The 144,179-nt window shown below is 39.1% G+C and overlaps 1 protein-coding gene across 2 annotated transcripts; it reads right to left on the reverse strand.

Moving 5' to 3' along the window:
• Positions 1 to 15,134: 15,134 nt before the first annotated feature.
• On the reverse strand, positions 15,135 to 99,676 carry LOC149177443 (uncharacterized). Of its 2 annotated transcripts, XM_089420142.1 has the most exons (6): positions 99,379 to 99,676; positions 99,124 to 99,285; positions 39,141 to 39,195; positions 38,967 to 39,047; positions 15,659 to 15,777; positions 15,135 to 15,576 (listed from the first exon to the last, which is right to left on the reverse strand). In XM_089420142.1, exons 1-6 carry the CDS (start codon positions 99,405 to 99,407, stop codon positions 15,366 to 15,368), a joined length of 657 nt encoding a protein of 218 aa, XP_089276268.1. In that variant the 5' UTR covers positions 99,408 to 99,676; the 3' UTR covers positions 15,135 to 15,365. The 2 variants fall into 2 exon arrangements, with proteins under 2 accessions (XP_089276268.1, XP_089276269.1); XM_089420143.1 differs by lacking the exon at positions 99,379 to 99,676 and having other exon boundaries at positions 39,141 to 39,205; positions 99,124 to 99,260.
• Positions 99,677 to 144,179: the final 44,503 nt, after the last annotated feature.

The raw sequence follows: 144,179 nt of genomic DNA on the forward strand, positions 1-144,179 counted from the left end.
AGTGTAAGGCACTATTAGTAGCCAAAATTTTATATTATTTCAGCCCTTTATAAAAAATCGCATCCGGGGAGGGTCTTGCAATATCACAATCGGCAAAGGGTGGATTGCGATGCGAATAGCAATCGACAGACGAGTTCTGCAATATCCATGGTAACTCAATAAATAAATTTTAGTTTTATTAGTCAAGGTTTTCCACCACTGATCTTTGCATATATCTGTTGTTTATCTAAAAGAGGTTGTTGTGCTTTACATTTGAAGATCAAAGAAGGAAGGACATGTCTATTCTAACTGTTTTGGAGAAATTCCCATATTCTCTAAAACCCATCCCTTTCATCCTTTGTTTTTACCATTCATTACTCATAAACCCAACTCTAGCTGTAATCCACTTTCTAACTCTAGGCACATACTCATTCCTACTCTAACCACATTCACCCGCATTCTAACTCTAGCCGAAACCCATATTCCATTTTCCTTTGTAAAACTCTAGCCGCAAACCATTATATATATATATATATATATATATATAACCCATCGCCCTTTTAAAGGCTGGGACCCGCAGGCCACGTTTCATATATCGCATCGGCCCTTCCCTTCCTTTATAACATCTCCGCCCATATACTTCCTCCGCTTGTGCTTGCGATATTGTATATCGCAATATCGCAAGCCCGAGGTCGATCGCATGTCATTACCACTCTGTCGATTATCCCTCTGTCACCGGTTACGATATCACATTCCCGCCAATATCGCATATCGCAAACCCACCGTCGATGCCATATTGTAAGTCCTTCCCTTCTCCGATAAGTCTCGCTCTTCGATTGTGATATCGCAGAATTCTTTCCATCCCACCAATATTGTAGAACTCATCTGCCGATTACAATATCGCATCACAATCCACCCTATGTCTATTGCGATATTGCAAGACCCTCACCGGATGCGATTTTTTATGTGTTACATCCTATAAACTGGCACGTCCGAATTATTGGAAATTCACTATTAAATCAGTGTTAAGGCTCCTCCTCCTGTGTTGTGAATGTGAAAACCACAAGCACGAAACAACAACTCAGATCAACACTTCATTCTGCTTCCACTCTACGAGATAGCGAGAGTATTTCTCGACTTTTCTTCAGCGGCATGGTTATTAAACAAAGCAGAGAAAAGAGCCAACGATACATAGGGGCAACATGGTTATTTAATAGAACACAGAGAAAACAGGAAGCAAGACATGGAGCGCAAGAAAACGGGGCACGAGACACAGTGGGACAGTAATGGCACTCACAACACGCCTTCCAATAGGATAAATACCCAGAAACAGCATAGCAAGATTCAAGGGGCCAGATGTATGGATTTCCACAGATACAATGCCACACTACAATAGTTTTCTTAATTATTGTAACAGTTCATATAGACTTCCATTTTGTATTCGAACTTTGTTATAACAGAAATCCCTTAGAAAGCTCAGTGTTTTATTAAACAGATAGGAACAAATCTGATAGTTATCTAGCCCAAGTGGCAGATATGTAATGAGATACCTTTCTCTATAAATATGTGAACTCTTGACTCTGCACAGGGGGGATCGATGTGGGGAGAACCATTGTTCTACATGTTTTTAGTTAATAGAAATACAGTTGCAGCAACTCTGTTTTGACTTGAGATTCATTTAGTTTTAGTCTCATCCTATCATGCTCATTTCTTAGTTATTAGTTTTCACAGCTTATTGATTACTTGAAATTCAATGTTGTATTTCTCCAACTTCTTTCAATTTGTTGTGATTACTGTGAATGTCCATTAGTGTTATAGTTTATTGATTACTTGGAAATCTGTCAAATAGCTCCAACTTCCTTCAATTTACTATGATTACTGTGATGCCTTTATCCACCTTAGGAAACCAAAGATTACCTTAGCTTCCATAAACAGTGTGTTGTTTGTTGTTGTTTTTCTTTGACTAACTCCATGCCCAATGGTGGCTACCCTCACACTCTTTCACCCAAAATATCAAAATAGAAAACCAAAGTTAGCCATCTGCATTCTAAAAAATATTGAGAGAGCCCTCTCAGATTGGAAGGGCTAACTTCCAATCAAAAGCTGGTTTGAAATAGTTACTCTGAGGTTGACAGGTTGACACAGCCCAACCCCACCAGCTCAGGTGATAACATTTTGGTGCGTCTGCCGGGAGCTGGAAAGCTCCTTTTCCGGGATTCTCTTTGAGTCTCTTCTTTCTGATTCCTGAGGGTAACAGGAAATCAGAGGTCTCTGAAGATTGTGATATTACCCTGGCGACTCCACTCTTAAAGGATTCTGAAGATCGAAGTTTCATGGTGACTCCACTACTTGCAAATCAGTAGCTCGAAAATTTTGAAGATGAATTCTACCACAAGTCTTTTTCAGTCATCAGTGAAGGTGAAGTCTCTTCCATTTATCAACTCAGGTGATGGATTCAATTTTATTTTTGAGTTTCCCATATATGATCCACTACTGATTTTGTTCAAGCATAGTCAAGCAGTGCAAGCATTTAATCTGTTGTTTGACTGGTTATACTGGAGATTTTATATTACTTGAATTAAGCAAGTGGATTTTCAAATATTAGAGTAGGACATAAATAAGCTTGATGGGCAAGTATTTCCTTCAACTTTATGTTATAGTTTGCAGTTGTTAGTTTCAGTTGGTTTGTAGTTTTCTTTTCAATTTGGTGCAGTGGGTTTGAATGTAGTCTTCAGAATGGGACCAGTCCAATGGTTAGGAAATTGTTCTACTGGTTCTTTGTTGCACCACAGGGGCGCAGCATCCCCATTGGAACCAATGTTATCCATAATAACTCACTAAAATAAATTTTATTTTTATTAGTCAAGGTTTTCCATCATTGATATTTTCATCTATCTGATGTTTTACTGAAAGAGGTTACTGTGCTTTACATTTGAAGATCAAAGAAGGAACGACAAGTCTATTCTATTGTTTTGGAGAAATTCCCATATTCTCTAAAACCCATCCCATTTCATCCTTTGTTTTTACCATTCATTACTCACTAACCCAACTCTAGCCGTAACCCATGTTTCAACTCTAGCCTTAATCCCTTTGTATTTCCAAACTCTAGCCGCATTTCTACCTTTTCCTTTGTAATATTTCAAAACCTTTATAAATATGTTGCAGCCTTTTTAAGGTTAGGACCCACAGTCTATATCACAATCGGCCTTTCCCAACTCTAGCCGCATTCCATTGACACTAAACTCTAGCCACACATGCAAACAATTATATATATATATATATATATATATATATATATAACCCCCACCACCGAGACAGAAAACGGGCCCAGGGGCCACGTGTCATATATCGCAATCGCAAACCCTGCAATAATCCCCGTAATAACTAAAGGTTATCCACCCTTCCCTTGTCGATTGTCGATTGCGATAAGACTCTCCTCCGCCCTCGATGCAATATCGTAAGTTCTTCCCTACACCGATAGTCGATGCGATATCACATAAAATCCTTTACCTTGTCAATTGCGATAACCCTCCACTCGCCAATTGCGATATCGCAATCGGTGATCGCACAAACATAATCCCGCTCCACCAAAGTCCTTCCGACCCACCGATTGCGATGTGCGAGACCCTCCCCGAATGCAATTTTTTTTATGTTTCACTCTATAGACCATCACGTCCGGCTTATTGGAAAATCACTAAAAATCAGTGTTAAAGCTCTTCCTCTTGTGTTTTGATGCGATGTTAAAACCGCCCAGATCAACGGCCCAGATCAGAATCCATTCCACTTCCACTCCACGAGACAACAAGAGTATTTCTTGGCTTTTCTCAGCAACATGGTTATTTAATAAAACACAGAAAAAACATGCAGCGAGACACTGTGGGACAGTAAAGGCATTCTCTGCACTTTCAACAGGAAACAACACATCAAGATTCAAGGGGCCAGATGTATGGATTTCCACAGATACAGCGCCACGCCACAACAACAGTTTTCTTAATAATTGTAACTATTAGATAGGTTTAGTTATACAGACTTCCATTTGTATACGAACTCTATTATAACAGAAATCCCTTAGAAAGCTCAGTGTTTTATTAAACAGATAGGAACATATCTGATAGTTATCTAGCCCAAGTGGCAGATATGTAATGAGAGATCCTTCTCTATAAATATGCAGACTTTCGACTCTCCAAAGGGGTAGATCGATGATGTGAGAACCATCCTTTGTACATGTTTTCAATTAATAGAAATACAGTTGCAACAACTTTGTTTTGACCTGAGATTCATTTTGGTTTCAGTCCCATCTTGTCATGCTTTGTTGTTATTAGTTTTCACAGCTTATTGAATACTTGGAATTCAATGTTGTATTGCTCCAACTTCCTTTAATTTGTTGTGATTACTGTGAATGCCTTATTATTAGTTTTGCATAGTATCTTGATTACTTGGAATTTTGTTAAACAACTCCAACTTCCTTCAATTTGTTGTCATTATTATGATGCCTTTATCCACCTTAGGGAACCAAAGATTGCCTCAGCTTCCATAAACAGTGTGTTGTTTGTTGTTGTTTTCCTTTAACTAACTCCATGCCCAATGGTGGTTACTCTCACACTCTTTCACCCAAAATATAAAAATAGAAAACCAGAGTTAGCCATCTGCATTCCAAAAAATACTGAGATTGGAAGGGATAACTTCCAATCAAAATCTGGTTTGAAATAGTTACTCAGAGGTTGAAGGGTTGCCACAGCCCAACCCCCTCCAACTCGGTTGATAACAGATACATTCATCTTTGAAGCCAAAAGAACTTGACTGCCAAAATGACTTATTTAGGTCATAAAGGACTTTGACTAGAGAGGTGAGTGGCCCAAACCAATTATAAGGACAATTATTGGATACACTCACCTGAGAAGCCAGAAGGAATTAGTTGGGTCATGAAGGACTTTGACCAAGAGGTGAATGACCCAAGGAAATTATATGATCAAACAGATCTTCTCCTCAGAAGCCTTACTTGGATACCAGAAGGATTTGGCTAGGTTGACTAGAAGAGATAGATGTAATTCACCTTTGATACCAGAAGGACTTAGCTAGGTCATAAAGGAATTTAATCAGAAAGGTGAATGGTCCAAAGGTAAATTCTCTCCTAAGAAGCCAAAAGGACTTTTCTAAATCATAAAGGACTTTGACCATATGAGATTGATGCATTTGTCTATGGAGCCATAAAGGACTTTGGCCAAAATCCCTGGATACTCACGTACATATGAGGAGTTACATTTCCCACTCTAGGATAACATCAACATGGAAACCTCATGAACTTTTCTTATGAAGGAGAAATTTCAGCTAAAATATAAACATGTTGCAGCCAAGGAGAATACATGCCTCGCTAAGAGGGAGGGTTGATTTTTGTGTAGCATCGAGAGGTATTCCTGCATGCCAAAAGGCCTCCCAAGTTGGCCAAGGAAAATTATGAAAATGAAAAATTAAAATTTGTATTTTTGGGCTTCATGTAGGCCCCAAATGGTCAAGTCGACCCCACCATGAAAGGGTGTGACCCTTGGTCAAAGTCACCCATTTAACAAGTATAAATACACAAGTTGACTTCCACTTTTTCACCAATTTGGATTAGCACATTCTCTCTTCTATTCACACGTGCGAAGTCAAGAAGAAGATTTGAAGTTTGACCAAGTCATAAAAGCTACCATTTGACTAAGATTTGACCTACTCTATTTGACCGAGAATTTGTCCAAGTTTGACCGCAGAAGAACTTCGAGTTTGACCGCAAAAGAAGGTCGAGTTTCACCACAAAGAGACATTGTTTGACGACAGGATGATCACAGGAAGTCAACCGTAGGTTTGAGTTGACTAGAAGGGTCAACCACAGGTCTGAATTTGACCACAAGGGGTGGGTTGACTAGGACAAAAAGTTAACCAAAATTGACTATTTTTAAGGCTTGACCAACATTGACTAAGTTTGAATTTTGACTAGGTTTGACTGGTGAATAGACTTGGATTTTGGCACAAATTTTTAGAATATTCTTGGAATTATAAATATTGTTGAATAACAAATTTCTCCTAGAAGAAAAGTTGTTGGGTTTTCTCCCAAGTTTGGGTTTTCCAGGGAAAATTTTGTTGCCTCTATTGTTCTTGGTTGTCTCTTTATGAACTTACTATTTTTGTTGCATTATTGTTGAGATTTTCTGTGTATAATTGCTCAATTATATAAGTGATATAAGTTAATTTGGTGGAAGATCGGTAGGAAGTAATTATCGGATCAGAAAATCAGTTTCTACTCTGCATTCTGTTAGTGTCAGTCTTTCCAGCCTTCCTCCAGTGATCAAATATGCTCTTACAAAGTGGTCTCAGAGTGTCAATGTCAAATTTTGTCATTTCAATGAGTCTTCAAGCAAAATTTGGTCACTAGGCATTAGGTCTAGGGTTTGCTTTCACTCTTTTCAAAATTGCCCAAATGCCAATCTATGTCACTATTCAGCTGAGTCTATCATCATTCATAGGGTTGTCATCATCATGTCAAGTTCCAATGGGTCATTCTACACCTTGTTCATGCTTCAGTTGCACCTAGGCAAGGTCATTTCCCTCTCCTAGGGTTTTGAAGGCAATTTCTCTTGGACGGTCAAATCATCGGCAAAACTTGTATCCTGATGTTCATACACCTTCCCCTATCCTTAAAGTACCTTATCAAATTCTTCCCATCACTGAGATCCCCCAAATTCCTCATTTTTGCACAAACCCTAGTTTCTTGCCACAACTTGGCAATTTTCTAGGCTAGGCCTGTGTTTTGCCCTTTTGGACCCCTTCCCCTCGCTCGATCTCTGAGATTTCACTTTCCCCTACTTCCTAACATCCCTCCCTACTTCCAAAAATTTCCCCAAGAATTTAGAAGCCCCTTATCCCCTTCATTTCGCTTCATTTCGACAAAATCCCTTGTTCCACACATCGGGATAAGTTTCACTCAAAAGATGTTTCAGAGCAATCAAAGATGAATTTTGGAAAACTGAGAGAGGTTTTTGTTCACAACAGGCCAAGAAAGAAAAACCTCCTTCACTTTTTACACAGGTGTCATGGTTTTAGAGAAATGTCAAAAATACAATCGCCTCAGGAGAATCGAATGCACCTCTGAAGTGACCTTGGGAAAATCAAGTTTTCTCCTAGCTTGGTTGGCCAAATGAATTTCTTGATGAGTCAAATGATAACTAGACACAAAGAGATTTCCAATGAGCTATCATGAGCTCAATTTGGAGTTGAGGAAGGCATTCAAAAGTTGACTGCAACAGCACTCTGCCTTGAGGCAGCCTCATTTGACACATTTTTACCAGTCTTGGGAGATTTGATTTTTGACAGGGAAAATGAACTCCAAATTGGAAAATTCCAGTTGTGTTGGAAAGTAGACTCAAAGACGTTTCCAACGAGCTATCCTGCGCCCGATTTCGACACCGGGAAGGCCTCCAAAACCCTCCTGCAAAATGCACTATGTCGCTGAGTGCGCGCTACGTACCCAGGGCGCGCTACGCATCAGCGCGATTTTCTCAGTGTAATTTTGTTCAGGCGCTACGCACCAGAGGGGCGCTACGCGTTGGGCAAGGTGCGCTACGCGTTGGGTTTTTCGCCGAGTGACTTGCCAGCAAGCTCTCAAATTCTCTCTTAACTCAAGAAAAATACAACATTTGAAAAAGTCAAACAGCAATCAATTGTGTGCATAGTCAGCATATACATTTCAGCCATCCTGTCTTCAAAACTATGTCAGAAACCGAATCAGATTATGAGCAGAGTTATGACAGTGAATCAACACCCCTCATTTGGCACATTTTGACCAGTCTTGGGAGATTTGATTTTTGACAGGGAAAATGAACTCCAAATTGGAAAATTCCAGTTGTGTTGGAAAGTAGACTCAAAGACCTTTCCAACGAGCTATCCTGCGCCCGATTTCGACACCGGGAAGGCCTCCAAAAGCCTCCTGCAAAATGCACTATGTAGCTGAGTGTGCGCTACGCATCAAGGTGGGCGCGCTACGTACCCAGGGTGCGCTACGCATCAGCGCGATTTTCTCAGTGTAATTTTGTTCAGGCGCTACGCACCAGAGGGGCGCTACGCGTTTGGCAAGGTGCGCTACGCGTTGGGTTTTTCGCCCAGTTACTTGCCAGCAAGCTCTCAAATTCTCTCTTAACTCAAGAGAAATACAACATTTGAAAAAGTCAAACAGCAATCAATTGTGTGCACAGTCAGCATATACATTTCAGCCATCCTGTCTTCAAAACTATGTCAGAAACCGAATCAGATTATGAGCAGAGTTATGACAGTGATTCAACACCAGAGATAGAAGTGCCAAGGAGGCATCACAAGGGCGGTAAAGGTGGTCGACATGTCAGGGAGGAGCCCACTTCTTTGGCTCATTTGCAAGCTTGTCCACTTGCAATGAACTGTTTTCAGTACCAATCATGTTTTGGATATTGTGAGCGGATCTCACAAATTCAACATCACAGAGAACTAGCTCGCTTGTTTGTCCTACATTTGCAGAATGGTCATGTGAGCCTTGCAGGAGTGGACTTCACCCTATCACCCGAGATTGTTGCTCAAGCCACCGGGATACCAAATGTATGGGAGGAATGGAATAAACGCCAGCAGTTAGACAGATTTCACTATGAGCCATATATCAAACCTGGGTATATGAGACACTTAACTGTTGTTTTTCCTTTCAGATTCCTAAGGGATGAGTATGCACCGTTGATGAGACTCATTATTCACTATTTCACTTGTGAGGGCAGATTTTCACGTCTCTATTCGTACCATATTCATTTGTTGATGCATTTCACAAGGGTATGAATGATGAACATTCATTTTTTCATGTGTCGCAATGTAGAAAGGATGGTGCCCTTGGTACAAAGGAAGAGCCCAGCAGAGCAGCACAAGAGTATTTATCATTATGCACTGATTAAAATCATAGTGATGCATCAGTTGGCACAGCAGGGTATTGCTTGGGAGGATTTCATTTCTCGCGACTTTTTCACGGTACCAAGGCCACCTGCTGAGATTGTCCATGATGAGGGAGGGCTTTCACATTAGTTTGACATTCCAGAGCCCGAGCATGTCAGCACTCCAGCATGTATTACATATCAGAGAGGCCACAGGGCCTTATTTGCATCTGCATGGCGAGTATTATCTCCACATCAGGTGGAAGGGGTCTCGCCTTCTTCATCAGCACAGCGAGTGTTATCTCCACTTCGTGTAGAAGGGGCCTCGCTTTCGACAGCAACACAGGCACAGGTACAGGACAGAGGCAAGCAACCCATGTTTGATGAGGGACCTTCAGGAGATCCGGACACGGATATTATTGACCTTGATATCAGCTCTCCTAGCTCAGAGCTAAAGGAGGTCATTCAACAACAAAAGGCTGAGAATCACTTGTTGCAACAGAAATTGGAAATGGCCAATTGGACAATCAACTACTTGGAGCAGCGCAACAAACAGCTAGAAGATGAACACACTCTTTATGAGTTGCGGCGAATCCGAGAAGACCGAAACTTGGCCCGCAAGAGACCCGGTGATTTGACACCTATTGAGCGAGAGTCTATGCTCATCCGGGTGAACACTCATTTAGAGAAATTGTTAGCCAAGGCAAACAGAGACAAAGATATGCTCTGCCATATGAAGAATCATTACTGGGCCCGCATGCATGTTTGCAAAGCAAAACTGAAGATCCTTAAAGGGCGATTGAGCAAGGCACTAAAACGGAGAAAAAGGCCCGATCCACTCCAAATTTTGGCCGAAGCCTCTTTGAAGGAGCATGGTACTTGATGAGACACCCCCAGCTCAAATTTCAAAAAATTTGGAGAAGTTTTTGTCAATTTTGAAATTTTTGTATTAAAAACAGGTTTTTGCCCTCAACGCGTAGCGCGCCGCGCGCTACCCTGAAGATGGGGAGGTCCAATTCAAGAAAGGTTTGCATTTTTGGATTTGTCATGATGAAATACATCTGCTCAGCCACTTCCAAGGCATTTCATCAAGTTTTGGGTCCCCAAAAGGTCAAAAAACATGCAAAAAATGACCTCACTGCCCCTTTTTGGACACACAGGAAGCAGTCTTGGGAGAATGCATTTTTGGAGGGGCAAATGGGCACCAAATTGAAAAATTCCACTTGGGTTGGAAAGCAGACATCCAGACCTTTCCAACAAGCCCACCTGAGCCCAATTTGGATGCCGGGAAGTGCCCCAAAAGTGGGTGGAAAGGCGCACTATGCGTAGAGTTTTGGCGCGCTACGCATCAGGATATTTTCCAAAATTTTCATCTTCAGCTCAGGAAAACGCAGCCAGTTTGACCAGTTTTGACTTGTGGTGGGATTTTTCACCCTCCTTGATGTAATTAATGAAATTTTATGTTGACATGACACTTATTTACCTATTCTAGAAGATTCATTCATAAAATAGCAAAAAATTAATGAATGAATTGGTTTCCTAGCTTATAGAGGCAAGTTGTTTTGATTGCCTAGATTGTAGTGCTTTGTTTAGAATTGGTTGAAACAGCTCCTAGGATGATGAGCTCGACCCCTAGAGGCAAGGGAATGTGTTAGCTTGCCTATATTATGTATTTTCTTAGTCATTTTCATGGTTGGACTCTGGAGGGATAAGCTTAGACTGTATTACACTTTGTATCTCTGCAATTTTGGCAAAGGAAAGACCAGGGTTTTGCAGCACTATTTGGTATTCCTGTGGTTATTTGTGTTGATGGTGTGTTACTTTCATGTACTTGTAAGTTTTTTATGTGTATCATTTTCCTACTATTCTCTTTTGCAAATTAAGCAAATGAAGTGTTAAGGTAGAATTCATGGTTTTCTATGCTCTGCCTTTAAGTTTGCTTAATATCTATGTTTTCATCTGTTTAAGGAGAACTCCTGAAAGTTTCTTGCTCTCCTTAGCTCCTCACCAGTCATACCTTTCCATTCAATTCCTTTAAAGGCATCAAAACAATCACCTACCTTGCCCCAAAAAGACCTCTGCAAAAACTGTGTCTCATCCCCGCACCCAAAATTGCCTTGCCATGTTGTCCAACAAAACCCTGAAAATTTGAAATCAAACTTTCCCTATCAAATTACTAGCCTAAAATCAGTATTCTTTATTGGTCATCTCAGCCCCTTTGAAGACCTTTTGCCGAGATAGACCCGGAGAGAGCCCTCTCCTGTCCTCGTAGGGCTAGCTACGAGGCTGAGCTTGGTTTGATGTTGCCTTGAGTTTTTGCCTTCCTCAGCCTGAGGCAAAATTCGAGAGCTAACACATTCCTTGTAGAAATTCATTTGAGGATCGCATAACTTCAAGAGTAGTTATCCTTTGAAAAAGTACCCATATTGCTACTAGATCAATGTCACTAAATGCATAATGGATGTGGAATTTCTAAAATGTGGTCATAGCAGAATTTCTGAAAAAAGTTGACATAGTTATGGTGCTTTAAAATCTGTTGTAGGAAAATTTTCACCACATTTTGACCACACATTTAAGGAACACCCAACCTTTTGGGCTTGAGCATTCGGGTTATTTGAGCAAATCATTATTGGTATATGCCCATGGTGAAGAGCACCCTAGCTCTTATGGCCACATGGCCCATGTTTTATAAACCTATTGGAGGCAGTCCATTCTTGAGAGCCTCTACTCTTGCTTTTTGGGATGTTTCACCTTCAAGGAGATCTAGGAGGTTTTCATTACCTACTTCGGAGAGTTGGTTGTGGATCCATCCACTTTGAGGCCTTTGGAGGCTAGACGTTGCAACTTTGACTCAACTTCCTCCTACTTTTAGTGAAGATGTCCCACTCTCTTGGGATATGTTTTCTGGAGACTTGTATATGTGGCATTGACCACTTCATTATTTTATGATTTGTTTAAAAAATAGTTAGAGGAAATAATTCTTTAATCCTCCATTGACTAGGTCTAGGGTTTTCATGTGAAAAATTAATATTGTATTGTAAAGTTGAGTTAGACTCTATATAAAGAGTATCCCTCCCCTATTTTCACTCTTGGTTGGATTTTTGGAGTTTCCCATCCCTGGAGCTTAATTAACATATCTTTCTTGAAGTATATGTGACATATAAGGGATTTTTATTTGTGGGTGCATAGCTACTTGTTGTTACCTCTTGAAGATATTTTCCCTTGGTTTCAATTTGGTTCATAAAATATTGATTGTGAATTTTCTAGTCTTCTAAAAGCTAGCAAAATTGATCCATTATAGGGCAGAGTCTACCAATTACTATTACTAAGCTAAAGTTGAGTTTGCTAGTGAAGGTGCTCATTTTAGGAACCCTTCTTTATAGAGTCTTCAGCTTTAATTTAATCTTGATTAGATAGGCTACACTCTTCATTCTAATACATAGAAAAAATAAGCAAATTTGAAGATGTGTTTCTTCATGACCCCATAAGCCCCCTTAGATTCCCCTTGACTCCATTAACCTTGTTGGATTTGGCACTAATCTTTACTTCCTTCCATCACCTTTTTTATATCCTAAACATTGCAAAAGCATTATTTTACTAATGCTATTCTCACATCACCTTGTGCCTCATTGCTTACTTATTAATCCTACTAGGGATACCCCCCTTAAGTTAGAGGAGAGTTGACCTAAAGTGAAGAGAATATGTTACTTAGGTGACAATGGTGATAATCCTAGTAGTTCCCTCTTTAGTTCTGCCTTGTCGATTATGGATTTTATCATCAAGTACAATTTAGGGATAACAAATTCAATTTACCTTTATTCTTTTTTATCAAAGGAATTTATTTCAAGGAAACCCAAGGGATGCTTCCCCATATTCATGGATACAATCCCTAGTAAATTGGTCGATGTATGCTCATGCACCTAACCTAGTGGAATTCAAGCTAGGCATATGCTAGCACAAAACTAGCCAAATTCCCAACAACATTAGTAATGACCATTGAGTTAACTCCTTAGGCTATTTTCCTCCTCCTTTCACTTGTAGCTTCACAAAGATGGGAGGATCAATATATGGACATTGAGTAAACATTCTTGCATGGGAATCTACAAAGATAAAATTTATATGAACCAACCTCCTAGGTTTGTTCAAGGTGACTCTAACCCTTTTTTCCAACAAAAAATCTCTTTTGAGACTCAACAAAACACCGTAGGCTTGGTATCAAACGATGGATGACAGCAAGCTTAATTCATGATTTTATTTTATGTGTGCCACTTTGACCCCAATGTTTACAAAAAAAAGAAGAGTGGGTCGTGAACTTTTGATTATTGTTTTGTATGTTAATGATATCATTCTCATTGCAATGATCCTCCTTTGATCATCCAAATGAAGTCTCTTAGGAACAATTTGAGATTATAGACTTAGGATGCCTACATTGTTTCCCTAGACTTCAAGTTCTTCAACCAAATGAAAATATTTTATTTTCTTGGCTCAAGTATGCCCTTGATACCCTTTGCAAATTTAATGAAGTTGTAAATCAACCCCAACACTTTTTCTGTGTGGAATTAAGTTGCCTGCCCAATACTCCACTGCCAAGGTGGACCCTACTTTTCACTAACAAGTAGTTAGCAATGGATTGTACTCAACTCATACCTATCCAAACCTTTCTTTTTTTATTAATCTAGTCTCTAATTTTATGTAGGATCCATGGGAGCCATTGTAAAGTAGACAAAATGATACTTTGGTACATCCAAGATAAAATTCAATTTGGCATTCAATACAGTTCATGGAGTTCTACTTTGGTTAGTTTCTGAGTAGTTGATCATGCAAGCTATGAAGCACTTTGTATCAACATATCCTTTCTGGTAGACACATCTGACCATTTTATGTTGTGACAATGAGAGTGCCATCTAACTCGCTCCACACTGAATTCAACATCAACACATGAAGCACATACTCCTCTTTTGACAATGTATTCATATTCGATAAGCTACTAACTTGACTTATTGTTAAACGAAAGATCAAGTTGTCAACATCTTCACAAAGCCCCTAACATAAACCAAGTTTCTCTATCATCAAACTATGTTAATTATGAATGAAGTTGTCATTAAGGAGAGATAGGTGTAACACCTTCCACCTTATCCTTCTATGATTTTGTGGATCCTTCATCCTATCCCAATTGGTTCTTGAAGGATGTTGCTAGGACATTAGATATAAGGGTATTACTTAAGACCAAATAGTTTCAATGTACTAGTCATGGGTGTTTTTAGTGTATTTCTTCAGTATGCTTTTATACTTTAGTTATCTAATGGTCAACATCCTATCTTATGCATAAATGATTCGATGGTCCTATTATTGATATTCACAAAACTTGCTTTGTGTCTTTTTCGCATGATCGATCCATGATTTCCATTTAAAGATCATGAAGGATCATTTGACTAAGAAATGTGAATATGATAGAAAAAGATGTATCAAATATAAATAATTTCAGTTGTGATACAACTTTTATGTCGCTTCTTAGATTTTTCCATCTCAAAGGGTTTTATTATGTAGATTATGTTGTCTTGATCTTTGACCCATGTGTGAGTTATTACTCTTTGGCATTTGACCATGTGATTTCCCCAAATGTTGATTTATAACTTTTGGCTCATTTGCCAAGTTATCTTTGGCCTTGTATAAAAGATGCTACAATTGTGCTTGGTCTTACTTAAGCTCTAATGTCTCTATTAACTCCTTGCTAGAACTTTCAACCCTAACTAAATGGCTAACCCTACAAAACCTTGGTCATAAAACACTGCAATTGGTCCTAAATGAAAGGTTAAGGCTTTAAACCCTCCTTCTATATGTTATTTTACAACAACTTCCATGGTACAATCAATATTTGTAATGTTTCATAAGCCTCAATGTCTACAGTGTTGGGACAATATCCTAGTTAAAAGCAATCTTGGTATTATTATGGTCTCTTTAATATGCATTTCCCAAGAACTTACCAGTGCCACATCTATTAGCATACATGACCTTGACCTTTGTGAGCTCAACTATAAGTGTTGGCTTCTTGAGATTGTAATCCCAAGAAAAAATAATTAGAGATGTATTTAATCATTTGTGATAAGAAAAATTGATCTACAAAAGATATTACGAATCATGTTTGCAAAATATATAAGGTACACAAGTGTCTACATGTGAGACTATAATCAACAAATAAAGGGACATAGAGTCACCTACAACTTACTGAGATAGTAGACATGAGACAAAATATTTAGAGATGGATTCATTCCTTTGCAATACAAAAAGATGATGTATACCATGTGGCATCACGATCCATGTCATGTATATGCATGCCCAAATATATAAGATATATAAGCCTCTACATGTGAGACTGTAATAAATAAAGAATAAACGAATAGTTGATAAAAAATATACATTAAAAAAATCAAGAAAAGGCAATGTATCATAATCTTCTACTTGTGTCAACAACTAATTTTTCCTAAGTAAACTATCAGTTAGCCAACAAGGATCATGCAATCCTCGAACTTTCTTTGATAACATAAACTCCCAAAGGCTTGAATTGTTATCATGTTCAAAGACTTTGACAAACACACGAGCTCTTAAAGTATTTTGATTGGGATCCAAGAATTCCTCACAACTCAAAATCTCATAGCCCTTGAGATTTAATATCCTCTGATACCTTCACACACAAATGAACATGTTAGGAAATCTTCATGCAAAACTATTGGTTAAGATTTAATAATGTTGCTGAATAATATTACCTTGTTTTGAATTTTAAAGCAAAGTGCCCAAAATGATATAAATCTGCAGCATAACCAAAATAACTTGGCAATGAATCCCCAACAAGTGTTCCCTCAGTGTTAGCAAAATTATATAGAACCTGCATAAACAATTTCATCAAAGTCCACTGCAAACATTGAATAAAGTATCCATGACACTATATCAAGCACTTCACTACAAATTTTTAAACACTATTAGCAATTAAAATATGATGGAGAAAAAAACAACATGAATCATTTAATTTAAAAATCTATGTTGCATATGTTAGAAAATGTAACTAAGTTTGGTCTTCATAATTGCTATTGGTACTTATATTATTGTATATTTCATGTAAAGATCAAAAGAAGAAAAAGAAATATTATTTTGCAAGCATGGGTTTCATGTTCAAATTATTTAGTCATTTAGGTCAAGCATCTTCTTCATGCTTCTAAGTTTTATTGAGTCGAAAGAATAATTGTCATAAGTCAAAATATTGTATTGGAGTCAAGTCCCATTTGGACTTTGAAAAGAAAGTGGAAAAATAAATTTCTTCGAGTAAAAAACGTAATTTTTGTACCTACAAGACCAAGTCGGCCCTGGAAGGGGTAATTTGACCTCCTGGATGTGTATAAATAGAGACAATTTGACTTCATTTGAAGCACCACACGAGCAAGTTTGATCTCCAAGAAAAGAAGAGCAAAATTCAAGAGAAGTAGTAAGAAAGCAAGAGAGGGAAAGAATAAGAAAAACGAAGTTTATGCCCTAAAATCTGCCTTAGATCTCTCACACGTGCAAAATTTTGAAGTTGTTGTAGGGGCCGAAGTTACAAATTCACTACAGGTCCGAAATTCTAAAGTCAGGAGCCAAAATTCTGATTTGGAAGGTTTTCGCTTGAGTTGAATTTGACTTGCTAGAAGAGCTTGGGAGGAGGGTTGACTTGGATCTTATTGAAGGCCTTGGTCTTGTTGTTTGGGTCTTGGATTTTTCATTTGATCTGATTCTATAAGAAGAGAATAATTTTTTGGGTTTTCCCCTTGGAAGGGTTTTGCCTTGCATTGGAGCCTATATCTTGTGTTCATTGTCTATTTGTGATCTTCATGGTTTATGGTTTTGGTAATTGTTTGATGAACATAACATAATAAAATAATAAGAAGCCAACATAACTTCACAAGCAATTATCAAGTAAAGAGAAATCACCCTAATTGTTTCCCCTATCAATTTCTCAACATGGTATCAGAGCTAAGGTGAAGGAGAAAACAACTTGAAGATCACTCTTGTTGGCACAAGGAGAAGACTTTCATCAAAGATACCTTGAAGAAAATCATTTGGAGGAAAGACATAAAGAAGGATACAAGAAAGAGGACCCAAAAGGATCATCTTTTAGGAAGGTTACTACTCCTCCACTGAAGGCTATTATTTACACATCATCATCTTGAAGAAGAACATTGATCTCTCTCTTGGAAGATTATCACTTTGAGGGTTCTTTGGAAGACAAGGAAGCATCAATAATCCTGGGAACATCATCCACACACTTTGAAGCAGCTTCAAGTATATATTGTTCATGGCATTGGAAGAACCGACTCTAATCTCGCTGAAAATGAGCCTTTTTGTCCCTTCTGCACAGAACTGCGTCAACTTCACGCAGTCTCCACGTCACCTCCGTTGGTACTGTGTTGCCCCTCCTTTTGATCCTCTGTTGGCTAGAAACTTCAGCTCTTAGCCTCCCGATCTCACACCCCAGCTCCTAGCTTCTAAAACTTTATTTCCTCAACAAGAATTCGATCTCCCTCTCAGGCTCTACGTTGCCACATCATAGTTATGCATGGCCCAGCGTCAGCCTCTCTGGACGTCGTTTTGCCCTCTCTGCCTTGTACTCTTCGACCCAGGAAAAACGTCCCTCTGGACACTATCCCTGCCCCCCACTGCAAAAGATCACTTCGAATTCCTCTTCCGGCAACTATTGTGCTTCAAAAACTCGATCTTCTGATCTCCACTTCATGTGTTTTCCAAATGTCCATCAAGCCTCCTCTTATAATCTTCTCGTTGAGAACCAACGGCCCAGATTAGATTCTAATCAATGGCTCAGATCATTTTGGCTTGATCCTTGTCTTCTTATAGAAGTTTCACCCACAATTTGATTAATACCCTTTAATTATTTTAATTTCCTAAGTTTAGACTTAAGCACCCATTAAAAATAATTAATTATTTTAATAAAACTGTCTCTAGGTGGATATTCCTAGAACGATTTATGGGTATTGTGGAATACATGTGTCCAAGCCTCCCTATAAATTTTGAGGCTTAGAGCACATCCGATGATACTATAAATCAACAAGGAAAACCTGGAAAAAACTCTTCTCTTCTTATAAAATCTGCTTCAAATTAGACAACAAAGACCCAAACCCTAGACCAAGTCCTCCTCTAAGTACCAAGTCAGCACTTCCAATAGAATCAGATCACCATAGCTCAATCCAACATCAACCGGCGTCCAGTAGCAACTTTGACCACAGCTTCGCCCCTGCAACTTCGGCCTTTTAGCTGTTGTAGAAACCCTAATTCAGCGTCTTCAAGAGATCCTTCTTTGAGCAAGACAGATCCGTCCAAGGTCAACGAAGTCAAAACAGAATATTTCCTCTCCCGCAACTACAACTGGTCCTACTGCAACTCAGACCTGCAATTTCAGCCTTCCTAGATGTTGTCGAAACCCTAGTTTTTCGCACATGTGAGAGACATAGAGCCCAAAAACAAAAAATTTTCCTTCTTTTCTCTTTTTAGACCTTCGCTCTCCTTTTCCTCCGGCTTCCCAACTAGAGATCGAACTTCTTTTCTTGAGATCGAACTTGTGAGTGAGTGAGTCACAAACGAGGTTGAATCTACTCCTTTATATAGCCTTTTCAAGAGGTCAAATTCCTTCCTTTAGGCCAACTTGTACTTTGGAGGTTTCTAGGACCTTCTAGACTCAAAATAAATTCTTTTACAAGATATATTTTGCCCAGAAGGGTCTTATAAACATTATGTTGACTCTCTTAAATCATGACAATAAAACTTATGACCTAACAAACCCTAGAAGCATGAAGAACATGCTTTTACCTAAAAGACCATCAATAAAGAGCATGAAACCCATGCTTTAAAATAATAACTTTTTCTTTTCTTCTTTTGTTTGTTACATAAGATACATATTCAAATGAGTACAACAACAATTGTGAACACTGAAACTAGTTACATTTCCAACATTCCCTCTTAACTAGGGAGGTATTCATAATTGTACAACTAGTGCAACATCATCCTTAAACTGAAGAGTTTTCATAAGAAAAGTTGGATTGATAAGCCAACTGTAAGCATCAACATTATGACCAACATTGTCTTTGAGGCCTAACTAGACAAGCTCATCTTCATTCAAGAGCATTATGCTAGGAGACTTTATGTGTGATACCACACTACCTCTAAAAGGCACATACCCCATCCAGATGTTCACAAGGTATGTCCTTTTAGGACTATTCTTATCTTGGATTTCCAAACTTGAATCCTCAAAGAATATCAGTCCTCTTTGACCACTCTTATCTTGGACACATGTCCTATCCTCAAAGAGTGTTGGTCCCTTTCCTTTCTTGGATGCTTTATCCTCAAGGAAACCACAAATGCTTATCCAATCCTCCACCATTCTCTCTCCAAGGCCTTCACTTAGACTTACAGTTGTTAGTCCTGGTCAAGTGCATGACACATGAAGAAGAGAATGCACATGTGATGTCCAACATCACTCCCTCTCAACCAAAGAGGATATCTCTATTCTCCTTTTAATTAGAGAATAGATTCTTGCTTCTATTCAAGGAGACTCATTTACACCCTCTCAAAACCAAAGGTGTTTCCATACTTCCTTTCAATTTGGGAAGTCAACACCACAAGCCTTATAGCTTTGTCTCTACAAAAGTATCAACTACTTGTTCTTTATAGCCGCATGGCTCCCTCTTTCCTTCACATCTCATTGTATCAAGCCTACTTCCTTCCTTGGTATCATGGAGCAATCTTCTTCCTTTGTGACAAGGTTCAAGTCATTAATCTTGCACATTACTTTTGTCTTGTCATCACCAATTAAGGCATTATATTGGGCCTTTTCAAACTTCACGTTGATCATAGCTTCCTCATAAAAGTGATCTCCTTGTTATTGTACAGACTTGACCTTCAGGTTATCTTCTTGCACTTGCTACCTCTTAATCCCAAGATGAAAGACATCTTGACTTCATAATTTCCATATATCATATGTTGAGCTTGTCTCAACATCCTTCATATATACCTGCAATATCCTTCCAAGTAGCAAAACAATATGTTAACTAGATAACCAATAATAGAAATATTAGACTTACCTCATCATGATGACCTTCTCATCAAATCATCAACATCCTCATGGTCCATCTCCACACGAATCTTCCTTCATGCATCAAAGTGCCCAAGGATCAAACTTGATTACCAAGTTAGAACTTTCTTTTGGAGAATATATTGGATGTTTAATCATTATTCTATATGATCTAGAGAAAGTCTTAAATTCTTTTATTCATCCTTGAGTAAGAAAAATTCTTCTCTTTAAACATCACATAATCATACTAAGCATATTCCAAGATTTTGTACATATGAATCTTATCCAAGAGTTACTTTCAATATGCATTCCTATGTTCTTATTCCATCATCTAGCTATATGACCTACAATGAGCCTGCAACCTGACCAATTGCATTCCTCCATCCCTTAAGAGTATTGTTTCCATACTATATGGAATGTATACTAACCTTTGTCATAATGCTTCTTCCAAGAACCTTCCAAGATGATGGTTCTAACAGGATCATGATGATCCACTTTAGCAAAATGACTACCTCTAACATAATGTTAGATAATGCTTGGATGAATATTATGCAAAAATGGTCCCAATCTTCGATTTTCGAAAGACTAGATGATTCATATAAAGCAACTCAAAGCTACAATCATATGCCTCTATTTATGATGTCATATAAAATAAAAATTCTTCTAAAGTAATCAACAATGCATGTTATCCTAAAAGAAAGACCAACTTCACAAAGAACCTGACAGAGAGGATGCCTTCCTTAATAGTAAAGATCTTTGACATCTTCTTTCTTCGGCTTCTTCTCAGGTTCTCCCATTTCTTCGACTATGTGTGCTTCACTTCTTTCCTTTCTTTTGTTGTTCTTCTTGTTTGGACAGTCCCTCTTAAAGTGTCCATATTCATTGCATCCAAAGCATTGAACCTTGGACATATCAGGCTTCTTCTTGGACTTTCCAAACTTTCCCTTCTTCAGCTTCTTGATTCTAGCAATGAAGGCTTGAGATTGTTCATCTGATTCAATATCATCCTTTGCCTTGATCCTAGTTTCTTCCAAAATGCATTGAGCCCACAACTCATCAAAAGGAGTTGATTCTTTCTTAGAGTAAATGCTCGTTGCAAAACTGCTCCATTCTGGTGGCAAAGCATTTAGTACACATATGGTCATTTTAGAGTCAGAAATTGTCTCCCCAAGCCCCTACAACTGATCTCTTATTTGAGAAATCTTCATTAGAAAGGAGGCCATGTCCTCATCCTTTGATTTCTTCATTTTGTATAGTTTATTTCTCAAAGACATCTTTTGCCCCGATGTACTTATAGAGTACAAATTCACTAGCTTGTCATACATAGCCTTAGAAGTCTTCAAATTAACAACAAATGGAACAAGTTGATCCTTAATGGACTCAACAATGATCCTTTGTGTCCTTACTTCCCCCTTCTTGTATTTTGCTAGTTATTGAGTCTTGTCTTTGCTAGGTTCAATAATTTCACCAAGAACATATTCCATTACTTCATGCTTTGTAAGTGCCAGATCAATCCTTTTCTTCCATGCCAGGAAATTTGTTGAGCCAACGAGCTTATTGCTTTCCTTGCAGAAAGAACCCATATGACCTATAGATTCAAACATAGAGATACTTGTTAACCAAGATTCTTCCCTTCTCTGATGATGTCTCCAACTATCTCGAGGCTTTCAAGATCTTCAAGGAGACTTCAAAAGTGATGATACCAAAATCCTTTGATGCTTCCTTCAAGGATGTCTTCCAATGAGCCTTCAAATAGATCCTTTCCCAAAAGAGAACAACAACCTTATTGGAGTCTTCTTCCTTCGGCTTTCATTTGATGAGAGCTTGATGTAGTCCTTTTCAACGAATGCTTGATATAGTAACCCTTCTACTAGATCAATAGGTCTTCTTTTTCCTTCCCCTTGACAAGCAAACCCTTCTTTGTGTCCACAAGATGATCCTTCCAGTTGCCTTCTCTAGTTCACCTTAGCTCTGATTCCATGTTGGAAAATGCAATGTAGCAGCGATTAGTTCCAATTTTCCTTAACCTTAATACTTGCTTGTGAACTTTATTATTCTTCTTATGTTTCTTTATTAGATATTTTTCATCAAACAAATATCAAGAGCAAAGCAGTAAAAACAATGGACACAGATATTAGGCTCCAAGCCAAGGCAAACCCCTCCAAGGGGAAAACACGGAAAAACTCTTCTCTTCTTATAGAATCTACTTCAAATGAGACAACAAAGACCCAAACCCTAGACCAAGTCCTCCTCCAAGTACCAAGTCAACCCTTCCAATAGAATCAGGTCACCACAACTTTGACCCTGCAACTTCGACCTGGTAGTGGTTGCAGAAACCCTAATGCAACTTCTCCGAGAGATCCTTCTTTGAGCAAGACAAATCCTTCCAAGGTCAACGAAGTCAAAACATAATATATTCTCTCCCCGCAACTGCAACTTGGACCTACAATTTTGGCCTTCCTGGAAGTTGCAGAAACCCTATTTCTTCACATGTGTGAAAGAGATAGAGCCCAAAAACAAGATTTCTTCCTTCTTTTCTCCTTCTAGACCTTTGCTCTTCTTTTCCTCTTGCTTCCTAGCTAGAGATCGAACTTCTTTTCTTGAGATCGAACTTGTGTGTGAGTGAGTAAAAAATGAGGTCGAATCTACACCTTTATATAGCCTTTCTAAGGGGCTGAATTCCCTCATTTAGGCCGACTTGAAGTTGTCAGGGCCAACTTGTATTTTAGAGGTTTCCAAGACCTTCTAGACTCATATAAAATAAAAATAAAAATAAAAATAAAAATAAATAAATAAATAAAAATAAATAAATAAATTACAAGATATATTTTGCCCGGAGGGGTCTTATAAACATGATGTTGACTCTCTTGACTCATGACAATAAATCCTATGACATAACAAACCCTAGAAGCACGAAGAACATGCTTTTACCTAGAAGGCCATCAATAAAGACCATGAAACCCATGCTTTAAAATAATAACTTTATCTTTTCTTCTTTTGTTTGTTACATAAGATACATACTGAAATGAGTACAACAATAATTATGAAGACCGAAACTAGTTACATTTCCAACAGTACCAGGGCACCTTGACACTCATTGACATCAAAGGTGAGTGGTCTCACATTTGTTAATTGCTTGCCTCATTGGTTGCTAATCCAATGATTTCCTTCTATGTTTGACTTCAGCATCTTTTTTCACATAGATAGCAATTGCGCCATGGTTGGATCATGACGAAGATCATTGGTTTGAGAATTGACAGCAGTTGTGATTTTCAGCATAGTGTGAATAAAAGGGGAATGGTAATCAAAGAAACAAGGACAGGTTGATTGTTTCAAAAAGAGGAGGTTGTCTAGTGTCTTAGAGAGGCTTTAGGAGTCCAGATATCTTCTTCGTTATAGAGCTTGAAACACAACATTGTCTTTTGCTATTCATCTCTTTATTTATTATTCCAGCTACAACTACTTTCAGAGCCTCGTCAATTCTCAATACTGGATTGACTTCTTTGAATTCTCAAATTGACTCCAGTCTATTACAATAATAAGAAACACAATAGTCCAAGTTTCGATCAGGTACCGAAACAAAATAGATGTTACCGGAATACTTGTAGGTAACCTTTTTTCTAATGCAACTAGTTCAACAGTTTTGCATCCAAATCTTTAGCACTAAACCGACTATAAAGAGGTATTGATAGTTGAATTACTTGTGAAGTAAACAAAATCATATCTCTTATTAACTTTTATCTGTTAAAGACATGAAAATATTTTTATTTATATATAAGCAAGTCCTCTCATACTTATTTTTCCTTGCTCTATTTTCTCTTTCACGTATTCCATTTCATTCCTAATCCTATCTAAACCTCACCCTATATTCCATTATAAGCTTACTTGCCATATCCTTTAAGTCAAATTGATAAATGCTAAGTATTTCGCTATGCCCTATCGAATTTATGTAATACTTGTGTTGTTTTTCCAATCACTGTAATGATGGCCGACCTTTACGTTGTTTACTATGCACTAAGTTCTTTGGGTCTACACTCGGGCTGACACGATTCGCCACTTGTACTGTCCTTACATCCAACCCCCTGTGAAAATTCCAAAAACTGGAATCTTATTGCAGCGACTGGAATTAATTCTCCTAATTATTAATTAATTTAACAATTAATTTGCTACGACAAATACCAAATTAATCACATTGCAACCTTCACAAATAAAACTGTGGAAAATAAACAGTGCTAGAACTGAGAAAATATTAACACACACAACAAAAAATGACACCATTATTTTTGGACAATTGTCCCCGAAAAACCCAACTTGGAGAAATCGGTGCATGCAGCAATGAAATTCTTAGTACAATCTATGGATGTCCAACTGGCAATCCAATCAGCAAGAAAATCTGGGCAAAATTATTTTAAGGGAATTATCCTTCTTCCACAAGCAATCCTAGCACAACTTCCTTTAGAAAACTCGGCCTCCTAGACAATCTGCGACAGCCTCTATGCTGCTCTGCGCAGACCCTATGACATCAAACCTCCAACCTGCCTTTGATGAAGTCATTATGCCTGTCTCTGCTAAGGAAATCATCTCTCCGACACTCTGGACCCTCTGCCCGGTCTTTGGAATTGAGAACGAACTTCTCTCCAACAAATCAAACTGCTTCTCTGGATTTCCAGAAACGATTTATGGGTTTTGGAGATCTCATGTATTCTAGCCTCTCCACCAAATTTTGTGGCTAGAACACATCCGATGCTACAGAAACTAACACTCCCTCTTAGCGAGGATTATGTTCTCTCTAATGTTGCACATCCTGCCACAACACCTTGTCTCTGTATCACCTCTTGTCACGTTATTGATGTCTGGCCATACTGCCCACCAACCATTGCGCAACTCTGATGTTGCATTTGTGTTGTTGCTGGCACTGCTATACTGCTGCCAACACCGCATTTGCACTGCAACTCCCTCTCATATGTTGTTGTTGCAACTGCAACTACTGCAATTGAGAAGCATCCAAAATATTGAACCAACAATGTTTAGTATGAGGCATTTGTCTCTCAAGTCTCTGACTGCTACTAGCATCTGCACTGTCACTGAAGACTTTGCGTCGCTGCCAACTCTGCACTTAGCCACCTGCTCTACTGTCAACATTGCTTTGCGCTCCTCAACATCTGACTGCTACTAGTCTGCAACCGTCACTCTGGTACTAACTGCATCAACTGCCACTAATCCATACTACTACTGAATATCGTGGGCCCCCGTAGCCAGGTACTGATCCATGAGGTGAACTCCTCAAGGACCCTGCCCAATCTTTGTAGCTCTCTGGGGCTACAGCACCAAATCACCCCACCTCCCTCTTGGAGGTATAGCTGCGAACGTCATGAAATCTGATCTACTCATACTATTGTTGCTATTGCGCTACTAATGCTTTTGCACTAGTGTAGCAACTATTGCAATAATGAGTCTAGTCTCCCTAGATCCTGAAGTACTAGCTTCCATAGGGATGCTCCCTCTGAAACTAGACTCCCTCTGAGTCTTGATCTCCCTTTGGGAAATATCTCATCCCTCCTGACAACTCGCATTGTCCTCCTGCACTGGAAACTGGACTACGAAGTTCTACGCTAGGAATCTTCTGGATAGAATTGCACCTGCATACTACAACTAGGCAATTCGCACTTCCTATGTCACTACATCTAGCTCTACAACTGTCTCTCGGGTATTGACTACAACTAGATTTGAAAATGTCTAATGACAGATTGCATATGTTCACAATGAACCTGATACTATGACATTGTGGGCTCCTGTAGCAAAGGTGATTGTCCCGTTGCAACAAACTGGAATTGACCTTACTGATCTCCTTGTTGCAACTGCGTTGGACCCTGCCCAATATGACACACTGGAGTCTTATACTCCTCCTCCTAGATCTAGTGCCCCACTATCTCCTTTCAAGCCTAGTCCCTAGCTGGGACCCTTCGCTTTGCAACTCGCACCAGACAACTCACTTCCTCCGATATCTGCCTCTGATAACTGAAAGTCAATCTGCTACCTAGATCTGCATTCTGGCTAACTCGCAGGGCCTCCTCTGGCAATCTTGTATGGCCATCCCTGCAAAGCTGCAAAATCTAAAAACTCAAAACTGGAGAAATAAACCTTGAAAATCTCCCTCTTTCCATGTGCTCAGTTGTTGCTCTGCTATTCACACTCCCTCCTGGAATGTGTGGCTCTATTAGCTACTACTGCCAATCTGCAACTGGAAATTTGAAATGCTGAGACTCGAAGTTCCCTGAGGAAAATTTTCCCTCTGTTATGTGTGCTTTTCTCTTCCACTCTATGTGGATTTTGCTTCTGCAACCTGCAGAAAAATCCTCTGCATCCAACTAAGAATCTACTCAGCGAAAATCTGAGTTGCAGTTGCTCCCTCTAACTGTTAGAATTACAATCTTGGGCAATTCGACTTTTCTGCACTCTCGCAACTGAAAATCGAAATTTTTTTTGCCCCAGCAATTCAACATGCCTGTCTGGATATTACGTTGGCTTTGGGAATTTCAGCTTGTTGCTCCCTTTGAGCAGCGAAATTCTTTCCTTTTGTTTCTGAGCATCCGATTGATCACTTATGCTCTGATACCATGTGAAAATTCCAAAAACTGGAATCTTATTGTAGCAACTGGAATTAATTATCCTAATTATTAATTAATTAACAATTTATTTGCTATGGCAAATACCAAATTAATCACACTGCAACCTTCACAAATAAAATTGTGGAAAATAAATAACGTTGGAACTGAGAAAATACTAGCACATAATAAAAATGACACAGTTATTTTTCGACAATTGTCCCCGAAAAAACCCAACTTGGGAAAACCAGTGCAGCAATGAGGGTTTTTATTATCATGCAGCGGTGAAATTCTGAGTACAATCTATGGATGCCCAACTGGCAATACAATCAGCAATAAAATATGGGTAAAATTATTTTAAGGGAATTACCCTTCTTCCACAAGCAATCCCGATACAACTTCCAACTCGGCCTCCTAGACCCTTTACGTCAACCTCTGCACTGCTTTACACAAACCCTATGACGTCAAGCCTCCAACCTGCCTCTGATGAACTCATTCTACCTATCATTGTTGAGGAAATCACCTCTCTGACACTTTGGACCCTCTGCCCAACCTCTGGAACTTAGAACAGATTTTTCTCCAACAAATCGGACTGCTTCTCTGAAGCAACTGTGCAGCCCTTTGCATTGCCTCATTGGGAATAACTCGGCCCTCTTGTTGCTGCCTCTCCGGATCTGGAAAACTTCCTCTAAATCACTGTCCCTGCCCCTCACTATCTTTGTTGCCTCACTGAAGCTCGAACTCTCCAGCAACTGACTGCTGCTACTCTGGAAAATCAAATTCTCCAAGTGACTCTGGTGCATTCTCCATCACCACATCAATCCCTTCTTATATCTTCATGTTGGGACTCCAACGGCCAAGATTAAATCTTAATCGATGGCTCAGATCATTTCTAGATCAATCTATGTGAGTTTCTAGAGAATTCTCACCTTGACTTAATTAATTATGATTAATTAGCCATATTCCCTAAGTTTAGACTTAGGAAATATTTAAAAATTGGCTAATAATCTAATTAAGCCATCTCTAGGTGGAATTTCCAAAAACAATTTATGGGTTTTGGAGATCTCATGTATTCTAGCCTCTCCACCAAATTTCGTGGCTAGAACACATCCGATGCTACAGAAATCAATGTTTTAAAAAACGGTCGGCTCGGAACCAACTCGGCCGAGTTGGTCCGAGCCAACCTTGAAAATTGCAACCCGGCCATTGAACCGGTTTGGCCGGCCAGGTTAATACCGAGCCAGCCAAGTTGTTACACAACTCGGTCGGCTCGGTCGAGTCCGTATCAACCCGGCCGAGTAACGTACAACGGCCTGGTGACATAAAAAACGGATTTTTTTTATTTTTTAATATTCGCTGAGTGTGGGGGACTCCAAATGGGTTTAGTAATTGGTTTGTTGGTCTTTGGGGTCCATTCCCCTCTCCCAAACCCTATTTAACCCACTCAACCCCTCTCATTCTCTCACAGCCATCTCATGCATTTGAGTGAGAATTTCAGTGAGAGTTTGTGAGGAGTTGTTGAGTTTGCTTTTGGAGCAACAGTGAGGAGTCTTGGGCAAGCATTGTAGCTAGAGTGGGGAGCTTCTTGGGCAACCATTTGGAGCAGCATTGAGGAGTTGGTTTCTTGGAGCAAGCTTGAGGAGGCAGTTTGTGCCTGGAGGTATTTTTTTTCACTTGTACAAATCTGTTTTTGCTTATTAAATTTTATGTGCAAATCTAGAAATCCTAAAGAGTGTTTTTTGTGAAAGAAATGAACATTGAATCAATGTGTTTTTTTTTTTTTGCAAATTGTTTGCTTTCATTTCCAAGTCAAAAAATGGCACCTAGAGTGAAAGATGCTGCTTGGGCATATGTTGAAATGGTTGAAAGTCAAATGCGTTGCAAATTTTTGCCATAGGAAAATTAAGGAAGGTCATGGGGGCATTAATAGGCTGAAACAACACTTGGCGAGGATTAGAGGCCAAATTACTCCATGTACCTCACCAAAAATTAGGGAGATTAGGAAGGAATTGTTAGCCAACTTTGAGAAGTTTAAAGAAGATAAGGCTAGGCAAAAAGAGTTAGAGGCTGAAATTGGAGGAAGAGGGATATACAAAAAATGATGCCTACCAACCCCCATTTTGATTTTGAGGCTTCTTCCTCTATCCCTTGTACTGATGCATCCAACCCCTTCCGATATGTTCCTCCCTCCTTTGATTCTATTGAAGAAAAGGGAAAAGGTAGAATGAAAAGGGTGATATGAATATCAAAAGTTATTTCATTCCCCCCTCTCCATCAGATGCACATGGTCCTCAAGCTAGTAGAAGTCAAATGCAGCCCACTTTAGATGACCATTGGAAAAAAGAATTGAGGGAGATTGCTTGTGATTACATAGCTAGATGGTGGTATGATGTTGATATCCCCTTCAATGCTTCCCGTTCACCATATTATGAGCCTATGTTTGATGCCATACATGTTGTTGGAAAAGGCTTCAAAGGCCCTACTATGCATGAGCTTAGGGCGTATCGTTTGCAGAAAGAAATTTCATCCATTAATCAGTATTTGAAAGATTTCAAGGACTCATGGGCAAGAACAGGATGTACCATCATGTCAGATGGATGGACTGATCAAAGAAACCGTACCATCATAAACTTTCTTATCTTCTGCCCACGGGGAACCATGTTTTTAAAATCATTTGATGCATCTGATAGGGTAAAAGATGGGCAATTGTTGTTTCAACTATTGGATGAGGTTGTTGAGGAGGTCGGGGTGGCTAATGTTGTTCAAGTCATCATAGATAATGCCACTAACTATGTTCTTGCTGGTAAACTGTTAGAGGAAAAACACAAGACCATCTTTTGGACCCCATGTGCTGCACATTGCATAGACCTCATGCTTGAGGATATTGGAAAATTAGATTGGGTCAAAAACACTGTAGATCATGCCAAAAGCATAACAAAATTTATCTACAATCATTCATGGATTTTGAGCCTCATGAGGAAACACACTGGGGGCAGGGATATTATTAGGCCTGCCATCACTAGATTTGCTACTCATTTTTTGACATTGCAATCTATGCTTTCCCAACATAGAAACTTGCAAAAGTTGTTTTCCAGTGATGAATGGAATCAAAGCCAGTGGTCTCACAAACTGGAAGGCAAAGAATTGAAAAAGAAAGTTAATGAAGAAATATTTTGGAGAAAGGCAGCAGAGATTGTGAAGCTTGCTGAGCCACTGGTTAAGGTGTTGTGGTTGGTGGATGGGGAAAGATTGGCTATGGGCTTCATTTATGAGGCTATGGATCAAGCAAAGGAGAAAATAAAGAGGGTATACAAGGATAAAGTGGCTAAGTATGGGCCCATTTGGGCAATCATTGATGAAAGATTGAATAATCAACTCCATCGCCCTATACATGCAACTAGGTATTTTTTGAACCCGCGGTATCATTATAAAGCTAACGAGACAGGAGCTTTGAGGGGGGAGGTTAGAGATGGACTAATTGACTACATTGATCGCATGATCCCATTGGAGTTTGATCAGTTGGAGATACACTGACAGGTCATGACCTTCACCAATGCCTCGAGTACCTTTGGGAAGAACCTAGCAAAGATTGCAAGAGAAGCAGATGAGCCAGGTAAACAAAAATTTCAATTTTCAAATTCTTAATAGTTTTTTTAAATTTTGTTAAATCGTTTATAATTTGAAAGTTGGATATAATTTGTAATTTTGTTGAGCTAACTCATTACACTCCTATGTTTTTTGCAGCACAATGGTGGGAGGCTTTTGGTAGCCATTGTCCTAAATTGCAGAAGTTTGCAATTCGTATTTTGAGTCAAACTTGCAGTGCTACTGGGTGTGAGCGCAATTGGTCTGTCTTTGAGAGGATTCACACAAAGAAGAGAAACTGTTTGGATCAAAAACGGTTAAATGATCTAGTCTATGTCCAATACAACCTCCGGCTCAGACGCAACCAATTGCTGAACAAAAGCCCTGATTCAGATCCCATTGTGTTGGAAGACATTGATCCAACATCAAATTGGGTAGTGGAGAGTCATCTAGCAGAGTTTGATTTTGATGAGGATCTTGATTTGGATTTACATGGGGAGGCATCACTCAAACATGATGTTCAGTTGAATGCAGATCCTGATCCACTTGTACCAGCCTCAGCCTCACAGCGAGCAAGTCCTCCAGTTGCAGGCGCTTTCTCTGCTCAGCCACGACAGAAGCGCAGCCGCATATCTCGTCTATCTCAGCTTGCATTTGCTGCACATCCTGCTAGTGCTACCACTTCTACAGTTGCAGTTGGAGATGATGAGGAGGAGCCATGGGGCCCCCTGTCTGACTCTAATGATGATCCAGAGATTGATCCACATGATCTTGGCTCCTCTGGCAGTAGCTACTAGCCAGTAGTACTGGTCACAGTTTAATTTTGTTGTAGAGGTCATTTCTAGCCTCCTTGGTTATGTGTTTTTGTTTTGAATCTTTGATCATGTATGTATTGGACAGTGCATTGGGTGCCATTTTGATCTAATGGATATATTCATGAGCCTACTTTGATCATATGCTGTCTTCCATCTATATTCTAATGTTGTGTGTTTGGAAACATGAATGAAATTCTTTAAAATTATGTTTTTTATAAATTAAAATATATATATATATATATTTAATGTATTTTTTACAACGACTGAGTCATTGAAATCGAGCCGGCCGAGTCGGAGTTGGAGTCGACCCTCAGCCGAGTTGGTGTCGGAGTCCGAGTTTTAAAACATTGACAGAAACTAACACCCCCTTTATCATCACTAGCTCCTTGTCATGGACAATCATAGTTATGTATGCCACTTAATTGTCTCTTCGAAAAATTGAAACTCTCATATGAGACGATCAGCTAGCTTGACTCTCACCATGCTCATCTCATCCCAATGAACAAATTTTAAAACCAAGTACCAAGATTATCAACAAAAATCCGCAGTAGGGTTTCATAATCTGAATACCAGGGTTCCCTGTACGATGACAAAGGTTACAGATATGGTGGTTGATCAGCATGAGCCGACTATTCAAACTCTTGAAGTTTTGCCAAGCATAATGGTTGCCCGCAATGGTTTAAAGGATCTGAATGGAAATGGTTTCTTGCACGATTCCAAGGGTATGATGACCAAGTCACCCTACAGTTTACATAGAACTTTAATGGCTACATTGCTCATGTTGTAAATTTGGTTGTGAGAGTCACAGAAGAAACGGTGGCCCGCGCCACTGGCCTCCCTCACACTGGAGAAAAGTGATTTAAAAATAAACCATTGGACAAAAATATTTGTAATTTGTTCCTTAAACCAGAGCATCGGGATGCAAACTGGGTAAAAGGTGTACTAAGGAGTTGGTTTAGGGACGAACGGGCAAAGCCACCATTGATTTTACAAAAATTCTTGACTTGCGAGGGGAGGTACGCTCTTACTTTACAGTACCATATTCGTAGTCTTCTACATTTTCAATCTGGTCAAGAATTAAATTTTCCATACTATCTATGGAGAAGTCTCAGAAAAATGGCAAGTTGGTGAAGAGAAATAAGAAGAATCCTATTACGAGTCTCCATCATCATGGCCTCACTAAAATTTTAATCCTAGAAGAGCTTAAAGACCAAAATGAGACCTGGGAGAATTTTATAGGTCAAAATGGTTTTGTGTCATGGCCATAGGGGAATTTACCAGAGCAAAGCCCAGAACAAGGGTCCGATGATATTAACCATGAAAAGGACGTAACTCAAGCCAGGGCCAAAACTACTCATCCTTCTTGGCATAAGCCAAAGACAACGAAGAGTAATGCATCAAAGGCAAACCCCCCATTAACTAAACCACTTACTCGTTGTGTTACCCAAAATATGTTTAAGAAACAAGAAAGTCAAAAACCTATAGAATCACCACCTATGCCTACACCTCAAGCAACCAAGAAAAGTCCTATTTGCATCAACAGTGATGACGAACAGACACTCAAGGGATTTTCTAGAGTGAAGAAGAAGCAGAAAAGTCAGCCTCCAAATTCACCACTACAAATTCCCCCTAAATCACCTATTAAAGGGCCTGTTATAAAGCATCCAAGCATGATTGCGGCGATTGCCCTTCTCTATCGTTTCACAGTGAATATGTTGGTCAGGTTGATCCTGATCCTCTAGCAGATGAATCCATGTTCCATTACACTCCAGCTGACCCATGATGCTATCCAAGATGCAAGCTCAAACTGTCATACCATTTAGATATAAGTTATAACACCCTAATGCATGCACCTAAGGTGGAAGATTCAATGCATAACTTGTGGTAAATCCACCTCTAATGCTATCAACCACACCTTCTTTGTTATCATAAAAAAGTCTAAAATCAGTAAGAAGAGTGCACTCTCATGTGTCCAATAACCGCATAGCTGATGTGAATAGACATCTAAAATAGTTTTGCTATTATATACCTAAAACAATCCTCAATAGGTTGCATGGGTTAGACCATAGTTGCAGGAATCCCCCCCCCCCCGGATCCTAAGCCGGAATCGCGTCCCGTACGGAAGCGTTCCGGAACCTCCAGGCGAAGCGCGATTCCGGTTTTTCTAAAGCGCGATTCCTATTTTTTGAAACGATTCCTGGAATATCCGCTTACCATCCGCTATGAGTTTATTTTATTTATGGTGACGCACAAGTCTTATTTAAAGTTTTGTTGTAATGCTAATGGGGGTAAGGATTGGTGGAGCCCCGCCAACCTAGCAGCCCCGCTAAACCATTAGACAATGTTATCAATGCTTGAAACTCATGGATAGCAGCAACTCAGCGCGAAGTCAATATGGCGGAGTATGTCTAAACTTTGGTTTATATGTCCGCTGGTTCATTATATTTGGCATTCCGGAGTTGGTTAGCAACACTCCAAATATCACAGGAATCTCCACCAAACTCGGCGTGGAGAAATTTTACAGCAACACCATATTCCAAAGTCAAATCGTATATCACGAATATTCCGCAGGGAGCTATGTCAAACTTTGGTTATATTTGATATATGCCACGGGTCGGAGTAATATTACACCGTCAATGTTTGCCACACCACTGAGGGGAGTTACATAACTATCGGAGTTCATGCGCTCATATGCCAAGGTTACATTTTTTATAATTGTCATATCCAATCACGGATGGCGCACCGTCGGACTTTGGTTATAATGCATATGCCAAAGTTATCAAATATATGCCATGCGGAACTCAAACATATCATCTGTCGGTTCAATTGAGCTTATGTTTATCATATGGTTACGACTATATCATATCTGATGCCACAAGGCCTTGTCACTGTCGGGTCTTTGTTATACCATATGTAGTATATGGTTGCACCAAAGCGAAGTGTTAAGTGCAAAATTCGGTTTTTTAACCAAAATGTGCCACAGAGATTCGTATATCCGCTTAAAAATTTGATGTATGTTTGTAATAGCTAGAATATAGATGATTGTTGTACATACTAGTAACTACAATGGAATCATGGATGCCATATCTATCTTGATTTATGCAAAAATATGCATGTTTTCATGTCTTCTACAATTAATTTGGTATTTGGGATGTTTGTTTTGAGTATAAATGCAAAAAAATATAAAAAATATATATATATATAGCAGACGCTTCCGCGGACGCTTCGCTTCCTAGATTTTTCGAAAATGACGCTTTCGCGCTCCGCGCTTCCGCTTCGCTCCCGCTTCGTGCAACACTGGGTTAGACTCCAAGAAAACACAAGCATGTGTAACAAATCCTCTTCAAGAGGGCACATTAACGTGCCCAAAATAACTGTTAGATCATGCATGAAATAACCTCAAATGGCAATTCTTTTCCTATGGCTGATAATAGACTGGCCACTCAATATATTGCCACTACCTAGTTACTTCACTTACAGGGCACATAGGTCACACCTCCAATCACTCTCTTTCTCGAATGATGATAATATGCCCTTCGGGGGAACACATCGCCCATATATGTAGGCTCACACTCTACCTCGTTCAGTGCATAAGATTTGCTTTTCTTTGAAGTATGCTTCGCCGGGTGAATCACAACACTTCACTTCCAAGGCCTTCACCCTTCAATGAAAGGCTCACAACCCCATACCTGGCACAGAGCTCTCCCCCAGTGCCAGAGCTTATTGCTACCCATACCTGTTACAGAGCAGTTGATTGACACTACAATGCACGCAGCAAGCGGTAGCAAGCGGAGTATGTCAGGTAGGAACAAGAAGGAATTAGATGGCCCGTTCTCAACTCGGCTCAATCAAATCATTATTGATGGGTGCATAGCCAACGAAGGCTCACCTTTGGGGTAAGGAGAGGCGCTCGACAGCTCATGAGACACCCTAGGTTCTGGTCTAGCCCTTACAGGTACTTAACCAAGTCCAGTCATAAGTGTTGGTGTATAAGCCCGGATACGGTTCACTAAAGTAACCACGCTGGTAGCCTGGGTCAGCCTCGTTCCTAGGTGGATAGCAATATATATATATGGTACCACTAGTCTTGCGACATTAAGCTAAGTCTAAGTTACCTCTAAGCCGTATGGGCCATCTGGTACAGTTAACGTATGTTATAAGTACTAAGTCCCCTCTAACGACCTACAAACATCGCCCAGCCAAGGGCCAGCCATGCCATTGATCAATAGAAAAAGCAGGTCATGCCTGGGATCACTACGTGTAGTAAGTCCTTAAAAGAGATATAAGGGCGAGGGCGAAAAAGGGCGGATAACTCTGCTAGGCTATGAACAAAGTCACCAAAGTCACCATAGAACTCTGCTGGGCTAGTGGGGGCAGTGGAAAGTAAGTATCTGTCACTATGAAAGTAAGTATCTGTCTGCTTCATATTGGTTAAGGAAATGTATTCCAAAGGGATCTGTCCAGGAAAGGAACAAGGTCTGCCCAGGATCTGTCTGAACTAGATGGCTGAACGAGAATAGGGAGGGATATGGATATAAGGTATCGGAAGAAAGAATACGAGCGGTTATTTGGCTAAAAGTAAGGGCTAAAGGAATGGTTATGGTGGGTGCCGAACTGCTACCTTAGCTGCTGGGGGATCTTCTACTGGTTCAGGATCAACAGATGAAATTGCTCCTACTTTTGGATCTAGAGCTATATGTTGCGGATTAAGTGCTAGGTACAGATACAGATACGGAACCCACAGAGGAGGTAGAGGCAAAGGCAAAGACGGAATTCAGCAAGTGTTTTTTATGGAAGTAAGTGAATGCTATATCGCTGCTAATCAGAGGTGTATAGGGTGTACTACGTGATGGTGTTATGTGCTGGGTAGTACTCCAGGAAGGGGGGTAGTGTGATCCGGTCCTGAGATGAGAAGAGGGCTTTAGCTGTACCTTCTAAGATCAATTCATCAAGTGGTCTAGAGCTAACAGTTCTACTAGGTCATAAGGTGAGGTTGTATGAACTTAATCAAAGGTAAGGCAAGGGTAAAGGGTTAATAGTAATAGTGCCATACCAACAAAGCATTAATTAAGCAAGTGTGATAAAAGGCCTATCCTCTCCTAGCAATGTCTGAAGCCCGTCCAGCTCTTCTATGTTGAAGTGCTTCCATCCCTCCCATCTATCCGTCCAATGCAGCAGTAAGTCTAAGTAAGGCAGTATCTAGGAACAGGGTGGTAAGAGTCAATAAAAAGGTCAAAGTAGGCAGCATAGTCAAGGTGTAAAGGTCGTAAGTGCCTAACCCCACCCAATCATCTGATATCTGATCTGATCTAACAAGTTCTGGCTGTTGATAATTCATCCGGCAGTGAAACGATCTCTGCTAAAGGTCAACCCTCTCGGGACCATCCCCGCAGGAGCATGCTACTAGAAGTCCTCGGCTAATCGATCATCCATCCAGCCGCCCCGCCATGTAATCCAGCAATCGTGCATGGGGAGCAAGGGAAGCTACTCAAAGGTTCAATTTACTTATTGGGTGGGGGGGCTTATGGTCGAGCCTGCTTGCGCTGCCAATAAATAAGAGAAGTGGGCCAGTAAGTAAGTGGCTGCTGGTAAGGATGCGCTGACCGAGCCAGTAAGATCCAGGGAGTGTTTTTGCTCAGTATTTGTATGGGACTAGTGATATGTATAAGTGCATTGCATGCAAGACACCTATATATATCACTAGTGCACCCTGACATAGGATTTTACATTAGCATATAAGTATGACATGGCATATTTGGGGTTATTTAGCATCATACAACAGCATCCAGTGTGATTATCAGATATATCGAGCTCAGTAGGGTTTTCCTTGCCTTTCAGGTCTGTTCCAGCATGGTTTATCAGCTTTTGACACCCTGAATTCAGAGGTCTGGATCTCCTGCGACCTAGGTCAAATTGAGGCATATGACATATGGATGGAAAGCTTCTTTAGAGACCTTTCCAATGGTATATAGCGCTCCCCCGGATTCTAAGGGGCATTAGATATATTTAGCCTCCTTTCTATAAGTTCTGGGACGTTGCATGATCCTTTGAGCTAACATGTGTGACTTTCATGGACGTGCATGGCAATGATTGGTAGCCTATCTATCAGAGCGTTCTGCACTTCTGAGCACCCATTTGGCTCATACATCCACCGGGATCATCATCTTGGTGAGCGCTCTCTCAGATTATCCAGTTTCAGTCAGTGGTGGGGAACTCTTAACCATCCATGCAAACTCAAATTGACCCTCACTTGAAATAATGCACCTTCCCCTATGTGTAAGTCAACTGAAAGTTAGGAATAGATAGGATTAGATTACGCCTCAACTGCATGCCAACCAATCTGGTAGTGCAACCCTTCCAAAATAGCAAAGAACCTTCACAGGATCACACTTATTTCGACTACCCAAAGATGAACACAGGTGCTATTAGGGAGAAGCCACCTACTTCATAAAGGCACCCTGCAACATGGTTTTATTTCTGTCATCCTACAGGTGGAATAGATCTGGAAAGTAGTGCAACCATTCCAGAAAAGCAAAGAACCTTCACAGGATCACACTTATTTCCACTACCCAAAGATGAACACAGATGTTGTTATTAGGGAAAAGCAACCTACTTCATAAAGGCACCCTGCAACATGGGTTTATTGCTGTCATCCTGCAGGTGGAATAGATCTGGAAATGTATATAATCAGTGCCTTATCTTCTGCCAAGGTACACTATTCGAACAGGATCTGAAGACAGCCTATGTGTGCACTTTAGTACTTCCAATTGCCGGTAACTATCTTTAGAGAACACAGCCAAAACTTTTTAGATTAGGATACGCTGCCACTGCTTTAGGATATAATACTGCTGGTTAGGATGGATCTAGAACAACACATTCAAATACTAACAACAATCCTTTCTGTCCATCATCATTCACTGAGTTCATTCACAGAGGTGCAAACTCTATGAATCGTGATCTCAACAACATTTGTTCAGCATCATACAATCCTCAATCTTCCCAACATAAAGTACTTCTATAGGGAAGTGAAAACACCTACAACTTATCCCCTATACCACACACTGCACATGAAGCTTAACGATGCATGAAGAATGTCTGAAATAATGCCCCATACTTTGTATTTAAATTTTAAACTAGTTATCCCTCAAAACTAATATAGGTTATATTTATGATTTTCTCACACAGCCCAGCCTCCCTTGTATTGGGGATTAAATTCGCACAAGTCAGCCCTCTTATCTGATCTGGGAGCCCATCTACATTCTATGATGCTATCACCTGTTCTACTAGCAGGTTCATCCTTCATACTATTTCCTCAATTATATAGCACGCATATCAAGTAGATCTTCAAACAAACGAAGCACTGGATTCAATCTTCTGTGATAAAATTATATCGAAAACATTGATAAACATGCCAGGGACTGGAAGTATTGATGAAGGTTGTGCCCCTACTGCTCATCCTCCTGGAAAGCATTGACGTTGATATCATTCAAACACAGAATCAAGGCTTGCCTCACAAGCAACAAACTGGTAAAGTATGGCCCTGTACCCATCTATTATACTGGTTGTACCTGTCTCTACAAATAGTGTTGATCTATTAAACAGTTTCGGCAGTTGACACAAGAATTGCAATGGTACTATTTGGGGTGTTAACACTGTCTCAGTGCCCTAAACTAAAGTTTGACAATAGAAATTCAATAGTCTAAAGTTTGAACCAATGTTGCATTTATGGTCCTCTCATCAGTAAAGATGCTTTTAGGAAAACTTCTAACATACATAATTAATAATTTTATAAGCAAGCAGTTGATATCAGCCTCGTAAATGGATCCAAGGGAGCCAATGGTTTGGTTCAGAATCATCATCTGTCATGGTTTCCTGACATATACATGGATTTTGAAGACAATTTACAAGCAGAGGGATATCCTTCAAAACATGCATAGTCAAAGAAAGATAAACACACCTCGAGGCCATGGTCAACTCTGGGATTGTTGTTCGAAGATAGAGCATCTAATTGCAATTTTACACAATCCTTTGCTAAAAGCTGCAATCAAAATCTGTTATTTGTCAAATCATTACAAGCAAAGTATGTAAAAATGAATAAAAGTAGAAAGTTCTTTAGAGTAAACACTTAAACCTCTGAATGAGGTTTTGCCATGGGCCCTACTGCAGCTGCATCATTTATTTCTATGCTGCAGACAACTAGAAAAGAAAAATCAAGATAATAAACAGATAAAACGCCTAAATATGTCTCATAAACACAACAAACAGTCAAAAACATGGAAACAAAAGAACAGGAGATACATGAAAAATGCAACCAATGTAGATAATCCCCTCCTCATTGACACCGCATGAAACCATGAGGTTAATCCCCTCCTTGAAAATATTTTTTATTTCAAATAACTGATCTTAATTAATATCTTTTATTATCAGTGACAAGAATTGCAAGCCTCTACTTTTTTAAAAGATTTGACCTCAATGAATCGTAGTCGTTTACTATAACCCATAACAGAATAATAATATCATAAAAACTTCTCATATTCTGACAATTAAAATACAATGTATAGTGAGTCAGTGACCAATCATAAGTAATAACATTGTAGCACTCATCACAATACTTCAATACTAAGAAACAAGACATCCCCCAAAACCTATGTTTGTATCACAAGTGTCACGCAGTGACATGATAGGACACTGTCAAACACAAGTTTGGCACGTGTCTTGTTTCAGGACATGCTCAAACACAGATCTCACACTTGTCCTATTCCAGTGCAGACATGTCAAACTCGTGCCTCACACACATGTTAACATGTCCTGAGATGATGGGCACGCAAGGGACCAAAACAGAGTTGAAAAATGCAACTTTCCCCTTTTGTCACATTTAATCATAGGAAAATGCTCTAACATTGAGCAGGTGAAGGAAAATCCATATTTGAAAGGATTCTCAGAGATTTGAAGGCATTCTAACCTTGTAGATTTGTCAATTCTCCAAAAGCAGTGTTCTTGTTCAATCACACCACAGAAATCATGGCTCAATCATCAAGGGCTGCCAGTAAAGGTCAAAGGAAAGAGAAGAATTTCAATGTTGGTTTTCCCCCACCACCCTCCAAGTCTATCTTGTTACCGCTCCCTCTGCTGCAAGTGGAGCTTCCAGCGTTACAAATAACCCTGGAGGCTGATATAGCAAAACAGTAAGCTCAAGAAAGAAAATATCCATTGTATCTAGTATCTACCCCATTTTGAATTTGTCATTGGCATTCCCACCTATGGTATCACTGTTAATGTAATACATTTTGATTTGATGACATCAAATGACTCAATGAGAAAACCGCAATTTATGGTTCTAAACTGTTGATTCTTTCTTGTGCACTTGTAGTAACTAGTTGTATTAATATTTTGTAAATGTTCTAAAAAGTTTGGATCTTTTTGTTTGCTTGTTTTCTTTTTGTATATATATCACATTTCAATGATTGATGAGTCCCATGTCGGACACTAGTATCGACATTCCCACATGTGCCATGTGCTGTAACTTAGCTTCAATATAACTAGAGGCTATATAATTAAAAGGATAGCTTTCATGTTCTTGTGGGGACGATGGTATCTATGTCCATCCATTAGTTTAATTATATTTTGCAAGTCATGCTCTCACAACTACAAAACCTATAAAATGAGTATCGAACATCCACATTATTAAGAGGATCCCAGATAGAAATAGTGACACGAGGCAAGATTCTGCAAAGAAATCATACTGTCACGGTGACTTGTCCCAAAATGACGGTCGCTCTAGAGTCTAGACTATTATGAGATGTGGATTATTTTATTAATGGTTCAAAAAGACATTTGATGGTTGATGGCATGCAAAGGTAAAATGGACAGGATGAGTACTTTGTTGAGGGTAAAGAAAGAGAATCAAATGAGTTGAGGAGTAGAAGTTATGAGAATTTTATTGAAGCCGTGATAACCAAGATAAGGTACTCCATTTGAAACATGGTGGACATTACTTATGTAGCAGTCAGTGAGAAAAAATTGAGAACAGGTAGAAACTTGAGGATAGGTTGAAGATAAAGGTTGAAAGGGAGGGGAGATGAAAATGGGTGGAACACAATAAATATGGATCCGTTAGAATCAATGCTATCAAAACCAATCAGTCAGACATGTTTGGAGGCAAAACTGATCCAACCAGGTGCTTTGAATCGTTTTTTGGCCAGTTCCATGCCAAACCAGCGTTAAAACACTAAATCAGCTGGCTTTGTACTGAACCAACCAATTCCATACAGTGTCATTGCGCCGAGAGGTGCTCTACAGCCCAGTACATGAGGGAGATGTTGTCACGTAACGTTACATTAAAAAAATTAAAATGTATATATGTGTGTGTGTGTGTGTGTCAGCTAATATATGTATATGCGGGAGATATTGTGGGTAACGTTACTTCAAAAAAATAATAACGTTACTTTAAAAATCAATGTTGGCCATAAATAAAATACTTCAATTTTCACCTTTATTTTACATAGACTTTATATAGTGAGATAAAGTAATTGAAATATATATATATATATATATATATATATTACTTTTTAGTATGAGGGATATATGTAATTCCTTCATTGAGTGGAAGATCTAATGCCTATAGTATGCTAGAAATGTGTAATGTAATGTAAACATTTTAACTTGGTGAAAATAAAATAAAAATAACCCTATAAAAAATAAATAATAAAAAAATGACCCATGGTTTTAAGAATCCATGGTATTGACCCATGGTATTCATGTGGAATATAACCTATTTTAGAGGGAAATTAAAGTAGCGTTGGGCATTTGTCTGGATATGTTCAGAGGTGGGGAAATATTAGGAAAAATATAATTATTACATTTTATCTAATATTTTTGCCTACCTCCATCCACTTTTTACTAGGTTATATTGGGTAAAATATAATATTATAATATTACATTTTACCCAATATTTCCCCTCAACTAGTCCACTTCTTATTGTAATTTTTCTTTATATTTGAAGTTTGAAAGTAAACAAACTCAACTATAAAATTAGCAGGGGTGGGGAAATATTGAGTAAAATGTAATATTTAGGCTGAGTTGTGATGGAAAATATTAGGTAAAATGTAATAATATTACATTTTAATTAGTATTTCCCCCCACCCCTGGCCACTTTTTATTGGGTGGGGGTGGTAATAAATATTGTAATATTATATTTTATCCAAGATTTCCCCTCACCCAATTCACTTTTTATTAAAAAAATTCTTTATATTTGAGGTTCATAAGTAAACTTAACTCCTATGTAAACATTTGATCCTAGTATGGTAGAGATGTTGTAATCTTTAACATTTTGACTTAGTAAAAATAAAATAAAAACATAAAATTAATAATTATAATTATATTTATAATTATAATTAATTATAATTAATAATTAAACCAGCCTAGATCCATCTTAACTCCGGATCTACCAAGTGCCGAGAGGGATCAAATTTCTTGAGATGCAAACCTCTTTTAAAGTGAAAAGAGATTTTATCCCTCTCGACACTCGGTAGATCTGGAGTTAAGATAGATCTAGGCTGGTATGATGCAGCCAAGGACCACCAAAACCTAATTTAGAAAAAGAAAAAAACTATATAACAAGTCATTTCCAAACACAATACCAAACACTAGGGCCTTACTTGTGCTATCTAATGAGACCTCCACCCTCCAATTCACTCATCCTAGTAATTGATGGTAATGTTAAATTATTAGTGTAAAAAATGAATTTTTTTACTTAAATTTTCAACATTAACATTAATTGTTTCAGGATGTTTGAGAGTGGTTCCAACGTCAATGGATTTCACATGGAAAAAGTAGAATGTTAGATCCCATTCAAAATTCAGCAGACAATAGCTTTCAAGATTTCAAGATTGTCAGAATTGCAACATTTCCATTGGATTATGGCATGTACGAATGTATGGAACTAGCATTTAATCAAAACCGGGCCCTCTATTGGATTATGTCATGTATGAGTGTATGGAACTAGCATTTAATCAAAACCATCAGGCCTTCTATGTACCTCAATGTTGGTGGTATTGATTGTTGAACTCCTCTATCATGACCCCGGTTAAAATTTACCCATCACTCAAACAAAATCACTAAATTGACATGTTAAGCTTTTTCTAGCTTGTTTTAATACTTGATGTGGAACCCAATATAGGCAATGATTTTGAAAATATGTCATTATTTCATGTAGCATGATGTTTTTGGACATTAGAGGCCATTTAGATCCTGTTTGTTGATGCAATTTTGGTTCAAATATGGATTGCACTCAGTGTTATTTTGGTTATATGCACCCTTGTTGTCTATATATGAGAAACTTTGCATATTTGTGTATGATGGTTTGGATTCATATGGTTGCACATGAATATATATGCTTCTTTTCAAAATTTAAATATTTTATGTATTTTTTGGTCAACCAATCTCTTTGTCTAGTTATGTTAAAATTGGCAACTAGGGCCAAATTCCACCTTGGGACAGCTCATTTGATGGAGATGATGATTGCATTAAATTCCTCTTTTTGAGAGGACCAAAATTGATATAAAGATCATCTCATTTGGACAAGCAGAAGTGTGATTTTGAATTTATGCCCACACATGTGCAAATTGTTCAGGTCGGCCACATCATCATGTAGGCTCATGAAGCCCAATGGACATGACTCTTCACCCTCAATGACTTGTATAAATACAAGTGACCTCTCACCTCATTTGGCATCATCATCACTCACACATTCTCTCTCCTTCTCTCATTGGTTCGTACAACATTGGGCATTCTCTCTCTCTCCCATGTGTGGCACAAGGAGGTCGAATTACAGGACAGAATTGCAAGGCTGAAAATCTCATAAAATTCTATAGTTTGACCAGCGTTGACTTTGACTTTATAGGCATCCTTTGACTTTGATTTTCAGGGTGGATTTCTATCTCAGCAGGCCACATTTTTGGGCACAAGAACTGAGGCAAAAGGACTTTGACCTACGTTGACCGCAGCCCTGTTTGACCACAGGTTAACCAAGTTTGACCGCAGATTTTATGACTATTTTGGGCTGACTTTGACCACTGTTGGAGGTCAAGTTTGACTACCTTTGACCGAGCTTCAAAGGAGAAGTTTGACTACTGCATTAACCATCTTTGACTTTCTGGTTAGGGCTGATTTGATTACTGTTGACTGGGACAGTATTGCAGAACTTTCACAGGGCTATTTGATCTTCTATTGGCAAGTCAATTTTGACTTTTTGTACTCTCTCTCTGTTGAACATTTGATATAATAATATGAAGATTTGATCAAATGGTTTTCCTCGCATTGGGGTTTTTTTCCTGGCATCCGCCAAATCTGGTGTCCTCTTGTCTTGGCTTGTCTTTTGCATTTTGTTTCATGTTCTATCTACTGTTACTATCAATGTGATTAATGGTTAATGTGATTGCTATTGGAAATCTAAATTGAAATTGTCATTGGGCTGCTAAAGGAACATTGAAGTGATTGTGCAAAGCATAGAACATACCATTGTTATCTAAATTTAACAAGTTACTTTTGGTTTTCTTCTAGTTCCAGTCTAATTCACATTTTTGGGGTCAATCGGTTTCATGGCTGATCCGATCTGACAACATTGGTGAAAATATGTTCAATTATATGAATAATATCATATAATGTGCATCTTGAAACTTAAGGATCCTACAACAAAGACTACTTTTGCTAGTATATCCGACCATACCACATATGTATAAATATAATTCGTGAGATGACTAATAGATACATAAACATAAAATTAAATCCATTGCAACACAACATGGGGCTGTGATGCATGTCATAAATTTTACGACCCATTAGCATAAAAAATAGATTGTCAAACCAGTGGATGGCATAATTCTGTTCTTAGTAGAGTAAGATGATACCATGGACAATTCATCGCCATCATGGTTAAAATTTGAATTTATGAATCTAGATTGCAAATGGATTCTTCCTAAAGGCCATGTAAATAAAGAATCATTTGTTCAAATATGGTTTAGAATATAGAATCTGAGAAAGCAACCAAGAATTACCATCAAGGTACTTTTGTTAGAATTCCAACCTAAGGATGTGTACCCTTCTGGTCTCTGACCATTTCTACTACTGTCTCTAGAGTTGTTAACTATCTAATTTGGAATTGACTTATGTCTAGACTCTAGAGTTACATTGAAAGCAGATTGCAAGAGCGAGAATACAGGGAAAACAAAATCGAAGATCAAACGTAAGAGGTTATACAAATGAATTAGGAGAGGAAAATGCAAGGCAAAATGAAAGTGCAAAACACATTTGTAGTGATAAGGACAAACTTGCTAGGAGGCATTGAGGTGGGGCAAAAAGAGGTAGATCAGAGGTGCATGCCTGGGATAAGAGACTCATGGCCCATGCAAACACCAGGCATGAATCTCACAGCCTTATCAAGATAACCTAATCAGGGAAGACACAAATAATGTAAGCATGTAGTACTTAAAACATGATCTCACAACCAATGTTTTTAAAACCGGAACCAGTGACCGGACCGGTCCACCTAATGAACCGGTTTACCGACCGGAACCGGTCTAACCGGGACTGGTTTGGTCTAAACGAACTGGTTTTAGAAAAATACATTAAATAATTATTTTTTAATGGAAAAAACTATTTTTAAGATTTAAAACCATGATTCCAAGCCAATAGAGACAAAATATGCAAAGATTGCTCATTTATATACCATGTAAAGGTGAATATATCAAAATGGCACCGAGTGCAATACATATCATCGACAAAATACATAAGCAATGAGGCTCTAAATGGCCTTTAGAGTGCAAAAACAAAGCCTACAAACTATGGGGCCAGTGGCCTACTACAAGACTTCAGTCTAGACTCTACATATATGATAATTCATAATAGTAATACTATAATAGTGATCAACATTATCACTTGAAGTTGAAACTTCTCATGAGTCTCAGTCATCATGATCAAACTCAGTTGGTTGAGTCTCGACTCCCAAACTTTGCAATCACAAACTTCTCTATTGGTTCAGTGACTTGAGTCTCAAACTTCTGAAGGTATTCTGCCCTAATATGCCCTATTATTTTGTTTGGTGCTCCACATGGCTTTACATGGCCTCCTATCCCAGCCAAGTGTTGCTTGAACCTGTTAATACCCCCTCCTTGAATGGATTTTTGGAAATATTTGCAGATCATTTTGCCATCAATCATATCACAATGAGCCCATGCAGTATCTCTGCCTTTTGGAGGCATGATTGTAAAAATTTTCTGTTTCCCACCCCGGTTTTCAGTTTCACCTTATTTCTCCCATATAGTTAAATGCCCATTCCCATAGCCATACATTTAACAGACTGAAAAAATAAATATTGCTGAAAACACAAATTCTGGAAATTTTTTCAGAGTGCTGGAAATTGCAGAAATAAAAAATCAGCAATTAAAACAGCCATTAAAACACATTTAAACTCAGTGATTTTTGGTCAACTTGACCCTGGAAAAACCCCCTACAACTCTTGGGGAAAACCAGTTTGAGAGCTCTTCTTTATTTCTGGAAAATGCCTTTTACAGAGAAAATTTTTCAACAAAAAATCAGCAAAACAGAAATTTTCCAGCAAGCAAAACTTATCTGTTTTCAGCCCAAACGACAATCTGAAAAATGCTGGAAGAGCTGTACGGACCGTACGGATGTACGGACTGTACGGACGTACGGATGTACGGACCGTACGGACTGTACGGACTGTACGGACAGCCGTACGGACTTGTACGGACAGCCCTCGGAAAAAGTGCAGAAAATCGCCTCCTCGATATTCGTGCTGAAAAATATTTTTTTTCACTATTTTGCTCACAAAACTGCCTTTTTCTGCTTGTTCTTTATGCTGTTCGGATTTGCTGAAGTGCTGCCTTGGTGTGTGTGCCAAACTGCTGCCTCTTTCTCCTCCTTGTCCAGAAATCTCCCTTGCTCTCTTGCTCTCCTTCTCCCAATCTGCTCATGAAAGAATGAATGATCTTTTTCCACCTTTTCCTCCCTTAACCCAACCCTAAATGACTTTTGGGTGATCCCTAAATCCAATGGCTGAAATAGATTTAGATCAATGGCTGAGATTAAATGCTCATTTAAATCTCACTTTCTATTTTTTAATTCACCCCACTTTAATAAAGACCCACTTAGTCATTTATTTCCAAAGTCACTTTTCCTTTCTAATTTTTCATTGACTTTATAAAGTCACTTTAAAATTAGACTTAGTAACTTTATCACTTAAAGTCACTTTCAAATTAGATTTAACTTTATAAAAATTATAAAGTTACTTTAGGAGAAAAATTAAATTCTTTTGGACACTTTTCCCTAGGCCAAAGATCAAAGCCTTAGGGAACCACCTGTCCTCCGGTACCAAATTTCAACACTCCCTCTTACCGAGGAAGGTGTTCCTCACCACACCCATCTTGTCTCTGAAGTAGACATGCTTGCCCCGTGGTAAGGCTTTGGTAAGAATATCTGCAACCTGCTCATCAGTGGAAATATACTCAAGCTTTACAGCTCCCTTCTGAACATGGTCTCTGATGAAATGATATCTGATCCCGATATGCTTTGACCTGTCATGAAATACTGGATTCTCCGTGAGTTTAATGCAACTCTGATTATCACAGTAAATCACTGAAGGTCTCAACGGCTGACCAAATAAGCCAAACAACATCTTGCGAAGCCAGATGGCCTCACAACTAGCTAGACTGGCTGCCATATACTCTGCTTCCGCTGAACTCAGTGCTACTGACTGCTGCTTCCGGCTGAACCATGACACTACTGCTGAACCCAACCCAAAACAACACCCTGAAGTGCTCTTCCTATCAGAAGCACAACCTGCCCAATCAGAATCAGTGTATCCTGCCAATCTCACTCCATCTCCCTGCCTGTAGTCCAGACCATAATCCACTGTCCCCTGCAAGTACCGCAAAATGTGTTTTGCAGCCACCCAGTGAACCTTCCTAGGCTCACACATAAACTGACTCATCGTGTTGACTGCAAAACAGATATCTGGTCTGGTGTTGACCAAATACATCAAGGAACCAATCAGCTGCCTGTACAATGTGGGATCCACCAACTCGGAATCCGAAGCATGAAGCTTCTTCCAGTTGGTGATCATCGGTGTCGACATGGGTCTACAATCCTCCATGTGGAATCTGCTAAGGATGTCCACAATATACTTCCCCTGCCCCAGGAAGAAATGCCCCTCCTCCTGCCACACCTCCAAACCCAAAAAGTAATGCATCAAGCCGATGTCCTTCATCTCAAACTCCGCTGCAAGATCTCTCTTACAGTGCTCTATGAGTCTCTCTGCACCTGTAATGATCAAGTCATCCACATACAGCACCAGAATGAGAGGCTCCTCACCAATCACAATAAAGTAAAGGTTCGGATCTGCCTCACTCTTTGTGAAACCCATCCCCTGCAAGTATGCATCTATCCTGGAGTACCAAGCTCTGGGAGCTTGCTTCAGGCCATAAAGGGCCTTCTTCAATCTGCACACATGGGACTCCTTCCCATGCACCTCAAAGCCCTGTGGCTGCTCAATGTACACCTCCTCCTGTATGAAGCCATTGAGAAATGCGGTCTTCACATCCATCTGGTGGATCTTCCAACCCATCTCTGCTGCTATCGATATAATGGAGCGGATCGAAGTATATCGAGCCACGGGAGCGAAGGTCTCCTCATAATCAACTCCCTCTACCTGGGAGAACCCTCTAGCCACAAACCTTGCTTTGAATTTCTCAATGCTGCCATCTGCAGCATGCTTTACTTTGTAAAGCCATCTGGAAGTAACCACGGATTTGCCCTCAGGCCTCGGCACCACCTCCCAAACATCATTCTTCATGATAGAAGAATACTCCTCCTGCATGGCCTCTCTCCAGACCTGCTGGCTAGCTGCCTCCTCATAGCTAGAAGGCTCAGAGTCAAGGATGCTGGTAACCATCGCCATATAGCTACAAAATCTCTCAGGTGGTCTACTCTCTCTGACCGGCCTCTTCGGCTCAGCAACAGATGTGGCATCTCTCAAGGTGTCCTGAAGCCACTTGGGCTTCCTCTTCCCTGAGCATGCTTCTCCCATAGGAGAATGAAACTCCTCCTCCTCATCCCCATCAGTAGCCTGAACTCCTGACTGTCTGTCTGCTGTCCTCCTGCCTGCACCTGAACCTGTAGAAGCTGAGGTACCGTGTGAACTATCCATCAGTGGACTCCCTAGTGAACTGCTCTGTGAACTGCTCTGTATGCTGCCCGGAGCACCACCCCTCTGGCTCGGCGAGCCACTGCTCACTGATGGACCTGACATCCTCATAGATGTACCTCCGGATCCTCCTGATCCCTGCCCACTGGATCCCTGCGACTGACTCAACTGCTGCTGAGGGTCTGGCTGATCCAGATACTCTAACTCCCGTGACCTCCTAAAGGCCCTGTCCTCCTCGAACTTCACATCCCGTCTGACAACAACTTTCCTCTGTGCAGGAATGTAAATCCGAAAGGCCTTTGAGGTCTCACTGTAGCCCACAAAGATACCCTTCTCTGCGGTGGGCTCTAGTTTGGTCCTCTCCTCCTTGGGTATATAGGAGTATGTAATGCATCCAAGGATATGAAGATGACCAAGATCAGGCTTCTTCCCAAAGAAAGCCTCCTCCGGAGTCATGTGCCCCAAGGCACGATGCGGACTCCTGTTCTGCAAGTAAACAGCTGTGTTGCAGGCCTCTGCCCACAAGAACAATGGCAACCCCTGATCATATAACATGGCTTTGGCAGCCCCTATGATGGATCTGTTCTTCCTCTCCGCAACCCCGTTCTGCTGGGGGTTGTAAGGAACAGTGAACTCCCTCCTAATGCCTGCCTCTGCACAATAGTCAACAAACTCTCCAAGGGTGTACTCTCCTCCATTGTCCGACCTCAGGGACTTGATCTTTCGACCTGTCTGAGTCTCCACAAGAGCTCTGAACTCCTGAAACCGCTTGAAGACCTCACTCTTGGTCTTCAAGAAATAAATCCAGGTCCTCCTGGAGTGATCATCAATGAATAAGACATAGTACTCATATCCACTCAAGGAAACATGAGACATCCGACCGCTCACATCGGAATGAATCAAATCAAGTATCCCCGTCGCTCTGCTGTCACTGCTGGGAAAAGGGGATTTGGCAAACTTGCCCATCGCACAACCTCTGCAAGTATCATGGTGATCAGTACTGAAATCTGGCACACCTGTAGTGATCTCCCGCAATGTCCTCAAGGCTCCATGAGACATGTGCCCCATCCTGCGGTGCCAAATCTCACATAGCTCAGAACTGCTAGCTCTGCTGTCGGTACTACAGCTCAATGCCAAAGGGGGCTGGAATGCAAACTTGTACACCTTTGCATGGCGTACACCTATCACTCTAGCTGAATCAGCTGGAGAGCCCCTGGGATACATCAACACCTGTCCTTCCCTGAACAGTACCTCATATCCTCTGTCCTCCAACGCTGAGACGGATATGAGGTTCTTCCTCATCCCTGGCACATAAAGAACCTCTGACACCTTCAAGGGAGGTTTGGATTCCCTCTGAAATGTCACTGTCCCCACCCCGACTGCTCTAACAACTCTGTCATCACCGAGTACTACCTCAATATCAGTGCCACTCTCTGAAAGCTCTGAGAAGTACTCCCGGACTCCTGTCATGTGACGTGAAGCCCCACTGTCCACATACCAGATACCTGTAGATGCTCCGCTAATCGAGGGAAAAGCATGCTCCCTCTGAACCTGTGTGGCAGGTGATCCTGCACTAGAGGACTCACATGTAGTGAACGCAAACTCCCGGTCAAAACGACCTGCAAAGTCCTCAATCTCAGCTGACGCTGCCACATCCTGGGTCTTCCCCTTCTTCTTCTTCTTCTCCGGACACACAACTGCATAGTGTCCCATCTTCTGACAATTCCAACACTTCACTTTGGAATAGTCCTTTTGTGAGTTACCCTGTTTACCTTTACCTTTGCCTTTGCCTCCACCACCGCTTGTGGAAGCCTGCTTCTTCCCTTTGCCTTTCTTGCCTCCTGCCACCAGTGCTACGTCCTCATCCTGCTCAACTGGCTTGGCTGCCCCAAGCTGTCCTTTCCTGATCTCTGTCTGTATACAATCATCCCAAAACCTCTCCCATGTGGGAAGGGTCTCACGTGCACAAACCCCATCAGCAAAGTTCAACCATGAACGGGGGAGGCCATTCACTGCAATACGCACCAACTCAGTGGATGGAATGGCCTCTCCAATCGCTGCCAACTCATCTCTCACATTGGTAATCTTTGTGAGATATCCAGCTGCACTATCATTCCCCATCTTAATGTTCTTCAGCTTCTCCTTCAGGACCATCTTCCGGTTCTCATTGGTACTCTGGTAGAGATTGGACAATGCTGTCCACATCTCATGGGCATTGCTCTTTCCTCTCACATGAGGAATGCAATGGTCTTTGATTCCGTCTAGAATCAACCTCTTACCCTTGTTGTTCTTTCTATTATAAGCTGCCAACTGAGTAGCATCAGTAGGCACAACAACAGGGTGCTGTGCTGTATGCACCATGATATCCCAGACTTCTGCCTCCTCAAAGATACTCTGCATTCTCTCCTTCCAAACGCTGTAATTTGTATGCCCATCCAACCTATCCTCCACCCTCAATCCCAATGACATCTTGCTGTCCTAAAACTGAAAAATAGCACTGCTGTGGTAAAGATAAAACTGCTGTTTATGAAAAATCAGCTTGCTGGAATTTTCTGAGTGAAAAAATCAGCAGCTGTATTTTTTCTCTTTTGCTGTCCCAAACTGCCCTTCAGCACTCAAGCTCTGATACCATGTAAAAATTTTCTGTTTCCCACCCCGGTTTTCAGTTTCACCTTATTTCTCCCATATAGTTAAATGCCCATTCCCATAGCCATACATTTAACAGACTGAAAAAATAAATATTGCTGAAAACACAAATTCTGGAAATTTTTTCAGAGTGCTGGAAATTGCAGAAATAAAAAATCAGCAATTAAAACAGCCATTAAAACACATTTAAACTCAGTGATTTTTGGTCAACTTGACCCTGGAAAAACCCCCTACAACTCTTGGGGAAAACCAGTTTGAGAGCTCTTCTTTATTTCTGGAAAATGCCTTTTACAGAGAAAATTTTTCAGCAAAAAATCAGCAAAACAGAAATTTTCCAGCAAGCAAAACTTATCTGTTTTCAGCCCAAACGACAATCTGAAAAATGCTGGAAGAGCTGTACGGACCGTACGGATGTACGGACTGTACGGACGTACGGATGTACGGACCGTACGGACTGTACGGACTGTACGGACGGCCGTACGGACTTGTACGGACAGCCCTCGGAAAAAGTGCAGAAAATCGCCTCCTCGATATTCGTGCTGAAAAATATTTTTTTTCACTATTTTGCTCACAAAACTGCCTTTTTCTGCTTGTTCTTTATGCTGTTCGGATTTGCTGAAGTGCTGCCTTGGTGTGTGTGCCAAACTGCTGCCTCTTTCTCCTCCTTGTCCAGAAATCTCCCTTGCTCTCTTGCTCTCCTTCTCCCAATCTGCTCATGAAAGAATGAATGATCTTTTTCCACCTTTTCCTCCCTTAACCCAACCCTAAATGACTTTTGGGTGATCCCTAAATCCAATGGCTGAAATAGATTTAGATCAATGGCTGAGATTAAATGCTCATTTAAATCTCACTTTCTATTTTTTAATTCACCCCACTTTAATAAAGACCCACTTAGTCATTTATTTCCAAAGTCACTTTTCCTTTCTAATTTTTCATTGACTTTATAAAGTCACTTTAAAATTAGACTTAGTAACTTTATCACTTAAAGTCACTTTCAAATTAGATTTAACTTTATAAAAATTATAAAGTTACTTTAGGAGAAAAATTAAATTCTTTTGGACACTTTTCCCTAGGCCAAAGATCAAAGCCTTAGGGAACCACCTGTCCTCCGGTACCAAATTTCAACAATGATGACTCCCTGGATGGTAGATCATAGAAGTGAGAAGTTTATAACACAAAAAAATTAATTCATGGACAATAGGCAAATAAGGAATTTTCAAGTGCAAATCCTTACTTGGAAATGCAAACTAGCTTCCTTAGCCTCCTCTTGAAGATGGCAACTCCACTGACAGCTACACACTATCTCCAAAATAGCTCCAACTCCAACTCCAAGATGACTACTTCAGCAAATGCCAAAAACTCAACACTCTCCAAGCTCACAAACACCCCAAAACAGTTGTGTGAGACAAATGAGAGTGAGAGGGGCCTCTTAAAGGCTTGGAGAGGGTGTTTTTGGAGGGAAAACACCCTTAGTTCCCCCCCAAAACCCCTAAAACACAGTTCGCATTACACTTTTTCCATTACACGGTGGGCGTGCCTCTAACCGGCCGGTTTAGGACGGAACCGGCCGGTTTGATACAAACCGGCCGGTTCCGTCCTAAACCGGCCGGTTAGCACCGGTTTAGGGCAAATTTTAGCGAAATGGGCGATTGAACCGGGTTTTTTGGCCGGTTTAGACCGGCGGCCTTGCTAACCGGCCGGTTAGACCGGTAACCGGTTTTTAAAAACGGTTTTGAAAACACTGCTCACAACATAAGCTTGGTCGATAGAAGGATAGGTACTCATCCATCTTTGCTTGAGAAACCTGCTTTTAATAGTACTTAAAACGGTGACCTTGCAGTCGTCAGAGCCACAGCTCTCTGCAATGCCGAAGGCACCGGGTATGTTAGATTTTCAGGAGAGGTATTGTTAATCACACCTTAGTGTGCTTCACCTTATCTTCTCTCTGCCACGTACGACAGAATCAGGCTCAATATAGAAAAGATCGACAAGCTAAAACTTAGATAGGAATTTAACTAAAATTAACCAAGATTCCTACATCTCACATTAGTTTTAGGCTCTGCATTTCATATAAGGTAGTCATCCATTCAAGCAGCAGTTGCAAATCAATTACTTGATCCTAAATTTCCTAGCAATATAGTTGACTCCATAAGGCACTGGTATCAATTGTTTAAATCTAATCGAATTCTATAAGTCTTGCTAAATCTAAACTCAAGTTCTTGGTCGCTTAACTGTGTCTCCGGAACTGGTTGGTTCCCAACTAGTTCTCCTGCATTTCATTTCCATAGGGTCTACCCCCCTTATCCTATTGTTGGGAGACAGCATAAACGGAGAGATTGGGGATCAAGGTGACAGCCCCCAATCTGCGTCGTTGTTGCGGTGCCTAGACATTCTGTGCGACAACATTTTTTGGCGTCGTTGTCGGGGACCAATTTATTGGACTTTGGCTTTACGACATTCAACATTCATCTCATTCATTTTTCTCATCCTTTCATCTCTCACCAAGATAAGTTCCTTGTCCTTGGTTCCTTTTACTGACTTTCTTCCTTGCATTTGGGTTATCTGAAGTTAGATTTTTGTCCGAGTGGCGACTCCACTTCCTTCATCTTCTACAAGAGTGTGTACTAGAAGACATCCAAGTAGCTTGGTTAATCCTGCTCCTGATCCTGAAAGGGCTCTCAGAGTACGATTACACAAGCTCTCTTCTCGTACCCTTCTTGTTAATCTCGGACAAGAAGCTCTCTCTGATATCCATTTGCTTTTTCCTAACCCGATTGAGCACGACATCATGGACGTGTTCGCCCCTTGTAACTTTGCTAACATTCAAGGTTATCCCAATGATCTTCCAGACAATGGGATGGATAAATTGCCTTCTTTTCAGGGCAATAATGCAATTAGTGTTAATGCTCATCTGAAAGCTTTTGGTTCTTGGATAGGTAAGTATGCGAGGGCTGCTGATTATAATCATGAAGATGTAAAAATGAGCCTTTTTGTTCTTACCTTGGAGGGAGATGCTTTGGATTGGTTTACGGAAAACCCTGATAATTCATTTGATTCTTTGCAATCGATTATTAATGCCTTTAAGGAAAAGTATGGAGATAAGAGAGAAGAGAGGCATCTCGTAAAAGCTATCAATGTCATAAAGAAGAGAGAAAATGAGACCGTAGAAGAATTTAATAAGAGGTTTAATGATATTATTAAGGAATTACCTCAAGATTATTAACCTCCTGATAAATCTCTTTTGTATTTTTACATCGATGCTTTTAATCCTGATACATCTTATGAATTGAGACGAGCTAAGAATCGTGATTATAAAGTTGCTCAGACTTTAGCTGTGGAGCTTGAAAAAGATAAGAAGGCATCTGGGAAGTCTGAAATCCCAGGTTTTGATAGGGCTTCAACAAAATTGAAAGAACCTAAAGGAAAAGAGGTTAAAGAATCTGACGAGACCCTATTCAAAAATTACTACAAAAAATTGAAAGCATGGAGCTTAACCAAGCGAAATTAATCTCTAACCATGCTAAGGAAATAAGTACTTTGCAGTCTAGGTTGGTTCAAATGGAAAGGGCTCAAACGCAAAATTTCCAGCCTAGGAATAATAATAATAATCGAAGTAATAATACTTGGCAGAAAAAGGCCAATCTAGTGAGCAGAGACTGCCTAATCCACTTGAATCTACTAATCTGGTCGATGAAGCTCCGCCTTATTATAGGGCTTGTGATGCTCTTCATGAGGAGGCTACTTGCCCCACGATTAAAAGAATTATGGATAGTGGAATGTTTGGGGCGAGTAATCAAATAAATGTTGTTGGTAAAGAATTTTCTTTGTCTATGGAAGATTGGATGGAGGTTAAGGAAAACAGTCAAGATGTTAGGCCTTCCACATCGTCCTTTAGTATAAATAATTTTGATCATGAAAAGGATGTGATGGTTAAATTATTTGGTGAAAAGCCTTCTCCAAAGCAAGTCTTGGAAATTGCTAAAGATAAGGGTTTAACTTATCAAAGAAGGGATAAGGATCAAAGTGGAAATCAAATTCCCCCTCGAAGTTTTAACCATGGTTCAAACTCTGGATTGGATGTTGATTTGGGAAGTTGGTTTAATAATGCAAAAATTTGGGTTCTTGTCACTGAGATTTTGAAGATTCCTTCCCAAAGAGCTAAGTTATTAAAAGTTATTGAAGCTCCTCAAGTGAATGTTTCTCAACAGAAGGTGCCTGAGACTGTCTATCAGGATGCCCCTATATATTTGCAAAGTTTGGATTCAGATAACAAGGATCATCAGCCATTCTTTATTACTTTGATGGTTAATGGATATAAATTGAATAATTGTATGCTGGATTATGGTGCATCATCTTGTGTCATGACCAAGAGGGTCATGGAACAGTTTAATTTAAGAGTTTCTAGGCCTTACTACAATATATGTGCCACGGATTCTAAGATGATCGAAGTTCATGGGTTAATCAAGGATTTACAAGTTCATTTATCAGTTTACCCTGACATTATGATTGTTATGGACATTGTTGTTATTGATGTGCCTGATGCTTGGGGTATGCTATTATCTAGAAAATGGGTCTCTGATCTAGGAGGAAGTATTCAGATGAATTGGTCATATGCTACGATTCCTTCTCCTAGAGGTGATGGGTTTGTAAGACTTAACAGAGAACCCGAAAGAAGATTCCATGTTGAAGATCCTAAGAGACCCCATAATGAGATAATTAAAGAACAATCTGACATTATGTTATTCTGTCTAATTCCATCGTTTTTCTCGATGACAAGGTTGATGAAAAGATTGGGGATCTCAAGGATAAAGTATGGTACATGTATTTTGACAGTGCATCATTTAGGCATGGTAAAAGTGTTGGAATAGTTTTAAAGTCTCCCCTTGGTCATGTTTTCAAATTTGCCTATACATTGGAATCCGAAGCGACCAATAATGTTGCCGAATATGAAGCTTTGTTGTTGGGTCTTGACTTAGCAAAGGATTTAAGAGTTATGTTGTTTAGTATCAAGGGAGATTCTGATTTAGTTATCATGCAGATTACAAATAAATTTACATGTAAAAATCAAAGGTTAAGGAATTATCGAAATGTTGTATGGGATACTATGGAATACTTCGATGCCCTTGACCTTGAAGCTATCCCAAGAGAGCATAATAGTTTGGTGAAAGAGCTTGTCGTAGTTGCTTCTACTTTGCAACTATCTGATGAGTTGATCAAAGATAAGATAAAAATGGAAATTACTTTTAGACCTTTTGTTCCAGATAGTTTAGAGCATTGGCAAGTTGTTGATGACAAAAAGCAAGTGATTCATTTTCTTGACAATTTGCATGAGTTTGAAAATTTTCGAATAAATTCTATGGAGGATGGATCTGATGATCACGAAGATATTATAAATCCTACTCCTAGGAATGTTATTGCTTTAGAGCAACACTTTGATAAGCATGATGCCACAAAGACGAAAGAGGAAAATAAAATGGATCGAGGTGAATTCATCGAAGTGAACATTGGTACCTCTAGTGATCCAAAAATTGTTAAATATGGTAAAGGGTACTAATGACGAAGAAAGGAAAAAGTCAACCAATTTACTTCGTGAATAAAGGGATGTTTTAGCATTTTCTTATGATGAATTAAAAAGTTATAGGGAAAACATCATGGAGCACACTATCCCTTTGAAAGATGAAAATGCTAAACCCTTTCGTCAAAAGCTTAGGCAAATAAATCCTAAGTTAGCCCGTTTAGTTCAAAAGGAGCTTTCAAAGATGCTTGCAGCAGGAATTATTGCTCAAACTAGGCATTCAATATGGTGTTCCAACCTGGTGATTGTTAAGAAAAAGAATGGTACAATTAGACTTTGTGTTGATTTTTGAAACCTTAATCTAGCATGTAAGAAAGATAATTACCCTTTGCCAAACATGGAGACTATGTTGTAAAGAGTAACTGGTTCTGGAATGATGTCATTGCTAGATGGTTTTTCTGGATATAATCAAGTATGGGTTAAGAAAGAGGATTGTCACAAAACTACATTCACCACACCATGGAGTACTTTCGAATATATTAGAATGTCGTTTGGATTAACCCATGTTGGGGCTACTTTTCAAAGGGCTTAATCGGGAAAATTATCAAAATTTATAAGGATGATCTTACAATTTTTTCTAAGGATGGTATGAGTCATATAGGTCATCTTAGACAAGTTTTTGATAAATGTAGAGAGTATGGGATTTCCTTAAATCCGACTAAGTCTGTTTTTGGAGTAACTGAAGGGAAATTACTTGGTCACATCATTTCCAAAGATTGGATCAAGATCGATCCTGAAAGAGTTGAGGCAATCCAAAAGATTCCTCTCCCTCATAATCTTAAATCCCTTCAATCTTTTCTTGGAAAAACAAATTTTCTTAGAAGATTTATGGTAAATTACGCAGAAGCAGCTAAATCTATTCAAATATTTTGAAGAAGGATGTAAAAATTTTATGGAAAGAAGATGGCAAAAAGGCTTTTCAGGAAATCAAGGGTGCTATTGCCAAAGCTCTTGTTTTAGTTAGTCCTAATTATTCAAAGGATTTCATGATTTTCTCTTTCGCTTCTGAAGATACCATTGTTGGTGTCTTATTACAAAAAAATAAGGATGGTCACAAGCAACCTATTGCTTTCATGAGTAGAGCGCTTCAAAATTCTGAATTAAATTACACTACCATGGAAAAGCAAGCCTATGCCTTAGTTAAATCTCTTAAGCATTTCAGGACTTATGTGGGTTATTCCAAAATCATTGCTTTTGTCCCACATTCTGCGGTTAAAGATATATTAACTCAAACTGATTGCTTAGGGACTCATGCTAGGTGGGTTACTAAAATCCAAGAATATGACTTAGAGATTAGACCCACCAAGTTAGTCAAAGATCAAGGTTTGGCTAAAATGACGACCGAAGGTAATGAGAAAGTACTTGGTTTGATTTGTCTTAACGATTCATCTTCTCTTGAACTGGAAAGATTAGGAGATTATGCGTGGTACAAGGATATTATTTATTACTTGTTAAATCTTACATGTCCTAACTATTTAGTTGCTCATAAGAGAAGGGCTCTTAGATTAAAAGCCACTAAGTATTGCCTCATGAAGGATGGCCTTAAATGGAAAAATCCTGAAGGCATAGTACTTAGGTGTGTTGATGAAGTTGAGCCCAAGAAGTTAATTTTTGCATTTCATTCGGAATTTTGCGATGATCATTATGTTGCTAGAACTACTACCCACAAAATTCTGAGAGTTGGTTATTATTGGCTTTTGATTTTTTCTAATGTGCATAAGTTTGTTAGAAGTTGTCAAGCCTGTCAACTGTTCACTGGGAAACAGAAGCTTGCTACCCTGCCCTTACAACCTGTGGTTGTGGAGGCACCTTTTCAGCATTGGGGTCTGGACTTCATTGGGAAGTTTCATGAAAATTCTAGCAATGGCTACTCATGGATTTTGACTACTACTGATTATTTCACTAAATGGGTAGAAGCCATTCCTGCTAAGAATGCCACTGAAAAGGTCATTATGGACTTCATTGAAAATAATATCATTACTAGATTTGGTGTCCCTGCCAAGATCACTACTGATAATGCCAAGGCTTTTAGTTCTTCAGAGTTTTCATCTTTTTGCTTCAAGTATGGCATTGTCTTATCTCATTCATCTAATTACTATCCTTAGGGTAATGGCCTTGCTGAATCAAGTAACAAAAATTTTATAACCATTATCAAGAAGATAGTAGTGGATAATAAGTGATCTTGGGACAGTAAAATCAAGTATGCTTTATGGGCAGATATGTTAAACACACACATGATAGCAAGAGAATCTGAAGGATAAAACATGAGAATGCTTTTTATTAACAAGAGATATACATTTACAGTACATGATTTGACTGTTGGGTTTCACATCCCAAGGTCTCTTGGACTTCTTTTTGTCTATTCGGCTTCCACACTAACCCATTGAGGATTAGGTGTCCAACATTCCCCCCTTAATCCGAAGGGTTATGTATGAGTCCAAGAAGAGAGCTGTAATACAAAATGTGCAAAAATGCATGACAGCACTAGGTTGAATGTGCTCTCTGAAATGTTGGTATAAAGAGCGGTGGTTTAAGGATGACCACCAACACTGGAACGCTTAGTGCAATTCCCGGAACTCTTCCAAAACTGGCAAGAAGCTAAAGTCTTCTGCTAGAGGAAGTGCTCCTATTGTTTTGAAGAGGGAAACCTTCAACCATGAAAGGGAGGTCTCACCCCGCATAAAGGGAGAACTTCAACCTGAAAAGGGAAGTCTCAACCTGTGATGGTTTAAGGATGACCAACAACTCTGGAATGCTTAATGCAATTCCTGGAACTCTTCCAAAACTAGCAAGAAGATGAAGTCTTCTGCTAGAGGAAGTGTTCTCAATTTTGTTCCTGGAATTCTTCCGAAGTTGGCAAGAAGCTGAAGTCTTCTGCTAGAGGAAGTGTCCCAGATTACCAACTGAAGGCATGCTCAGGGGCATCTTTGTTTCTGGCTACAACTTTGAAACTGGTGTGGCAGGTTGTGGCTCAGGCTTGCTTGATGTGACTTTGAAGCTTGTAGATGACCATCATTTCCCCCCCCTGTCAGATACAAGGTGAGATGATGGAGAAAACTCAACTGCAAGACTGTTCAATACTCTAAAACAAGTTCTGACATGTGATTGGAATATCTTCTTGGCTGTTGAAGCCCATTGCCAAGAAGCGATCCATCCAAGATGAATCTTTGTTCTTGCAGGACGTTTTTTTTTGAAGCATCTGTTTCAAGAATGGGTGGTTTTATGATAGTGCTTACATGGATGAAGATCAAAACAGTGATCTTTCAAATGGCCAACTCGGTCACAGTGTTGGCATTTCACGATCTGTTGTTGTTGTTGTTGTTGTTGCTGTGGAAGAGGGGCAGAATCTGGAACAGCTGGTAGTGAACTGTCATGAGGAGCAATTGAACTGTCATGAATGAATCCAACACTCTGAAACTGAATGGGATTTGAGTAGTATGGAATATGAAAGAACAAGTCCTTGTCATATCCAAGACCAGTTCTGTGCTTGTTGTGGACAAGCTGTTCCCAGGGTATGATGATGGGCTTGGGAAGTGCAAGTTGAACTTCTGCATCTGCATGTAACCTTGCTGCTTTATTGGGTACTAAATCTGAATGAACTGTAACATTATTGACTTGCTGCTAATGGGTCGTTGTCTCAATGTTCTGAACAGAAACAGGTTCAGAATGATGTCTATTTTGATGTAGCTCTTCTTGCTGTAGCTGTGATTCAAGCTGCAAAAAATCAATTTTCTCTTGTGCATTTTGTAGACAGACCTGAATCTCTGTGAGAGAAACTTTGCTGACTTTTAATGTATCATGATTAGTAGACAATATCAGAGTTTTGAGGAACTCTAATACTTCATTGATTCTGGCCATTTTTTCTTCAATGTCAGAATTACACCTTAAAAATTGATCACAACTACTACTCAATGCAGAAAAGCAATACCCACTCACATTACACAGCAATATCCTTTATAAATGTCAGCGAATGATCAGTGTGCAACCAACAAGCACCAATTACAATCCATTACATAAAAAATAAGAGTTTACTCATGACCAGCATTATGTTCTGACAATACAACCGACAAAACTTTTCTCCATAAAAGATTACAATCAGCCCACCAAACTCTTTATGCAGCAGTCGAAGCAAGGAATCAATGCACTATAATGAGTTTTAAATACAATGCCACACTGGGGCAGCAGCAACTGCAAATTTGCTTGGATCCTTCAAATACTCCTTCACTTTCAAATCAGAAATGATGGCTATCAAAACTTCAACAATTATAACACCATGTCATGGGCAAGACTTGAATGCTCATATGCTTTGACTGGGGTACAAATCAATATTCTCTGATCTTGCCACTTTCTGGCAATGAAGATAAGCAATGAGAGTAAATTCCAGCAAGGACTTTCAGACCCAGAATGTTGCTCCAACACTTGCTCAGGTCATAGGCATTGGAATGAGTCTCTAGCACGCTGAAACAACAGTGATAGACCTCCTTACATGTCCAAATACTTAGCAAACTGTACAATGTTGGTCATATATACCATAGCATTTTACCATGACCTTCAAAAATATGAATCTAATAAAAGAACATCAAGAGATTGTTTGAATCTCTTAGAAAAGAAAAAGGAGACTTGAATCTGTAAATCATAAGAATCTCTATACCAACTTCAAAAGAAGTCGTACTTCCCTTTCTCCAATGCAAGTCCATCAATCAAGTCCAAAGAATACAGAGATTACATGTGAGAGACATTGATGAAAACCAACCAAAACCCATGTCAATAAAGTCCTTTCTAGACCAACCCCTCTAACAAAAGCGTCATGTTCGCTCTGCCACTGAACATGCTAAACTTTAGCCAAACTATCCCAGAAATAAGCACTACCAAAAGGAAATGGTTTCCACTATATATAGAAAATACAAATTTCACACCTACATATCTCATACTCATGAAATAATTTAACAAAAATCCATTAGCGATATTTACAGAAAGAATATACCACAACTGCTATCCAATAATATTTTATCTATAACAGGACTGATAGTAATACCAGCCCTGAACTGAGACATGGGAGCAAATAACCATCCCAGGCTTCCATGTATTTGTCCCAAACTTCTACAGTTGCTAATCCTGTGTAGCAGTATGGATGCCTGATCATTCCAAATTAGTTCTAGACCCCAGGCCTCTTCCTTCCCCCATTAGAAGCTGCGTTGTTTGAGGTCCTTGAGCCTTATGAGTCACGCCGGCGAAAGTAGATGATCCAGGATGTTATTTCCAAGACCACAGCAATTCCACCCAGTGTAGAAATCACTATGATATAAGCCCGCTTCTGCTTGTATTCGCTTTCTCGGCTTCCTAATTCTGCAGATGGTGCACCGCTTATCGAGTTTCCTTCCATAGGCACAACAATGTTATGCCCTCCAACTGAGAAATCTAACGTTTTTGAACCCTAAACTGACGGAGGTTTAAACACACTTGGAGCACGCTCAGTTCCTGAACTCGAAACTGGGCAAGAGCTAGACCACAATGGCTAAACCACAAATCCCTCCATACGAAGTGCGCAAAAGGCCAGCAACACCACTGTGGTTGAAGGCCGAGCAACAAGTTGAATGCCTCAGGGACACCACAGATCCATTATTCACGAGAGCTGAAGTGTTTCAATTATTAAACACAGATCTATTAATCGTGCCAATCATGCAAAGTTTTCCCAACCGTGTGAAATTTCTGAGCTCAAAGCTGGCACTCACATATTTGCAGTTTATGGTGACAAATTTTTTTTCAAGAGTGCTAGCTATACCATCGAGGCTATCTATGCTCAGTCTTTTGAAGAATCAACAGAGAAGCTCAAGGATGTAGAGGCTCAAATATTGGCTAAACGAAATGAACTTCGAATATTTGAGACAGAGTACAGAAAAGCTTTGGCCCGCTTTCAAGAAGTCACGAACAGATACGCACAAGAAAAACAAGTTGTGGATGAGCTGCTCAAACTACGAGATAATATTCAATCATCATTCACTGCAAGTACTGTAGCGAAGACTACTAGCAGCGATAACACAAGCAAGCCCATATTAGAATATATCTCTATTTAGTAATGCTCAGTCTTTTAGCTGTTTCTATTTTTATTCTTTTAGCAGTTTCTTAGATGAAACTGTTTGTTCTATATTCTACATAGAAACCTGATGTTTCTATTATTGTAAATATCTTTGTATTGTCATTGAGCTGTTTGCTCTAGGTGAATCAACTTCATTCAATATTCTTTTACATGCGTGTTTCACACTGTTTTATGGTATCAGAGCACAGGTGTCTTTCGAAATAATTTTTCACTGTTTGAAAAATTTTGTTTCATTTCGAAATTGCTCTTTAGGGATCTGGATTTTTTTGTTATCGTGGCCACATTCGAAATTTTTTTTCTCTCCAAGGGTTAGCGTCTCCATTTACAAAGAACGCTTGTTCATGGTCTGATTGGTCTGAGATCTGAAAGCTATTGTTCGGCCCATGCTAGACGGTTTATCATTAGGTTTTCATCGCTGTTCTTGTATAGCATCGAATTGCAGGTTTCTTTCACAAGCGTGGAATCTCAAATTCAACCGCAGTAAATCAATTTGCGGGCTTCTGCGTCATTTTTTTTATCTGATAAGTGGAGCGGAATTTTCGACTGTGATATCGACTGTGACTGGAGCGGAAACCGAAGTTGAAGAATCTGCGTCCAAAGCCGAAGCGTTTAAAGTCGAAGCTACAGTTAAACATTTTTTTTACGCATTTTCAGTGACGGCATTTCCACGTATTTTTGGCTCACGCATTTTCCAAGTGACGGCATTCTCCAGTGACGAACCTTTGTGGCACCCTTCTGCATAAAATCGTGACCAATTTTTGCCGGGACGTGACGTAGGGTCTCCACGGGACGTGATTCGGAGGTCAGCCGTAACTATAATTTGATTCCGGCACTTGATTCAGATCCGCTGTTGAGCTCTTTTGCCGCGATCCGACCGCCAAATTCGTGAGCTGCTCCTGCTGAATCGTGAAGGACGTGCAACACGGGATTAGAGCCTCCATATATTTGCTGAGAAATCAAATTGTTTTTTACAGACAGAGATTCTTCATATAACGTGCCGGCAGTGTCACGTAAGTCACCATTTATTTGCTGAGAAATAAAGTTTTTTAACAGATCCGAGATTCTTCAGATAACGTGACGGCAGTGTTACATAAAGGTAGTTTCCAGCTTCTCGGTTTTTTGATTAGAAATTGGATTAAAATTTATTGTGATCTTATTTGAAGCAGTGGGACCAGAATAAGAATCACAGTAATACGGCATTGAAAATATTTGGCATTTTCACGTAAAAGTGATTTTCACGAGTTCAGTCCACAGCTTAGGTTGTGGGGTCATTCTGCTGTGCTAATTGATCACGCAGAGCCTCTACAATTTATTCTTCTTCCTACTACTTGAGGTATAGAGGTTGCAGTCGTGGGCATCATTTTAAGAGTTGAAAGTGGAAAGCTGGCCGCTGGCTTGGTGCTGTGAGTACAAGGAAGTTTAGTACTTCTTAATTTTCTGAGTAATTTTCTGTGTGCAAGTAATTTTCTGTGTGCAAGCCTCTTTCTTTCACAACAGAATTTGTTAAGATTTGATACAGTCATCTTGAAAGAAGTTTTTTAAGCAGGCAGCATTGTCGGCTTACTATCAGTAGCTTTTCTAAGAACTGATATTTGAATTTCCGGCTTTTCTAAAAACTGATATTTGATTTCGAAATAATTTTTCATAGTTTGAAAAATTCAGTAGTTCATTTCGAAACTGCGCTCAGGGAGTGTTCTTGATCAGCTAGCTTCTTTGCATCCTAATCTCTTGAGTTCTTTCATTCCTTTCTAAGGTCGAGCCCTCTGTAAGCCAGGTAGCCTTCACTGAGTCTTAGCCCCGGCTTTGCTCACTGTGATAAAAGCTTACAGTCGTCTATCTCGATACAGAAATGAATCCTTCTCTGTCTTGTGAGATCTCCACAATTTATTGATTCTTCCTATCTAGTGTTTGTTTAAGAAAATTTGTGTTTCTTACAGTAAATCAGTCTTCTTTGGGAATCTTTTCATACTTATATCAGCATCTGTCAATTTCTGTCTGGATCAGCCTGCATCCTCGTTGAAATCCGTGCAGGATTTTTTGTATTTTTCCATATCTTGGGAAACGTGCAGATGGCTTCGCTAACCAATCTCATGTTGGAAGGCAGTCAGGAATATTCCGAGCAGACAGAATCTGTTTTTTATGCCTTTATGGCTAAAAGGTCGTCAGATCATGTACCGTCTTCTGCTTGGTATATTGACTCTGGTGCATCACGCCATTTCTCTCACAGGCGTGACTGGTTTATTGACTTCTCACCTTTCAGTGATTCCGTGGTATTTGGCGGAGGTGAAAAGTACACAGTAGCTGGCAGAGGTACAGTTCAAATTCAGTCTGGTGGGCGCACACTCATATTTCTGAATGTATACTATGTTCCTGGTATGGAAATTAATCTGCTGTCTGTCAGCCAGATTATGAGGAATTCTCCTCAGCTTGATGTTGTGTTCAGTGCACACAAGTGCTCTATTATTGACAGGGAGACTAGTCTAACAGTTGTTGTTGGCCTAGAGGACCATGGTCTATGTAGGCTAATTGACACCGGTGACTCTCCAGAAGTGGCTCTAGCAGCACGTGTCTCTCCCATCAGTACTCTTTGGCATCAGCGATATGGGCATCTAAATATGCAGTATCTTTCTCAGCTCTCCCGGGAGGGACTTGTGTCAGGATTACCTGATATTCAGACTCAGCAGTTGGGGGTATGTGGCGCCTGTCAAGCGGGAAAGCAACATCGGTCTTCATTCAAGAATGGAGAATCTTGGCGTGCATCTAAGGTACTCCAGTTACTTCACGCTGATATTTGTGGTCCTATGAATACAGCTTCTATCACTGCTTGCAAATATTTTTTACTTATTGTAGATGATTTCAGTAGAAAGATGTGGGTGTATTTTCTAAAAAATAAATCTGATGCACTTAGTACCTTTCAGAAATTTAAAACCTTAGTTGAAAAAGAGTCTGGCTGTAACATCATGACTCTTAGGACCGACAATGGGGGGGAATTTTGTTCTTCAGCTTTTGCCAATTTCTGTGATATTCATGGCATCAAACATCAGTTAACCGCACCCTACACTCCTCAGCAGAACAGTGTTGTCGAGCGCCGCAACCGCACGGTTGTTGAAATGGCTCGTTCCATGTTACAACACAGGAGTGTTCCAAACAGATTCTGGGCTGAAGCAGTATTTACTGTTGTTTACCTTCTTAACAGATCACCCACTCAGGCTGTTACAGGGAAGACTCCTGAAGAGGTTTGGTCTGGCCGTAAGCCTAAGATCAGTCATCTCAAAGTATTTGGCTCAGTTGCATATGTTTGGATTCCAGCTGCTAAGCGCTCTAAGTTGGATTCCAAAAGCCAGAAACTCATGATGACAGGGTACAGTGATCATCACAAAGCCTATAGGCTGATAGATATAGCCACTGGTCGTCTTAGCTTCAGTCGGGATGTAGTCTTTGATGAGGACAGAGGATTCTTTCAGCAATGTTCTGAGGATCAGCCTCACAGTGTTCTTCTTCCAGTCGGTCCACCTGATGGGAGGGATGATGTAGCATCAGTATTTGATAATACTCTATCTGAGCTTCCTCCAGAAGCTAACCCTCCTCTTGCTGTCCCTATTGCTCTTGAGCCTTCTCCACCTCCTTCTGATATTGGTTCCTCTGCTCCTGATATTGGTTCTTCTTCTCTTCGGCCTAAATGGTGGGCTAAAACCATAGGTGATCTCCGGGATGATGAGCTCCTTGAAGGTAGAACTTCTAGACATAAGAACAGACAACAGTCTACAGTCAATTTTGCTCTTATGGCTAACATACACAGTATTTTTGAGCCTCAAACCTATTCAGAGGCTAAGGGTACATCTGAGTGGGAACAGGCTATGGAAGCCGAATTCCAAAGTCTTCAGAAGAATCATACATGGACACTTTCTGATCTTCCTGCAGAGAAAAAACCCATAGGCTGCAAATGGGTGTATAAAGTGAAATACAAAGCTGATGGAACCATAGACAAGTATAAAGCTCGTCTTGTGGCTCGAGGGTTCTCACAGAAGGAAGGCATTGATTATGAGGAGACTTTTGCTCCTACAGCCAAGATGAGTACCATAAGGCTTGTGCTTGCCCTAGCAGCTCAGTTCAATTGGAAAGTTCATCAGATGGATGTAAAGAGTGCTTTCCTAAATGGTGATCTCCAAGAAGAAGTCTACATGACGCAGCCTCCAGGATTCAAGGTTGTTGGTCAAGAACAGAAAGTGTGTCGGTTAGTTAAAGCAATCTATGGATAGAAACAAGCTCCTCGGGCTTGGTACATGAAAATTGATCAGTACCTGACAGATCAGGGTTTTCAGCGGAGTCCATCTGATGCAAACCTGTATATCAAGCATACTGGTGATGATATCTTGTTTGTAGTTGTCTATGTGGATGATCTTATCATTACTGGCAGCTCTGCACATTTGATCCATGGGATCAAACAAGATCTATGCAGAACTTTTGAGATGACAGACTTGGGACTTCTTCATTACTGTCTGGGGGTTGAAGTGTGGCAGACTGAAAATCAGATCTTTCTTTCTCAGTCCAAGTATGCCAAAAATCTTGTGGAAAGGTTCAGAATGCAGGATTGCAAACCGGCCACGACTCCTATGGAACCAGGGCTCAAACTTTCAGCACAGTCATCCTCTCCTCTTGTGGATGAAACTTTATTCAGGCAATTAGTGGGCAGTCTCATCTATCTTACTGCTACCAGACCTGACATCAGTTTTGCAGTAAGCTACATTTCTCGCTTTATGTCAGCTCCTAAAGCTGATCATTGGATAGCAGCAAAGCGGGTGCTACGATATGTGCGTGGTACTTCTGATTATGGCCTCTTATATACTCGCAGCTCCAATCCTATTCTCAGTGGCTACACTGACTCTGACTGGGCCGGTTCGGTTGATTACCGTAAATCTACAGCTGGGTATGTGTTTAGTCTAGGATCTGGTGTTGTTACTTGGACTAGTAAGAAGCAACAGGCAGTGGCTCTCTCCTCAACAGAAGCAGAGTATCGGGGAGCAGTTAAGGCAGCCTGTGAGGCAGTTTGGCTTCGTCGTATGCTTGCAGATATGCATGTTTTTCAGACAGGGCCTACTTCTTTGTTTTGTGATAATCAGGGAGTGCTCAAACTTGCCAAGAATCCAGTCTTTCATGAACAAACAAAGCATGTGGAAACTCACTGCCACTACATTCGACAGCTGGTTGAAGACGGCTCAGTTCAGTTGCACTATGTTCCCACAACAGAGTAGCCCGCCGATATTTTCACCAAGCCTCTTGGTCCTGATAAATTTGTAAAATTTCGCGGGTCTATTGGTGTTGTAAATAGATTGAGCATTAAGGGAGGGTATTAGAATATATCTCTATTTAGTAATGCTCAGTCTTTTAGCTGTTTCTATTTTTATTCTTTTAGCAGTTTCTTAGATGAAACTGTTTGTTCTATATTCTACATAGAAATCTGATGTTTCTATTATTGTAAATATCTTTGTATTATCATTGAGCTGTTTGCTCCAGGTGAATCAACTTCATTCAATATTCTTTTACATGCGTGTTTCGCACTGTTTTAGCCCACAGGTGAAGATTCCAAGATTGAAAGTCCAAGAGACAGTTGTTTTGAGGTCCAACGGAAGTCAGACAATTAGTCCCAGTGGATCAGTTTAATTATGGATTTGACGCCGAGATTATCGTGCAGAGAACAGCAACTTATGGAGAATTCAATCGAGTTTATGAAACAGCATTTATGGCTTCCTGGCTCAAGCATTACCCAGATTATCACGCAGAGGGCCCAGAGAGCGCAGAAAGGACAATTATGCACAGCCCAGGGAGCGCAGAGGGCGCAGTCAAGGAGTTACAACTAATTTTAGGAATGCTAAAAATAGGGCTGGAGAAATGACAGAGGTTGCAACTAGAATGTAGCTGAGAAAATATTTATGAAATGCAGAAGTCATAGCAGAAATAACCTGCACAGAAAAGCCATAAAACAAATGGCTCAAATAGGAGCAGGACCAGCAATCGCCCGCTCTGATACCATGTTAAACACACACATGGCAGCAAGAGAATCTGAAGGATAAAACATGAGAATGCTTTCTATTAACAAGAGATATACATTTATAGTACATGGTTTGACCGTTGGGTTTCACATCCCAAGGTCTCTTGGACTTCTTTTTGTCTATTCGGCTTCCACACTAGCCCATTGAGGATTAGGTGTCCAACAAGATAGGATTACGAAAAAGAAAGCTAATGGTAAAATTCCTTTTGAATTAGTTTATGGCTTGGATGTAGCTTGACCTGTGCACCTTAAATTGTCAGCTTATCAACTTCTTCAGCGTTTTTCTACTGATAAAGATGTTGTTCAAAACAGAATCGATCAGATTGTGGAGTCGGATGAAACTCGTAGGAAAGTTTATCAAAAGAAAGCTACTGGTAAAAGTCCTTTTGAATTAGTTTATGGCTTGGATGTAACTTGACCTGTGCACCTTAAATTGTCAGCTTATCAACTCCTTCAACATTTTTCTACTGATAAAGATGTTGTTCAAAACAGAATCGATCAGATTGTGGAGTCGGATGAAACTCATAGGAAAACTTTTGATAATATGTGTAAAAGTCAATCTAACATTAAGAAAAGCTTTGATAAATCATCTCAATCTAGATCTTTGCAAGTTGGAGATATGGTACTTCTTTGGAATCGCAAGAATGAAAAACCACGAAAACATAAGTTTGACAGTTTGTGGTTGGGACCGTACATTATCCAAGACATCACTAGGCCAAATTAATTCCACTTGAGAAGATTGGATAGTGAACCACTTGACTTACCTGCAAATGGCCAAATGCTAAAGCTATTCTTCAAAGATGACATTTGATGCCATGGGGCATCCTTTGTATTGTATTTCTAACCCTAGACCTTGTCATTTCAGCATTTCATTTTTGTTTTAGGATTAGATTTACTTTCCATGTTAATAAAATTGTTGATGTGCTTAATGTTATTTGATGATATTTGGATGGACATTACTTATGTAATTCTATGTGTTGTTTGGGACCTTAGGTGCAGATTCTGGATTCTCACATTCCTTCGATGAAGCAAAGTGTCCCCAAGTAGAGCCAGATGTTGACCACTCTGTGTCAACGACCCCATAGCAATACACCCATTTTTTGCAAAAGGGATCTATCATGTTCGAGTGTTTGCATCATTCAGATTTCATCATCAATTGGCATTTTGTTAAATATGTAAACCTAAGTTGCACTGAAACGGATACGGATACGGGGTTTGAAACGGATACGACAAATTTTCAAAATATGAGGATACGATACGGCAAGGAAACGGCATGCATATATATATATATATATATATATATATTTCATATTACCATTCATCTTTTAGAATCTAGAATCTAAAATCTATATCTAAAAATGCATAGTCATCGTCATGAATTCAACATAAACAAATCATCATCATCAATTCAGCATAAAAATTGTCATCATCATTAGTGATTATTATAACATTCAACATATTATCATCATCATTAATAATGTAATCAGAAATGCAACAACGTTTGTGCTTTCGGGTCCAACTCCTTCAAAGAACGTGTCATGCATGGCAGATGATATCTATCTTCCTTGCATGACAATTAAAAGGCCCATGGGATCATTGGGATATTCCATCAAGACCTATCTGAACATTTCAATCTTCTCAATGTCAGCTTGGTCTTGTGACTATATGCAGGCACAAGATTGGCTAGAGAAGATTTGTTATATTGGAGGGATTTATGAAATCAAAAGCAAAATCAATGACAATTAACAAAACCTTAACCAAAATGAAAATTAAACGCTCAAATAAATCTCTTTACGAAAACATTCATCAAACCCCTTTATTTGCATTTTTGAACATCTATCTTTTTCTTAGTAAGAATTTTTTATAAATATATGGAGTGTTGTTGTTTCTAAAGATTTAGAAAAGATTTTATGAGACTCTGTTTATAACTTTATAGTGAGTTTATTTGCAAATCTGATTTCTTCATTTTTTTAATTTATTTATGGCTATGCAAATTTTCAAGCTTTTTAACATTTTAAGGGTGGATTCTGATCACAATTTTCGTGGATCCGTTTTACCGGAAACAGATCCAAAAAAATTTAAATCCCTTGGAAACGTATCCAATTCCAAATCTAAAGTTTCCGATTTTTTGAAACGGCACAAAAACGTTTTTACAGTGTTTCGGACAAGAATCGTATCCGTTTATGTATCGGAAACGGGGATCCGCGTTTCTGGGAAATTCTTCAGGAGTTTCCGGTAACTTAGATGTAAACCCATTCCGCATGGTTATAATGTAAATGATCATAGTAAGACCATCATGTATGCAACAACCTAGGTAAGCATAGTATTTTTATGACGATTTCTACCTCAGGAGGTCTTTTGTGTCATTGATTCATCTGTGTCTCTAGACACAAATGATCGGTAGAGTTTTTCCCTCCAACCTCATCCCAAAGCTAGGGTGGATTTTGTCGTCAAGATATTAAGTGAATCCTAGTGTTTTTTATCGAGTCCTTGTAAAAATAATTTGGGAATAATCCTAGCTAATTGGCTAAAATATTTTATTATAGATTACTTGGTCTACTAGATCATATTTTGTGTCGCAGAAATGGGTAAATGTTGAGGGTCTAAAATGAACGGGTGTTCCCCCTTCATGTACTAAATTGTAAAATCCTCATGTAAAAAATATTTAGTGCATGGTCCCTCATAATTAGACACCATGACTAAATATTAGAGGGTTGGAAAATTTGTTAATCCCCTCATAAGTCAATTAATTAAACTTTCTGGCAATATTAAATTAAATCCTAAGCCAGAAATTTAATTTTGTGTCCTAGGTAAAATTAAATTCTCCAATGGTGAAATTCGTGGGTTTTAAAGAAGTTAATTTTTTGAGGTCCCCCACCAAGGGAATATTGAAGAAATCAAGAAATTTTGAACCCTTGGGCCTTGGTAGTTAAGTCAAACTCAAAATTTTGAGGAAATTAACTCTAAATAATTAATTTTGAGTTAATTAAAAATCAATTAAATGAAAAATTCAATTTCTCCTCAAAAAATTAAATAATTTCGATGATGATGATTAAAGATTAATTAAATCTTTATGAACGGTCGAGATTAATTTGACATGGATCAAGCCAACTAGTCGTTGGAGATTTTACCTATAAATTAGAGTTCGGTGTCATTCTGTCTTTTGATCCGATCTTTGAATCGTGTACTCGGTGTCATTATGTCTTTTGATCCGATCTTTGAATCGTGTACTAAGGTCTCAAGCTCTCTTGTATATTTTTTTGGGAATAAATGCAAAAGTCTTTGGGGTTTCAACATGCGGTGGTGTTCCTCTTCATGAATATATGGTAATATTGTTTTAATTTCCACTTAATATTATGTGAAAACTATCAATCAATAGCTCTCTTAGAATAATCTTAATACGAGTATCTTATTCAGTTTGTTAGATCTAGGGTAACATTTTTAATTTTGATCAAAGTAGCAGGTATCTCTATTTCTTCATAATTTCATTGTTGTTCTATTTCTCTACTTGGTTTGATGGTTGATCTAGTGTTTGCAGGAGATCTCTCAGGTTTTTGTTGAGCGTTTGGGGATAGTCCTCGGTTGGACCAACCAACTCTCAGCATATATTTTTTGAAGAGCCTATCTCATATATGCTCCAGGATTTATCTAATGATAAATTATTTTTTTGCAGGGTGTTTTTGGGCTAGTACCTCTAAAATTTCAAAATATTTTAAATATTTTGTGGAAAAATTGATAGATTTGGCTAGTAAGAGCCTTAGATTATCAGATTTGGGAGCGGAGTTGGACTCATACTCCTCATATCTGATAGATCTGCAACATTTGTGCATAGATCTGTAAAAAAAAAAATAAATCTGAAAATTTTCTAACTTGGGTTTCTGGGGTTTTATTCATTTTTGTATATCTAGGATCCGGGTATTTTTGTTTTCATTTTCGTTTTGTAGGTGCAGATCTGAAGGAAAAGTTGAATTTGAAGCCAGATCTAGACCCTAGAGGGCAAGGTATGGCCTCAATAACATTTTGCAGGGACATTATTCAAAATTATTTTTCCGAGGGTTTCGAATTTAGATCTGAGGATTTTATAAGTTTTTCTGAGGACAAATTTGAAGTAGAAGTATATCATTTTAAAAAAGAATTTTTGGAAATTTTTTTAAGGTTCTTAGGCTACCATTTGCTGCCTAGAAGCCCTTCAAAATTCCTTAGCTGCCTTGTTTTGCGTTTTTTTCTTCCTAATGATCCCTTTGTTTCTCTAAAATCACAGTTCTTTTTTCCCTCTGCACTCTTTTTTTGTCCCTTTTTCTACTGCGTTTTTTCCTTCTTCCTTCATCTCCTCGACCTTCTCTCTCTGCCCTCATCTTCATCCCTTCCTCCTTCTCTGTCCACTACCCTTTGGTCGATTTCCTCTAACCTGTCGGCCCTCTTGACGTCTCTTTCTGCCCATTACCTGCCCGCGGCCCTGGGTCTAACACATTCGTCATCACCCGAGCTCCCTCATGGCATCCTTTCTTTGTTGCTCATTGCTTTTTCCTTTCATCCCCTCAACTATCCTTTCGCGTCCCTACAAACCTACGACGCTCCTCCTTCTCGTTCTTCTCCCTTCGCCGCTCGACCTACAAAGCCTCTCCTTCGCCGTCTTTCGAAAGCCCACGCTCCATTCACGATTTCCTCTTTTGATTTTTTCTTTTTTATCCTTTGTTTTAATTTTCCTTAGGGTTTAGTTTTCATAACACAAATTCGATTTTTTTTATGAGTTTGCTTTTCATTTTTTTATTTTTGTTTTGATTTTGTTTAAATCTAAAAGAAAACTTAAAAAAAATCAATTTTCATTTGTTGCTTTTAACGTTTTAAAAAAAGAATTAAATCTAAAAAGAAGTTTTTAATATTTCAAATTGGCATTAAAAATTAAATTAAACTTTTTGCCACATTAAAATTTCTTAGCACATTATATTTGCCGAAGGAATAATTAAATTTTTAATTTAAACTTCCTTTTTGGGTTTTTTGTGTTACGGGTTTGGGATTTTTTTAATCTTAAAAGCGAAATCTTTCGAGGGGTAATTTTTTTTTTAATTCCTCTATAGTCAAAACACATTTAAATCTTTTTTAAATAATCTCTAAAGTTTGACTATAGGAAAGCAAGAAATTTTTCTAGGTTGGGGTCACTAAAGAAAAATCATTTTTAATTCCGGAATTATTTGAAGTGTCTAGCATTTGAATTTCATGGTTCTACTGGTAACTAATTTTTGAAATTTAATTGCTTAAGTTTTTACATGCTAAGGGTTTTGAACATTTTATGCCTGACATCTATTGAGATTGCTCGTCGTCTAATTAACTCTAAGCGTGGTTTTAATTGCTTGAATTATTAGGGTATTTATTGCATATTTCTTTGAGAATTTTTCAAGTAATTGATAAGTACTCTTTCATGGAATTGTGATAAATTACATATCTTTTGTTTCCTTAATTAAGTATTATTTTTTGGGCATCTATATAATTGGCATTGATATTAAATTGTGAAGAAGCTTTTGTTCTCTTTGAGCTATAATCGCATTAAAAAGAATTGAAGTGATAGGCTTGTGATTTAATTGGGCATTACATTGTGATATTTTAAGCATATTGTTGAGAAGTTTATCATTCAGCCTAGTAAAGTTAATATTCATTTTGGGCGATTAAAGGTTTTGGCTCATAGCTCTGAAGCAGATCGTGGCATAAGTGCTCTCAAACCTTGAATCTAACTTCATATCATATTCTAATCATCTCGTGCATTTGCATATTAAGTTAGTTTTGCATAATTAAAATTTACTTCCAAGCATAAACTTGGTCGATAGAAAGATAGGTACCCATCCATCTTTGCTTGAGAAGCCTGCTTTTAATAGTACTTAAAACGATGACCTTACAATGGTCAGAGCCACAGCTCTCTGCAGCGCCGCAGGCACCGGTATGTTAGATTTTCAGGAGAGGTATCGTTAATCACACCTTAGTGTGCTTCACCTTATCTTCAATCTGCGACGTACTACGAAATCAGGCTCAATATAGAAAAGATCGAAGGGTTAAAACTTAGATAGTCATTTAACTAAAATTAACCAAGATTCCTACATCTCATTTTAATTTTAGGATTTGCATTTCATATAAGATAGTCATTCATTCAAGCAACAGTTGCAAATCAATTACTTGATCCTAAATTTCCTAGCAAGATAGTTGACTCCATAAGGCACTGGTATCAATTGTTTAAATCTAATCGAATTCTATAAGTCTTGCTAAATCTTAAATCAAGTTCTTGGTCGATTAACTATCTCCCGAACTGGTTGGTTCCCAACTAGTTCTCCTTCATTTCATTTCCATAGGGTCTACTCCTCTTAGCCTGTTGTTGAGAAACAACTTAAACGAGAGATTGGGGATCAAGGTGACATCCCCCAATCTGAGTCGTTGTCGCGGTGCCTAGACATTCTATGTGACAACACTATTCAACAAAGTATAGTTCCTATTACCCACCAAAAAGTAGGTAACCCATAAGAGAATGTTTTCTCCTCCTTGGACAGCTAGCCTGCCAGTAGTCCTATTGATCATCTCACAACATGATGCCATAGACCCTCCACATATTGATCTAGTCAAATTTCTTTCTTCGATCTGGCATTCCTTCTTGAAGGAACATGGGTCATCCATCAACAAGTACTTTAACCATTTTGTAATCATAAGCTTTTACTTAATGTTTTGGGGTATACTAATATGAATCAAGGGGTGATCCAGATGATTGATCGATCTTGGCCATATTCTTATTTCCCCACTTCACCTAGGAGGTTAGTCTTTGACTCTAGTCCAGTGGGACCTCCTCTGAAGCCTTAGGGTTATAGGAAGAACACTATTGGGGAGGCTCTAATTGAAGTAGTGTGTCCACGATATTCCATACTTACCGCTGTCCACCTTTCCCTCTATTCCATATCCATTCTTCGGGCTTGTGGTCATTGGTCATGGGGATTGGCACCTGTTGCTGCCTTAATCCACGCCTGGGATTATTGGGGAGAAAATCCTTAACTCCAGTTGGTGTGGCCTTGGGGGCAAGTTTCGAGTCCAGGTTGTCACTCAATTCTCAATTTTTCCGTTTAGGCTTACTCATGGCGAAGTTTCGAGTCGAGGTTGTCACTCAATTCTCAATTTTTCCGTTTAGGCTTACTCATGGCGAAGCCAAGGGGGTGGACCCTAAAAATATCTAAGGTTCAACTAGCTCGAAGCTAGCAAGTTAGTTTTCTAGGAGTTAATACAAGGTGATCAATATATGCTTCCAATATATAGCATCAATTTACAATTGCAGGCTCAGTGAGCACATGCATTCACAAACATAGCAAGAGAAGAACAATACCCAAATATAACTACTTGCTAAGGATATTCCAAGTGAAGATACAACTTTGAAAAACAACTTAGAAAGTAAACAAAGTGCCACAAGATAGATGTAAAAGTAATGTTGGCAAATTACAACTTTATCAAGTGCAACAAATGAAACAACTACTTGAAATGCTTATTAATTTTGAAAATTGCTTAAGTGATAAATGCAATACTTGAAAGTAAACAAGATCTATCCAATCCCAAATGTAAGCACATAAAACACAAATTAAAATGATGATGTTGCTTTGTGGTGTACCTTCTTTGTAATGTGATGAAATTATTTTGGTTAATTTTAAGTTAACTAAGTTCTAAAGCAAGTTTCAAAGAATTCTATTTCCCCATACCTCACCCTTGAATGGACGATTCCTTACAACCCACAATAAAATGGGGTTGCTGAGAGGAAGAACTGGGTTATTTCAGAGGCAACGAGAGCAATGTTGTATGACCAGGATCTCCCACGCTATCTATGGGCAGAGGCATGCAGTACAGCGGTTTATATTCATAACAAGATCCCACATAGAGCGCTTGGAAAGATGACTCACAAGGAGGCTTTCACCATGAAGAGAACAGATGTCATTCACTTCAAGATATTTGGCTGCCTAGCGTACTGTCATATTCCAGGGGAGATCCACATTCGAAGTTAGATCAGATTGCAGAGTGAGGTTACTTCGTTGGCTACAACAAAACCTCAAAGCCATACAAGATCTTCATCCCAGGGCCTAGGAGGATTATAGTCAAGCGGGATGTCATGTTCATGGAGGACAAGGCTTACAAAAGGTCCAGAGAGTTGCCAGCAGTTGAAGATCAAAGTGAACAGCCAACAAAGCTCCCAGAGTAGAGCAGCAGAATCAAGGGCAGTAGCAAAGCACGAGTTCAAGTGTGAATGCTCCTGAGGCTTCACAAGCATGGAATAGCAGATGCAACAGAATAGGGAGATGCAGCAGGAGGAACCGAGAAGTTCAAGCTACACTCAGAGATGCTCAAGAGTTTGTGGGGACTCCTACGACGTGTTGGAAATATAACTAGTATCAGTCTTCATAATGTAAAAAAAAAAAAAAAAATTATGTATTTATTATCATTTTATTTTTATCAAGCATTTTCTTCACGCTCGGTAAGAGTCATAAAATATTGTATTCAAGAAATGTCTCATTTGGACATTTGTAAAAGAAAGAAAAACAAAAAAGGTTATTGAAGTCTTAAGTCCACGAGAAACTGACCAAATCAGCATTGTTACCCACCATTTTGTAGGTGATATCCCTACGAGAAAAAATTTCTCCATGATGGTCCTCAGCTAGCAGCCAGCAGCCCCTCGCAGCCACCAACTAGCTCGATGTGCCATTTCTCCGCCACCTGAGCCAGCCATGTGGTCCCTCACCCATCTGTCATGATCGTATGTTTGAAGGTGGGCCTCCCAAACCTAAAGGTATGCCTTGTTATTTGGTAATTGAGTATTCTAGTTTATTTATCATGGAAGCTTTGGGCATGGATTAATGGGGGTATTCAACAGAAAGAGTGGTTTAGGTTTGTGCTCTTGTCCCCTCGGTCTCTTTTGGGATGTTAACCTTGCACCCTAGTCTCATGGGATCTCTTTTACTGACCTATTGGTTTTAGGGATGGTACTACATGGGAAACCCTAATTTTGGTTGTGTGGTCCCGCTCCCCGATTCACATATATTACTCCCCTTCTGCTCATTACACCCCCAATCATCTCTCCTCCCACTTGGGTCCACATTCCTCCACTAGGTCCACATAGGGTCAACCAGCCCCTCCCCTTGCCCCGCATCTTGGGTCAGGCCTGGAATGATGCTCGGAGGTTGATGCAGCTAAAAGAAAAAGAAAAAGCATAATTGGCCACATTCAACAAGAAATTGTACCACAAAATGCAAAAGATGGTCGAGACAAAAGCATTTAGCACGTGGGCAAAAGCCATGACATGAGCTCTACCCCATTCCATGGCCATCACCCTGGTTCCTACATGGCCCTTGATGAGCCTCCTTTATCATTCAGGAACCCATGATTGTCCCAACCCCCAATGGGTGATGAATTGCCCCACCTTATAAGGGGGTATCCACTGTTATACTTTACGCATCATGCTCTCATTACCTAGAGCCCCAAGCAGTTAACCAAATAAAATCATAAAAAGGCAAAAGGCATATGAAGAAGGGTGGAAAAATCAAGGTCGAGGTAACTCATGCGCCATGATTGCTCTCTCCTACACATTATTTACCCAAGTGTGGACTTCCCTTTTATTAGCTACCCCTTATACCATGGCACGTGATCCAGGTTGCCCCCTTTCATTCCCTACTCCATTCCATCATTGTGCCATATCCCACCATCATTTGATGGATGTACCACGAACATACCACCCCCTTTAGAGGTAGAAACCACCTAATAGGATGCCTAGTTAACCTTATTTGGAGTTGGGATACATTAGCACATGCCAAAGCCCACTATGGAAGGGCATGCCATTATGAAGTGCTCACTTGTTATCCATGGTTTATAAACTCTTTTACTTGATTTCTTTAATGACTTGGTGTGTTGGAAGGCATGGGGACGCATTGGATCTTATGCAAGATTGCAGGTGGTTTCCATTTGGGTTTGGTCTCCCTATACGGGGTCCTAACGCAAGAGAGCAACATTGGCACATGTAGGGTCTGTGTAGAGATCCATGGGCCTCCACAGCAGTAGACAACACTCCATGGATCCCCACAGCCATTCAAAGATTGCTCGTGGTTCACTTATTGGACAAGGAAGATGCACCTGATCCATCATGCCCAGTTGGCCCCAGAGTTGCACCATACACTTGGCAGATGATCCAAGACTTGCACGATGATGTGGCATCACCTACACCATCATCCTAGCCCTTGCAGGCGATCTACAAGCATCTTCGATTTGTTTGGAGACCCATGAGGACACTTGTGTGTCCCCACATGTCATTTGGAGCACCACAGGTTATTATAAGCGGCCAACCCCTTGTCCATTGCTTTTGGGAGTTCAATTACACATTATGGCACATATGGAGTCCATTAGGCTTCCTCCAAGGCCCAACGACATGCACTATTCATTATTCGACCTCTTGATAGGCTTATTCTTTTGTTTATGAGCTAGTTTGGTGGGCTTGTCACCAAAAGTTATTTATTTTGCACATTATTTTATTGTAGGGGCTAATGTAGGCCTAATTAGCTAAATCAAACTCATTAGAATTGTATAAATACAAGTGATGTGAATTCATTTTAGCATCATCACTTGGTTGGACTTATATCTCTTTAGAGAACTTCATTATCCTTTTTGGTGGATGAAATTTTGGAGCATGAAATGAATTTTGATGTTTGCATTATTTTCCCGTCTTGTAGCTTCTTGCTTGGCAATGTTTTTATGGTTGGATATACTCTAATACATGTAAGTGCAATTTTAATGCTATTCTTTATTTTTGTCACATACATTGTTGCTAGGATTTCGCTATTGATGCGAAACTGTGGAAATTGTGTTTCTAGATAGAGATGCTTCATGTATGGGCCATGTATAATGAGTGAATGTTCCTAGGGATATTTCATGGTTGAAATTTATCTTGATAAGCCATCTATTTTGCAAGACAAAGTATAAAGTCTTTGAAGTTGCTCTTCTTTGCCCTAGTGCTAAGTGAAGTTGCCTTGAGGTCTCCTTGACCACAAAAATCAAATATGAATTCATAATCATTCTTGACTCCAATCTCCCCAAACGATTAGGCACTGGTCTACCATAGGTGATCAGCCTAAAACTTATTTTCTTCCACCTTCTCCTCTTCTTTCTAGGTCACCTAGGGCATCGAATATCTCACAATCTAGCCATCCAAATAATTCGATTTTTGGTCCTCAACGGCACTAGTGTGCCCTCAAGAAACCCTCCAAATTTCATGAGATTATGACAGTGGCATCTTGAGATATCGCAAGCCCTAGCTCAAAGACAAATTCTTGCCCTTGGTTTCCTTAAGCTAGTTACCTCATAGGGATCATTGTGCCATCTTTCATTGAAAAAAAATTCTTTCATCCCCTTCTCTTCCTTGATTAGGTCAAACTCATCATTGGTTGCTAAACCCTCCCCCCTTGACCTAACCTGGAGTCCATTTGGTCTCGTTTGATCTTGTTTCCTATCAAAGCTAGCTTTTCAAGGATCACTTAGGAATCCAAGTTCCACAAGGATTTTGAGGAATAGTAAGCTCCATTGCATGACATACTCCCTAAACCTAACCCTTAAATCCTCATCAACCTTTCCTAGAAAAACCTTACACCTTGCTTACAAAGCAAGCAAGCCCTAATTTTGAGTTTCTCCTTGGAAATGGTGATTGGAATCACTTCTTATCCATTGCATTGATATATTCTTTGTAAGTGAGTCCTCATACCGGGTCTCCTCCCATCGATGAAAGTCCGTAAAGAGTAGGGAGCCTTAGCTGAAGTGACAATGGGCTAAGTCTCCATTGTTGCCCCTTTAGGATTCCTTTTGGGACCCCTGCTAGTTTGAGAGGTAACAAGCCTCAATGACAAATGTTCGACCTATATATATGAACAAAGGTTTGACCTACTTGAGATCCAGTTCATCCATTCAAATAGTGAGATCTGTAACAAAGGAAAGGAGCTAAGAATAAAAGGAACATTGAAGCAAGAAACACTTCAAAAGGATTGACGAAATCATATCTGTGGATAAAGATTGAATTGCAAAAGTGTAGACAGACTTGTCTTCGGCCTCCTCATCATAGACTCAAAACTCTTCTGAAGTACTGACAAATCTATTTTCGACCTACTCATCACAGAATTGAAACTTTTGAACAGTTGGAAGACAGATTTGTTTAGCATTGACTTTGAGTTGAAGGTATTGATTTGGACTACTTGAAAGAGGTGTCGACTTGGTCAGTTGGTGGCAGACTTGTCTTGTCTCTAGGTTTGGATATCTCATTTTGACTTGATTCAATAAGAAGAGGATTGTTGAGTTTTCCCCTTTCGAGGGGTTTTTCCTTGGCTTGAAAGCCTAAATTATGTGTCTCTTACTTCTTTGTGATCTTGGAAGAATAATTTGTGTAATTTCTTGATGAAGAAGGAATAATAAAATAATAAAAGAAAGAAGATTAAATCTCACAAGTAACTACCAAGTAAGAAAAGCTACTTTACCTTTGATTTTCTAACAGGACAAGCAGGAGAGAGGAGAGACAATCAGAACGGTACACTGGCTACATGGCGTTGGTCAGTCAATTGGTGGATAGCGAGCCTTCCAGCTGTCAAGAGGTCGCATAACAACAAGTGTGGCAGGATGCAATGATTGAGGAGTACTCCTTGATCATGCAGAACGATGTTTGGGAGGTTGTACCAAGACCAACAAATAGGGCGGTAGTTGGATCACTCTAGATCTATAAGATCAAGCACAGTGCGGATGATAGCATCAAGAAATACAAGGCTAGGTTTGTGGCCAAGGGGTTCTCTCAGGAGGGAATAGATTATGAGGGAACATTTGCTCCTATGGCCAGGTACACTTCTATACGAGTCGTGATCTCATTAGCAGCACAGATGGGATAGCAAATCCATCAAATAGATGTCAATACGGTGTTCCTGAATGGTGAACTGGAGGAGGAGGTGTATATAGAACAACCGAAGGGCTTTGTGGCATACAGCAGAGAGACCCACATGTGCAAATTGAAGAGATCTTTGTACGAGCTCAAGCAAGCTCCCAGGGCGTGGTATGGGCGCATTGACAGATACTTGCGGGGCATGAGCTTTGTGAAGAGTGAGGTGGACGCAAACCTCTACTACTTGGTGGTTGGGGAAGATGTTCTCATGCTTGTCCTATATGTGGATGAATTGATCTTAACATGTTCACTAGGGCTCATCGAGGAGTGTAAGAGGGATCTTGCAGCAGAGTTCGGGATGAAGGATTTGGGGCTCATGCATTATTTTCTAGGCATGGAGGTATGGCAGAGAGATGGCGAGATTTTCCTTAGTCAAGGGAAATACTACATAGAAATCTTGAGGAGATTTGGGAGGAAGAATTGCAGATCCATGTCTACAGCTATGATCACGAATTGGAGGAAGATAGATGCATCCAAGGAGAAGGATGTGGACCCCACCTTATACATGCAGTTGATAGGCTCTCTCATGTATTTGGTCAACGCCAAGCCAGACATATCCTATGCAGTTAACCCTCTAAATCAATTCATGGTGGAGGCAAAGAGAGGACATTGGGTAGCAGCAAAACATGTGCAAAGGCATTTGTGTGGCACATTCGATTATGGGATTAGGTATGCTCGAGGTGATGGTGTCAGGTTAGTGGGCTATACTAATGCAGACTGGGCAAGAAACACAATAGATCGGAAAATCACTTCAGGGTGTTGCTTCAGCATGGGAGTAAGAGTTGTTTCTTGGTACAACAAGAAGCAAAATTCTGTGGCACTGAGTTTAGCCAAGGCAGAGTACATAGCAGCGAGCATCGCTACATGTGAGGCCATATGGCTTCGAAAACTACTGGTAGCCTTGTTTGGTCAGAGGATAGAGACTACAGTGATACACTGCAACAATCAAAGTTACATCAGATTATCAGATTATCTGGTGTTTCACGACAGGACCAAGCATATAGACATTAGGTACCACTTCATCAGGGATTGTGTGCAGTGCAAGATTGTCTAGCTATAGTATATACCTACAAATGAGCAGGTAGCAGATATTCTGACGAAGGCTTTGGGGAAGGCAAGGTTGATCTTGTTCAAAGACAAGTTGGATGTTATGAAGAACACCTTCCTCACTAAGAGGGAGTGTCAGTTTGTGTAGCTCGAACCGATGTTCTAGTCTCAGATTGTTTCTGAGGCTAGGGAACACATTTTCTCCAATACCCTAAAAAGGTTTCGCAAGAAAAAGCCTTGATTGGATTTAATTAAGCAGTTAATTAATTTTAATGAGTCTAACTTAGGGAAATAACTTAATTAATCGGTATTGGTTGAGGTAAATCGATTTTCCTCTAGAGACATCAGGAAAAGTCACTTGATGGAATAAAGATAATCTTAGCCATCGATTGAGATTAGATCATGGTCGTTGATTATAAGGGGAGATCGAGGGTCATTTGGAGAACATATTGAAACACAGAGTTGCAGTGAAAGCAAAGGTGCAAAGGCAACGCAGGGACATCAGTAGCATGGGTTTTAGCGGAGATTTTCGAAGAGATTCTTCACAGATATTTCCAGGGAGATTTGGAGATCGATTTTCTTGCAATGAGAGGTTGGTTTTCTAGCAATGCGAGTTGCTCCAACAAGGGGTGTGAATTGTTAGGACAGGGAGAAATTATGGAGCAAGGAAATTTGCACAAGAGGATCGAATTGCTAGTTGAGGTCGAAATTTTCTAGAGGAGGCCGAGATAATTTTCCTAGCCAGTGCGAGTTATCGTAGAAAATTATTGTTCTGTTGTAGCCCACCTAGTTTCAAGTTTTTGCACGAGTTTAATGCCCAAACCCCATCATAACATATGATTGATATATATGTTAGTTCGCATTTAACATGAAACAACGACTGCTCTACTCTTTTCTTTTCACGGTTGTTACAAGGAATAAATGCAAGCACACACACATAAATTTTACACACTTGTTTTTGGTCTAATGACCCTGGAAAAACCCACAAGGGGAAAACCAGTCTTCAAAGAGGATTTTATTTGCTCTTAAGGAAATTTGTACAATATAGAAACGTCAAACGTATCTCCCTTTTAAGCTTGAAGAAGTCACCGCCAAGTTACACTGAAATTTGAGCCTCCACACAACCATAAACTCTAACTGATAAATGCATTGATTTACGTGCATAGAAACACCCAACAATGCTTGATTTTTGAGCCAAGTACAACCGAATATAACTTAGAATTTTCTGCCCTTACACAGCCTTGAAAAACTCGTTGAGATGCCTTGAAATAAGTGTTGAAGAAGCCTCGAACTTCTCATTGTCAAACCCAGAAAACTGAGTAGGGATAGACCTTGTTTTTCACGTTGTCTTTCATCTCTTTCTCGGCCTAGTAACTCTTTGAAACTCAGCCCTAGTCCAACACTACTTTTCAACTTCAACTTTGCCTGGACACCCAAGATTTCCGGCCCAAAAACATAGCCCGAAATTTTCAAGATGCATACAGTCTACTCCTGAAAACTCAGGGTTGACCATGTTGTTTGATTTTCTTTTTCTCATCCCTCCAAACTCTTCCTTAGACCTACAAATTTGACCTCCTTGGTCGCCTTGCTCTCCTCTCCTCAAGTCTCATGAGAATAATGAGACTTTCTCTCCTTTTTACTCTTTTGTCTCTCCAAAATATGAGAACCCCAACCCTTAGAAATCAAGCGTTGAAATTAAATCTCAGCCCATGAGATCAATGGATGATATCAAGTCCCCCACTTGACCCCCTCCCTCATGTGTTCCAACTTCCCCCTCAATTAATGAGCCTCCTAGTACTTTTTAATGTTTTGTACCATGTGCACTTTTTCTCTCATAAAATCACTTTTAAAACATAAAAGTCACTTTAATAATATAAAGTGTACTTAATACTTTTCTCATAAAGTCACTTTTAAAATCACATGTGACTTTAGTAAATTAAAGTACAAGTTACATCTCCCATAAAAAGTAACTTAGCTCCATGACATTAATAAAACACATAATGTCACTAGACAAAAGTTTATTAATGTGTCATCCTAGGCCAAAAGGATAAATGCCTAGGAAACACTTCCTTGGTACCATTTTTCTCAACACCAGGAGGGCCAAGTTTCTCAACTAGGTCGCACATGTGAACTGAAACTAGCTTCATAGCGAGGCCGAATTGGTTTAGGTGGGACGATTTGCTTCCAAAAGGTCGAGGAGACTTACAAAAGTGATCAAAAAGAAATTCCGAAGGTTTTCCATCTTATGGCAACCAGTTGTAATATTTTTACTGAAGAATTAATAAATAAAACCCTCCTAGACATTAATAGATACCCATGCAACGCTAGCATTTCGGCTAGCATTTGTGGAGATAATGTTAAATTTGTAAAAGCTACTAAGGCAGCTTGTGGCCTAGGCCTTTACTAGCACATTATTTTATTATTAGAGGGGCTTGTAAGCTAAAATAGGTTATCTTAGAACACATATATATTGGAAAGACCTCATTTGATCTCTCATCATCATCACACTTGGAATTCGGCCTCGTAGGAGAAACTCACCCTTGCTCTTTTATGGACTATATAGGATCTTGGATGCATTTTGATGTTTGAAGTCGATTTTTGGACATTTTTTGGAGCTATTCTTTGGATTAATGGATGGATTTCTTGCATATTGTCTTGTAAGTACTCTTAATTATTGAAGATCTATTTTTCTATGTCAAATGTATGGAATGATTGACTCTAGTTCATGCTAAAATTGTGCCCTAATTTTATTGAAAATTAATTGAATGCTAGCTAGATTAATATTGCATGCATTACACATACATGACATGTAAGAATTATCCTAGTAGCTCTCCCATAAATCTCCATTATTCCTTTGAGTGGATAAATGTTTGAAGTTTGTTGCTAGGGCATCAAATTTCAGCCTCCTTCGAAACAAGCTTAGCTAACCTAAGTGTTGAAATTGCAACTAGGTTTGGTATTCATAATTATTGTACTTGTATTAATATGTAATTCATGTAAAAACAAAAAGAAAATTATTATTATTATTTTTATTATCAAGCATGTTCATCATGTTGCAAATAGTTTTCCTGATCCATCGCATTTCATGAAAATTGTTTATCGGCGTTTCGAAGCCACAACTGTGGTTCATCTTCAAGATAAAGTAATAATTGATTATACTGTTTTTTAGTGTTAATAGTAATATTTTTAAAGTAATAATTAAATATGTTTTTTTAAGTTAATAATTAATATATATTTATTATTATAAAATATATAGGGTTGGCTTAAATCGCATAGGAAGTTATGTTATATACAAATTAATATTATAGTATATTTTTTTAAATATTTAACTAATAATAAATATTGGGACTTAAGGGGAGGAGACTTGGGGAGATATTGATTTTGATGTTAAAGTGGGAATCCAATTTTCACTTATATTCCATCCTTCATCCCTATTCAAGTTTTTAGGGTGTTTATTAATCTTTATGGCCTCTCTAAATTTTCTGTGAAAGTAGTGATCAGTTTTAGCTAGGATGTGAATTTTTTCAATGCAAATTTGATGTTTGGTTTTATCAAAATGTCCAGCTAGTGCAGAATTTTTATAACTGTTATGTTTTACGTCAACTGAGTGTTCTTGGATTCTAGTATGGATAGAACAACTTGTTTCACCAACATATGGAATACCACATGAACAAGGAATTAAATAAACACCTTTTTGGCATTGAGGGTCAATGGGATCTTTAACTGATTCGAGACAATTGTGGATGGTGTTTAAAGGTTTGAAGGTGGTTGTAATGCTATTTCTTTTAAGGATGTGGGCAATTTTGTCAGTGGTCCCAAGAATGTATGGAAGGTTCCATATTTTTATTTCTAGGTCCTTTATTGGCATTACGGAGCGCCTTGAGGGCTTGATGTTTTTTGTACCCATTTTTTAAGAATAATTTTATAAGATGTGTTTTTTCTTTATCCAAGTGTTCTCTATCTGAGATTCTCACCGCACTGATTGCCAAAGTGCTTAGAATTCCAAATTTTTGGGTAGGATGATGGTGAGAAGTGGCATGAAGGTATTGTTCAGTATGGGTCTTTTTTCGGTATACTTTGTGGGATATGGAACCATCTTGGTTTCTGGTGATGAGGATGTCAAGAAAAGGGAGACTAGCATTGACCTCAACTTCCATGGTGAATTTTATGGATGAAAAAAGACTATTTAGGTGTTGCTTGAAAGTTTCTAATGATTCATGTCCATGAGGCCATATCATAAAGGTGTCATCTACAAAGCTTTTCCATGTTCATCATGTTTTATTTTGGTCAAAAGAAAACTTCAAAGGGCATGTTCTTCATGACCCTATGATAAAAAGAAAATTTGAAATTTTGTAAATGTCATTTGTCCCTTCAAGTTGCCAAGTCGACCCTCCAAGAAGACAAGTCAACCTGCCCAAAGGATGTGTCTCTTCACATGAACGAACAACTATATATTGGCACATATGCTCCACATTTTGGCATCCAATTCGGTCTTGTTACCGCTCAAACTAGCAAGGCTCCTAAGAGGGGATCCTATAGAGCAACTACTAGGTCAAGTGGCAATAATGGAGCGATAGCCACTATCACCTCAGCTAAAGCTCCCTACTCTTTACGGACTTTCACCGATGGAAGGAGTCTCGGTATGGGAGGAATCACTAGCATAGATTGATTAATGATGGGATGTAGGGTGATTCCTAAAGCCTATTCACAAGAGAGGCTCAGATAATGGGCTTACTTGCTATAGAAGCAAGATGGATGGCTCTCTTAGAAGGGCTAAGAGCATGCCTAGACCTAGTCTTTGAAGAGTGTTACTCGAAAAGAAGTGCCCAAGATCAAGGAATCCTAGAGGACTAGGGTTTCTAAGTGATCTTTGTGAAACTGAAGTTATAGTGTAGTGGGACCACAAAGAAGCCCAAAGTGGGCCCAAATGAGGTCAAGGGTTTGGATTGGAGCAACGAATGGATGATCTTGACCAAGTTGAGGAGGAGAATAGGATAAAAGGAATTAAATTTCTCTTGGAATTTGAGTACAATGATCCTAATGAAGTCGCCAACCCAAGGGAACTTAGGGATGAGAATAGTCTTCAAACTAGGACTTGTAATATCTTGAGATTCCACCGTGGGATTGACCTCAAATTTGGAGGACCTCTCAAGAAGACCTCAGTGCAGTAGTTGACCAATTTTCATGGATTTTTTATGGCTAGAAATGATTTTAGATGATGCCCTAGGAGGCCTACTACATTAGGGCTTAGAAAGAAGGAAGGGAGGTGAGAAGAATGTTCTTCTGTGATCACCTTAGGACTAGACTAGTGCCTAGCCAATTTGGAGAATTGAGTCAAATGAGATCAACGGTTAAATAGGCTTAATTCCAATGAAGGAGTTCCTAGCAACTTCATATGGCCCAAGCAGCAACTAGGGAACCTAGGGATGAGAACGGTCTTCAAACTAGGGCTTGAAATATCTTAAGATTCCAGTGTGGGAATGACCTCAAATTTGGAGGACCTCTTAAGAAGACCCCAGTGCAGTAGTTGACCAATTTTCATGGATTTTTTATGGCTAGAAATGAGTTTAGATGATGCCCTAGGAGGCCTACTACGTTAGGGCTTAGAAAGAAGGAAGGGAAGTGAGAAGAATGTTCTTTTGTGATCATCTTAGGACTGGACCAGTGCATGGCCAATTGGGAGAATTGAGTCAAATGAGATCAACGCTTAAATAGGCTTAATTCCGATCAAGGAGTTCCCAGCAACTTCGTATGGCCCAAGCAGCAACTAGATTACAAAGGGAAAATTATTCTTTTACGTTGCAAAAGATGACTTATCAAGGCAAATCATGAACAATCATGTACCCCTAGGACAATAATTCACCATACTCCGTAATGATCGTATGAAAAATTCCTCACAAAGACAATACCAGCAACTTCGCATAAGCCAAAGAGCAGCTAAACCAACTTCATGAACAAAAATATTTCATAGATAGTTTCATGAGACAAAATTACAAAATAAGCATGAAAAAGTACTCACAAGTATAGTGAAATTATTCCAATCATCAAGATGCAAGAAAATCGAAGCTCCAAGACAAGAAATTAAGCTCTTCCAAACATCAAAATGCATTAAATCTCCAATTCGTCCATCAAAAGGCCTAGAGAAATTCCCAAAAGAAACAAATCATCCAAATCACAACGATGATGAGATTCAAATGAGCTCTCATCAATTTATATCCTTCCCAAAGAGTTTGATTTGCCTAATTAGGCCTAATTAAGCCCCAAATAAAAAAATAATGTGCAATAATGACATGACTTGGTGACAAGTCCACCAAGATAGCTCCATAATACAAAGATAAGCCTCTCAAGAGGGAAAAATTGCAGATACAATGAGTCGTAGGGTCATTGAAGAGGCCTAGTGGAGTCCAAAATGTGCCAAGGTGATAGAATGGGCTCCAAACATAGGGATCAAGGGGGTGGCCCCTTGATATCCAAGCAAATAAAATATGGTGTCCCCAAGTGGGTGTGGGAGCACAATGACACCCTCATGGGTCTCCAAGTGGATTGATAATGCTTGTATACCATCTGTGAGGGCTAGAAGAATGGTGCAAGCCCTCCCACTGTCACCCGCGATGAGACACATCTTCATTTAGGCTCTGGATCAATTGCCAAGTGTGTGGTGCAAGAGTGGAGCAAGCTGGGCAAGGTGGTCCAAGCACATCATCATCGTCCAAAAGGTGGAACACGAGCAAGCAGTAGGTGGAACTAAAGGATCCCATGAAGTGGAAATTTGCACTCTGCTATGGTGGAGACTTGTGGCTCTCAACGTTCACCCTACAACGCCAATATGGCCCTCTAGAGGGCTTGGACCCCGTATAGGGAGACCAAACCCAAGATGAAGACCCACCTACAATCATGTATAAGATCCAATGTGTCCCCTCACCTTCCAATACAACAGATCATTAGTGCAATTGAGTAAGTAAGCTTACAAATCATGGAACCAAGTGGACACTTCATGGGGGCATACACTTCCATAGTGGGTTTTAGAACATACAAGTGTCTCCAAGTTCAAGAAGAAGGTTAACCAAGGACCCTATTAGGTGGTTTCCGCCTCTAAGGGGGTGACATGTCCATGCTACATCCATCAAATAGCAGGTGGCATGTGATATAATGGTGGAACGGAATGAGGCATCAAGGGAAGGCTCCAAGCCACATGCCACAGTACAAGGGAAGCCCACAGTTGGGTGTATGAATGTAGGAGGGAGCAATCGTGGTACATGAGTTATCCGAACTTTGTTTTTCCACCCTTCTTCCTATGCCTTTTGCCTTTTATTGATTTCTCTTTATAGCTCGGGGCTTAAGGGGATAAGAGCATGATGTGTAAGATATGGCAGCGGATACCCCCTTTAAGGTGGGGCAATTCATCGCCCACCAGGGGTTGGGACAATTATGGGTTCCTTAATGATGAAGGGGTCAATAGGAGGGACCCAAGGAACCAGGGTGATGGCCATAATGAAAGGGGTAGAGTTGGATTTTGCCCATGTGCTAAATTTGTATGTCTTAGCCATATTTTGCATTTTATGGTACATTTCCTATTGAGAGTGGCCAAATTAGGCTTTTTCTTTTCTTTTAGCTGCATCAACTTCCAGGGCATCGTTCCAGGCCCGACCCAAGGTGTGGACAAGGGGAGGGGGAGGCTAACTCCTTGTGGATCCAATGGACAAATGAGGACCCATATGGGAGATATCGTGAATGGAGTTATAATGAGCAGAGAGAAGTGATGTATATGGTGTCGGGAAGCATGACCATGCAACCAAAATCAAGGTTTCCCATGTAGTGCCACCCCTAAAGCTAATAGTCAACAAAGGAGATTCCACAAGACTAGGATACAAGGTTAACCATCAATTGGACAAAGGAGACAAGAGTACAAATGAAGCTCACTCTTTCCGCCAAATCCCCCCACCAAGCCATGCCCAAAGTGTCCATGATAAGTAAACAAAATTACCCAACTTCACAATGAAAAGCCATACCTTCGGGGTCGAAAGGCCCCCTCGCAAACAGGCAATCATAACAGATAGGCGAGGGACCACATGGTTGGCTCAGGTGGCAGAGATAGTGGCACATCGAATTATTTGGTGGTTGCAAGGGGTTGTTGGCCGTCGGTTGAGGACCGTCTAGGAGAAAATATTTCTCCTAATACTACCCACAGGGGTTGCGTAACATCTGGCTCCAACTGGGACATGATCTCATACAAGAGTGCACGAACGTACTCGAACAGGGAGGTCATGAGAACACCAGCAATCTCTTAGGACCGCAAACCTGTTACCTGCACATATCAAAGACCAAGCACACAGGGCGGCATGTTTTTGTGGTGTCTTATGATCACCCATGCTTAATATTAGGCCATAAAATCAACAAGAAATAAATTTCTATCAGAAGAAGTTTATGCCTTATCTGTGATCTGAAGAAGTAGTTCTAACAGATTGAGAAGTTGTAGTGTGATTGCAAAAGGACTAGTTGCAAAGGACAGAAAACAATCCAAGGACCGTGAGTTGAAGGACTTGCCCAAGTATGCATTTGTCTCATTGGGCAGATTGAAGATCTAAAGGATCAGATCTCAAGCCCTAGGTCGGTGAAAGCACAAACTGTGTATTTTACTGTTTACTATGTATACTAGTTGTATTAGGTTTCATAAAGGGCCATGATCCCTGGTACGGGAGCCCTAATGTTTTCTTATTGATGGACTAATGAGAAACAATATTTGGGCCAATATTCTTCTATACCGTTGTTGATTTCACTATTGTTATATTTTCCGTTGTGTAAAGTTCTTTTGTGTTGGGCTCCTCTAGTGTGTTGTGTTCCTAGCTAGGGCACACACCAGATCTAGAGGGCACAAAAATTTCAACACAATTTAGGATTCACCTCTATAACTTTTTTACAAGCAAAATCAGGCATAGGGGATAGCCTAACATGCCCTAAAAGGTGCTGACATCATCCCTTGTATTTGTTGTTTATGCATGTCTAACAGACATAAAACAATTTACCCTAGTGAAACCCTAACCTCTATTTGAAGGCCTTGCTCTATTCTTGTTAAAGATCATTTTGAGGTATTTTCTTAGGCTGCTATATGACAATGAATGCCCTATTATTGAAGATTGTCCAAACCCTAACTTATAGCAGCCCATGTAGTGATCTAACTTTAGAGTGCTTGAACATTGGCATTGAGAACTTAGGTCATCTTTGGCCCTGCCAAGCCCTCTATCCATATTTAGTCCTTCAAAAACCAATCATCTTGAACCCAAGTAGTAGAACATCTTTATAGGTGATTTAAGGAAGCCTCCCTTGTGGTTTAAATCCCACTAACCAGTAGGAGGAAGGTTGCTGAGGTGACAGTGGCAACCCTTCCTCATTGTTACCATAAGGTTTTGGCTCCTTGCCCGATGAGGCTTTGAACCAGGCCTGCTAGATTTTGCAGCAACAGTTCCAACTTACTCTCCCATGAGATATACACGCGAGAGTCATTTGAGATGCAAAATTTCCAACAATCACCTCACTTGGCAACTCCCCTAAATATAAGAACCTACCAATATCAGAGATAGGTCATAAGGTATTCCATAGCTTGGTACAAATATGTATCCTAATAGTAAATAGTAAATATATAGTAGAAAATTTATATTCGATGGCATTCAACAAAATGATAAACAGATGATTTTCCTTGGATTAGGAAAAATCAGGAAATAGAGGGATAGAATTAAGGTGCGGTTATTTTAAAAGAATTTGCTAACACCATTTGCTTCGAGGGCAACAATTTGAGGCACTAAGCTTTTCACTCCTAGACGAGACAGTACACGCACCATAAAGTCTCATCCAGGAAACAGTGAGAATGTAATAAGAATGGAGGTCAATATCACAGCAACACAATTGTCCCCAGCTTGTATTGTATTGCACAAAAAAATTAGTACTTAGAATCACCCATAGACAAAAAGGGTGTATGTTGGGCATTGTAAATACTTGTGGTCAATTATGCCCAACTGTATACCCATGGGCATGGAATCAGTTCAAGGGTAGAATGGAAAAGTGCAACAAAAAGAATAAAAACATTCTGATGAAAATTAAAGGAGTGTATTGCTTTACAAACCGAAAATAAGCATGCATGACACAAAGAAGACAAAAGAAAATGAAAATGGAAAACCAGATAGCCCAATTCTTCACTCCTCCAGCTAAGGCTTGATAAGAGATACAAAGAAGCCATTTGAGTTATTGGCTTGACACAGACAAAAATAACTACTCAGAAATAATAATACATCTCAACTACTTGCACAAATCTCCAAAGCTCATGCATTTACTTATACAACTAACCCTAATCTAGAGAAGAGCACCCTCATGGAAAGATGCATCCTTCATCCATATCAATTCCTCCCGGCTAAATGGAAAGTGTCCTCACTTTCCTCCCAATTTAGGAGTGGCTGTAGGGAGAGGAAAAAAAGGCAGCCCCATTCTTGTCTAGAGATGCATAGGACTCAATGATCCCCTGTATCTGAACATCCTTTGAACAGTTGACCTCAAAGATACCACTGAATGATAAGCCTAGGTCATGAACACTAGCTTCAGTGACACACTTGAAAAAACCAGTGAAAACAGAATGCCCAAAGCTTTCAAAAAACGCATCCAGTCCCCCAGACCTTTCTACTGCCAGGTCATCTAGAATGATAGGCTGACAATAGACATGATCCCAGCCCAAGTAATAGGCAATTGCCTGTGCAAGAGAAGGATTAACTGAGTCTGAGGAAATTTGCAGTCATGTATCATGCCGCACAGCTCTTTGAACCATTTCTTGTGGATAACTAGAACCAAGCAACCCAGTCAAACCCTGATTCTAAAGCACAGGGATGAAAGCTTTACCATTAGGAAAATCAACAAGATTGACGAACATGCACCCCGTGATGTAGAGGTGAGAAAGCAACATCTGAAGGCCTAAAACAAACTTCCAAATGTGTTGGATTAACCAGCTAGCATGTGCGGTGGACTGATGTAATAAAGCACAGAGTCACCATTAAAAATTTTGCAGTAAAAATTCATAAGGAATTGAGGTGACACAGCCACTGTGCAAACCATGCTGGACTGAAACCTGTACTTACATTATAAGAAAATTTTCCAAAGCCAATCCAATTTAAGCAGCAAGAAACATGCAAAAGGCATTATAAGTGGTGGTTGCTGTAACATGGTGATATATCAAGAATAATGCATGTGGCCGCCCAATACACTGCTCTTGCACGTGCCTGAAGGAGTCTTTGAATGGAGAACAAGTAGTGCCATCAATCTCTACTATTTAGTATTTGCTGGTGAGTGGGTACACGATTTGGCACAACTGAGACCATGTTTTGATGAAATGCTTCGACACATCTTGCTTGGAGGCCTAAAGGACAAGAAAACAACCTCACAGCCACCAGCAAAGATACCAATTGAGATGCAGATCTAGGTGCAATCGTGATATCATCTGAATCTGTGGCAGTTGCTGTTGTATAAAAACAAATTGCTACTCGAAGAGGGAATCAATCTCGGGGCTCAGAAGCATTCAGAGTTGCCATAAGCCATATTTCAGGAAACATAAATTTTGCTTAGATCAAATAATGTTTTACAATACCTCCTGTGACATATACTAGGGCCTTGAAAAGATAATTTTGTAAGCTAAGACTTCGTTGACACCCTCCAAGTTGAATCATGTGATTGTATATGTCACAGGCTTCAACAACAAAACCTTTAACTAGTGCTTCAATGTAAACCATAGTGAGCAGAATGAATGTAGATTCACAAGGCACATGGCCTCAGTTCATGGTATCATCAAACACTTCACAACATCTTACAATTTTCTAAGTTTTCTGCCTGCTTGCATGCTCTCTCCGGTTGTGACCCATATCCATGAGTCTGAAGAAAATATATCATCTCTAGCCGTTTGGTAAAAGCTGTGAGGGGTGCACTGATGCTGAAAATAAGCAGAATGTACTGGGTTCAGATCAGAGTCATCTTTAGGTTCATTAAGATCCAACAAAGGGGGTTGGACGGCTACAACCTTCCATCGCATTCCCGCAAATGATATGCAACTAAGCCAAAATCTGTCATTACTTCCACTGCTAGGAGTAGTCAGGACCATTGAATCCTCATCAATGAGATCATAATGGAAACGAGTTGAAGAAGTGGTCTCCATTGGGTCCAAATCAAGAGCAGCAAGATCCGAGGCCACTGACCACACCAAGGATCTGTATGGCTCACCATAAGAAGGGATAACCATGATCCATAATGGGAAAAGCCAAGGGTGCAGAGTAATTGAGCCAAATACGACAGGCTAGGGCATGCATAGCATGGACAACAATTTTTAGAGCACTTGTAGAATCATCTAATACTGTATTAGTTGTGGCTAGATGAAAAGAAAGATTGGCTCTAAGAGGGATGCATCAATCTGAGGCAAGAGATGCTTCAGAAGATCCAGGAAGCCTAATACCTCAGTTGAACAATATCAGATCAGATCCACCAAAAAAGATTGTTGGCAAAACCCTGGACCCATAAGTTATCAAATTGACATATACCAGAAGGCATTAAAAATAGACATGCCAAGTTGAAACCAATGGTTGGATCCTTCCATACAAAAATTATAAAGACCATGAGCTCTAGGATAAGAACAAGCTGTGTTCTGCATGCTGCATTGTACATCACCGGATTCACTAGCTTGGTCAGATGCATCTGGATTTTGGAGAAGTAACTAGAATTACCATATTTAGCACTGGTTGAAGCGTTGGTTGAAGCGATGAGGTGAAAGCATGCTATCTAGAGAGGAAACCAAATGAGACATCAGAGGGAAGTCTGCCAGAGCAAAATGGTGGAGGGTGTCCAGGCCTGAATAAAGTGATGTTACAGATGTAAAAGGGAGATGGAGGAGAATCCAGTAATAAATGAGTGTGAAAGGAAGGGTTTAAACTTTAAAACCCTAGCTGCCAGAATACAAAGTGGATGAGGCATGGAGACCATGTGTTGTTGGCCAAGAGGGGCATTAACAAGAATGAGGTTAAGCCAGAGCGGTTGGGGCAGAACGGCATGTCTTGGAGACAGGACACGTAGAGTTATGGCTGGAATATAAGGAGTCGTGCCTATCATCATGCAAGGGGAGCAGGCCGCAAAGAAATCAGACATGGTACTAAAGAATGCAAATCTTAGAATACCCGGAATGCCTGAACTGAACCCATCACAATATGTGGACTGCTGGAAGCAAGAATCTGGGACATTGCTGAGACTGAAAAGAATATTTGTTGCTGAAGAGAGCCACTGGCGAGTAGATCTGACAAATAGATGCTGAAAAGGGAGGGAGTGGATCCCTATAGGGGCTGCACCTTCAGTGGAGATAATGGAAACCTTAGACCAAGGCATGGTAGGGCAAGAGAGGGCATAAATCATAGAGAGCACACCAAAGCAGGAGCTGGGTGGGACAGCAGGCCTCAAGGTAACCAGCGTGCGGAACAAAAGTAGCATGGAGTGGGATGGTAGACCTCCAAGAAACCAAAGCAAGACAGCAATGAAGAGCTGGGCAGGAGAGAAGATCTCCAAAGAACTAGTGTGAGGAAAAAAAAGTAGCATTGAGTGGGAGGGTAGAACTCTAAGAAAACAAAGCAAGACAGCAATGAAGAGATGGGTGGGAGAGCAGATCTCCAAGAACCCAGTGCGCCGGGTGGGAGGGCAGACCTCCACGAAACCAGAGTGCTGCAAAAAGAGGGGTTCGGGGTGGGCATCTGAGACAAGAAACCAAATCCAAGATTGTCTTCTTGCACGCGGCAAGGCTTATTCAAAAGATTGCATGCTCTAATACCAATAAATGGGAATTGGAGGAGTGTTTAGCTTGACAGACTGAAAACAAGCTTGCAGGACACAAAGAAGACAAAAAAAAAACTTGAAAACCAGATAACTTGATTCTTCATTCCTCCAACTAAGATAAAGATAAGATAAGACAATTATATTTATGTCCAACTAATGACCACAAAGTAGGTCAAAGGGACTGTTGAGTACAATGATGTCCATAAAATGCGGGAGAACCAAACGGTCTCCTATAAAAAATACAATGCATGAATATAAAAGGTACAATGCAAGAACATAAAAGATACAATGTATGGAATGCCCTGATGAAGAAGATCCAGGGGCTAATGGGTTTGAGGATCAGACCTATCTCTCCTAACATCCGAGGCTGACTGAAGAGCACTGAAAAAAATTGTGCAAAGTTTGCTGCCTGATGAAGGGTCAGTGATAGGTGCGGACTGTCCACTAACTTGTTGTCTGGGGGAGTTTGTGCACTGAAGGGTCAGTGGTAGGTGCGGACTGTCCACTAACTCATTGTCTGGGGGAGTTTGTGCACTGATAAGGTCTGGAGGACCTAGTCCGTCTCCCAGGGACGGCTCTGAGATGGTTTAGCTGCTAAGGTCTGTGTGGTGGGGTGAGGTCCCACGGATCCTCACTAATCTAGAGTCTTAAAAATAAAAACTAATACGAAGAGGCTATCTAAGTCATCGGTTTGACACAGTAAAAAATAACCAGTGAGAAATAGTAAGTACATCTCAACTACTTGCACGGATCTCCAGAGGTCGTGGATTTATCTAATAAAATTAACGCTAATCTAGAGAAACACGCCCTAATGGAGGGACGTATCCTTTATCCATATCACATACAACTCTATCTAACCGCCTCATTGTGGAAAACGAGAGGCTAGAAATCGACCACTGAACTAGCTGCATACCTCTTTCATGAAGAGCACCTTTACCAGTTCGATATCCAGGTGTGGAGCATTATACTCGACACCCTCCTTCTTCGAGCCCCGCTTCATCATAGCCCTTCTGGCCACTCTCAGTCACCCTCAAAACACCTAGCTCTGATACCATGTTTGAATTTGATGGACTAGGAACTAAACCTGGGAGCTACCCTGGCCAGTGAGCTGCTCTACCACTGAGCAACATGTGCCTTTCACGATGGGCACCATTAACAGTTCCATAACAAGCCGTGAATGGCTATCTTCAATGCTAATCTATCTCTCCATCATACTGTAAGTAATCTGATTCAATAGACTTACGTACTATGTGATTGCAATTAATCCCAATCTTTGACTACAGTTTGAGTTTGAACAACAAAAACCATCTAACCATGGTAGAACTTTTTAAAATCACCTAGCACTCTCCCATGTCATAATGAGATAATGGGTGTGGCTAATAAGCAGGGAGGTTATGTTTGAGACCTAAGCTTCGACACCTCAAAATCAAAATGTAGACCCTCTCAGTTTGCTATGTTGTGTCTATGGCTTATGGCTTGATTCGTTTAGTCCAACGCTATCTAAGTTCCCAGAAGGAGGAGAAAATATCGAACGTTAATAAAAATCCAGACTCACCCAGTTTGCTAGGCTGTGTGTATGACTTAGTGCCTGGTTCATTTAGTCCTAGATCATCAAAGTTCCCAGAAGGAAACGAAAATATTGAAGGTTAATGAATTATGAGTGTGTAAACCTACCTGCCATCACTCGTATGCTGCATCGCAATGTTAAACAGTTGCACTGGATGATTGCCTCGCTTAAAAATTGCCCTTCTAGATTTCGAAATTTTTGTCCCTTTCACAAAATCGTGAGTAATTCGCGAGGACCCCCAACATGGAGATGTTTGGTAATTCACTGAACTGCAATTTTATTACAGCAGCAAACATACATTAAGCAGAAAAGAGAATGATGACAACAGAAAAACAACGCAAAATCTACAGCTCAAGCCCAACCTGATAAAGGGCATGTTGATCAAGTTCATTTTTTACACGAACAAAACGCTCAACGGGTTTAAATGATCATCCTTGTCTGGAAATCGAGCTGAAGTGTAGATTGCCAAATTTCAGCCATACACATAAAATGACTTGAATCCACCTAAATGGAAGTTTTGGGGCTGGTTTAAGATTCTGGTCTTTGTATATATGAGAGTTAATATTGATATATGCTTCGAACTAATGGGAATATCATTCGGGAGTTTACGAATTCGTAAGTTCATTTTTTTTTTGGGGACTCATGCTTTTGGTTGGGTGTCATCGCTTCCTAGTCAAATTTATTTGCTAGTATTTGCACGGGTGTGAAATGGAAAAGGGGAACATGCAAGTGTGAGGGACACTAGTTTAGATTTTATGTTAGATTTTGTGAGAGATAATGAACAGTATGTTGAAAAGTGTGTTAAAGATAAATCTTATTATAGAAAAGGTTTTGGGTTAATTAGAATTTTAATTAAATTTTAAATTTTTATAATTTGTAAATTTATTTTTATTATTTTTAATTTTTTTAAATAAAATATTTTTTTAATTTATAAAATTTTGAAAATAAAAAATATTATTTAAAATATATAAAATTTGAAAATTATATTTTTTAATAATTAAGAATAGAGATCTGATTATTTTAATTTAGGTTTTGATAGATATTGCCAAATTAAAATATTAATTTAAACAATATCATTTGCCATATTATTTAATGTCATCATTTTTGTAAATCGATATATTTGTAGGGAGGGTAGATACAAAATGATTATATGGTGTTTTAACCTATCAGAACTCGTTTAATGTTCTGAGTTGTCATTTTAAAGCCGCAATGTGTTCTTCTTGCATTTTACCTCTAAGGTTGCATTAATGGCCTTTGTACACGTTGATGTCTGTTACCCACCACTTGTGGGTAGTGTATATATGAGAATTTTTTCTCTTAGATGGTCCTCAACCAGCAGCCACCAAATAGCTCAATGTGTCATTGTCTCTGCCACCTGAGCTGGTCATATGGTCCCTCGACCACTTGTCATGATTGTATGTTTGAAGGCAGACCTCCCAACCCCAAAGGTATGGTTTTTCATTGGTATAGTTAAGTAATTTTCCTTACTTGTCATGGGCACTTTCGGACATGGATTGGTTGGGGGATTCAGCAGAAAGAGTAGGTTAGGTCTATATTCTTGTCTCCATTACCCGATTTCGTGGTTACCCTTGTATCCTAGTCCTATGGGATCTCCTTTACTATCCATTAGCTTTAGGGTTGGTACTACATGGGAAATCTCGATTTTGGTTGCATAGTCCCGCTTCCCGATACCACCTACATCACTACCCTTCCACTCATTTTAGCTACATTCATCTATTTTCCCATCTGGGTCCACATGTGTCCACTGGGTCCACATAGGGTTAGCCTCCCCTCCCCTTATCCACATATTGGGTCAAGCCTGGAACGATGCCCCAAAGGTTGATGTAGCTAAAAAGAAAAGAAAAAGCATAATTTGGCCACTCTCAACAGGAAATGTACCACAAAATGCAAAAGATGGTTGGGACATACAAATTTAACACATGGGCAAAAGCCAAACATTAGCTATACCCCTTATCCATGGTCATCACCCTGGTTCCTCTGGGCCCTAAAAGAGCCCCTCCATCATTAAGGAACCCATGATTGTCCCAACCCCTGGTGGGCGATGAACTGCCCCACCTTAAGCGGGTATCCACTACTATATATTACACATCATGCACTCGTTCCCTGGAGCCCGAGCATTTATGAAGAAAAATCAATCAAAGCAAAAGGCATGTGAAGAAGGGTGCAAAAACAAAGGTCGAGGTAACTCATGTACCACGATTTTCTCCCTCCTACGCTCATATACCCAGGTGTGGGCTTCCCCTATTATAACTACCCTTGTGCCATGACATGTGGTTTGGATGTTTTCCCTAATCCCAACTCTGTTCCATTATTATATCATTTTCCACCTGCCACATGAAGGATGTATCATGGACATGTCACCCCCTTTAAAGGTTGAAACCACCTAAAAGGGTCCTTAATTAACCCCTTGTTGAGCTTGGAGACACTCGTACATGTCAAAGCCCATTATGGAAGGGCATTGCACCATGAAGTGCCCCATTGATTCCATGACTTATGAGTGCTTTTACTTGATTATTCTAATGATTTTTTGTGTTGGAAGGCAAGGGGATGCATTGGATCTTTTGCAGTATTGCATGTTGGTCTCCATTTGGGGCTTGGTCTCCCTATATGGTGGCCTAGCCCTCCAGAGGGCCACATTGGCACTTGTAGGGTGATCATTAAGAGCCATGGGCCTCGACCATAGCAGAAAGTACTTCATGGATCCCCAGCACCACTCATTGATTATTCATGTTCCACCTTTTGGATGAGGATGATGCACTCGGTTCACCATGCCTAGCTAGCTCCATGCATGCACCACACACTTGGAAAATGTTCCAAGGTACAAAGGATATCTCCCATTGCAAAGGGAGGACTTATGTCATCATCCTAGCCCTTACAGATGGTCTGCAAGCATTTTCGATCCACTTGGAGACCCATGAGGATGTTCTTGTGCCCCCACACCCACTTGGGAGCACTACATGTTCTTGCTTGGAAAACAAGGGGCCAACCTCTTGTCCACTATGTTTGAAGTCCAGTTCTACATCATGGCACCCCTTGGATTTCATTAGGCCTCCTGAAAGGCCCAAGGACTCACCTTATTAATCATTTTGCCCTCTTGAAAGGCTTATTCTTATGTTATTGAGCTAATTTGGTAGGCTTGTCACCAAAAAATATTGTTATTGTGCACATTATTTTATTCTAGGGGCATTATTAGTCCAAATTAGGCTATTCGAATCCCTTAGAGGATTGTATAAATAGAAGAGAGGCATTCTCTCTCATTGATGATTACTTGGATTAGGTTATTTGCTCTTGTGAGATTTTCGCTATCCCTTTTGGAGGATGAGTTTAGATGTTATGGATTAATTTTGATGTTTGGATATCTCTCTCTTGTCTTGGAGATTCATTATTGGCATAATTTGATGATTGGATGTAATCTTTTGTACATGTAAGTGCTTTTTTTTCATGCTTATTCTTGATATTTACTTTGTCACGTGAATGTTGCTTGGATTTTCGCTATACAAGTATGAAATTTACTACTTTTCTACATGAAATAGTGGAAATTGCGATCTTTCATAGCGTTGCATCATGTCATGGGCCATGTATGATGGGTGAATGTTCCTAGAGATAATTTGTGATAAATACATCTCGATAAGTCATCAATTCTTGCAAATCAAAGTATAAAGCCCTTGAAGCAGTTGCTCTCATTCCCTAATGCCATGTGAAGTTGCTTTAAGGCTTCTTTGACTGGGTGAACTCTTTCTAAACCATAAATTCTCCTTGAACCCATCTCTCCCAAAGTACAAGTCACTAATCCTCCATAGGTAATCACTTTCAAGGCTTATTTTTCTCGCCTTCCCCTCTTTTTCTAGGCCTAGCCTCCATAGGTCACCTAGGGCATCACTTTTCTCATGATTTATCCATCAAAATAATTTGACCTCTTGCCCACAATTGTGCTAGTATGTCCTATAGAGGCCCTCCAAATTTCACGAAATTATGATGGTGGGATCTCTAGATATTGCAAGGCCTAGCCTAGGGACCGTCTCTTGCCCTAGGTTTCCCTTGGCTAGTGACCTCATTTAGATCATCGCACTTTCAAGAATATTTGTTCATTGGTCCTGTTCTCTTCCACAATTAGGTCAAGCCCCTCCTTAGTTGATCAACTCCATACCCTTGACTTAGTTTTGGGTTTGCTTGGCCTGGTGTGGTCCCACAACTGATTACTGCCAATTTCACAAAGATCACATAAAATCCAAGTCTCCATAAAGATCTCTAGGTCTAGGAATCATCTCCACAAAGCATACTCTCAAAGCTTATCCCTAAGGATCTTCTTGGCCCTTCATAGAGATCCCATCACGTTGCTTCTAAAGCAAGCAAGCCATACAATTGAGTCTCTCTTGTGAATAGGCCTTGGGAATCACCTTTCATCATTTCATTGACGTATCCTTTATTATGATTCCTCTTATACCAGGTCTCCTCCCATCAGTGAAAGTTTGTAAAGAGCAGGGAGACTTAGTTGAGGTGACGATGGGTTATCGATCCATTATTGCCCTTGACCTAGTAGTTGCTTCATAAAATCCCCTCCTAAGACCCCTACTAGTTTGAGCGATAACAATGCCTACACATCAGCACCGACAGTTGATGCTTTAACATTCATGTACTAATTATAAGCCTCCTTCTAGAAGGATATGTTGGATACGTGTCGAGTGACCAAACTTAACCTCCTCCATGTTTCCATATGTGTCAATTACTTGTTTCAAATTGAATCAATTCATTTGCACAACACCTAAATCAAGTACACCAGATACAACAAGTACAGTCTTGAAACCACCATGAAAAAGGGGCCTACAGAGGATTCCAATCTAAACTTAAAGGTAAATATGAACTCACAATTATCATGGAGTTCTTAAACCCAATAATGGATGTGTAAAGGGGAGAAAAAAGGTTGAGACTCTAACAGAAATGCCAATTACAACTTTGAGGAACTCCTACTCATTCACCAAGGATGCAATGCACTAACATAATATCTACAAAGAAAGATTTGACAAAAAGAAGATCTATAACATATTCATATACTAGCTAAAAATCATCCTTTGTTCTTTGGATTAGGCATGTTAGGTGTTAATTCAAGTATCTTAAACCAATAATCAAATTCCCGTCTGGGTTTATTGCGGTGGTGGGAACTTAAATATGGTCTTGAGTGCACATGTCAGAATAGGTAGCTAAAGAAATAAATCAATGAACCACTACATGATCTCTAAAGATTATAAGTTTATAAAGTGATTGCCCTATTGTTTCTCTAATTTTATTCATCCCTCAATGAACATCATATGTTATGAAGTTCATTTAACATCAAACATTATGTACTTTATGTGAGACAAAAAATACATGATCCATGTAGTTGCTATAGCCAAAGGAACCAACAAGCAAAACAACCCACCAAGTACTGATGATATCCATCTTCTTCTTCTTTTCTCTTAGATGGGTGTCATTCTTACTTTTAAGTGGGCATTCGAATAACACCATTCCTAACAAATTCATCTAGTTAAGCATGCATAATAAAGCCGTTCAATCCCAAAAGCAATACACCAGACAATACAATTGTCATATTGCTAACAAAACTCATCACTTCCCCTCTTCAAAAAATAGAAATGTTCATGCACACAATCACCCACTTAACCTTCCATAAATCATTAACTACCAGAACAAATACATCATCTTGATACCTCTCCTCTAATTATTAGGTTTTTGAATTATAACAAAATATTATGTATTCCTATCTAGGTATTTATGAATTCCTCATTCATAAATTTAACTGTAAATTCCATAGATTTGTCTAGGAAATGGCTATCAAGTACTCATGGGATTGACTTCTTAGGTGGGTAATCCTACTTGGTTTTGCCACATATATGATTGTGGTGACAATAGACTTCTATCCACATTAGTCACTTGTCTTCTATGGACATCTTTCTTTACATAAAATAAAACGTTGACATGAGTGTCATTAAAGGAAGAATCAATAACAAGATTGTCATTTTGTATATAAGTTAATTCTACAAAGTGGTACATGGATATAGTTCCACTTCCAGATAAATATGGATGCTTTATTGTTGAGTCGTTTTATTGAATGCTACATATTATAGTTTTTGTTTTGTTTTTAACAAAAATGAAAATTGTGTATTAATTTGCAAGTTTGCACCTAGAATGAGCGATACATCAGGAATTACATAGTTATGTCTTCCAAATTTATTCTTGAGCCCTCTTCACTGGTAGAGGTTCAAATTCTTCTAGATAAACTATATATTTTAAGACAAAAAACGGGGTGTTGTAGGTATAAACCTTACAAAATAGATCCCCAAAAAGGAAAAATTTACACATCATAGTTTATTGATTAGTTACAAGTCTTTGATGACAATGGACTTGTTCATATCTTGAGTAGGCTCATTTAGATCTAGGCATTTGACAACAATAGGAATGCTTGAGATAGCTATGTCGTTCACATTGTATGTCAATCTGTTGACTTGTGCCTTCAACTCCTCTAGTTGTCGTCAAAGGGCATCCACTTCTTCATCCCACCTAACTTCTTTATCCTCAATTTTCAAATTTTATTCATCAGATAAGCAGTTGTTGCCATATGTTCATTATGCTTCAAATAAGGGTAATCACATCCAATTCCAATTGCAGAGATTTTATCCTTTGTGACAACTGGGTAAACAAGGCTTTATGGTTATAACTCATGTTTCCCCTTAGACAATACTCAAACCAAATAATAATCCACAAAATAAACCATACATGTTACTCAGCTTCAGAGTGAGTCTGCAAGAGCACAACCCTCACCACCAAACAAAATTCAATTATCCCCACATTAGAGAGGAGGCTATCTCACTTAACACAATACCAGTTTCCCCATGTATTACCTTACCTTCAACCATCACCTGGAACTACATAGAGAAACACCAAAATCTATGCTACTCAAAGACAAGATACCCCCTCCCAGTCACAATGAGGAAAAGGTCATAGTCCTTCATAGGAAGACTGGAATTCAACACTCATAATGACACTGCGAGAAAAAAGACCCTCTAGCGGAAGTTTTTGCGGAAGCCCTTATAAAAATAGCCCAAAAATCCATTTGTAGCAGAGGTCACTAGTAGAGATGGGCGGGCAGATGTTTTTTAATGACGTGTCCATAATAAACAAACGCATCGATGCATTATATAATTATACGCATTGGTGCTTAATATAATATGTTGCACCATGAAAGAGTTAATTTTTTATAAGAATAAAAACATAACGGTGTGCTAAGTACATAACTCACACTAGTGCGTGTAGTACTCGATAGCACTGGAAATGGTGGAATTAAAAAAAAAATGCCAGTCATTAAATTTATTTTTCCTAATCTGGTGATATACTTTCGTGACGCCCCAGTTCTAAACAAGTACATGAATATCCAAATGCGTAACTAATATAGTGCACTGTTGTGGGGTTTTTAACTTAAAAAGAACAATGCACTTATTATATTATATGCATCGCTGTCGTTAATTGAGTTGAATTCCCTCGTGCTTAATAGAAATGTTGGATGTGGAGCCTAATTATCTTCTGTATTTAAAGGTATTTCCGCATTGGACCCCAGTTCGTAATGGGGTGGCAACGCCGCTCATAAAATATTCGCTGCAGGGGGGGTCCAGGGGGGGGAAGCGCCCCCAAAGCTAAGAATAGATGTAAAATTTCCTTGTAAAATGTTGTAATTTCGTAGTGAATCTAGATCGTTCATTAGGCAGAGATCTGACAGTAGAAGTTATGTTTAATTTAGGGTCTTTTTCCCTAGAAGGCAACCCCTCGCTATATATGACGGAATTGTATTGTGTCTATGTATATCTGTATTCTGAGTGAGGAAGAGAGAGGAGATTGAGAGTGAAGAGGGAATTATAATGGATCTATTGTAGGTTGTATCTCTTTAGTTTGCTGGATAATATAAAAGGAAGGACTGGCTGTTTCTTCGTGGACGTAGCCCAAACTGGGTGAACCACGTATATTTGTGTCTCTATTGTTTTATGTGTTTTCTGTGTTTATATTTCTGCAATATTTTATGTGTTCCATTGCTCTGTAATATATAATTGTCTAACAACTGGTATCAGAGCTGAAGGTCTATTTGGCTGATAAACTCGCAGGAGAGAAGGGTTCATGGTTTGAGTGGGAGCAATGGCGGAAGATGGTAGGTTTAGGGTCGAAAAGTTTAACGACCAAAACTACCAGCTGTTGAAGATGCAGATAGAAGATTATCTGTATCAAAGAGATCTGTACCAACCATTGAGCGGAAAGACAAATAAGCCGATGAGTATGACAGACATAGAATGGGATATTCTCGACAGAAAGGCACTTGGAATAATACGACTGTGCCTAGCGACGTCGGTAGTGTTTAATATTTCAAAGGAAACGACAACAGAGGGTTTAATGTCGACATTGGCCAAACTATATGAAAAACCCTCGGCCTCAAATAATGTATTTCTTATGAAGCGTTTATTTAATATGAAGATGTCAGAAGGTGGATCTGTTGCTGATCATTTAAATGAATTTAATACAGTTACCAGTCAGTTAAGTTCTGTAGGGGTAACTTTTGATGATGAAGTTAGGGCTTTGTTATTTCTGTGCTCATTGTCAGAAAGTTGGAATGGTTTAGTTATGGCCATTAGTAACTCTATCTCTGGATCTAGTACTTTAAAGTTTGATGATGTTGTCGGTGCAATCCTTAGTGAGGAAATGCGACAGAAAAGCTCTAGTGAGACATCAGGTAATGCTTTGACTGCAGAGACTAAGGGAATAAAAATGGAAAGAGGAAAGAGCCCTGGATATCGCAGTAAGTCAAGAAAAGTCAAATCCAAGTCCAGATCAGGGATAGTGTGCTGGAAATGCGGGAAGAAAGGACACCTGAAGAAATACTGCAAGTCTTGAAAGGGAAAAGAAGGAGACACACAACAAGAAAATAATCATGAAGCAAATGTAACAGGTGATGTGTTGCAAGATGATTTGATTCTTTCATTAGAAAATATTATTGATGCTTGGGTGGTAGATTCAGGGGCCTCATTCCATGCCACACCTGATAGGAAACATTTTTATGATTATGTTCAAGGAGATTTTGGACAGGTTCGATTGGGTGATGATAAACCCTGTAAAATCATTGGAATGGGTACAGTTTTCATAAAACAGCAAAATGGAAATCAGTGGCTATTGAAGGAGGTAAGGCATGTTCCAGATCTGAAGAAAAATCTGATTTCAACAGGGCAGTTGGGAGGTGAAGGTTGCATAACTACTTTCACAGATAAAACCTGGAAGGTCACTAAAGGATCCCTAGTAATAGCGAAAGGAGGAAAGGTTGGTACATTGAATTTACGCAATGGTATTTCTAGTTTTGTTAATGCTTTAACCTCTACTGGAGAAGTTACAACATTATGGCATCATAGGCTCGGGCACATGAGTGAGAAGGGGATGCAGATTCTTCACTCAAGAAATTTGTTGCCAGGTTTGAAGCATGTTGATTTAAAATTCTGTGAGAATTGTGTTTATGGAAAATAGAAGAGAGTCAGATTCCTTAGAGTTGGGAAAGAAAAGAAGAGCGAAAAATTAGAGCTTGTGCATACAGATGTATGGGGACCTGCTCAGGTATCATCTCTTGGTGGCTCTCGTTATTATGTTACTTTTATTGATGATGCAACCAGAAAAACCTGGATTTATTGTATTCAAAATAAATATGATGTATTTGATACTTTCAAGAGATAATACCTGAGTAGGTCCCCATACATCTGATCAGGCAATGGAGGTGAATATTGCAGCAAAGAGTTTGATAGGTACTATTTAGAGAATGGAATTCGTAGAGAGAAGACAGTTCCAGGAACACCACAAGAAAATGGTGTGTCAGAAAGGATGAACAAGACAATCATGGAGCGTGCAAGGTGCATGAGATTGCATGCAGGATTGCCTTTACAATTTTGGGCAGATGTTGTAGATACTGTTATTTATCTAATAAACAGAGGGCCTTCAAGTTCCTTGGATGGTGGTATTTCAGAGGAGGGATGGACATGTAAAAAGGTAAACTACTCTTTTTTAACGACTTTTGGTTGTGAAGCCTTTGTCCACATTAATAAAGAAAATAGAACAAAGCTTGAGGCAAAAGCAAATAAATGTACCTTTATTGGATATGGTGTTAATGATTTTGGTTATCGCTTTTATGATTATGAAAAACACAAAATCATTAGGAGCAGAGATGTCATATTCAATGAAAAGGTTTTGTATAAGGATCAGCTGCAGGAAAAGAAACAAGAAAAAGAAAACATAGAATACACAGTGCTTGACGAGATCACAGAAAAAGTGGTGGTGCCTAAAAATCATAATGATCAACAGCCAGAACAACAGCAACAAGCACCTCAAATACCTGAAAATGGTGTTAGAAGATCTACCAGGATAAGTAGACCCCCTGAACAATACTCTCCTTCATTATATTATGTATTGTTGACTGATTCTGGTGAACCATAATGTTATGAAGAAGCAATGCAGGTAAAAACTGGGAAGAAGTGGGAGTAAGCCATTAAAGAAGAGATGGAATCCTTAGCACATAACCAGACTTGGGACTTAGTAAGGTTGCCTGCAGGTAAAACAACATTGCAGAATAAATGGGTTTACGTTGAAGGAAGAAGATGGAGGTAGAAAAAGGTATAAAGCTAGACTTGTGGTGAAAGGGTTTGCATAGAAAAAGGGCATAGACTTTGATGAAATATTTTCTCTTGTTGTTAAAATGACTTCAATCAGAACTATTTTAAGTCTAGTAGCAGTTGAAGGTTTGCATCTTGAACAGTTAGATGTAAATACAACCTTTCTCCATGGGGATTTGGAGGAAGAGATATATATGCAGCAACCACAAGGATATGAGGTAAAAGGGAAGAAGAAACTAGTGTGCAGGTTGAAGAAGAGCTTGTATGGCTTAAAACAGGCTCCAAGGCAGTGGTATCTAAAATTTGACAGGTTTATGTCTAAACAAGGTTATACTAGATGTCACTCTGATCATTGTGTTTATCTCAAAAGGAAAAATGATGGCAGCTATATTATATTGTTATTGTATGTAGATGACATGCTTGTTGCAGGTTCTAACATGCAGGAAATAAATGTGCTCAAAAGAAATTTAGCAAACTCATTTGCAATGAAGGATTTGGGTGCTGCAAAACAAATCCTTGGTATGAGAATAACTAGAGACAGGAAGAATCATAAATTAACATTGTCTCAAAGTGAGTACATAGAAAAGGTGTTGAAAAGGTTTAATATGCAGAATGCAAAACCAGTTAGTATACCTTTGGCTAGCCATTTCAAATTAAGTAAGGAGGAGTGTCCCAAGACTCAGGAAGAAATGGCTCATATGTCTAAAGTTCCATATGCATCAGCAGTTGGAAGCTTAATATATGCAATGATATGCACAAGGCCTGATATTGCACATGCAGTGGGAGTTGTAAGCAGGTACATGAACAATCCAGGAAAAGAACATTGGATGGCGGTGAAGTGGATTCTCAGGTATTTGAGAGGTACCACAAATCAAGCATTATGCTTTGGTGGTTCAAACATTGCTCTACAGGGATATGTTGATGCAGATATGGCGGGTGATAGAGATAACAGGAGGAGCACAACAGGGTATGTGTTTACTGTAGGTGGAACAACTGTCAGTTGGGTCTCAAAACTGCAAAGTGTTGTTGCACTCTCAACAATAGAAGCAGAGTATGTTGCTGCTATAGAGGAAAGTTATACAGTGACAGCCAGAGTGCCATACATCTTGCAAAGAACTCTGCATTTCATTCCAAGACTAAACATATACAGCTCAAGTACCATTTCATACGGTCAGCGTTGGAAGATGGACAGTTGAAGCTGGAAAAGATACACACTAGCCAGAATCCTACAGATATGTTAACAAAAGTTGTAACCAGGGAGAAACTGAGAATTTTCTCAGTTTCAATTGGTCTTCAAGTATGATGAAGAAGATGAGAAATAGCTAGGTCCAAAGTGGAGTCATTGTCCAGCAAATGAAGCAATGGTGGAGTTGCTATAATCAGTCTCCAAGTGGGAGATTGTTGGGTGTGGAGCCTAATTATCTTTTGTATTCAAAGGTATCGCCACATTGGACCCCAGTTCGTAATGGGGCAGCAACGCCGCCCATAAAATATTCGCTGTAAGGGGGGGGCAACGCCCCCGAAGCTAAGAATAGATGTAAAATTGCCTTGTAAAATGTTGTAATTTCATAGTCAATCTGGGCCGCTCATTAGGCAGAGATCTGATGGTAGAAGTTATGTTTAATTTAGGGTTTTTTGCCCTAGAAGGCAACCCCTCGCTATATATGAGGGAATTGTATTGCATCTATGTATATCTGTATTCTGAGTGAGGAAGAGAGAGGAGATTGAGAGCGAAGAGGGAATTACATCGGATCTACTATAGATTGTATCTCTTTAGTTTGATGGATAATATAAAAGGAAGGACTGGTTGTTTCTCCGTGGACATAGCCCAAACTGGGTGAACCACATATATCTGTGTCTCTCTTGTTTTATGTGTTTTCTGTGTTTATATTTTTGCAATATTTTATGTGTTCCATTGCTCTATATATATAATTTTCTAACAAGAAAGTGGTGCACCAATGTAGGGTTATTTTTTATACAAATAAAAGCAACATTGTGCTACCTATATAAGGTGCACCGATGCATATACTACTTGATAGCACTAGACAAAGATTAAATTTAAAAATGTCAGTCGTAAAATTCATTTTCACCATTTCAGTGCTATACTCAAACGATGCGCCGATGTTATTCATGTATTGAAACACGTTGATGCGTAAATAATAAGGTGCACCGCTATAGGGTTTTTAATTTAAAAAATAATAGTGAGCTTAGGAAAGTGCACGCACCGGTGTTGTTACTCTAGCGCACCAGAACAAGGGGTAAATAAAAAAAAAAAAAAAACCTATTGGTTGTAAAATTCATTTTTACCATTTACAGTGTTGTAGAACTCTCAAGCACCGATGCTAATCTTGCCTTTGTCAAGCACCCTGTCGTCGGTGCTTCCCTTGCTTGTCATCCTTCCATCTATTGCTAAGTGCGTTGCTTTCAAATTTTCTCAAACAGTGCTCAAATTTGTTTTTTTCATTTACGTGGTAACCATGTCTCCCCGACGAGAAAATGTCAATGTTTATGTATAATTTAACTTTGTAGTGGAGTAGCATTGAAAATTAGGTAAAAATATCCATTGTTTTTTTTTTTAAATTCCTGCGCGATGCGTTCGACTAGTCTGTCTCACACCGATGGTGGTGCACCCTGTAAATTTGCAGGGTGCACCGCAAATTTGTGTGCCCCATTAATGCACTACAGGTTTGCAATGCATTTGGTAAATTGATATACATCGAGAAAGTTATAATTTTCACCGCGGTGCGTCTGGTAAAATTTACTTCCCAATGTGTTTGTTTTTACCAAATGCACTGCATGTATAAATATTAAAAAAATATAGCATTATGCATTCATTAACATGAATGTTTTGTTTCAGTGCGAAAAGGTTATGCTTATGCATTGGTGTGTAATGTTATGTCGACGCACCACCTTGATAAATAAAAATAACAAATGTTTAAGCGGTGTGTCAAGTAGCTGTAAGCACCATTGGTGGTGCTTTCCTATTTTGAGGGCAGCGTGTCTGGAGCATTACTGTTTTTTTGGCACACCAAGGGGGTTTTTTTTTTAACTAAAAGTTAAATTTCCATATTTATAAACACATTTTTCATTTATTAATAAAAAAATTATGTTTTATGTACAAGGCTGATGTATGTCAATCATGCAACAAAAACGTCAACAGAGGGAGGAGGAAGAACAACAGGAGCAAATGGAGGACCAAAACAATGTGGTTCGACTGTGGGAGGCACGAGAGAGGGAGAGAGATTTATACCCTTGCCCTATTATAATAACAACCCAAGTCCTCTTGAGGAATGTAGGCCTCCTTAAGTAGTTTGAGGAGGCTACATCCCTGAAAGGGAACTCTGGGTTGTTGGCATAACTGATCTGTTGGTGGGATGCCCACCAACAAGCTTTCTGCGTCGATCCTAACACGTAGTATGGGCCCCCTAAGGAGGACATGTATTTTATCACTGGCCTATCCAGGAGAGGGGATAATTTTCCCTAGTTTCATGATGCCCCCCATGGTTTTGCAACGGAGAGTCAACTTGTCTACTCTCAGACATATGTCGGGGATCATGTAGTGTGTGTAACATATTTTCAGGTGTTTTGTGGATAGCTACAGATCACTTCTTTTGGTGTAGAGGAGGTTAGGTGCCTCTCACTATTAGTGAATACCATTGTGCACTATACTAGTGATGGGCAGTGCATTAGTTGCCCTTTTTGTTTTATGTGGATTGTTTGGTGTAGAGGCCACAATGTATCAGATGGTCTGCCATTTTTTTGCAGTAGTTTTATATGGCTATATATATATGTCGTGCTATGATACATGGGAGGGCGAATTGCCCTTTTGCATCAGAGATTTTTTGTTTAGTTTTTGAGAGATTTCCGGAGACAAGGCCTACTTTTGGCTGTCACCCTCCTAGGTTGATGATTGAGGTGCAAATGCGCATGTGGGGTGAGATGATGCCCAAGAGGGGCGTGCCAGAGTATCCATCCAGGATTTCCACCAAGGCACTAGGGCTACTGGGTAGTGAGGCTGACCACATGTTTTTCTTGGTGTCATGTCCTTTCACGGGGATGGATTAATGATAGTGTCCCAACATCCTCTTCACACTGAATGAGCCTACAGATGATAGAGGTAATATTAGTGTTTTCCTTAAATTAATATACTTTCATTTTGTTGTCTTAATTAATTAGAATAAAATTTATTCTAGCTCTTTGACTTGTTTTACTAAATTTTTTAATGAAATTGTCTTATTATTGTTGTGTACTATATATTTTGTAAACATCAACAATTTCATTAAGGACATGCGTCCTCCCCCATAGGAGGGAGATGCAGAGATGACCAAGGCAGCAGAGGGTGAAGCACATCCTCAGATACAAATGGGCGCAAAAATGTGGGCGTGTAGGGATGGTGTTAGATTCAAGATGGAGTACGCAGACTGACTCTCTAAACTTTTGGTTGAGTAGGGAGTTTTCCCTGTGAAGACTCGAGACATCAGGGTAGATCCTAGGGTATTGGAGCTCTTTAGGGACTGTCTGCATGATATGATGAGTCTTATGCATCATATCGTCAGAGCTATCAGGCTACTGGCAGTGAGGAGGGATGGGCATGCATCATATACACATGAGTCTTCACCCAATACTGACCCATTGGATCATGATGATTAGGGTGATGATACTTTTGGTGATTATGGTGGTGATCCTACCAGTGATCCTTTAGATACATAGTCTTCACCTAGAGGTACTACCCCATTGGATCATGATCAGGGTGTTGGTGATCCTTCTAGTAGTACTCCACCTCCTCATCATTCATCTCATGATCACCTACTGCCTCATGTTTCTCCTTAGACAACAGACCAACCACGTTCTCCTCCACCTCATACTTCAGTTGTTGAGGCAGTTAACCATCCATCATCTTCTGCTACAGACCAGACTGTCACTATTATTGTTGTATCATCTTCTGTTATAGACCAGGTTACCACTACTACTGTTGTATTAGATATTTGACTTAATGCAATTATTTGACTTGTTTATATATATATAAAGTGCACATTTTTTCACTTTTTTTTTGTTCATGTTGATGTACTTAATTTATATGTTAGTGTTGATGTGTATATTGTTAGGTCATGTTAGATATGCTCGTTTAATGTGCTTGCAGATAGATGTGTATGTGATAGCATTTATTTGACATGAGATGTATATTTGAGGATGTTTGCAGTGATGATGTTAGATTACAATGCTTGTGTTTTGTTAGATGTGATCACGATGATGATGCCCCGTTAGATTATTAGATTTGTGTGCTAGCTAATGATGTTTATATGTGTTAGAGGTGTATATAATTAGATGATGTTAGCGAATTTGAATGTGTATTTTAGATGATGTTTATGTTTGTTAGATGATTATCATCATGATGTTTATTTTTATAAAATGATATTTATTATAAATTATGTATTGGTGAACTTATATAAAAAAAAATTATAAATGAAATTACATGTAAAACGACTTACTTTAAAAAAAATGCAAAGATATTTTTATAAATTACAAAGTTTAATATGGTTGAAACTATAATTGTAAAATTACCATAAATATTTCTCTATTACTTAGATAGTTCATACATATTCATTCTAACCTAATTAGTAAAATATTTCAATACTCGAGGAAAAAAGAATTAGAGGTAAAATAATTTAGTTAGTTCTTAATAAGACGAAAATGTGTAACTCGTTCAATTTTTAATATAAAATATTAATAATAATAAATTATTCAAAAATACAATTTAAACAATGAAAAATTACACATGGTCTATATATAGAGATAGAAAACCACTATAGATCCATCTTAATCACATATTTATGAAGCACTAAAAGAGATTAAGCCTTTGGACATGTACATCTTTTTTCAAGTTTTGCATTCTAAAAAGAGATTTCATATAATGAGATTCGATCCCTCTTGGCTCTTGGTAGATCCGTTATTAAGATGGATCTATACTGGTTTATAAAATTCAGTCTATTGTTAAATTTAAAAAACTTAAGTCAATTTAAAACAATTATTCTAATAAAATTTAATTTATCACTAAAGTTATGAGAGTTTCAAGCAATTTAAATTTAATATTTATAGCAACTCTTACCAATTTAAATTATAAATTTATCTCTCTAAAGAGGAGGAAGAATGTAAAATAAGGCTTGTGAAGTAACTTGTAGTTGGGGATTTGCTCTATTAGAAGTTCTCCCTTAAAGAGTCAAGTGAACTATTTTCTAGTAATAAAGATATAACATTTTCATGCTAATTTGGTTCTTTATTTGCTGTTGTGGTTTAAATTCATCTTTTTTTAATAATAAATATGAGTTAATAATACAAAAATCATAATATATTAGATTTAACTTTTTGACAAACAAGGTCGCATAGCTAGCGTTCTTGCCGCTTAGTTTAATTATTGAACTTTGAAAAATATGAACTAGTGTCCACATTTAAATGAAGGCTACAATATAGCTATTCTCGCTTAGTTTAAATATAGCTAGATTAGAGTAAGAAACAATAAAGACATACAACTTTATATTAATAAAAATTACAATTAAAATAACAAGATACTTCATGATTGCATTATCTCTGAGACAGAGATAATAATAACTCTATTTGTGGATGGTTTTTTTATAAACTTTAATATCATATTTGTTCATTTTAATCTATTATTTGCATAATTTTGTATGGAAATATTATATTTTTTTCGACAAAAGGTACAAATACCTTTTAGAAAGGCTCTCATGGAAAAAGATGGATGTGTGGTATTAGATTAAAATATAGTTAAATTAACTTAGTTTAGCTATAGTTTTTTTTAAATATATGTTATTGTTAAATACATTATTTTTATTATTAATTTGTACTATATAATCTATTAAAGTAGACGATAATAAAATAAAAGATTGTAATTCATAAATGGCTCATAGAACTCAAAGTTTTCATCACGACCCTATCTATGCATGTGAATGGAAGATTATGCATCGATGGAGAGGAACTTTTAGAACAAGTACACTAGGCTGAATCCATTTTTGCATCCATTTCTCACAATTACACAATTCATAATAGGCTGAATAATTTTAGAAATGGATGGTGCTGAATCCATTTCCACCATAAAAAACATGATTCAAACACAATTTTTTTTTTTGTTCAGATTCCAACCACTTTTGACCATTCAAGCAATTCCTTAGCCTCACTCCATTTCTAGGTTTTGAGTATGCTTTGAAAGTGTTTGTGCTTTCCTAAGAGTTTGTCTTGGACTTGGAGTGTACCTAAAACTGCTTGAATTTGGCTAAAAACTTGTGTTTTTTGGACTTCAAAAAATAGATTAACAATACAAGATACAAAAACATTTGATAAAAGTGAAATCTTACCATTTACAAATCACCAATAAATTAAATTTGACTGATTAATGATTTTGTTATGTTAAATTTTCTTATTTTGTTAAAAAAAATGGCTTCAAATTCTACCCCTACACCACTCTACCATAGACCATTAAATGTTCTGACAAACTGTATAGATTCTCTTTAAGTACATTTTAGATTGAATGGTATCCATGCTATCCCTATAACCAATGCTAACTCTCCACCAGAGACTATCAAATGTTATGATAGACTATATAGATGCTTTTAAGGACATTTCAGATTCAATCGTATCTATGCTATTCTGTCATGGTATTTATGAACTTGTCGTTGGGTGTTTAGCTTTTTGTTCATAGACTGTGTCTATGATATCTGTTGTGGTATTTATTACTTTGTAGCTAGTTACACAGGATTAATGTTTGGCATTGTTTACAAATAAAGGTGGTATCAATTTTGTCAAGATAATCAAAGATTAGTGGGATATGGGGTGGCGGCTTTTGAGTTTTTTTGGTGACCATTTTCTTCTTTCCCACCTCCTCTGTTTTGGTTGCAATGACACCTTTTGACACATTTTGTTTTATCTACCAAGGTCTGAACATATATTCCCTCTGGATTTTCCCTTTTGGAATGATGGTGTCTGACTCTAGCTCTTTCTTGAGATCAGTTTGATATTCTTTCATGTTTCTGGAGCTTCAGCCTGCACATTAAATACAAAACCTTTTCATGCAAATTCCTACCAAATCTGAAATAAAACGTGGCAACCATGAAATGGCAGCGAAGTCGAGGCCGATATGATATTAATTGTAGTGGCTGAGAAAGGAATGGTTGTACCACGTCTGTATATTAGTTATGATTACACAATAAGAAGGAATTCAAATGAACCAATAAGAATTAAAATAAATAAAATTAAAAATATTTAAAAATAATAATTATTTTTGTTTTATAATGTTATCTTTACCCATTGCAATTTGATTTTTAGTCAAATGGAGATTAATTTAAAGTCAACGGAGTTATCGAATACGTAATACCTACCCGCGACAGGATAATAATATATTTGATTATTTTTTAAGGAAGAACTCAAGAAATATTATTTTTCCCACATACTTATCATAAGGTAGCATTAAAATTCATGTTTTCACATTTCTCCTAGCTAATGCATTATGTTTACAATGATAAATACTTATAAATACATAAAAATAGATATTTATTTTACATAATCAAATAGAAAAGAAAAATGCACCACCAAGTCTATTAGAAAGTCAAATAAATGCCTCTTAATCACCATCACACTATTTATCATTTAATTTGTAGCCATAAAATATTTATTAATTCATTTTTTATTTATAATTACCATTAAAAAGAAAATCTAAAACTCTTCCATTATCCATGAAGAAAAAAATAAAGCCTCTCATGCATCCATGTAAGTTCATTTGTTTCTCTTATGGTCCATAAAAAGATGTAATCAACATTTTATACATGCACATAAAACCTGCTTTATTTTACATAATGTTGTAAGAACTGGAATTTAAATATAGTAAACATGAGTTTACCTCTCCCATCAAGAATCTAATATTACATATTAATACAAAAAAATTTCATTGTTAAAGTCCTCATAAATTTATCACTACATGATTTATATTGATTTTGGTATAAACCTGAATAAAAAACATGTGAAACAATCAATAAACCAATAAGCATCTAACATCTAATTATACATTCCCTCTTTTTAACTTCTTCATCTCAATCATTTTATGTCAAGTAGGGAAGAATCGACTTATTCTATCGAAATCTTGGAGTGCTATTGTAAACCTTTCTAGAATAAATCTTCAATGTTGTTTCCAAATTCCCATTTTCTCATTTTTAAGATATTCTTCTCATTTTCCTATTTGAGAATGATTGTCACCTTGAATCCTTATTATCATAGATATTGTACACCGTGTTTTAAACATTTATATTTATGGAGATGTATTGCATAATGATAATAAGGGAGGTTATTTTACCATATTGAAAAACTTTGAAGGTGGTTGTAGTAGGCCTTTTAGTACACATGTATAACATAGATATGATTTTCCTTTTCCATTTTCTATCACTTTGTGAGTTATTTAGATTGATACTCACAATGTCATTTAAGAAATAAGATAATGAGTATATTTAGATTGATATCTTAAAAAAATATAGTTATAAATAAACATTATTAATGGAGTGCTCACATTTAGATTCAAAATGGACCTTTATATTATCTAGATGAGAAAATGGTTTATATTAGAAACATATGTTTGGGGTCACAAAACTACAACAAAAGAGTACACAATTGATAACTCGTGCTTAGAATTACAATCTTTTGATCCATCATGATGTCTATCCAAAGCCTATAAAAGAAGCCTATGTAAATTAGAATTAAACAAATATGTTGAAATTTTAATTTTTAAATTATAAAATACACAATTGGAAATACTTAGTTTTAAGTGTAAAAATGTTTCCACTCAAAAAAACATGCTAAAATGTTTTTGAATCTTACCAGTTATATAAAATGCCAAAAAAGACGAACAAAAAAATATACATAGCGAAATAAAAAAACTAAAACATACAACAATAATATAAATGATGAAATAACACAAGTACATATCATTGTTCGTTGTCATCACCATGATTATCTTTCTTGGCATGATAACACCGTTGTTCTCAAAAATATGTTTTGATCTAGGGTCGTGTCTCAATACGAACCACCAATCCCTATCCAACACATCTAGGTAAAAAAACACATGGTTGAAGTGTTTTGGGACAACATAAGGCTCCCTAGCTTCATCCACATATTTCTAGAGTTGATAGAGATCATCCCACTATCGCGATCTTCCTTTAAATTATTCCGATCAAAGGTGTCCCACCACATGCACTTAAAAATAACACATTGGAATGAATAGAAGTTCACTTCAATGATCTCATGTATCTTTCCGATGTAACCTAACGTCTCTTGTATTAGGTTTTGTTCGCGGTGGCTAGCACGACGAGATTGGTCGAACTCGACTTCCACTCCACAGTCTTGTGTCATGCATCCATCATCGACATCCTCCATGCGAAAATGATGTCCATATGCCGACATAGATGGGAACAAATGCACCTATAAAAAAGTGAAGAAACCATAGTGTTATTTCTCTAATAAACCAAACATAATTAAATTATAAAATACAGATGTGTTGACGGTGTTGGAATTTCGTCAACCAAGGGGGTTTCCCCGATAAAAAGTCCCAATTAGACTTCGCACCATATGGTGTAGGAGCCCTTCCGGAAATAAGGCTCGACTGCCATATATTCTTAAAGATATGACTTGGATACAAAGTTCAGCACAAGATAGTAGTGCACAGGTACTTTCAGATTAGAAAGTGAGTAATCCATGTGGAATGTTCAAATGCAAAATGTATTAGGGTTCTTCTACCAAAAGGGGAGAGAAAAATGATCCTTTTAAAGACAAGTAATAATATTAATCTAGAAAAGACACATGAGCATGTACATATGAATTAATCGTTGGACAAATAGCAAAATAGTTCACATAGAAGCAATGATTTTTAAAACACATACAACACGCCTTCAACGAGATAAGTACCAAGGCCACTGAATTACTTCAATTTCCTTAGTACAAATGAAAACAATATACATTGCAAACATTCAAAGAATAGTCTGACAATATTTACGACATACGCATGAAAGTGTGTTGGCTCAACGAGATTTTGAATTAAGCAAAATTTCCAAGATACATCAAGATAGGGAACCCACTACCCCCAATAGTGGAGCATTAGAGCAACCAATTGCTCCTCCAAAAGAACTATTTTCCTCTCTAATGTCTGGTAGGAGGAGCCAAGGCGAAAACTCTTTTACATGAGCAATGATGGTGTATATATAACAAATGGGGTGATCATTCACCTCCCTTGTGACTCTTGGACTACCCTCATGACTATTTGAATTCTCTATGACCTTTCGACTCCTACACGACTCTTCACTTTCCATGGATAACCCTTAGACTTCCACTTTACATTACATTTCTCCAATATTGAATTTACGTAATCCACAAAATGATGTGGCACATGGTGACTCATGATGTGACATGACATGACACTGATGACATGGAAATGTCAAGCCACTCTTTGCTGCTACTTTCTTTATGTCTTCTTGAAAGATAGACATGGTCTTCTTCTTCATCCTCCATATGGATTGAAGGTAAGGATTTTTCAATGCGACCTTGATCTTTAGCTGTTATCGCAATATGATGTCCCTTTGTTCCTCTTGATTGATCAACTTGTTTTGTAGCTTCAAATGTGTCTTCTAGAAATATCTCCTTCTCCATCTCCTTCCTCATCATCCTGTCATAACATGATAGAATACCTACAACTGGAATCCACTCATGACAAGATGACATCAGTATGATAAAGCCTTAGTCTAGCATGCTCCATGATAACCACTGGCTAAGCTAGAACTGGGTGGCAGGCTGGGAGATAGACTTAGGGATTACGCAGCTCAGGAGGTCAGGGGTCAGAACTGAGTCTTGAGACTGCGCAATGTGTAGTTCAAGCAGGCCAAAGCTTGTCATCTACATAATTGAGGGGCTCAAGAGGTCAGGTTGAGGGCTTAAGGCTTGAGGGTGCTCACTCCATAGTTTCAGAGGGACATAGGCAAAGCGTTTGCGCAGTTGTGCATTTCAAGAGATGAAGGTTGCGGCTTAATGCTTGAGACTGCACAATGCGCAAAGGAGACTTGATGAAGGCAGGGATTGCGTAGTTCTAGAGCTTAAGGGTCGGGACTAAGCATTGTCACTACGCAGTGCATAATTATGGGAGGCATAGATTGCGCATTGCGCAGTGCTAAGAGGCAATTTTGAAGCTTGAGGACTGAGACTGTGTAGTATGCAATTCAGGAAGGTCGAGTGAGGCCAAGTTGCTTGGGCAGGAACTTTTCCAAGTTTAGCTAAGTGTGGGATTAGTGAGACCAAAGTGAAAAATGATAAAACTTAAGTATGCTCACACAATTAGAATAGTTGACGACACAATATTGATCACTTAGAACACATGAACAACATAATACCCCAAATATGACGACATTGCGACAACTTTCCCCAAGTGCGACACAAAAGGTACACTTTGCAATGACGGTGACGACACTTGTGCGACAGTTCCTGGAACTTTGGGAATGAGTGTGATACATGTCTACATGATAAGAATGACTCATTAGAACCAAGGTTACCCCTTTAAATAAACCAAAGCTACATTTGTGTGATGTGTGATGCCTACCATGCCAAAAGACTACATTTGTGAAAGTAAGAGGAAAGTGCAAATGACACTTGCAAAATGCAAAGGACATTGAAAGATACACATGTTAGAATGAAGACAACATGAAAACGACACTTATTATAGTGAAAAAAAGTAAAAGAAACATTTATAAACATGAAAGTGACACTTACGAAAGCGAAGGTGCACGAAAGTGACAATTGGGAAAACTCACCGAAATAGAAGAACAATCGTAACTAAAAGTGAGAGACTGTCGATGAAAGTGTGCACTGACTGTCAACATAGGTTGAACATCTCACAGGAACTATCTTGATGGAATTGTGCCATGTCTGTTCAAGCTTTCATAAAAGAGCGCACTCACGAATTTGTTGTAGAATGAGCATGTGTGAGCAGGTGTGCTTTGACAGTTATCGACCGCACATAAAGTGACTATGGAAGGAATGATTGCAAGATCCATGGTAGGCTCCAAAGTTCAAGTGTATTCTGAATTTTGAAGGGTGTTTGTCACAATGACAACACTTGGCGACACATAGGGAGAACTCCAACTTCTCTGCCTAGGTTTAACCTTTTGTGCAGGGGCGAGTTTTTTAGGAAGTATTGATTCATTGTATATATTACTATAGCTTCCCCACTTAACCTAGTTATAGATATAGTCACCTTCATCTCTTTCTCTATTGAACACAATCATAAATCCAACCATATCGCAATGTTTCAAATCAAGAGAAGGGTAATGTTATTTGCAGCTTTAGATTTTCAGAGTATATTTTTTCATCTCTGGTGTTGCTCTGCTACCAGCAAGCTTGGACAGTACTTTGACGGAGTCACTTCAGGAACAAAAACATTGGTCTGCTACCAGGGATCCTAGACATTACCGAGACAGAGTTACTTGCTTCACCTCCCTGTGCATGAAGCCTTTCTCTTCTTTCACCCTTTATTTATTTATTTATATAGGAATGTGCATCAAAACTTATTCATTTCATGGGCTGGAAGAGGGATCCCAACCTATTGAGAGAAAAAGAGGTTGTTCCTTCAGAGAAGCGTATATAAAACCTCTGGTATTGGTTTACTCATTTAGATTTTCCACTTGTCCTTCTCTACTTGATTGATTCATCAATGTGGAAAACACCGAAACATAAAGAATGAGCAGATAAATGAGGCTCCTAAAATGGATGTGGGTATCACGGTTTCACACAAAGCTCCCCTTACGCAAGGATTGTATTTTCCAGCAAAACATCATCGACCAAAACTTATGAACCAATACGATAAAGAAGGACTAAAGGTTAGCCAAATGTTGCAGTGTCATGAAACCCTCTTTTATTTTTCCAAATTATCTTTCAAGTCGAAGGGAACATCCCTCATGCAAAGTCTTATTAAACAAAACGAAAGAAGAGACAAGACACAACATGTTTGTGAGAGATTTTTCGGCGTAAATCACATGGAAAAGCATTTGTCGATGCGTTTCGAACCAACTTGTCCTGACGATGAACCACACTAGTTGGTTCGAAACGCGTCGACAAATGATTTTCCATGTGATTTACGCCGAAAAATCTCTCACAAACTTGATATGGATCACAGAGGCCTGAACTCTATAAGACACAACAAGAAAACAAAATAAAAAGGACAAATAAAAAGGAGGATAACCGAAAAATAACGATCACCATTAGCACTGAAGAGCCATGGCCGGAGGTTGCGAGATTAGGTTTATTGCAGGTCCTTCCGCTGCCGCTGCCGCCCCCACGGTTATGTTCGATGCTGCAGGACTATTCGCTGCCGCTGCCGCCTTCACAGATTTGGTTGACGCTGGAAAGGGTTGGAGCTTGACTGAGGGATTCTCAACGCGCGATGAAACCTCTTGGATCTGGACCAGATACATCAACGGAAAGGAGCCACTGGTAACAAATCAAAACAGTCAGGTATTTGAGGTTATTCCACCTGTCTTGGCTCATTTCAACTTTCTTAGGGCGACTCTGGATCCCCCCTTTCATTGCTTGGGGTTTTATGCTTCCTATCTATCGACCCCCACACGTTTTCAGGATGATCCGCCCTCTTTCGTGGGTGGTATTCCCTGGCGAGTTCGCCCAGTCTGCGTCATCGGGATACAGAGTCGACTCCCGTTTCCTCTGCCCCTGTTTGGCTTTCCGCGGGTGCATGGTACAGATCTGCCCTTCCGGGTCCGTAAAGACAGCAGATCTGGGCCGGATCTAATCGCCTCTGTGACTCAAATCGCACCAGGTTCAGGGAGGAAAAAATTTAAGCTAGACCACACGGACCCAGATCAACAATTTTTCATCAGATCAACAGAAGGCAGACATTTTTGTCTTAGGCAACAGACAGTTGAAAGCCAGCCAGATCCAGAACTCAAACCAGTAAAATGGAACCTGAACAAGGTAGACATTGCAGATCTGAAACAAATTTTTATCAGATCAACAGAAGGAAGACACGTTTGTGTGCAGATCTGGGAATGGATGACTGTACTGGATTTAAAAAAAGAGATACAGGTCAAATTGGGCACTCCAGTTGCATTACAAAATCTTTTATTTTCAGGGCTATGCATGCAGGATCAACACACCCTCCAGCATTACAGGGTTGCAAAAGATTCAACTGTTATCCTCAATCTCCGGCTGCGAGGTGGATCTAAGGGATCCACATCAAAACCTACAGGATCCTACAGAGACGCAGCAAAAGGGACAGAAACCCCAAAGGGGAAAGAACATGCAACTGTTAATATCCCTCCAGGGCAGTATATCGTGGATGAAGTACCAGAGAGCCCCTCCATTCCGTTGGATATCCCAGAGGTAAAGGGCATATTCACAGATCTACAAAAAAACGCCGTTATTTGTAGATTTAACGGCTTCTGGCCTAGATCGGATGCTTTGTATCAATGGATACACACGGCATGGACAAAAAACTGCCGGATCCACCTATGCTCGAAAGGATTCTTCATAGTAGTCTTTCGCGTTGAAGAAGAGAGGGAAAAAGCTCTTACCGAAGGACCATGGTTTTGGGGCAGTGCGGGACTATTTGTTACCCCCTGGTTCCCGGAGTTTGATCCAAACACCATGGTGGTGTCAAAAATGCCGGTATGGGTAAGGTTACATAATCTTCCGATGCATTTTTGGCACTTTTCATCCTTAGCAGCAATAGGGAATACCCTCGGAAGAATGTTAAAGATTGATACAGAGAGACATTTAAAAGGAATCTTTACCTTTGCTAGAATTTGCGTCGAGGTAGATCTCAGTCAGGGGTTACCAGAAAGCATCATCCTGAATTTCAACAATACTCAATGGAAACAACCTCTGGATTATGAGAACACAGCATTCAGATGCAGGGGATGTCAACAAACAGGTCATCTGTTCAATGCATGCAAAAGCCTTAACAAGAGCAAGCCACAACAAAGGAAGCACAAAGGATGGCAGAATATAGACAATGTCATAAAGAAGAAAACCGCGGAAAAGACAGCCCCCACAGTATCAGAAGACGCAGAAACAGAAGCAGAGGAGGATGATACCACCATAGAGGAGGTTGATCTAGAGACCCAGAAGGAAAATACAGCAGCCAACAAGGAGCTACAGCCTCATTCATTTCAGGCAGAGACCCAGCAAAATCAGACAGAGATGAGAAGCGTGGATCAAAGCATGGGAGGCATCAAACGGCAGCATCACTCAGATACTTCAGATTCAGATAAAGAAACAGGACAACAGAATGAAACAACCCAGTTAGTCGTTGCCTCGACCGAGCCCACTGTGGGAGAGTGGCGCAAGGTTGAAAAGAAAAAGGGGCGAAAAACCTGAAGCGTGAGTTTCTCTCATTGCCGGAAGTCAGGTTTTTTCCCTTTTTTCGTTCTCTTTTCTCTTCTCCTTCTTATTCTTTGTGCACGTTAGTTTACTAACGCTGCGAGCCCATGTGGCATCATACTGAATGCTTCATTGCATGTGCTAGTGTAACTTTTCATTAAATTTTTAATAAAAGGTTACCGTTTTTTTCCTTGGAAAAAAAAAGAAAGGAGGATAACCGAAAACAGGATGTAAGACAAGAGTAAGAAAACATAAGAAATAGTACAGAGAGCGAGTGTAAGATGAGTGTGCAAGGGAAGACTAATATCTAGCTAGACCTACTCCTAACCTAATGAGCTAGAAGGTGTAGGTCACATATAATGAAATTTCCAATGTAGCCACAATAGCTGCTCCTGACCTGCATACACAAAGATACAAGCGATTAAAATAGATATAAAACAACATGAAATAGGAAAGATAAGTGCTTGAATAACTTTCCCAACAAATTGAAGGTCTTTCCTGTCAGCAGAAAGATATATCATAGCCACTGCTTATAAACAACTCATACTCTTACCTTTTCGGTGAAAACCATAACTAAACAAAACTCAGAAGCCTCTGGAAAATTTATCTTCATATGTAATATCCTCCTTAGCAAGCATGAAAAAAAATAAAAAATTGTTATTTGCGATGAAGCTTTCCAGGTAAGATTGCTCCAAGCACTCAATGATTGGATAATGAAATTCAAAATAGTCCTCTTGAGAACCTTGAAATCATTGAAAAGATCAATTTTGAATTAAAAGTGTAGGATCAAGATGAGAATCTGTTGAGTCAAATTGTAGCCTTATAATTTGATTAACATAAATCATCAACCCAGGGCAGGTAATCTTGTGAGATGTTGCGCAAAATATATGCAGGCTTAACACTGTAAGTGTTGATTAATCTAACTAGCCAATCATACAAAACCAATGACTCTTTCCTACATCAATCACTTAGCAGCAAAGGCTATAGAGTGGATCAAACATCCCTCTACAACTCTTAAGATTGCTGATGATGATTAGGAAAAGATACAAAAATCAACTTATAACAAACTTCGAAATTCAATCAACATTAGAAGTTAAATATTCATTAAATGAATTCCACACATTAACAAGAAACTAGTTTATTTAATCAAGTGTTGCTAATATATTAGGAAGAGTGCATTAGTTGTAGAAATAAATTATTATTACATAATATAAATAAAATGAATAAATACTAAACTACGGGAGCTATGAGCAAAGGGGGCTCTCCCTTACTCACAACCCCTTCAAATTAGAAGAGTTTGCTCACTGAAGTAGACATAACATATAATAAAGAGATATAATCGAGTGCAATCTGATATACAGTGTTAGCTGAAACCAACCCAGCAACCCCCTATCATAAAACTAGAACATAATTTATACATTTACAAAAGCCCAAATATGGCTCGAAGTAAGGAAGACTACTAATCTAAGCCATCGGCTAACAGTCCTGTTACAAAATATCGAATTTAGCCATACTGGGTCTAATCCATGACTGAAAGCATGGATTAGACGAAATTCATTACATGGTTGTAGCTTTCCTCCAAACGGCCAATGAGAGAAGGTTTATGAATCTGGGCGGTATCGTTGGTAGATCTAAAATGACCAATAGGACAACATCCATATGTGATATATTCCCCACAAAACCCATGTTCCTGTTTGACTTAGATATTCGTGGAACATAGCTAACTGTCGATGTTGCTGCAGGAAATCCGGGCGGTTACAGGAAATCCACGACTACAGGAATTCTAGAGTGTTTGCAGGAAATAGGATCGCACAACTGTTTACAAGAATTACGGGCCTGTTTCCAAATCAAAATAAATCTGCACAAGAACTCTAGATTAGTTGGCATGGTAATTAAATAAAGAACAACTAGCTGTAAGGAATACTTAAAGTTAAGGTAAAAGACACTTTTTCATGTTAATTTGCATACCTTCAGCTTACGGCACCCTTTTTGGCAAAAACCTAAGTATTATAACCGAAATAGGCATAATGGGGGTTAAAGATAGTTCAAAATGGGAGAGGTAAAGTATGGAAAAGGGTGTCAAAATTGGGAAAAACCAAGCCCCAACATCTCCCCCACACCTAGCTTCTTGCATGCCCCTTATGCAAGCAAAATTGTTGCATCTTCCCCAAAAAGAAAAAGGAAATCATTCCTTATCCTGAGTTGCAACTACTGTAGCCAACTGATCTTCTACCTCTACCAACTGGTCCAACTGGTTACCACTAGATTCTGCAGGAATTTGACCCTTGTATAATTCATTCTTCTTTTTCAGATGGTCAATCCTAGCCTACTTCTTTTTCATAATTTGAGCCACTTTCTAAACCCACTCCTCATGTTCTTTTTGTATATGCAGGTTGTTCTCCTTCAGGGTCTCGTTTTCCTTTCTCAAGGCTCTCTCCAAAATGGTGAGCTCGGTGATGATTTCTTCCAATTCCTGCAGAGACCGTCTCTTCTGAGGGGTTACTTCCCCTTCCTAATGTCCTTGGAGGGATTGAGGGGACCCAAGGTCCTCCTCTGCTTGCTGTTCTCCTTCTGTGTTATTCCCACTTCCATGCAGCGGGGAGTCCTGAAAGGACATTGCTTCTTTGTTGATAAACTCAGCTGACTCGATCTTCTCTTTACCTTTGGGTGGGTCGTGGTGTTTCTCCTTCTTCTTATCTGGTGTCTCAGGCAGTACTTCTGCATCTGCAGTATCCTTTATAGCCAGCTGAATAGCCTGGCTTCTGGTAAATCTTTTTGCAGAGGTGGAAGTGCCATTCTTCGACTTAGGCTATTTGCCCATAGTCTCCCCTGTCACCACCACTTCCTCATCTCTTTCTGCTTCCTTCATCTATAGCCCAAGGGTCTGAGGCTTCTTCTTCTTTGGTTTTTCTACAGGCTTCTTCTCGGTGGGCTTCAGAGAGTTGAGGTCGTCCCTTCTTTCCTTCTTTACCAGTGGCCCCTGAGTTTGTGACTTCTTCTTCAATTTTTCCATTGGTTTTTCCTCTGTAGACTCTGAAGGGTCAAAGTTTTTCTCTTCCTCTTTTTCTTTTATATGTAGCCCACGTGTCCATGACTTTTTCTTCAGTTTATCTACCGGTGCTTCCTCCATGGAATCTGAGGAATCAGAATCCTCATTTTTTGCAAAGTAGTTTTCGGCCAGGAACTCCTCCCATGTCTGCTTCTTGTCTTTCAAAACCTCCACCAGGATGATTTTCACCAGTCCGTGGTGATAGAAATTTTCCTCTAAATTGGCCCCCCTCTCCTTGGCGGCCGTCGACATCTTCATCAGAGACATCCTTAAGTAATAGGGAAATTTTAGCGAATTGTCATGAAAATGGGTGAGGAGCCGAATGTGAAATAGGAATGCAAGCCCAAAGCGACCTTCACACGTTATGTATTTCTGCAGGAAAAACAATAAGTTTTGGTACTTACTTTTCAAGAAATCCTGCGAAATTCCCTTACTCCAGTCGAGGTCCGAATGCTCTTTATGGAGGAAGGACGCACACAAGCCCTTGTTGAAACATTGGTTTTTAAACCAGCGTTCTCCCAGCTGTGAGATCCCGCATGCTTGTGCTACCAAACCCTCGGTCAACCTGAATTGGACATCCCCAACTTGAGCCTTATCGCCATTCAGGTTCAGGGCGAAATATTTTGTCACTTCCGAGTTGTGGTCGCTGAATTGCTGGAAAAATGGCAGCCACCCTGCTTTTTCCAATCTTGCCTTACTGCGAGGGTCGGCCTCCAGCAACTCAGGCCCTTGCAGCTCAAAGCAGACGGGGGCATGTAATTTCGACATGGTGAAAAACTAGAAGACAGGGTGTATGCACTTCTTTGGAAATATTGGGTTTAAGCTTTGCAATGGACTCGCATGACAAGGGAGGGCTTATTATAGAAAGTTATCAAAAAGCATGAGATTTTCGAGAGACAGGTCATGATCATGATTATCATCATGATCTGACCTGCAGGAAGATATGGGGAGTACATCTACTGGTCGTGTCAGAATCATGGCGATCAGGCGAGGAGCTGGAGTCATAATGCACCGGATTATGGCCGTGTTTTGCTGCAAGGGTGACCATAGCTGAAAAATCATACAAATGTTAAAAATTAAAGCATTAATTACCCTTTACCTCAAGTGTCCTGTCGCCGACTGTACTTTACCTTTCTTACCTTCCAACGGTCTAGTACTTTGGATGACGCGTGCATGTCCTTGAGATGATAACCCACCTAATAGTTAAATCAGATATATGACTTCATAATTCATGACCTCGACTAGTAATTAAAATCTATCAGTACTTTAAATAATTTAAATTAATGCTTTGTCTATGCTTTTTTTGTTTTTTAGAAAACCAGGGTGTCGCTGCAGGAAATGGAACTGGGACTGCAACCTTCTGCAGGAAATGGAACCGTGACTGCTGAGTCTTCTAGAAAATTGGACCATGACTTGCGGAACTTTTGCAGGAAATCAAACCATGACTTGTAGAACTTTTGCAGGAAATCAGACCATGACTTGCAGAACTTCTGCCGAAAATCGGACCATGACTTGCAAAACTTCTGCAGGAAATTGAACCATGACTTGTGGAACTTCTACAGGAAATCGGACCATGACTTGGGGAACTTCTACAGGAAATCAAGCCATTAAACAATACTTCTCCCTCGTTTGTGTACAGTTCACTGCACATGAATAAAGGTGCTAATGTCAAATGTGCAATGAGCTCATTGGATTACCAGCCATTGAGGTCAGTTGTTAACCAATGCGAGGCCCATCACCTTTAATGAGAGCGAGGACCAAGGTACCCTAATGCATCCTATCGGGTGTGAATTAATGAGTTGTTGTCAAACCCCCTGTAGGATCCAACAGTCAAGGAGCCATAGTGATTCCCCATTGCTGTTGGCAAGATAGCCTATCATTAGGGCATACAAGCTTCAAGGCATCATAAGACTCTGATCTTGCACCCAGATAACTTGTTGATGTCGATGGGCCAAGATTGTTGGAAGGAGGGCCTTAAGAAATCCCACATCAGTCCAACACAAGCAATCCAGATTTAACTGAAAACAAAATTTATTGAGAGGATCCTAAAGAACCTACTGACCTGTAATTTTAACGAGCCCAGGGTAGTCCATGCTCACTAGATTTCAATTTTAGAGAGTCTGAAATACTTGGAAAAGAAGACTTCGAGGGGGCTCCTTTTCTGTAATTAGTCCATTGGGCCCGGAAAAAGGAATAAACCTATACCCAATAGACATTCCTCTCATGTTTTACCGAGCATGAGGAGGAACAGAGTGAGCTCATTGTGTCAGCATGAAATCAAGAAGATATAGTGGAAGGAATGATCCCTTCTCTCACCATCTCCAACTTTCTTTTCTTCACAATTTCTTCCATAAATTCCTCCTTATATTGGGGTTTTTGATATAACTTGAGTTTATGCCCATTTACCAAGAAGGTAACACTCCCATCATCAATGGTTTTAACCCGAACAAATCCATTATCAAAGACTTTCTCAATTTCATAGGGGCCCAACCAATGTGTGTTAAATTTTCCTTTAAAGTTCTTAAATTTTGAATCATACAACAATGCCCAGTCTCCCTCTTTGAACTGCTTCTTTTTAATGTATCTGTCATGCCATTTAGCCCATTGTTTCTGAATCAAGTTAGTATGCTGAAAAGCATCCTGCCTAATCTCATCCAACTCATTGAGCTGTAGGATTCTTTGTTGCTGAGCTTCGTCAAGGTCTATACCCAAATCTGCTGCCATTTTAAAAGTTTTGATCTGAAATTCAATGGGCAATAAAACTTGCTTTCCATACACCAATTCATACAGAGAAAAGCCAGTGGTATTTCTCCATGTGATCCTGTAGGCCCACAATGCTTCAGGAAGTCGGTCAGACCAATCCTTCTTATGTAATTGCACCGTCTTGGTAAGGATTGTCTCCAACACCTTATTTGTTGATTCCACCTACCCATTGGCCTGTGGATGATAAGGGGTGGACTTCTGATGGATAATCTGATATTTCTGCATAAGCTTTGACACAAACTGAGTACCTTGATCAGTGACTATTTCCCTAGGTACCCCAAATCTTACAAAAATATCAGAAAAAAAGAAAATCTACCACTGTTTTCTCTGTTTCTCTAGGTAGTTCTCTTGCCTCCACCCACTTCGTAACATAATCAGTACAAACTAAAATGTACTTCTTACCTTTGGACATAGGGTTGATGAGATCTACAAAATCAAGAGCCCACCTCTCAAAAGGTTCTATGAGAACCTGTGGCTGCAAAGGCATCTCGCCTGATTGTACAAGCTGCCCCATTCTCTGGCAGCTGTCACACTTCCAGACATATTCTCTCACATCTTTGAAAAGATTTGACCAATAGTAACCTAAGGGAAGGATCTTGTAAGTTGTCCACTTGTTTTCAAAATGTCCTCCACACGATTCATCATGACAGGCTCTCAAAATGTCATAGATCTCATCTTCCTGGACACACCTGCGGATGATCAAATCAAGTCTAGTGAAAAAAAGATCTCCCCTAATCCAAGAGTAATCAACACTTTTCTTAATAATTCTCTTTTTCTTATTAGATGAAAAGTAAGGAGGCAACTTTCCTGTAGCAAGGTAATTGGCCATGTCTGCAAACCAAGGTGTTTTAACAAAAATAGCAAACAAATTTTCATCAGGAAAGCTATCATTAACAGGAACATCCTCACCTGCATGGTTGAGTCTAGATAAGAAATCAGCTACCTGATTTTCCTTTCCAGGCCTATCCAATACCGTGATGTCAAATTCCTGCAACAACAAAAGCCACCTAGTAATCTTGCCATTAGTAACTGGTTTATTCATGAGATATCGAATGGTAGAGTGATCGGTGTGTACAAAAACTTCATAGCCCGTGATGTAATGTCTAAACTTATTAATAGCATAAATCACAACAAGGAATTATTTTTCAGTTACCATGTAATTCAATTCTGTAGGAGTTAAATTTTTACTAACATAATAAATAGCATGGGTTACAGGATCCTCCTTTTGTCCCAATACTACTCCTATGGCTAAATCAGAGGCATCAATGGAAATATGAAAAGGAAATTTCCAATATGGGCCTCTCAAGATCGGTGCTGAAGAAATTTTTTCCTTGAGTGTATCAAATGCAGCTTGACACTCATCATCCCAATGAAATTCAACTTCTTTAGTCAATAATTTAAATAATGGAGAGGCTACCTTTGTAAAATTTTCAACAAACCTTCTATAGTAGCCTGCATGTCCAAGGAAACTTTAGACTCCCTTCTGATTGGTTGGTGGGGGTAGCTTTGCAATGACTTCAATCTTTGCCAGATCAACTTTAATTCCTGCAACAGAAACATGATGACCCAAAACAATACCTTCATTCATAATCATAAAACATTTTTCATTACTTAATGAGAGATTAGTTTCTCTACATCTCTGCAAAACTTTCTCAAGATTATGTAAAGCTTCTTCAAAAGTATCACCCATGACTGTAAATTCATCCATATAAACCTCTACGCAATCATGCAAAAGATCAGAGAAAATACCAAGGACCGCCCGCTGGAATGTGGCTGGTGCGTTACATAGACCAAATGGTAATACCCTATATGCATAGGTGTCCTAGGGACATGTGAATGTAGTCCTTTCTTGGTCTTTTGGATCTATCCTAATCTGATTGTACCTGTTGAACCCATCTAGGAAGGAAAAATATTTTTTTCGTGCTAAAGTGTCCAGCACTTGGTCTATAAAAGGAAAGGGAAAGTGATATTTCAAGGTAGCCTTGTTTAGTTCCCTGTAATCCACACACACTCACCATTTACCATTCTTCTTGGGGACAATAACCAATGAAGATACCCACTAGCTATTTGAGATAGGATAGATGAACCCTACATTTAAAAATTTCTGCAATTCATCTTTCATAATTTCCCTTAAAGCGAGGTTCATCCTCCTTTGTGGCTGTCTCACGGGCCTGGCTTTCTCTTCTATATAAATATGATGAATGCATGTGTCTGGGTGAATGCCTCTCATATTTGTGTATTCCCAAGCAAAAGTGTCTGAAAAGTTTTTCAATGCTTGAATTAACTATTTTTCCTGTTCAGGGGTTAAGGCAGAATTAATATTCAAAGGTTTTTCAGGAAAAATTTCAACTACCTTACTCCCCCATTTAGTCATGGAATATGCAGGAAATGCAGATAATAAGGCTGAATGTAGTTCGATTGTTGTACTATACTCATGAAAATCCTGCAGATTAGTAATGAAATCTAAATTATGACTAGACTTCCCTTCTTCTTGCTGCAAAAAATCAGGATTAGAAATACAACAATTTATCAAATTTTCTTCTGAATTTTCTTTAAGGCTCATAGCTTGGGTGATTGTCAAAACTGGTCGGGTACATTCTGAATCATGCTCTTCTTCTTCAACCCAATGTGTATTTTCTGATCTTAAGAGAGGTTGAGCAAGGGGATACAAATTAATATGCTTTATTTCAGTCCCATGAGTGATGGTCATGTTTCCGGACCTACACCCTATATAAGCATCTGTTGTGGCTAACCACGGTCTCCCCAAGATCAAAGGATGCCCTCCTAAGTTAGTTTTGGGTTGAAGAACATAAAAATCTACAGGGTACTTCCAGGAATCTAATGAGATGACAATGTCTTCTAATACCCCCTCTGGCTTTACCTTAGACCTGTCTGCTAATTCTAACATGGTAGGAGTAGGCAATAAGTCAAAGGTTCCTATTCTAGATAAGGTCTCCATAGTCATCACATTAATGGTTGCACCCAAATCAATTAAAGTGTTTTTTATAGGTTGTCCATTGATAAAGGTGGTAACCACAGGGATTCCAGGGTCTGCATATTTTTCAGTAACAAATCCGGTAGACATTAAACTTGCAAGCTTTCCACCTACTTGAATTGTAGAGAGTTCTCTCTTTTGTCTTCCTGGTCTCTTGGTACATAGCTCCCTTATTGTTTTAGCATAGATCAGGATATCTTTAATTGCTTGCAACAACGGGATCTTAATGCATACATTTCTCAATTCAGACACAAGATCAAACTTGGGCTGTTTTAGTCTCATTTCCAACCTCTCTGGAAAAGGAGGCTGGATCGTATGGGATGAGGAAGGTTCTTGTGGCCTTGAAGTAGGTTGTTCTGCTAGTTCAGGTGTGGTTTCAACTTCAGGCATTTCTAGAGTATCTTCCTCTACAATCTCTTCAATTCTTCCAGGTTGAGTCACCACTTTTCCTGACCTTAGTTGGATTTCCTGCAGTGACACAGGAACAAAAATTTCCTGCAATGATTGTGGTGCAATACAATAGGTAGGAAAAGTGGGATAGGTGACCAATCCAATGTTGTGAGCAGATTGGATGGTTTTATTATTGGGGTTAGACACTGGCTGGGCAGGAAGTTGCATAGGACGAGGTTGATTTGGTGGGGCAGGCAATTGAAGCTGCTGTTGTTGCTAAGGTTGAATCATTTGTTGCTGTGTGGGATGCAGTGGATAAAAGTTTTGAGAAGGAAAATTTTGAGTGGTAGGGTAAGAAAAGTTCCCCTGCCAAGGCTTTTGTGGAGGCCAAGGCTACCAGGGCATTGGAATATTCCACTTTTGATTTTGATTATAAGGAACTTGAAAATGTGACTGAGCCATACCTACAGCACGTGGTTTGCCATGGTCTTTGAGGTGCCATTGCATAAAGTGCATTGACAACTCCTTGATATGCTAGATATGCTGCTTTGATTTTAGGAAGTGAAGGATATTGATCAGTGGAATGCTCTGCTTCACAGATTCGGTATACCTCTATGCTATCTACAGGACATTCCCTCAAGGCATGCTTCTTCCTGCATTTCAAACAGAACACGGCCAAATATTTTTCCTGTTTCTTCTTAACCTGCAAAACATCCAATTGAGAAGATAATGTGCTAAGAAAAACAATTTTCAAATTTTCAAATAAATTACCCATTTCAACTCGGGTTACTCCAGCTGCAGCAACTGACTTGACAATCCTGGAAGAAGTATCTTGTTCCTCCTCCAATTTTAGAATTACCTCTTGAATATCGCCGACATGTCTCACACACTTCATCATAGCCCAACTTTGATATGTCACCTCTTCCCATCAAATTCAAAATCTCTAGAGATTTTGGTCTGATTGCTTTGAGCAATATTGTTCTCTTAGTATCCTTGCTTAGTTGATTCATTTTGGGTCTTTTCAGATTGCACTGAAATCTCTCCACCAAGTCCTCAAGACTCTCCCCCTCCTTCTAAGTCATGCCAAAAATCTCTTCTCTGAGGTCCCTAGTCTTGCAATAATCTTGATATTTCCTTAAGAATACCTTTTTCATTTCCTCCCAAGTTGTAATGGAGTTTGAAGCCAACCCCATAAACCACCTGAGAGCTACATCCTTCAATGTTGCAGGAAACAACTTCAGCTTCTGAGCATTGGAAGAATAGTCATAGCTCCTGCATAACACATTGAACTCGAATAAAAAGGCATCAGGATCTTCACTGGGAACCCCACAAAAGTTAGGCAAGGCTGAAGGAGGAATATTCTTCATCTGAGTAGCTCCACCAGCCTCCCTGATAGGGAATTCGAATGTGACCAATTCTTCTTCCTTCTCATCGTATCCATCTGTGTGACCAGTCCCCTCTTCATGAGCCATTCTGGACCAAAAGGAAGTGGGGCCTTTGTAAACTACAGATTCTGCGGAATCAATGGTTTGGAATTCTGGTTCTTGAATAGGATTGCCAAGGAATTCCTTTTCAGGCTGACCACTGAGAAAAGATGTTGTTTTCCTTGTGACAGGAGATTTGAAATGGGCAACAACAAAAGATTTTCCTGCAGAAGCTGCTACTGTAGAAGCAGGAATATGTTCTAGGCTCTTTTCAGGACCACAAACCTCCTGACCAGACTCTTCTTCTCTTGCTGCCTTATATCTTGTAGACTTCTTTTTCCTTGCCAGTGTATTAGTAAATGAAGTGGTGCTCACACCACCACAAAATACATTTGTAGATGTTGGACCTAATCATCTACTATTCAAACAAATTCAAAAGAAACTACTTACCAAACAATCAGGACACGACTTTGGTGAATTTCTGACCTCCTCCGGTGTGTGGGCTTTGCCCTTCGTCTTACCACTTCGACTCCCCCAGTCCTGAAAAATCTCAAACAATGCATGTAATACAAAAAAAACACTCCAATATTATCCCTTTAGCACCTCCCTAGCAATGACACCAAAATGTTGAGTCAAATTATAGCCTTATAATTTGATTAACATAAATCATCAACCCTATAAGTGCTGATTAATCTAACTAGCCAATCATACAAAACCAATGACTCTTTCCTGCATCAATCACCTAGCAACAAAGGCTATAGAGTGGATCACACATCCCTTTATAACTCTTGAGATTGTTGATGATGATTAGGAAAATATATAGAAATCAACTTACAACAAACTCAGAAATTCAATCAACATTAGAAATTAAATCTACATTAAATGAATTCCACACATTAACAGGAAACTAGTTCATTTAATCAAGTGTTGCTGATATATTAGGAAGAGTGCATTAGCTGTAGAAATAAATTATTATTACATAATAGAAATAAAATGCATAAACATTAAACTACAGGAGTTGTGAGCAAAGGGGGCCCTCCCTTACTCACAACCCCTTCAAATTAGAAGAACTTGCTCATTGAAGTAGACAGAACATATAATATTGTATTAATCTGAAAAAGATATAGTCGAGTACAATCTGATATACAGTCTTAGCTGAAACCAACCCAACAACCCCCTATCATAAAAACTAGAACAAAATTTATACATTTACAAAAGCCCAAATATGGCTCGAAGTAAGGAAGACTACTAATCTAAGCCATCAGCTAACAGTCCTGTTACAAAATATCGAATTTAGCCATACTGGCTCTAACCCATGATTGACACATGGATTAGACTAAATTCGTTACATGGCTGTAGCTTTCCTCCAAACGGCCAACGAGAGAAGGTTTATGAATCTGGGTGGTATCGTTGGTAGATCTGAAACAACCAATAGGACAACATCCATATGTGATATATTCCCCACAAAACCCATGTTCCTGTTTGACTTAGATATTCGTGGAACATAGCTAACCGCTGATGTTGCTACAGGAAATCCGAGCGGTTACAGGAAATCCGTGGCTACAAGAATTCCAGAGTGTTTGCAGGAAATAGGATCGCACAACTGTCTGCAGGAATTATGGGTCTGTTTCCGAATCAAAACAAATCTGCACAAGAACTCTAGATTAGTTGGCATGGTAATTAAATAAAGAACAACTAGCTGTAAGGAATACTTAAAGTTAAGGTAAAAGACGTTTTTTCATGTTAATTTGCATACCTTCAGCTTACAACACCCTTTTTGGAAAAAACCTAAGTATTATAACCAAAATAGGCATAATGGGGGTTAAATATAGTTCAAAATGGGAGAGGTAAAGTATGGAAAAGGGTGTCAAAATTGGGCAAAACCATGCCCCAACAAAATCTTGTGAGGGAAAATGAATTTGATCGTGTTCAAAGAACTCGTCAAGATAGTGAAGACCTGACATTACCATCAACGAAGGTTGAAGTGCCTCAACTACTTGACAAATATTTGAATAGTGAGATAAAGCATAATATTAATCAATGTGAAGCAACTATCATCAGATATATTAGTGGGAAAATGATAAAACAAGTGACAGTTAATATTATGATCAGATGGACTGTTTGTGGCATGAGATTCTCAATTAGAAGACAACAAAGATAGGTTAGTATGAACAATTTTGCAAATTCCTTGAACAAACGAACCATCTGCCTCACATGATAAATATAGCAAACCATTTCCTTGTAACTAGTTACACATTGCATTAACATCGTAATTGTCGAAAGAAGTAAAAAGAAATGTCAGTATAACAAACACATGAAACCAGTTAGGATGCAATGAATGAACAAGAATTTGATTCACACAATAAATCATGCATTCACTAGCACTCAAAGATATTTAAGGTGTGATGAAGAAATAGATTAACCATATAACATTCACAAGAAAAACCAGGAGCTGACTATTCTGAAATGCATCTGATAGACATGATTCCTTCGACAAAAGGTAGTGTTTTTAATTATCAACTCCTTAGTTCCATGCTTCTATGAGAGATACACACCCCAAAACTGAGTTAAGTACAAGATCCTTGAATGGAGAATAATTAACTAAAATAGAATGTTGAATTTGATCAGAAACCGAATCTTGAAAGTTTGAAAGACTATATCTGAAATACCACACGTCTTTCAAGAAGGAATTTACATCCAATGAAACCATGCGGATAAAAGAATTTTGAGAGAAAAAGCAAATTTGACTTAGTCTATGGATCTTACTAGAGTCGCGAGATCCCGACATAACCATCAATGGAAGTTGAAGTGCCTTGACTTCCTGACAAGTCAAGGAACTTTCAAGGATTGTAAAATCGCATTCTGGAGATTGAATCAGATAATGCATGGTGTGAGGATAACTACTTCCACTGATTTCAATGAGACCACTACTAATTGGATGGTAGCCATCTTGTCATTGATTTGATCAGATTTTACAATTTCAACAACCAGATTACTCAAGTTGAAAGATTCTTCTGATCGCAAATCTAGAGATTTATGAATCAGAAAAATTTCATGAGCAAGTTGATTTGAAGAGTTGTCTTCATGCAAAATAAGAGATGACAAGGGATGAAAAAATATGTAATGATTCCTTTTTAATCATAGATAACATCACTACCTTATGTCAATTGAGAAGTTAACTCATCAAATGAAGAACTTGAAGAGTGTGGAGTATCTTCATCACAAGTAGATGTGTCGCAAATGGTAGAACACAAGGGATAATGAGATGGAAAGGAAGTTTCCATAAGAACATGTTCTTTGACTGAATCATATTCTAGATCTAAATCTTTCAAATCAAAATCCTCTCAAGGAACTACAAGATTTGCTGGTGCACTTGGGAATTCATTATCCCATATATCAACAAAGTAATCATCACCATAATGTTTGTTGCCCAAGACTACATATCTAAACAAATTGATTTCATTTAATTCACTACCAATATTAGTAGATTGAAAATCATCCAAGAATGGAAGAGCATCATCTTAACATGGGGGAATTTGAAATAGGGAAGAGAGATCAAAAGTCTCTTCACTTTCCCACTCCTTTACATGTGTAGTGTGACTACGTTGTACCTGTAATTTGAACCAACAACTTAAAAATCAAGAGAGTGTGAAGAACGAATTGGTGGATCAGATTGATTAGGCAAGTTGTGGTACAAAGAGTCATGGCATGTAGATGATAAAGGATAACAATTGTCCCTTGAAAAAGTAACAATTTCAGTGGAACTAGATTCAAGATTGAGGTTAAGAGCGCTAATGTCATCTTGAGGAATGAAAGGATTAGTCTTCACCCTAGGCTCCATGAACCATTCCAAGGTTTCCTCCATTGGATCTAAATCATGAGAGGTGGATGAAGGTTGAAGAGATGGAATGGTAATCTGATTTGTGGATTTCCCAACTTCAGCATTAATGCATAGAGGTGCCCCGATTGGTACTAGAAAATATTGAGGACAAAGAACAAAAGGAGTAATAGGTTCCTCCTCTAAAGTTAGAGGTGTCTCATGACTTACAAGAGGTTTAGATTCACCGTTCAAAGAGATATGAACCAAATCCTCAAATTTTTGTTTCAAGAAATCCCAATCTGTGTCTTTTTTAGGAAATTCATAACAAAGGTTAAGGAATCGATCAAATAAATCCTCAATTGATTCATTAGTCCTCATTCTTAGTTGATTAATTATTTTAAGAACAACATCGTAATCATACATATTAAATGCTAAATGAAGGTCCTCGATGAGTTGTTCAAAAGCGTGAATGGACGCAGGTGGTAGGGTATGACACCATCTGTTAACTTGACCTTCAATTCTGAGGTAGAAAAGAATACAAGAAACATCTTCATAGTCAATTTCATAGTATTCACATAACTTAAGAAAAATAGATGCATGCTTGGTAATGGATGTATCACCCTCACTATCAAACTTGAATTGCAACAAGTCATCAAGTTGTTCCACAAAAATGAAAAGTTTACTAGGGGATAGGTTAGAGAAACATTTTGGGATTATGATTTGGGGATGAGCCATTTAAGGTAAGAGATTCAAAATAGACTCAACGGGCACAACTTTTCATCTAGTCCTCCTTCTAACACCATTTCTTGACTGTGTTGGAATTCCATCAACCAAGGGGGTCTCCCCTATGAAAAGTCCCAGTTAAACTTCACACCGTTTTGTGTGGGAGTCCTTCTGGAAATAAGTCCCAACTGCCATATATTCTTAAAGATATGTCATGGCTACAATGTTGAGCACAAGAGAGTAGTGCACAGGTACCTCCATATTAGCAACTGAGTATGCCTTATGGAATGTTCAACTGTGGAATGTATCAGGGTTCTTCTACTGAAAGGGGAGAGAAAAGTGAGCCTTTTAAAGACAAGTAATAATACTAATATAGAAAATACACACAAGCATGTACATATAAATGAATCGTTGGACAACTAGCGAAATAGTTCACATAGAAGAAACAATTGTTAAAATACATACAACACACCTTCAACAAGATAAGTACCAAAGCCACTGAAATAATTCAATTTCCTTAGTACAAATGAAAACAACATACATCGCAAACATTCAAAGAATAGTCTTACAATATTTACGACATACACATGAAAGTGTGTTGGCTCAACGAGCTTCTAAATTAAGAAAAAGTTCTAAGATACATCAAGACAGTGAACACCATTAGCTCTAATAATGTAGCATTAGAGAAACCACTTGCTCCTCCAAAAGAATTATTTTCCTCTCTAATGCCTGGTAGGAGGAGCCAAGGTGAAAAGTCCTTTACATGAGCAATGAGGGTGTATATATAACAAATGGGGTGATCATTCACCTCCCTTGTGACTCTTTGACTACCCTCATGACTGTTTGACTTCTCTATGACCTTTCAACTCCTACATGAATCTTCACATTCCATGGATGACTCTTGGACTTCCACTTTACATTACATTTCTCCAATATTGAATTTAAATAATCCACAAAATGATGTGGCACATGGTGACTCATGACATGACATGACATGACACTGATGACATGGGCTTCATGATGGCAAGGTAATGTCAAGCTAGTCTTTGTATTTGCTTTCTTTATGTCTTCTTGAAAGATGGAACATGGTCTTCTTCTTCATCCTCCATATGGCTTGAAGGTAAGGAGTCTTCAATGTGATCTTGATCTTCAGTTGTTGTTGAAATTTGATGTCCCTTTGTTCCTATTGATTGATCAACTTGTTTTATAGCTTCAAAGGTGTCTTCTAGCATGGTCTCCTTCTCCATCTCCTTCATCATCATCCTGTCATAACATGATAAAATACTTGCAACTGAAACACACATGACAATATGACATTAGTATGATAAACCCCTAATCTAGCATGCTTCATGATAACAATTGGCTAAGTTGGAACAAGGTGGCAGGCCGGGAGACAAACTCAGGGATTGCGTATTTGCGCAACTTAGGAGGTCAGAGGTCAGGACTCAACTTTGATATTGCACAGTGTGCAGTTTAGGCAGGCCAGGGCTTATCATCTGCACAGTTGAGGGGTTCAAGATTTTAGGTTGAGGGCTTGAGGCTTGAGGATGCCCACTACATATTTCCGAAGGTATAGAGGCCAAGGGATTGCGTAATTGCATATTTCAAGAGCTCAATGCTAAGGCTTGATGCTTGAGACTGTGTAGTGCGCAAAGGAGATTGGTTGGAGGCAGGGATTATGCATTTCTAGAGCTCAAGGGTTGGGTCTAAACATTGTCATTGCGTAGTGTGCAGTTCTAGGATACAAATACTACACATTGCATAGTGCCATGAGGTAAGGTTGAAGCTTGAGGACTGAGACTGTGCAATGCGTAGTTTAGGAAGGCTGTGAGGCTAAGTTGGTCGGGTGGGAATTTTTCTAGATTTAGCTAAGTGTGGGATTAGTGAGACCAAATTGAACAATGATAAAACTTAAGTATGATCACACACTTAAAATAGTTGATGATGCAACATTTGTCACTCAAAACACATGAACAACATAATACCCCTAATGTGATGACATTGCAACAATTTTCCCTAAGTTAGACACTAATGGTACACTTTTGACGACAATGACGACAATCCTTGAAACTTTGTGAATGAGTGCAATACATGTCTACATGATAGGAATGACTCATTAGCACCAAGATTACCCATTGAAACAAATAAAAACTACATTTGTGTGATGTGTGATGTCTGTCATGCCAAAAGACAACATTTATGACAATAAGAGGAAAGTGCAAATGACACTTGTAAAATGCGAAGGAAATTGAAAGTGACACATACCAGAACAAAGACAACATTCAAAAAACACTTATTACAATGAAAAAAGTAAAAGTGGCAGTTGTAAACATGAAGGCGACACTTACAAAAGCGAAGGTGCACAAGAGCGACAGTTGGGAAAACTCACCGAAATAGAAGAACAATCACAACCAAAAGTAAGACACTGTCAATGAAAGTGCGCACTGACAGTCGACACAGGTTGAAAATCGCACAGACACTCTCTTGATGTACTTGTTCCATTCCTTTTCAAGATTGCATAAAATAGCACACTCATGAACTTGTTGCAAACTGAGCATGTGTGAATAGGTGCGCTTTGACACTTATCGATCACACATAAAGTGACTATTGAATGAACGATCGCAAGATCCACAGTAGGCTCCAAAATTTAAGTGTAGACTAAATTTTAGAGGGTGTTTGTCATGGGGACGACAAGATGTTACAATTCAAGTGTGAATTATGAAGTTAAAAATGTACAAAACGAGATTATTACTAAGTTGTTACACCTAATCCCTATGTTTAGTGCATCCTCCTTAGCACACGGGTAACATCCAGATGCACTATATTTCTCTCTAACTTGATCAGCAATCCAAGTGTTTTTTTTTTTTTTTTGAC

Source organism: Pinus tabuliformis, chromosome 4_1, assembly GCF_031772625.1.
Source record: "Pinus tabuliformis cultivar Carrire ecotype Pingquan chromosome 4_1, CPIR1, whole genome shotgun sequence".
NCBI lineage: Eukaryota > Viridiplantae > Streptophyta > Pinopsida > Pinales > Pinaceae > Pinus > Pinus tabuliformis.

Excerpts from the sequence above, each read along its gene's own strand:
- LOC149177443 (XM_089420142.1), bottom strand. The coding sequence starts at position 99,407 with ATGAACTTGATCAACATGCCCTTTATCAG. Across the intron at positions 39,196-99,123 it reads CAGCATACGAGTGATGGCAG|CATAGAAATAAATGATGCAG; the intron begins GTAGGTTTACAC and ends AGTTGTCTGCAG. Across the intron at positions 15,778-38,966 it reads GAGTTGACCATGGCCTCGAG|GTTCTATATAATTTTGCTAA; the intron begins GTGTGTTTATCT and ends TTGTTTATGCAG.